We start from the raw sequence: 141,435 nt of genomic DNA, 5'->3' as shown, positions 1-141,435 counted from the left end.
TGCCTGTGATAAGATCCTGCCTCCACTTCCTATTCAACTTTCTGCTAATTGGCACCAGGGGAGACAGCAGGTGACAGCTCAAGTACTTCGGTCCCTGCCACCCTCTTAGCAGACTGTCCTGGTTCCTGGCTTCAGCCTGATGTAGTCCCAGCTCTTGTGGGCATCTGGGAAACAAACCAGGGAAGGTTCTCATCTCCAGTCCCTGTATGCATCACTCTGCCTTTCAAACAAATAAAATTAAATACACTTTAAAATCTGAAAACAGTCCAGGTGTCTATCCATAAGAAACAATCCTGAACGGTTGCTCAAACACTATTTAACAATAAAAAGGTAGAAAAATACTGAGTCATCCAACCACACAAATGATTATAAAAAGTCACTGCACTGAACAAAAGATATCTTACACTGAGAAAACAGTAGAGCACTGTCCAAAGCCCTGGGACCCTGCGCCCGTGTGGAAGTCCTGGAAGAGCTCCTGGCTCATGGCTTTGGATCGGCTCAGCTCCGAACATTTGCAGCCAGTTGGAAAGTTTACCAGAAGATGAAAATTCCTGGGCTGATGCCATGGCTCAACAGACTAATTCTCCACCTTCAAGTGCCAGTATGTACCCCATATGGGCACCAGTTTCTGTCCTACCTGCCCAGACGAAAGTCCTGGGCTTTGCGTTCAGCTGGGAAAGCAGCAGAAAGATAGGCCGAGTGGTTTGACTCTTGTACCCATAAGGAAGACCTGCATGGAGTTTCAGGTTTCTGGTTTGAGGCTGACCCGGCCCTGGCCCTGGCAGCCATGCAGCCATTTAGAGAGCTAACCAGCAGACAGATTTCTCTCTCTCTCTGTATGTGTGTCCTCACTCTATAACTCTGACATTCAAATAAATGAACAAATCTTTAAATAAAATATCCTATTTTCCAAAAAAATGCATAGGACATAAAAAGAAAGAGAAAAATATGCTAACATTGAACAAAAAAACAATCTTCAGCAATTGTCCCTAAGGAAGCCTAGCCACTTCCTCACTGGACTTCAACTAAATAAAGGCTTCAAGTCATCTATTATAAATATGTTCAAAAAAACAAAGAAAACCATGTCTAAAAAACTGAAGTATAAGAACAGCCTCTCACTGAAGAGTAACAACAAAAAATAGATACTAAAAGAAAGAACCTCAGATTTTGAAAAGTAAAAATAAACAAAATTAACGACCCACAGAGGGGGCAGCATCTAGCCTAGTAGTTAAGATGCTGCTTAAAATGCCCAGGTCCTAAATCAGAATGAACCAGTGGGTAGAAGACCTCTCCCTCAATATATAAATCCGAGTTTTAAATAATCTCTTTTTTTAAAAAAAAAAGCTTGAGAAATGATGCAGGACATTGGAATGGGCAAGGACGTGTTGGACCATACCCCCAATTATAGGAAACAAAAGCAAAAACAGACAAATGGGATTTCGTCCAGTTAAAGAGCTAGTGCACAATGAAAAAAACAACTGAACAGCAGAAAACCTGTTCAAGTTACGTATCTGACAAGGGTTTAATAGTCAAAGAACTCAAACAGCTCAACAGCAAAACAAACACAAAAATAGGCTTTAGCCATGAACAGGCACTTCTCAAAGAAAGACACGCAAACAGCTATACACTCAAAATCTCTCAACATCAGGAGAAGGTTCCACACTGGAAACAGATTTAAAATGCTTTCTTGAAAACAAAATGCTAATTCCTGGGCTGATGCCATGGCTCAACAGACTAATTCTCCACCTTCAAATGCCAGTATATATCCCATATGGGCACCAGTTTCTGTCCTACCTGCTCTACTTTCAATCCAGCTCTCTGCTTATGGCCTGGAAAAGCTGTGCAGGATGTCCCAAAGCCCTGGGAATCCTGCGCAATGATGTGGGAGACCCAGAAGAGGCTCCTGGCTTTGGCTCAGCTCAGGTGTGGCCATTGTACACCTTTGGGAATCAGTAAATCAAAGATCTTTCTCATTTTTCACTCTGTAAAACTACCTTTGTAATAAAAATAAATAAATCTTTTAAAAAAGAAAACTTGCCAACTCCACCTTGCATATCTCAAGACAATCTGATTGTCCAAATGCTAACATAGCACTGTTAATATGTAACATATTAACAGGTAACCTACTGTGTAAAAGTTTTTATTTGCCAAATTCTAAAGGGTTTAAAAAATACTGAATATGTTCGATTTGCAGTGTAACTTGTCCAGCTCTGTGGTGGGGATTTATTTTTTTAAGAGAGAAGTTGCAAAGAATGTTAGAATGCCAAAAGTGTTTTTATGAATGAATTAGCTATTTTAATGCTGCAATATGTGAATAAAATCAAATCATTGTTTAAAAAAAACAGCATTTAAGATTCTCAAAAAATGAAAACAGTACTACTGCATGATCCAGCAATTCTACAACCAGGAATATATACAAGGGAAATGAAATCACTAGAAATAAACCTACACTCTCAAATTGTAGCAATTTTTCTAATAGCCAAGAAATGGCTATCTGCTAACAAATGGGTCAAGACAATGCTGCATATAAACACAATGGCATATTACTATCCATAAAAGGATAATCTTGGGGCACAGCACGGTAGCCTAACGCCTAAAGACTTTGCCTTGCATGCACCAGAATCCCATATGGGCACCGGTTCGTATTGCAGCTGCTCCACTTCCCATCCAGTTTCCTGCTTGAGGCCTGGAAAAACAGTAGAGGATGGCCCAAAACCTTGGGACCACACATCCACATGGGTAACCTGGAAGAAGCTTCTGGCTTCAGATTGGTTTAACTCTGGCCATTACAGCAGACAGAAGATCTTTCTCCTGGTCTCTCCTTCTCTGTAAATATGAGTTTCCAATAAAAATAAATAAAACTTTTTTTTAGAAAGAAAATGGATAATCTTGTTATTTGTAACAATATATACATAACTGGAGATCATTTTTTCCTTTTTCAATTTTTATGAATTTTGTGAAGGTAAGCTATCCAAGCATGGAAAGGCAAGCACTGCATGATCTCATGCCTATGTGGAATGTGAACATTCACCTCACCAAAGTTAGATGTAACGGTGCTGAGTTAGGGTTAGTGTTACCACACCGCTCAACATTACTGACTCTTTGCTTTGTGCATTAACAGTCTCTTACAGCTGAATCCCATTGTAAACCAACTTCTTCCCTATTGTCTTAAGCTCTTGTTCAAACGTCTGTCTGTTCCATACTTTTCTTTCCCAAAATAAGCATCCTTTTCCTCCCAATCTTACTATAATGATGAATATTTTTTACATTCATTCTAGATATTATCTTTAAACATTTTCATTCAGGAACTAAGTATGGACATACCAGAAAATGGGTATCTGAATGAGTAGCAGTAACTTGTTCATGAGTTCCCACTGGGGACACATGCCTCAGAGTCCTGGGTTTGAGATCTGGCTCTGCTTTCAGTTCCACTTCCTACTAACGCTGGCAGGAGAACAGTTCAAATATTGGGTGTCTGTCACCTGTGTGGGAAACCCTGACTAAGGCTCTAGCTCCTGGCCTTGGTCTAGCACAGTCTTGGCTGTTGCAGACATCTGGGAGGAGGAATCCAGAGGATGGAAGGTCTCTCTCCATCCAGAAAATAAATTTTAAAGTAACATGTTTTTTATTGGTTATATTGAAGTTGTTCACTTCTTTTTAATGACGTTATGAATAGTCAAAGCATTTGTGTTATTCCTTGTAACATGCAGGTTCCCTGTCTTTCACCATGTTTAAAAACACCAAGTGTACTACTTTATATATTTTTACCAATAAATTCATTTTATTTTTTATCATGTTTACATAGTTGAGAGGGATACATGACCAGTCCAATTGGGGTGGGGAGAGTTGAGGAATAGGGGCAAGTAGATAAGACAACTGCCTCCAATCTCCTTTTTTCTTCTGGTATCTGGGCACAGTGGAGAGAGAAGGGGAGAAGGGCACTCTAAGCAGCCTAACCGCATCAGCACCCAGGAAAGGGCAAAGGCCAACTGAAGTCATCCCAAGGTCCCTGATGTGCAGCATGCTCCAAGGATACTGCTTAAGTGGTTTTGGCAGTTCTGAGATGCTCTTAATTTCACTGCTCCAAGACTGAGGAAATCCTTCCAATGTCCATTGGCTGACATAGTGCGCCTTAGAGTCTCAATTTGCCAGGATATTTGTGAATGGAAGTTGTCCAATTTGTTCTGCCCTCTATTTGTTCTAAAGAGGCACTAGACGTCCTCTTCAGGCCTCAATGAACTGGTTGTCCTATCACCAATGTGCATCTGGGCATGCTGTCCACCGCACAGGCCTCAGCAACTGTGGAGATCCAGTTCTGACTCTATGGTCAGACCACAGATGCTATGGTTTTCACTATGGTTGGAGTTCTGAGTCCAGTGACTCAGTTGGCAGGAGGGAGGAAGGCGGGAGATGGGGGAGCAGGGGAGGAAAGTAATACCCAAAGAAATCTTTCCAGAAGTAACCCCAGAACTGACTTTTGTGTGTATCAGCCAGTGTGGGGTCTGGCTCAGTCCATCACACAAACCTGACAACACACACATTGGTAGTTGCAGTTACCTGGTCAGTTCTGTCCCCAGCCCCATCTCATATGAAAACCAGTGGACACTGTGGCCCAGCCTGCCCTGCCCACCACACACTCTGCCTTCATGTACACCAGCGGGAACTGCAGCCTAGTCAAGGTGACCCCTAATAACCTCCACTAGGCCCATCCCCAACACTGATTCCTATGCATGCTGGTATGTGCAACAGATAGGTCTAGTCTGTTCCACATCTTATTCAGCTCGCGAACACATCAATGAGCAATGGAGCCTGTTAACTCAACCTAACCAACTGCACTACCAGCCCACATTCATGCTGGCAAGTGCCAAAGCCTGTTTAGCCAGGTCTGCCCCAAGCCCTGGTTCTCACACTCATCAGTGGGAGTTGCAGCCCATCAGAGAGGTGCCCACTGTTTACTTACTGGGCCTACTCCCAGCCCAGGATCTTGCACTTTCCAGATGGTTCTATGGTCTGTTTTGACAAGACTTGCCCCCATTCCCAGCACCTGCCAGCTGACGTTGCAGTAAAGCCCAACCAGCCTGCACGTACTCTGGCTCATGCATGCACCAGTGGACGTGATTGCTTAGCCCAGCCTGGCTTTCCCCCTAGCCCAGCTCATTAAGAGGCCAACGGGCATTGTACCTCTGCCCAGCCTGGACGCCCGTAGTCCCAGCTCTCATGCTCACCAGCAAGAGCTGTGGCCCAGCAGGGGAGCCTGTGCTGTCCCCCTACTGGACTTCTTCCCCCCAAGACACTCCCACCTCCAAGAGTTACATGTGCTGGTAAGTGCTGCGGCCCAGACAGGCAGGCCCTGCCTCACCTCGGCATTCACCAGTTCATGCTTCAGCCTGGCCCAGCCCAGCCTGTCCCCATTCCTGGCTTTCATGCAAACCAGTAGGTGTGACAGCCTATCCTAGCTCAGAATGGCCCACATCTTATCCTGGTTACCACACATGCCAGTGTACTCTGGTTTAGCCTGGCCCTGCCTCGACTGCCCCTCCTCCCTGCACAGAGCTAACCCACACCAAGTGTCAATAAGTGAAGCTTTCCTGCCTAGCCTAACCTACACCTGGCCCTGACTCCATGACCACCAGAGGGAGCTACTGCCCACCAGGGGAGTTTCCCAAGCTTCCCAATCAGGCCCATTCCCTGTCCCAGAGCTCAGCCCTTACCAAGCAGTCAGCCCCAGTCTCTGCCTTTGTGTGAGCTGGCGGATATTACAGCCCAGCCTGCCCCAAACCAAATTCTTGGATGTGCCTGTGGGTACTACAGCCTGGCCTGTTTCCATCTCCACAACTCATAAATGTTGCTGAGCCCTATGGTCAAGCCTAGCTCAGCCTGACACCGCCCCAGTCCTCCAGCAAACCATCTCATATGGCAGTTTCACAGATTCTACAAACAATCTGCTCCCACACCCAGTTCTCTCATGAGCTGATCAGTGTCAAGACACAGCCTAACATAGTCCACCAAGACGTCTCCCGAGCACTCCCTGGCGGGTACCATGGTTGATCCCCATCAGGCAGGCCTCCCAGCCATGGCTTCTGTGCACACTGGTAGGCAGCTCAGGTCTCCCATATGGGCAGGTGCATTGGTTTGGCCCTAAAAGGTCCTCCTCTTTCTCTAAACCACCCAACCTCAGCCTCCTTGTTTGTTTGCAAGTACAATAGCCTGGTTGGTGGGAGTCCCCCGGAAGTCACTCCTCACCTGCCACGTCCTCCCTCAGCAGTCCTCCCTCTCGCACATCTCTAAACCCGCTTCCCTGTGCAATCCACTGCTCCCTGTGCCCACAGATCTTCATGCCTGGTCCTCTGGCACTGTGCTGTGCCAGCCTGAGGCCCTGCCTCAGCCTGTTGCTTGCCCACCCAGGGCCCATGTGCACTAACGCACGAGTCTCCAGACCCTGTCTGTTGGCGTGCCAGCGTCTGGCTCCCACTTATCTTTTAAATAAAAGTAAACAAGTAAATAAATGGCTGACTATGCTGGCACACTGGTATAGTTAACCAGGCATTAACCAGGTCTAGGATTCCCACCAGCTCTTAGCTGCTTTTTTCCCAGCAGTGCAACACTTGCCAAGGTACTGCTGCCTGCATCTGGGGACTACTTTACGTTAATTGTTCAAAGCGCATTTGCCAGCTGAAGTGCTTATCCTAACAATCAGATAACTTTTTGCTATGAAAAGTTACTTAAGTCAAAGATGATTGTAAAAAATCACCATTGCTGAAGATATTTTAAAAAGAGCCTCTGGAATTAATTACAAAAATGTTAGATAAATATTGAAAGAAAAGCCTCATAGAACATACTGATGGTCCAATCTCTTTTCCACCTATTAAATAATTTTCCTACTTTCATAGATGTGTGATGACAATAAATAATGTAAAATATTTCTATGCATGCCTTCCTACTGCAACTTGAGATGCATGCCAAACATAAAATTAAGGCACATTAATTTAAAAACTGAACTTAGGTATGTGACTTACGAATTTATTTGACATTCTTATTTTATTATATGAAAGATAAGAACTAAAGTTCGATTATAAAAACATTTCTACATGCAATAATAAAGTTATGGCTTTCAGGAAACAGCTCATGTTTTGGAAAGTGAAACTTAACTCACTCTCACAAACGGAAGACAAAGGGAAATTCCACAAATGGGAGGTCAAAACAAATACAAGTAAAAGCTTCAATTATGCAACATGGGACTTCCCCGAAGGAACAGCCAGCAGGTTTTCCTGACTCAACCATAATGTTATCCAATCAGCGTTAAGGAGGGAAAGCGCCTCTGAATATAAATACAGCATACTAATCCCACGTTTTCGGAAGCACTGGGCTGCTTGGAAACATCCTGAGCCTACTACAGCAACACCTGCAGACTCAGCACCATGAGCCAAAGGGCCATTCTTACCTTCTGCCTTATCTTACTGGCTGTGAGCTGGACAAATGGTAAGAAATATCAAGGGATATCTAATTTGCAAAATCAGAAATAGGTTGGGAAATAAATTTTAAAGTAGAGAAATAGTGTATGTGAAAAATGCCTCCCTGTAAGCCAGAGGGAAATGAGCAGAGATTTCTTGGGTCACTGAGTTCACACAAATGACTGAAGACAGAGAAATAGCAGAAGGGAAAACGGAGAGGAAGAGGGATGAGAGGGCAGAAAGGATGTGAGAGAATGAGAAGAAAGAGGGTAAGATACAAACGTTGCCTTCTCTAAGCTTAGTTAAGAACTTGGATTGTATTTAGTGACAGAATTTTACAAATGACAACTCTTTCCACTCAGTTCACTATTTAATCCCTCAGAGATACGTTAAAATGGCATACATCCCTTATAGGATGAAGAGATTATGGACAGAAATGGGGAGATGGATTCTGCTAAACACGTCCCATGTATATGAAACGCCTATAAGGAAACATTGTGTCACCCTTTCTTGCTATACCTGTCTCTTTCCTTGCAGGAATGCCTCTCTCTAGAACTGTGCGCTGTACCTGCATCAAGATTCATAATAAATCAGTTAATCCAAGACTTTTGGAAAAACTTGAAATCATTCCTGCAAATCAATTCTGTCCACTTGAGATCATGTGAGTAAAACCTCATCTGCTGCTCAACTCTCTGGTTATAATCCATATCTACAACATGATAATAGCTAAAGATTAGCCAAGTAGTTTTTGATGATTCTAAAACTAACGTACGAAACAAGAAAAAGCTACAGTAAAGCTTTGGTGTCTGGCTCTGGAACTGTGTATTTCATCTGCCTATTGTATCCAACACTGTTTCAAGTATTTTTTTTTTCTTATTTCCTTCTAATAGTGCCACAATGAAAAAGAGTGGGGAGAGGAGATGTCTGAATCCAGAATTAAAGGCCATCAAGAATTTACTGAAAACAGTTAGAAAGGAAAGGTAGGTAGCTGTCGTTTGTAAAGGGACTACTCTTTAGGAAATGCAATTTCAAGGAATTAGAAATCTTTGCATTAGGCTTTGCAGTGTGATCTTCAGCCTAAAAGAATATAACCATTGTGTCCTCCTCAATTCCTATTTATATGCTGAGGTGCTACCTTGTGTGATAAGATCCAAAGTTAACCTGATTGCCTGTCAAGAACTGTCAGGGCTCTTCAACCTTGAGGCAGAGCAACGACAATGTAAACGAAACTGCAACTGCCCGAGGGGGAAAAAAAAGTAGCCAGAAAACACGCGGCTCCTGTAAAAGTCCACAATCACTGGCCAGCAGCAGGGAGGCACAGCCTGTCTTCCACCTGAGCATCTTGGGGCATCACGAGCTCAGTGTGAAGCCATGGCCTGCCAAGCACACTCACGTATCTTTTCTCTCTTCCTACAGGTCTAAAAGATCTCAAACCCCGAGAGAAGCACAGTCCCCACAGTGATGCCAAGAAGGGACCCCCTGAAAGGCTGCTCTGCCGCACTTCCTCACACAGACTGCATGTCAACCCCTCATTCAGGCCCCCTCTGCCACACTTCCTCGTACAGAACTTATGCCAATCCCTCACTGCCCTCAGCTTACAATTCTCCTAAAAGGTGATCAGCCAGTTGCCATACCAGCTGCTTCTGCTCCTGCATGGTCAAGGGCTTACCATCCTGAACTCCTCACAGTAACTCTATCTTGGCACCATCCCATAAGCTATTCTGAGTCAACGTGCCAAGTTCCAGCCTGCTAGTACGCCTTCCTCATCTCTCCTATTTTTGTTGTTGTTACTGTGGGATCATTCTTAAAATCTCAAACAGCTAAAAGGCATACAAACCAAGATGATACCAAAATCGACTTTTTGAAAGTTATGTTTACATTAGTCTCCTAAGGGACCCATATTCTTTTGGTGTCTGTAGATCAAGCTAAGAATGCCTGAACTGTGTAAATATTATTTAATGAAATAGTGTGTAAAGTATTGTTGGATGTATATGTTTCTACTGTTTTCAGTGTATATGGAACAATGTGTACTAATACTATATATCCACAAGAAATGGAAGAAATTGGAAACTGTAGATAGATGTTCTGTATGTTTTAAGACAAGTTTGTTTTTCAAAATTAAAACAATGTGTTTTCTGGGAAACACTAACAGAGACTGCTGGTACTGAAAAAAGAATAAAGTAATTATAAGTAAAATGAAATGTTTTATGGTTTTCTGACTGAGATATTTATTTCATAAGGTTAGATAAAGGGACCCATGGCCTAGAGAAAATGGGCAGAGGACAAATGAGCTCTCCCACTCTCCACCTGCTTTCTCTTGAGAGGCCCATCAGGTGAAGTCCTTCACAAGTGATGAGGCGTGACAGAGCTCGGCCCGAGTTCCAGGTGCCTACAGACAAGTTCTCATGGCACATTTCCACCTGAATATTCTATAAGAACCTCAAATCACACACACACACACACACACACACACACACACACAAAACTAAATTTCCCTCTCTCCCAGATAAAATTCTCTTTCTTTAATTCTAGATCCCACATTCACTGCAACATGTTCACTCAAATCCCCAAGCTAGACAGCTAAGAGTAATTCTATACTACTCCTTTCTTGCCTTCCACATGCAATTAGGCACTAAGAAATAAGTGATTCTAATAAACTACTAGTATCAAGAGTGTACAAATAAATCCTGCGGAGCGGAAAAGAGAAAGGACTAGTAACATAAGTGGATAAGAAAGACACAAGTCCCTCGCATGAAAGCTATGTTTAACCTGAAGAAATAGACATCCAAATCATTTATGATACCATATTATACCACCTCATTGGCGAATTTTTAAGTTGGAAATACTTTCAGCAAGGATGAAGAGTAATGAAGAATGGGATTCCTTTGCTAGTGCAAGGAGGAAACAAACAAAACAGCTGTGCTGTAACTCCTTTGGGAACAGCTGGGCATTGCCTTATAAAGTTCAGGCTGTACATTCTCTGTGCCCCTCAATTCCACTACTATGAATATATCATAGACAAATTTGTACACAGGAAATATTAACAATGCTACAGTGGCATTGTTTTATAATAGCAAAAATCTCAAAACAATTCGACTGCCTGAGTGGATAAGCAAATTAGGTTAGGTTATGCCCATTCAGTGAAATATTATACAACAATGAAAGCAAATAAAATGCAATTTCACAGGGGTTCCTCACAAACTTTATGAAAGGTGTACATTATCTTGTTTGTTTATTTTTAAAGCTATGAAGGGCAGATTTACAGAGAGAAAGAGTGACAGAAAGGTCTTCCATCTTCTGATTAGCTCCTCAAATGGCTGCAACAGCCAGGGCTGAGCTGATATGAAGCCAGGAGCCAGGAACTTCTTCTGGGTCTCCCACGTGGGTGAGGGGTCCCAAGATTTTGGGCCATCCTCCACTGCTTTCCCAGACCACAAGCAGGTAACTGGATTGGAAGTGCAGCAGACAAGACACAAACTGGTAACTACATGGGATGGCAGCCCTGCAGGCAAAGGATCTATATACTATGCTACTGCACCAGCCCCTTCACATTATGTTTTTTTTTAATTTTTTTTAAATAATATTATTTAGTTGACTAGGTTACAAAGGGTCAAGGTCTACAGGAAATTGGGTAAGACCATTGTTTCCACACTAATATCATCATCTTTTTTCCCTGTATCTGGGATCGGGGAGAAAAAAAGGGAAAAGCCCCACCCAGCCCAGGTCCCTCATGTGAGGCATGCTCCGAGGCTCCTGCTCAAGCAGTTTTGATAGTTCAACAGGTCTGAATTGCTGTCAATCTTGCTGTTTCAATCGCAATGAAACCTATTCAGAATCCACTAGCTGACATAGTCTTCATGGTTGGGGTTCCAAGATCAGCAGTTCAGTTGGAGGGATATCCAAAGAAACTTCATCTGAGATGATTCCAAACCTGATTCTTGTGTGAGTTTGCCAGTAGAGGGTCTGGCACAGTCTGTTGCCCCAATCAGCTTATGATCATGCTGCTCATTGCATTTGCTGGGTCAATTCTATATCCAGCCCTGTCTTCCACTTGAACCAATGAGTGTTGTAGTCCAGTTCAATCCTACCCACTTTATACTCGGTCCTCATGCAAACCAGTGGGAGCTACAACCTAGTTGGGGCAACTCCCCATAACCCCCCTAGGCCTGCCCCCTACCCTACTTCCCATGCATGCCAGTATGTACCACAGGCTTGTTCAGTCTGTCCCACATCCTATTAGCTCTCGTACTTGTCAATGGACAACGAAGCCTAATTCAACCCAACCAACCTACTATCCAGCCCACACACATACTGCCAGGTGCCTTTCTGTCTAGCAACCCCTGCCCATGTCCTGGTTTTTTAATTCAATAATTTCACAAGTTTTTTGAAATATCTTCATATATAGCAACTTGGTTGAACCTAATACACTTGCACAGGTGCCCAACATTGTGGCATTGTTGGGTTAAACTGCCACCCGTGATGCTGACATTTCATATGGGCAAGTCCTAGCTGCTTCACTTCTAATCCAGCTTCCTGCTGATGCCCTGGAAAAGCAATGGAAGAAAGCCCAAGTGTCTGAGTCCCCACCATCTACATAGGAAGGGATCTCATGGCAAAAGAAAGGCAGAGATGAAGCTCCTCGCCCTGGCTTTCAGTCAGCTGGGGACGAACCAGCGAATGGATGATCTCTCCCTGTGTCTTCCCTCTCTGTAATTCTGCCTTTCAAGTAAATAAACAAAGCTTAAAAGAAATCTTGCACAAAAAAGCACGCCAAAGGGTACATGAAACATATCAGCATTTACTATGAAGTTAATAATAACCAATTTTAACTAGGAGTAAAAACAGAGGAGTGAAAAACAAAGGAATAAACCACACAAAATTTGGAGTTCTTGGGAGAGAGACTGCAGTCAGGGAGCAGGGCATCCAAGGGCTTCTGCTCCATGGGAGTTTTCCCTGGGGTGAACAAGGGGTTGTTCTTAATCTGTACCCATATGTTTTCAGCTTTTTGAATGTATGTTCTACTTTACATTACAAAGGTTAAGCAATTTAACAAAAAACTCCAGAATATCACCAACTCCTAGGTGTCTTCATGAATCTCAAGCAATTTCACGCAACAAATGGAAGAATAAGAGAATCACCACACTGATATATGGCAAATGAATACAGCGTTTGACAACCACCACAGGGATCTTCGCGGAATTTCAGTGAACCCGGGCAGTGGCCAGCGAATGCCTTCTTCCTGCCCTCTCATTTTCCTTAATTCCTAATCTCCTAAATCTACAAAAGGAGACTTACTGTCTTGGTCTTTTTGTCTTACTCTTTATGCTGCTACAACAAAGAGCAGAGACCGAGTCACTTCTAAAAGAGAGGAATGCATTTTCTCACAGTTCTGAGGGCTGAGAAGTCCCAGGTCAGGACGGCAGCCTCTGACCGTGGCCTTTTGCTGCTTAGTCTCTTGGCAGGAGGAGGACGAGGGAGCATACAGTCCCGCAGGCCTTACTCCGGGCACCCCGTTGCACTCACGGGAAAGGAGCCCCACCTCCTGATCCCACCATGTAGGAAACAGCTGGATTTTGGAGAGAACATATTCCAACTATTCCCCTCTTATCCTCTGCAGACAGCTAATCCTCAGGAAGATGACTCACCAGTGAGCTGAAGTTTTTCTATATTCAAATGCAGCGTGTTCATTTAACATGTTTTTATGACTATCACATATGAGTTCTTGAGGATTGACCACGACATGGGTCATCATTTATTATAATAGACAAAATTAAAGAATGTCACTCCAAGGACTCAAAAAAAAAAAAAAACAGAAACTCCCCAGATGTGCATAAAACATACAGGTGTGAGCATGGTGTGTTAGAGATAGGAATGTTGTCAAAAATGACCTTGGAAAGACCTGTAGGAATTAGCTTACAAAAGCCTTTCTTATATGTGTATAAGTCATGTAAATCTCAGAAAACATACACAAAATAATGTATAAGACTGTTTGACTATGCTATTGTAATAAAATTAAAAATCTTAAACAGCTAGTAGAATGAAAATTTATTTCTTGATCACGAAAGGTTGTATAGGATCTGCTAGGCCCTCTCTGCTTTTTCATCTTTCATTTTTAAAGGATTTACTCTATTGACTTGAAAGGGAGAGACAGGGGAGACAGAGAAAAGAGATCTTCCATTTGTTGGTTCACTCCCCAAATGGCCATAATGACGAAGGCTGCACCAAAAAGAAGCCAAGAGCCAGGAACTCCACCTGGGTCTCCCACGTGAGTGGCAGGGGCCTAAGCATTTAGGCCACCTTCTACTGTTAGGCACATCAGCAGGAAGCTGAACTGGAAGCAGAACTGCCAGGACTCAGACACGGTCCCACAGCGCGAGTCCCGACAGGGCCCCTCTGTTACCAGGAGGAGAGTTTGTCCTTCCAGTGTCAGATTTCCATGACAGTACAGTTGGAGGAAACATCCCAATCTGCAAACACTACGGTCCAGATTCTCTTGCCCACCCAAGTCATGCTAGCTCTTTAAATTGCAAGTGGAGCTAGGTAGGCAAAGTATTCTTATTTCTGGAATACAGAAAAATTTCTTGAAAATGACATTTTAAAAATGTATACAAAAGAAGGCTTATGCAGAAAACCCAACTCAGACAGAAATCTAGAGATATTTTAAAAAGTAATAGAAGTCCACCTTTTTAGGGAAATAGAGCAGAGGTGAAGAACTCACACAATGGCTGGAGCTAACCCGATCCAAAGCCAGGAGCCAAGAGCCTCCTCTAGGTCTCCCACATGGGTACAGGGTCCCAAGGCTTTGGGCCGTCCTCTACTGCTTTCCCAGGCCCCAAGCAGGTAGCTGGAAGGGAAATAGAGCAGCTCGGATACAAACCAATGCTCATATTGGATTCTACCACGTGCAAGGCGAGGACTTTAACCACTAGGCTACCACACCGGGCCCTATTTTCCAAAATCTTTACGAAAAGCAACTTTACTATATTTGATCAAGGAGGGGGAAAGTTCAAGAAAATAGAAAGTATTTTCTGAAAACACTAAATTAAAAGTGTGAATTTTATTTTATGCATTTCTTTTTTAAGGAGTTGTCTTTTTTATTGGAAACGCAGCGTTGACTCTTCAAATGGTCACAATGGCCAGGCCTGGACCAAGCCAGAGCCAAAAGCCTCTTCTGGGTCTCCGACAAGGGTTCAAGGGGCCAAGTACGTGGGCCATCCTCTACTGCCTTTCCAGGTACATCAGCAGGGACCTGGTTCGAAGAGGAGCAACTGGAACTCATGAGATGCCAGTATCCTAGGCTGCGGCTTAATCCAATCTGTTACAAGTGCTAATCTTAAATTAGAAGCTGAAATTTACATTTTCAGCGAAATCATTCATCTTGGAAAAAGGTTTAAACTGAAAACTAAGTCATATACATACCAGAACTTCTTTCTCCATGCTAAGTTAAAATTTAACAATTTACACTGAAATTCACTAAACTACTAATAGGTGAGTTCATGAAAAATGAAATTAAAAGTTAATTTGTTGCCATGGCAATTTGAGGTGCAAGTGTCTGTCATAGTGGTTAGGATGTTGCTTAGGCTGCCAGCATCCCATGTTAGAGTTTGCATTGAGTCGTGTCTCTGATTCTGATTCTGGTTCCACTTCCCATCCCAGGTTCCTGCTAACAGGTACGTTGGAAGGCAGCAGTGAGGACTCAGGCACTTGGGTTTCCTGCCACCATGTGAGAGACTGGACTGAGCTTCTGGCTCCTGGTTTTCACCTGGCGGGATCCCAGCTATTGTGTACCTTTGATGAGTTAAACAGTGGATGATAGATCTCTGTCTAAAGATAGGTTTTAAATATGAAATCCAAGCATAATACATATTTTCCATGAACTTCTTGAAGAGCCCCCTTAATGAACAGATTTCAAATTATTTTACTTCAAAGTATTTTAATTCCATTATTATTTTTTTACTTTATAAAATACTCTCACATTTCATACTTGCTTATCTTCTTGCTTGTCATCACTTATTCACTATTAGATAACAAACAGGGTAATATTTTTAAAATGTGAATCAAATTACAACTCTCCTCTGCTTTTATCCTAATAATTTCCCCCATCGCACTTACAATGAAACCCAGAACTCCCCAGCACAGTTTATAAAGCTCCACCTAAGCCTCACGTGCTTGAATTGCATCAGTCTGGACCTCTGCCTTTGGACTTCAGCCACCCTGGCCTCCCGTTGCTTCCAAGCCCAGCAAGCAGGGCCCCCTCACTTCCACTAGAGTCAGAACTCTCCTCGTTCGTCCCTTTAGAGAGGGCTTTCCTTACCAGCCTACAGAAAACAGAAACACTGCCTGAATTTGGCTTGCAGCTCATCTTGTTACGGGTAAATACAGTTTACACTCGTGTGCTTATTCTCTATGTCCAACAGCTCAATGACAACAAAGGTTACAGGCCTTCCTTATTTGTCACTGCAGATCTGGTAACAAGAGGACTGAGTGCACAGTGATGCTTGATAGGCATTGGCTGAATGAATAAATGACATGTATTCAATAAATGTGGTTTCATGACATTTGTCACAGCTATAATCCTTTGGAAACTGAAATCACTTCTGAGGACGGGTCAACTTTCAAAGACATTGGTTCGTTCTTAAACTTCAGGAGAAAGTAAACTTTAAAGAAGACCACACTAATTTTGTTCAGTCACCAGATAAGCACAGGAGAAATACTGACCTTCTCCCATTACAAATCCAATTTGTTTACTGGCAAATTATTTACTAGGCTAATTCTATCAAACAGAAGCTTACATGGCTTTCAAAAGTAAATATATTGCAAAACTAAGTTTAATGTTTTCATTGTATAATTGTTGAGGAAAAGTTTTCTGGGAAAATTAATTCAAAATTTTTTAAAACTGTCTTATTTTCATTAGGAACAGAGAAAAGAATATTGCTCATATATTAAGCAATACTTTCCCAGGACACTCAGCCTGATTAGAGCCAGCACAGCTGAGGCGTCTTGTTTCCTAGGCTCTGATGCAAGAGAGAAACAATCTTAGTTAACTCGTGAATGGAAAAAGGAGAAAAGAAAAAGTAGCACCTGAAAGTTTAACACCAACCACAGCTTAGGGAGGGTTAGCGTCTTTGCAACGCTTTCATCTCGAGCGGAAGATTTTTGCTTTAGGATGTATGGCATCTGAAGCTTACCAACTTCCCTAAAATTATATGCAAAATATTATTTAAGTGTAAACATATCCACAGCTTTCAACAGATTCTCATCAAGTTCTGCAACTTCCAAAAAAGTCTAACAACTGAGTCTAATAGTATTAAAGCCCTTCAACAGATCACTCCGTTTCAAGGCATAGGGACACCAATGCAGAAATCCCATCTGTGCGACCTTAAAGGGATCCCAGAAACTAGCAATTTTGGAGATTTTCTTAAATTCTTTAAGACTTTCTTAACAGAATTTTCTTAAGAAACATAAAGGAGAAACTAATGATTCATATTTTAAAGGCACTCCTAGAATTTCTCTGGCTTTTAACCCTATTACATCCCACTAAGGCACAGTCTTCCCTGGCTGTCAGAAACTGAAAACCTCCATCAAATTACTAATGAAATGGGGAAAAAATACTGAAACATTATCAATTCAGTCAAGTTCAGTGTGATTAGCAATTACTGTATACCTACTCTGCAATATTGATTGGAGTAGAACCAATTAGACATGGTACCCATCAAATTATTAGATAAATGAAATGGGTGTGGAGCCATGCTGTCTCATCTATGCTTACTGATGCTGATGGCGACATAGCCATAGAGACTCACGTACCCTGCCATGGTACAAGAACACTACACTATTGTATCCAACTGGAACTAAAGCCAAAATGGCCTACCAAACCAACTGAAGACACTCCTTTAAGAAGTCTTTCAGGGCTGGCACAGTGGCTCAGCAAGCTAATCAGCTACCTGCAGGCCCAACATTCCATATGAGCCCTGGCTCAAGTTGCCGATGCTCTGCTTCCAATGCAGCTACCTCCTAACATGCCTGGAAGGGCAACAGATGACACAAGTGTTTGAGCCTATTACCTACATGGGAGACTGTTGGGAGTTCAGGATTCTGGCTTTGACCTGAGATAGTCCCAGCAGTTGCAAGGATGTGGTGAGTGAACCAGCAGATGAAAAACTGTCTTTCAAATAAATAAATAAATTTTTTAAAAATTTTAATAAGAGAAAATAGGTATTCAGCTCCAAACATAAAAAAGGAAAGGCTAGGGCCAGTGCAGTAGTGCAACAGGTTAATTCTCCACTCTGTAGCACCAGCATTCCATATGGGCACTGGTTCATGTCCCACTTGCTCCACTTGTGATTCAGCTCTCTGCTTATGGCCCAGGAAACAGCAGAGGATAGCCCAAAGCCTTGGGATCCTGCAACATGTGGGAGATCTTATATTCAACTCTTGATTCCTTTCTACTAATGTGGAATCTGAGAGAAGGCAGGTGATGGACTGAGTCCCCACATAACTGAATTGGGTGGCACCCAGGTCAAGTGCGGGGGATGCCCAGCAGCACACTCTGGGGACTCGGGGGTGTGGGTTTATAGGGGATCTGGAGGATGGTACAGGGGAATGGCTTATAGGGGAAGCAAGTGGGAATCTGAGGGTTCATATTCAGGTGAGCAATTACTTTATCCATAGATAAAGCCACTATACATGCAAGTGAGGGGGCTGTTTGGAGAGGAGAATGAAAAGACGTTTAAGGGTCAGACCGACATACAAGCACACACGGGAGAACTGAGCTGGAGTAGTTAGCATCGACCAAACACCACTCACTGTCACACACTAAAGCTAGGGCTAGGCATCTACCTGGCAGAGCTAGATCACAATACTCACCAGTGAGACAGAATAAGGGACAGGTGAGATTAGGCTGGACCATAACAATAACCAGCACATGAGAGAATCAGGTCTGGGGGCAAATCTCTTGGGGGATATGAGGGCTCACCCCTGAGAAACTGCAATCTCCATTGGCACAAGCAAGAGCTATGGCTGGGAACAGGCCTTGTTGAGAAGCTAAGGGGGTACCCCAGCTGGGTTAGGTCTCCCATTGGTAAGCATGAGAGCAGAATGGAGGCACTGGGCTAGGATGGACATGGCTGCAGACTCTCAGCATGGGTGTGGGCTGGGTCTGGGCTAGACTCCAGCACCCAATGGTACTCATGGGAGCCAGGGTGGGTGTAGAATGTGCTGGGCTAGGTCTCAGCTCACACTGAAACACATGAGAGCTGTGTTTGGGTATGGACCAGGCACGGCTGAGCTGCAACACCTAACAGTAAGAACCAGATTGCGTGTAGGCCAGTTGTACAAGCACACTGTTCCTGCCAGGACAAGAGGTGGATGAAGTCAACCTGGCCAAAGACCCACCAGTGTGCGTGAGGTCTGCCACTTGGAGGAGGCCTGATAGAGGAGCTTGGGGAACTCCTTTGTCAGGATGCAGTCCCTGCAGGTGAGCACAAGAACCAAAGCAAAGAGAAGCCTTGATCAGGCCAAGCTACAGTATCTGCCAACAAACATATGGGTCAGATCTAGGGGGCAGATTAGGTTGGGCCAATTCATAACATCCCCTGGCAATTCTGAGAACCAGGACAGGGTATAGGAGGTGCCAGGTCAGACTGAAACATCAGCCAGTTCACACTAGGGCCAGGACAGGAGGCGCAGGCTGGGCAGGCTAAGCTGCAGCAGGAACTGGAACTGGGGGCAGGCTGGACTAAGCCAGGCTTGTGTAACATACCAGTAGATGCCAAGTTGAGCCAAGCCATGCATTTGGGGGCAGTGGGTGCTGGGTCCATAACCCCTGGAGTGGGGGATCTGGCAGGGCCAGGTTATCTGGCCTGGGTTTTTGGGCCCACCTGCGCAGTGGGTGCCAAGTTCGTGAGCACTGAGGGCAGGGTTCACTGGGGTCTGGGTCATATGGTCCAGGTCATTGGGCCCACTTGTGTGGTGGATGGTGGGTCTTTGAGCCCCAAGGGCAGGGGGAATACAGCTGGGCCCAGGTCACCTGGCCCATGTCCCTGGACTTGCCTGTGCGGTGGGTGCCAAGTCCCCATGAGTCCCAGGGGTGGTGGGTCCAGTGCGACCCAGGTTGCCTGGCCTGACCTTTGTCCCTGCCTTCCAGAACAGGTCCTCCTCAAAAGAAACAGCAGAGCAGCAGATGGAAGGCCCTGATGCCTATGGAGCATACGGCAGTCCACTGGGGCCTGCATAGGACATCTGGTACCATACATGGAAGAAATCAGACAACTACCCCAGACAGACAATGACAGCAAATCAGCTTCGAAGGTCGACTGTGTCAGCCAATGGACATTGGGAGAGTTTCCTCATCCTTCAGTGAGATCGGCAGCATTTCAGAACTATCAAAATCACCTGGGCATGTGATGGCGTGGCACCCTTGGCGTGTGCACCACACTGGGACGATACTGCATGTCCCCCAACCCCAGGTACTGGGGCAGTCAGGAGGCTGGGTTTGGCTTCACCCCTTATATTGTCTCTTCCCCCAGAAACAGAAAGAATTAGAAAATTTGGAAACAATGATCACACCCACTTTTCCCTAACCCTCGATCCTTCCCACCCTGATCAACTAGGTAAACATCAATAATATTTTTTTAATTTAAAAGAATACACTTATATCAAATAATACCAATAAAAAAAGATGTCAGCCTAGTGCCTAAATCCTCACCTTGCATGCACCAGGATCCCATAAGGATGCCAATTCATGTCCCAGCTACTCTACTTCCCATCTACCTCCCTGCTTACAGCCTGGGAGAGCAAGGAAGAATGACCCAAAGCCTTGGGACCTTATGCCTGTGTGACAGACCCAGAAGAAGCTCCTGACTTCTGGCTTTGGATTGGCTCAGCTCCAGCCATTGCGGCCACTTGGGCAGTGAACCAGCAAGCAGAATATCTTTCTCTCTGTATTTCCTTCTCTCTGTAAGATCTGCCTTTCCAATAAAAACAAATCTTTTTAAAAAAAAAAAATACTGTTGAGTGACAAAATACATACTCATAGCTGTGTATTTTTGAGCATGCATATGTAAATTTGTTACTGCCCTGCTTAAGATCTTTCAGTGTCTTTTCATCTCATAGATTAACAAGACCCTTCATCTTCCTCACGCTACATGTCTCGCCTCATTTTTCATCACTCCTTAATATTCTACACATTATCTTGCAAAATGCTTGCAGTTTTTCAGTGTGCATACCTCCTATGCATACTGCCCCCTCCCAAGACACATATTTTTTTATGACTTAAAAAAAAATTCTAAGTAACTCTCCCTGTCAGGTCTCATTTCCACAGCTGTGTCTGAACCTCTAGCTAGGACCAGTAACTTCGCAGCACCTCCAAACTTTTACCAGGCAGTCGGTCCTTTACGTGGCTTTTTCTGCCAGTAAATGTGAACTCTTTGCAGAAATTACTCTTCCTATTTGTTTTCTCTGAGAAACATAACAAGTTTGATGGATTGACTGAAATGAAGGACTTGCAGCAAATGTTTCAAGGGCTTGCATTTTTTTTTCTTGTAAAGTTATTCAGATACGCAATTTAAAACTAAATTCTTTCACATAAATACAAATATTTTGACCACTGAAATCTTTTCTCCCTTTCAGGATAATTTCTTAATGATTATGGTTATTTATCAACTGACTTCCAAAGTCAGCAAAACTTTCCTTGCTGTCAATGGTGGGTACGGCTGTTCTTGGAACTAGCTTGCTCTCCCTCAAGATAGTTTCTCCATTAGTGTAACTCAGTTCTTAAGCTTTCCATGATATTTAAACCTAGAGAGAGGGGTACGTGGGAAGGGGGATTAGACAGTTAGATAGACAAGGCAGATATTAGATTCATCATGATACCAGTAAGGCAGCAAGCAAGATTAGCCAAATTAGAACTGGTTCCTTTCTTAATGACCAAAGAGACAGGGCGTCAAACTACCTGAAAATTAGGGTTTGCTTGCAGACAGCATCCCATAGCTAGCATTTCCTAAGGAAGGAAGGGGAAATGACTTTCGTGACAGGAGGGAAAGGGACGGGGGAAGTGAAAACTCCCGAGGCACAGCTGGAGTTTACAGCGACTTTCGAGAAATAAACCTATTTCAAGTCAGCACTCCATTTAATAGCAGCCACAAAGGGGAAGTCCCATCCCGGAGACAAGAAACAGGCCTGCAGGTCTCCTTAGGAGAGAAACTCCCCTTCTCACAAGTAAAAGCAAGACTCAACTTACCCCAAAAGAAAACCTTAAAAGCACAGAAGGCAGGGGCCGTCATATGAAAACCTAATGAAACATCACAGCTGATTCTGGCAGTCAAATGAGAGGAAGCAAAGAGGGAGACCTGGAGTAGAATTTACTCAAGCTAAAGACTGTTACAAGTTAACGCGTAACTGTCAGCTGTGTCCTGTGTCCTGCTAATCCTTGGCTGGTCTCCCAGGCCTGTGAAGGCTGCCCGCCAACAGCCTCGGGTCAAGTTTCTGTTTCTCTGAAAAGGTTCCGTTTTGCCTCTACATGGACAGATGCTCTGTGGGGTTTTCCTTCCTTTCACCCTGATGGGAAACGGGGCTCAGGAAGGGGCCTAGGCTGCCGGGGAGCGACCATCCCCTAACGTCCCCTGGGCCCCAGAACCGCTAGCTGCGCTGCCACCCACAAGGAAGTGGCCGCTGGCCTCTCCGGTCCCAGGGGCCTCTGTCCCGGTCACCCACGGCTCTCCCACAGTCTCGCCCGGCAGCCCCCACTGCCTGCCAGCCCACCGACAAAATGGCGCCCTCCTCAACCTCCTGGGACCCCGAATTTGTAGAATGGCCTGGGGTCGGCAAGGAGAGATCCCATGAACACAACTGCTGTACCTCTCCCCAGCCCCCCGGGTATTCTCCTCCTTGCCTTCCGTCAGAACAGTGCAAGTAGCAGCAGCCTGCAGCGTCTACACCAGCTAGCAGCACAAGCGAGGCGGTACCAGCTTTAACCTCCAGCTGAAGAAGGTTCTCGAAGGCCGGGAGTCTCGGCATGTTCAGTGTGCGCATGCGTCAGCTTCAAAAGCGGCTTGCAGCCGCAGAGCCCCTCAAAGCCGGCATCCGCATGGGCTTCCAGAACCTTCTGTGCCAGGGACTATCCTCAATACTATATCTGGGCATGACTCTTTCTAATTGTGGAAGGCAGTGTTACTCAAAGGATCACAGATAAAGGAGCCGTTACTATGGATGTTGACTCAATCAGGAGAGCAAGTGGTGTCAGGAGAGCATGTGGCAGAGCCTGACCACGCATGTCTGGAGCTCCGCAAAATGGGAGGGTAGTGGGGGATGGAGGATAGAGGGAAGCAGGGAAAAGTGAGGGGTGAGGAGATAATGCTTGCATAGCAACTAATAATACAATGCTTGCCAGTGGTGGGAGTAGAGGAGGTCGTGGTAAGCCCTAAAGATGTATTTAGTCCTCTTTTCTTTGTTAGGAAGAATAACCACTAACTGAGGTGCTTTGCAGTTGGCAAGGCAGAGTTGATACTATGCTTAACAGGTTAGTTAGTAATGGTGCTTTTCAGATCAAGGAATTGAGGCTCAGGAAAGCGAAGTATTTTGCACACAACCATTAGTATGACAAAGCTAGGATCTGATCCCTACCCTACCCTATGTCACATCATAACCAAATCAATAAAGCTATATCAAAGGTCACAACAAGTGTATTTTTTTAATTCCAAAGAGTTTCTTATTTTTTTTAACCATTAATAATCCATATATAAACCAGGCAAAAATGTACACAATGAGGCATAGAACGCCGAAGTCTGACCTTCCTTTACACCACAGCCTGTGTCCTCAGTGTGATGAGAAGGCAGTATTGCTTTAAGGGAGGCAAACATTGATTCTCAGAAGGCTAAAAAATATCAACTGCTGCAGAAATTAGTGGCCCACCAAAATTCAACTCTCCCTAATGAAATCTTATTTCTTAGAATTTAATTTCTCTCTTTAAGAAGAAATTTAGGGGCCGGTGCTATGGTGGGAATGAAGGTGCTTTAAACTGTTGGATGAGCAACATTAGAATAGATAAATATAGCCACATGTTCACAGAAAACTATACAATAGCAGTCAACCCTCGGAGCATGCCCCACATCGGGGACCCTGGGATGGCACCAGGTGGCTGTCCTCCATCCCTGGGTGCGGAGGTGGTTGGGAGATACAGATACAGGAAGGAAAAAAAAAAGAACATGGAAATAGTGATCGCAACGACCTTCCTGTCGCCCTTGACTGTTTGCACCCTAATCATCAAAAATAAAAATAATTATCTTTAAAACAATAGTAAACAACTTTAAAAAATGTAGTACTTATCCAGACTTTAATATTTCCTGTATGGAAACCGCATTTCCAGCCCTTGTTTTATGGTGTTAGCAGAGCCATTGTATTACCTGTCCTTCAACCCAGTGCGCTTGATAGGTGTGCTAAAGGCTACTGGTGTTGCTGGTTTCACATCCCTTACTATAAACTACCCATTTATGTGAAATGGAAATAAAACATGCAGAAACTCCCTGGGATCTGACAGTAGGGTTTCCCCAGCACAAAAAAACAGTGTGTGATTTGTTTACTCAGCCAAGCACAACAGCCAATCAGAGTCCTAAAAGAAAGTAGAATTCCTAAATAAATATGATTCCTGAGAGCATGTTTTGTAAAGAATTGCTCAGGCTTCAGATCCACACAGAAGTGACTTAGAGGAATTCCATTCCGACACCATGAAGAAAAGTTGTGTTCTTTTCGTCTTGGGCATCACCTTGCTGATTCTGATTGGAGTTGAAGGTAAGGGATTCTGAGTTATACTGGGTTGTTAAAGTCAGAGGTGTGAAGCACTATAGAGGCCTCTTGAGCCGCTGGAGTTCGTGGTTTGCACGTATAAGAAGCTTCTTGCTGATGTAACTGATTAACCAGAGGTTATAACTTGCCCTTGCCAAGTCTAGCACAGCCCTTACTGTAGCTGTGTGAATTCCTTTAAGCGGTTCTTGAAGTTTATTGGTTATGAGATAAGATGATAGGCTGTGTCTCCTAAATTGTCTTTGTATTTTACCTTGAGACTGCTTCTTAATAACCAGGTCTATGATTAACAAATTAAGGAAATATTAGGTTATCAAAGAGACTTCCCCTAATCTGTCTACTACTTTTGTTAGCTTAGGTTAGTAATCGTTCTAAACTTAGTTTTTTCACCCATAAAATGGAAATTTTGTGGTTAATATGTGTCATAAAAAGCATTGAATAAATATGCACTGAATGAAGGTAAGAACTAACATATAAGGGCAATACCTTTTAAATGGTTATCAAGTTTAAATATTCAAAGGAAGATGAGTGAGGATGAAGATGGAAACTGGCTATTGTAAGTAGAGGTACATACCCAATACCAACTAAAGTTAGTTAATAAATACGTAGATTTTGAAGTTCCTTAACAAACTTGATTCATGGGGCCACATTGTGGTGTGGTGGGTTAAGCTCCTTATGATACCAACATCCCACATTTGCACTGGTTCTAGACCCAGCTGCTCAACTTTCCAAACATCTCCCTGTTAATGTGCTTGGGAAATCAGCAGAAGATGGCCCCATTACTTGGATTCCTGTACCCATGTAGGAGACCCAAAAGAAGCTTTGGGCTCCTGGCTTCAGCCCTGTACAACCCCCAGTCATTGTTCCATTTGGGGAATGAACCAGCAATGAAAGACCTGTCTCTCTCTCTCTTTCTCTCTGTTAACTCTTTCAAATAAATTTTAAAAATCTTTTTAAAAAGAAGTTTGACCGACATATAAACATATAAATTATAGATCTCTATGTTCAACCTATAACAGGTATTGGAAAGTCTTTTTTTCTCCTAAGATTGTATGGTGAGATGCTAAGAGTACCACCTTTGGACTCAGAATGACTAGAGCTGAAATCCTGCCCCAACCCTCTGAAAGTCACATGACTTTATTCTTTTCTTAACCTCTTGTTAGCCTTATCTTGCTGAAGTGACAACAGTGCCTACTCCAAAGGTTTGTGGCAATGATTTGTGGATACTCAGTAGATGGTAACAGTAGTCATATTTAAGTGAAATGTGCCATTTTGATGGATCACCTACACTGAGGCATTGCCTTCAATCCATGCACTCTCCTCTCTCTATTTGCCACAGGAATAGGAATCATTAAGAATAGACGCTGTTTTTGCATCAATACCAGCCAGGAGAAGATCTACCTGCAATCCTTAAAAGACCTTAAACAGTTTTCTCCAAGCCCTTACTGTATGAAAACTGAGATCATGTAAGTAAACTCTCATCCAGGACGCGTGTCATGTTGGTAGAGACACTGAATTTAGTGTGACCACTGTGCTTGCCCGTTATAACATGGAAAATTCAGATGGCTATCACCTCCATGAATCTGGTCTATTCCATCCTTTTCTTCTTCTAAAATAATGGGATTCCTGGTAGAAATTAGGAACCAGAGATAATATATTGTTGAAGTGATTCAATGTTTAATGTGGACAACTGAAAACAAGAAGTCACTTAAAATCAACTATCCAATGATAAATGCTATTGGCCCTTTGCTTAATCTTCCCAATCTTCCTGATTCGTTTTTTATGTACAGCTTTAGACACTATATATGTGCATATATATTAAATATATACAATGAAAATCTATACCACGTATAGTTTGATAATCTGCTTCTTTATTAACACTGTAAACACAGCTGTTTTCTTATGCCACTAAATCTTGTACAAAAGTCATTTTTTCTAATGTTGTTTTTAATGGCCAAGATGCATTCTATCATATGAATACATCATAATTTATATGACCAATGTCTACTTTTATAAATGTAAGTTATTTCCAATTTTTTGCTACTTTCAAACTTCTATTGTGACAGTATTATGTTTTTAATTCTTTCTTATTAACATCTTACTTCAGATTAGAATTATTAGATTAAGGAATATGTATATTTTAAGTATTTTAGTACATAAATCCTAGATGACAAATGGAACAGCTATCCCCATTCTCAGACTGTACAGAGAAATTAAAGAAAGCAATCTGGAAATGATTCATGAAGGGGCTGATGTATGTAATTTTTTTCAAACTCACCAGTCTGCAAGTCTTGTTGTAGGAAAACATTTTATTATATTCTTATTAATTTTGTTAGAAAATTCAGAGGGACTTGTTTTTGGCCTAGCAACTCAAGCTGCCAGCTATAATGCCAGCATTGTGGTTGGACGTCAGTTTGAGTCCCAAATGCTCCACTTCTAAGCCAGCTCCCTGCTAATGAGACTGACAAAGCAGCAGATTGTTGGAGTCTCTGGGCCCCTGCACCCACATGGAAGACCCAGATGATGCTCCTGGCTCCTGGCTTCAGCCTGCCCCAGCCCTGGCCATTGTGGCCAATTGGGAGAATGAACTGGAAGACTTCTCTGTCTTTTACATTTTTTAAGAAAATATTTATACATATTTTCACTACTTGCAAAAAATATGCTTAAATTATTAGCAAGCAAAAATATCTCATTACTGTTTCTTTGGCAGTGCCATAAAGAAGAATGGGGAACAAACATGTCTAAACCCAGATTCTACAGATGTGAAGGAATTGGTGAAAAAGTGGAAAAAACAGGTTGGTGAAAAGAAAGAGCAAAATTTTTTTTCTTTCAGAAAAAAAACTATGAAAGGCAAAGAATCCAGATAGTCCAATTTAAGGATATATTTTTCATGGTTTCATCAATTCAGATTGTATTGAGTTGAGTGATATACACTGAGGATACAAAAGTGATAAAAAAAAAAAAGTACTTTCTGTAGCGGGTGTTTTATGACAATGCATAGCAATTGTAATGCAGTAGGTGAAATATAAAATAAAAATGTACAGGATATTGAAGATTATGGGGGAAAAGGTAATTAATTTTACTGGGCAAAGAATTGAAGTGAAAGTATTAGGAAGACTTCTCAGATCAAATGTGTTAGGTCTGGATCTCGAAGGTTAAGAATTCACAAGAAAGGTAAAGACAGCATGAACAAGAATGGAATCGTAAGAAAGCTTGCTGTGCTCGGGAAGCCGTAACTAACAGAATTGAGGTTTGTTTGCAGGATGTGGTGTGATTAAGGTAGAAAAGCAGACCACAATAAAGCAAGAAGATTCCAGCATGACATGCTGTGGAGTTGGTTTTTAAGAGCTGTCTAGTGGTTTACCACATACCAGTTGTGTTGCTTTGGCAAGTTACCCAGCCTAAACCTCAGCCTCCTCGGGTATAAAAAGTGAATGAGGTTAGTACCAACCTCAGGGAGTTGTAGTTGGAGGAGGTGGGTGGTGAGCAGGGTTGCACTGAGGGTAGTAATAAGCCAGAAGAGATTCAAGCAGAGCAATTAGAATGTTGGTGCCTCCTCCTCTAGACAGAGAGTAAAGTTAACGTGAATCCAGTCTTAAGGATGAACAACACAGTTTGGGGGTCTGAATATACTCCAGGAAGGAAAAGATTATAAAATCAAAAAACATTACCTTTTTATACTCTCTCCATACAGGTTAGCCTAAACAAAAAGGCAAAGAAAGGGAAGAAACTTCCAAAAGTTAAGAAATTCAAGAAGTCTCAACATCCTCATCAAAAGCAAATTCTGTGAGGATCACTTTACCAACTAATATTTTCTGTCAAAATCTTTTTTTAAAATTATGCAGAAATAAATTCCAAAAAGTGGATACTAATACGTAATTTGTTAATCTGACTAGAACACATGCAAAGCATTATTATATAATTATAACTGAAGTTTGAAGTTGATGTAAAAACCCAAACCTTAAGAATTGTTAGGTTCTGCAGTCATCTCTGTCTTTCCACCCCCAGCATTCTGAATTTCATCGTGCTTAAGAACATGGTTGTAGTAATATCCACATCTGGACAGATGGCCACACTACTGCACCCACACGTAGCAGCTGCCTGAGAGAGCAGTCCAAGACATGCAGGGCCACAACCTGCAACCCCAGGAGAGGGTTATGAGTGTTATTAGTCAGCTTTCCCCAAACCTGTAGTGTTCTGGTTAGCCAGACGGCTTAGTTGAGCTGGACTCTACTAAGCTGCACGTGTGCTTGAATCAGCCTGCAAGCCTTACAGGACCCACTAGTGGAGACGACCAGTGCTTGGCAGTCAGAATCTTCTGGCTTCTGTGGCCACGTGACTGCATGTGTCCTGCACAGAGGAGCATGTTGTTGTCTGTGGTTCTCCTCTGCCTCGGGCAAAGCAGTCCTCTCGTGGGTAGTCAGGCTCTCCCTTTCAGGACCGGTGCACCCAGCCCACTCCTCAGTCTTGCCCCAGTATTCCACAGGAATGCTACCCGCCCCACTCATCCTCCCTCCATTCACTTTCCAATGCTCAGTTTTTCAAGCTCTGCTTCCTCAGAAAGGCCTCCCTCCACACCCAAACACAATCTTAAAACTCCTGTTTCATTTGTGTTCAGTACCACATGGTGAGCACTTCATAGTTATCTAAATAATTTCCATTTGTTTCCTTTCTCTTTCCAACCTCAGTTTCATTTCCTTCAGGGCAAGAGTTGTTGTTTTCTTGCCTGACATTTGCCACTATGCCTCATATCCTAGGTTTGAAATGAGTTCCTAACTGGAGTTGTTACAAATAGGAAGATAATGAGATCAGCTTCTCAGGGCAGCACTGGCTACTTGGTGGCCACTCCTTGTTGTCTAACTCCTGGGAACCTCTTTTCTTCATTATCTTCAGGCTGATGTCATTGCAGGGATTAGGATGTGAGGCAACATCCTTATCTTAATATGACAGGATGTTTTCTTGGCTTCTTCTCCAACAAATAAGCACTTGTTTAAAGTCCTTTTGGATACTGTGAATTACCTTCATAAAAGCTATTACAGGACATCCAAAATCATAGAACCTTCCTTGAAAAGGGGCTATCAAGATCAGCCAGTGGCTCCCACCCCAATTAAAAAAAAAAAATCTTTCAATACCATTCCTGGCAAACTTTAGCTTTCAATGGATTAACAGTGTGGCCATCAAGATCTGTTAAAGACTCATTTTAGCCAGCAGTTTATCTTGTTGCAGAAGCTGCAAAGTATGGTGATCATCAAATCCCACAGCAGCTCTCATATGAGTCAAGGGGACTGTAAGATCCCAAGAGCTTGTAGAACAGTGCATTCAGTGAGCCGAGGCATGGCTGATCTCCTGGTGGCCTCTGTAGATCTTAGGCCCCTCCTTCAAGTAGAAGTTAAATGTTGCCATTCCTCCTACTGCACATGATTTTTAAGTGCTGCCTGGTAGTGATCCCACCTAAACATCTTTATGAAATCTTAAAACTCCTTAGCTCCTTGCATGTATCCCCTATGAAAAGCCTGACTGTTCCAGAAGAGTCTACTATCCAATTTCATTGCATCTCACAAATTAAATGGACAATGTAGAACTAATAACTACAGACCACCTATCTTCACTAAGTGTCTGCGATATGGGACCAACTGTAATCATCATTTATGAACATATGTATACTCTCTTAACAAATAGCTTTAAAACACAAAATAGTATTGGGATCTGTACTTTGTACTTTGAAATACTCTCCTTGTTATAAAACAATGGTATCAATAAATAGATCGTGGATCAGTAAACATGTCTTGATCTTGTATTTTTTTTGTCCTGAACATCCTAAACTATTTCATATTTAATGTTAATTCTCATGTGTCTTTATTCATTTACTTTTTAGCTTTTGTCTTGTAAGATTTAACATTGATTGGGATTCAGAACACAAAGGCTCCTAATTAATAAAGAAACTTCTTGGGAAATACCATGTGACTGTCTTACAGCATCATTGACTTACCAGAAATAATGAGAAATTCAACTTATTTTCTAATCCTTAAGAGTAACACTATTGGGCCAGGCGGTGTGGCCTAGTGGCTAAAGTCCTCGCCTTGAACATGCTGGGATCCCATATGGGCTTTGGTTCTAATCCCAGCAGCTCCACTTCCCATCCAGCTCCCTGCTTGCGGCCTGGAAAAGCAGTTGAGCACAGCCTAAAGCCCTGGGACCCTGCACTCATGTGGGAGACATGGAAGAAGCTCCTGGCTCCTGGTTTTGGCTCAGCTCAGCTCCAGCTATTGTGGCCACTTGGGGAGTGAACCAGTGTCAGAATACATCCATCAGATGTATTCTCTGGGACAGCAGAGGCCTGTGGGATCCTATTGAGAAGCCCCAGGAAAGAGGAGGCAGAGGGCCTCTCACCCAGAGTGTGAGTGCTTGGGTGTGCTTTCGTGCTTTCCTTGATGATAGGCAAACATCTGTGCTCTATCTAGTCAGTTGCCCAAGGGCAGAGAGTATTCCTTATCTACTTCCTACTTCAATAATGCTTTGACCAAGTCGCCTTCTTACTTCCTTGAACTCTCTGTTCCCAGGCATGATGCAATTCTGAATCGTGTCTGAATTATTGTTTTATTAAAAGTGTAAGATCTGTAACTCTGGGAATGAACTGTCAGTTGTCCGAGGGAGCACTGTCCTTCCTTTACTTTTCGGTCACATCTCCTCCCCAGGAACCCGCAAGGTAAACTTGCGAACCAGCAGACAGAAGATCTTTCTCTCGGTCTTTCCTCCTCTCTGTAGATCTGCCTTTCCAATAAAATAATCTTTAAAAAGGTAACATTATTTTGATGAGAGATATTGCAAGAAACTACAATTATCTTTGTCCTGATCTCTTAACATCATATATGTTACAATGTTATAAAGCTCTGAGTAGCTATATTGGAGATATTATTTAAGAGGCCGGGAAAAAAAACACTTATGCCCCAAGTATTGTGTACTTCAGAGGCTCCCAAGGGTTGGGACTAGGTAGAGAGCATCAGCCAGGACACTTGGGGCATACTCGAGAGGCCAGACAGGTAACAGTTGTTAATGGTGAGCGAACATTCCTATGAGGGCTCTCCCTCAAAGGCGGCAATATGCCATGGCGAGAACTACAATTCTGGATTCTGAAACACCTGCATTAGAATTGGAGAAACCCACTACCTCCTAGTTATATAAAGTTGGTTCAAGTGTACTATATAACCTTTCTGGCTGTGTATCAGTTCCTGCCTTCAGGACTGTTTTGGGGAACAGGCTCCGAAGAGACTGTGGCTGGTTGGGAGTACTCTGGATCAGCTGCAAGCCCCTCTCACTGCCACCACTTATGTCTGCTGCGCCTTTCAAGCATCAGAGGATGTCCGCCATCTCACACCCAGGACTAGCAAATGCACAGAAGGAATGCCACCAAGGCCTTTCTGGCTGGTGCTCTCTGTGTCTGTATAATCCTAGGCCTTTTTCCTGGGCCACTTCTGGAGTCTCCTAATCTCCCTGCTGCCTCTTTCCCTCTTGCTACACTGTTGCCCAGGACAGACAGGAGGATCCTTTAAAGAGAATGCACACAATGCCACCACTTACTTTAAGTCCTGAAATTTTTAATAGAATCAAAACTCCCCTGCTTCTCTGCCTGTGCTCCTCCACCCATGCCCTTGCTCACTGAGCTTCTGTCAAGGACACTGGTTTCCCTTCCTCCCCAGGGCTTTGCAATTGCTGTTGTGCAAGACCAACCTTGACAGGCTGAGATCTTATTCTTGACCAGAGTATTTGGCTTTAAGGTAACTGTTTTAATAAAGAGTTTCCTTTTTCTCTTTTTTCTTTTCTACGAAAAGAATTTTTGCATCCCCACCTCTAAGGTACAAGGCCCCACCTTGGCCTTCTGTGTCCAGACTGGGAACAAATAGGCCATGAGTCCTCAGCATCCCTTAAGCCTCAGAGTAGACTTCCTGAACTTGCTCAGGAGGAAGGAACTAAAAGACAAAGGATGAGAGAAATGCAATAATAAATCATGGAATAGAGGGGAGGAGGAAGCTTCGCTGCTTGAAAAAAAAAAAATGTGTTAGCCTAGCGTGTAAGACAGTTGCATCACATGTTGGAAGGCTTGATTTCCGTCTTCCTGACAGCCAGTACAGATGTTGGGCAGCAGCAGAGGCAGCTGAGTACTTGGGTTTCTGCCACCCACGTGGAGTCCTGGGTTATGTTCCAGTTCCCAGTTTCCGCTTCAGCCCCACGCTGGTCAGTGTGGACCTTTAGGGAGGGAATCGATGGCTGGGAACTGTCTCTTCCTGCCTTTCTCTGGCTCTTGCTTTTCTTCCCCTCTTCTTCTCAGACAAATAAATAAATAAAGGAGGGAAAGAAAGAAAGGTGCGCCAACAATCATTCCCACAAGATTGGACACAACTAACTTCAGGTCAAGTCACGTATCTGTTGTTAGGAGTCTTTGGTGATGGCCATTCTGGCATGGGAAATTTTATAGTATGCATGTTAAAGCAAAAATGGTCAAAATTCTCTGAATAATAAAGAAGCAGGAATAATCTCTGGCAGCCAAGGAGGATAGTGGGTTACTGACAGACCAAAAAAGAAGCCATGGAGGAGGTAAGGAGGGGAGGGACCATTGGAATAAAGATAGAGGCACCCAATGAGAAGTTTCTTGTGGCAGGATGATTAACTTTAAACAGTGCTGCCTTCTATTCAGTTTCAGTTGTGGGTCTTGCTTAGACTCTTGGGAATAATGGTCTTCTTGTAGTTAGTGGAATAAAGGCTTAGTTCCCTTTCCTTGGCTAACTGAAATAATTCCAGGAGGCTAGAAAACTTTGGCCCACTTGGGTCAGGCAGTAGCAATGCAGGTGTGCTGCCAGGATGATCATTCAACCAAGAATTTGCTGCTCAGCTGCCAGGGGCCAGTAAGATGCATCCCTGTCGGCTCCTCTTCATTTGTGAGCTGAGGCCACACTCCAACTGGGCAGCCTCCAGCCCATATCTGTGAACAGAGGGAGCATTGCTGGCCATTCGAGGGTGGCCTTTAATCGGGAGCAACTCATTGGGTTGCTTGAACTTTCAGAATCACAATCCGCCTTCCACACACCGTTGTCTTCACAGGAATGAACTCTGAATAAACTTCTGGCACACCTCTGTCTCAATGTCTGCTTTCCAGGGGATCTAAATGATATGGGATTACAATAACACACTTTGTATTTTTCTATAACTTTAATTTTACCTTTTTTGGAAAAATCGTTTTTATTTTTTATGATGTTTACATAGTTAATCAGCGTAGGAAGGATCAGGGGTTAGGGGAAAATAGGCGAGATCATTGTTTCCAAATCTTCTTTTTCTTCCTCCTATTTCTCGGGAAAGCGGGACAGATAAGGGAAAAGCCACACCCAACCTTCCAACCGCCCCAGTACCCAGGAAAGAGGAAACGGCCACCCAGTATCATCCTAGGGTGCCTGGTTCGGACCATGTCCCCAGGAATCTGCCCAGGTGGTTTCAGCAGTTTTGAAATGCTATTGATCTCGCTGATCCAAGGATGAGGCAATCCTCCCAATGTCCATTGGCTGACATAGTCGACCTCAGAGTCTCCGTTCTCCCAGACATTTGCTGTGATTGTTTAACTGAGGTAGTTGTCCACTTTGTTTTGCTCTTCCTCCTTTGCTATGGTGCTAGATGACCTCTGCAGGCCCCACTGGGCTGACAAATCCTCCATGTGCACCTTGCTTGCCGTCAACTGCTTGTCTTTTCCACTGAAGGGGCCCAATTCTGACACATGCACTGTGTGGTCAGACCAGCAATCCTGAACATAAGCCCTCAGGTCCCCACATGTTCTCACCTGTGCTTCCCCCAGACTCCCTGCAAACCCACATACCAAGCCCCCACAAGCATACTGTTGGGTGTCCAGTGGGCTTCACCCAGCGCTGTTGGTGCCCTGAACCCCCATTGGACCCTCCCTGATCCCAGAGCTCACAGACCTGGCACCCACCACGCAGATGGGCCTAAGACCCAAGCCAGGCAACCCAGGCCCCACCAGAAACCCCTGCCCCCAGGACTCATGGACCCAGCACCTTCCCTGCTCCATATATCCAAAATTTAAAAAATTGAATAGGCTAGCCGACTATGCTGGCATGCTGGGATGGTTAACACAGATTTGCAATTAACCAGGCCTTGAGGCCCACCAGCTGTTAGCTGCTGTTCTCCCAACAATGTAACACTTGCCTAAGCACAATGCAACCTAGACCATCACCCACAACTGTATTTTTGATCAACAAATGTTAGCTGTTGCCATCCATATTATAGCCCATGGCCACTTCAGACTTCTAAATGGAGGAAACATGGAGAAGGAAGTAGAAGGAAGGTCCTGGAAATCAAAACCAAGGTTGCCCTAGCCATGGGACTCGTTGGCTGAGGAGCCTTAAGCAAGTGTCATGGCCTCTGCCTGGCGGAACCCTCACCCGCAGAGTAGAACACAAGAAACCATGACACCTGGAGCTTCCACCAAGCCGCGGCCCCATCTCAGTGTTCAGTAGGTGCACTGTAGTTTTTGCTTCATCAACACCTGATGCTTCCCCTTGGCTACCTGTTATAGTACCACCCCCATACTCCTTTATATGCTTATGCTTTAAAATAAACTGTCATAGGAACCAGTTTATGATTGCCAAAATTTGAGAACACTGACTCTGGCTTTAGATTATTTTGACTACAATGAGATGCGATGTAGATGACTCCAAAGGATTTCGTTCTTTCTCTATTCCCTTTCAAATGTAATGTGAAGCAGTGTCCAGAAAGTTCCCACGTTACACTATTCCTCTGCCAATTGTTCGTGTATCCCTCGGTCTTTCAGGTTGAGAACAGCCAAGAAAGCTACTGACGTTCCTTTTATAACTAAGTCCCTGAGGATAGAGTAACTAAAAGAATGTTCCAGAAGAAGATAGCTTATGTTTATTTGCTAGAAGAAGACAGTTCAGCTCCTTAAGGACATTTCATTACAGCTTATGTCATTTGGGTCACAAAGGAACCGGATTCTTCCTAATACGGAAATTTTTAAAACAGGCAAATAGGCTTTGAAAACAAAGAAATGGGGAATTCACTGACATCAGCTCATCTCTCCACTTATTGTTACAGAGTGCTTCAAAATATTAATGAAATAAAAATAAAAGGGGCAAAACATTTTTAAAGTTTGTTTAAAGACATTTAATTTATAAGCTGAGAACAACAGCCTGGTGGTTAAAGTTCTCTCTTTGCATGCGCCAGAATCTCAGATTTGTATCCTGGCTGCTCCACTTCCCTAACAGCTCCCTGATTGTGGCCTGGGAAAGCAGTGGAGGATGACCCAAAGTCTTGGGATGCTGCACACACCTGGGAGACCTGGAAGAAGCTCCTGGCTCCTAACTTTGGATTGGCTCAGCTCTGGCCATTGTAGCCACTTGGAAAGTGAACCAACAGATGAAAGATTTTTCTCTCTGTTTCTCCTTCTCTCTGTAAATCTGACTTTCCAATTTAAAAAATAAATTAAAAAAAAAGTTTTAAAAGAAGAAAGGCAGCTTTTCACAGTGAAAGAGAGAGAAAGATCTTTCATCCACCAATTCATTCCCCAAATGGCTGCTATGGCCAGAGATTATCTGGCTGGGAGCCAGAGGTTCTTCCAGGTCTTCTATGCAATTGCAGGGACTCAAGGTCCTGGGCTATCATCTGCTGCTTTCGCAGGCCATAAGCAGAAAGCTAGAAGGGAAGTGGTGCTGCTGGGACATGCTCACCACAGAGCAGGGAATCAGACTGCTGCACCACCACACTGGCCCTGCCACAAAACATTTTAAATCCATACAAAGTTTGTTTTTTAGTGATATGAAATTTCCATGGACTTTTTGAAGAATCCTCATAACTTGTCTTCTAAAAAGGAGCAGAGATTCCTACACCTTATGTTAAGATTAAAATATTTTAGACAAGGGCCTGGCTTTTGCTGAGGCAGTTCCGCTGGTATGGGTGGGTTCATGGGGGCGTGTTAGCATAGACAGGGTTTGGGGAACCGTGAAAAGGCTTGGGTCTTGGGTAGGTGGAGGTATAGGGTCCCAGGCGAGCATGTGTGCCAGAGGACTGGGTCTGGGGGGGATCAGTCTATGAGCTTGGGTTCCTGGTGGATGGGTAGAGCTCCAGGCTAACATGCCACCCCACTAGAAGACTGGGCTTCAGAAAACTAGGCTAGGGAACCCATGTGCTTCTAGGTACAGGGACTTTGCATTGCTCAGGGATGGGGTTAAGGGGATGTGTGGGAGGTAGGACCACTGAGGGAGTATGTTGCAGGTAAAGAATGACTTCTGGAAGATTTCCACCGACAAAGCCACTATACCTGCTGGTAAGCAAGGGGGTTGACATGAAGCAGTTTGAGGAGGGAAGCTGGAGGACCTATCTGGGTCAGATGCACCCGGCCACCTGGGAGACCTGAGCTGGGCTAGTTAGACCACTAACGAATGCCATCCTCCAACACACACTAAAGCTAGGCCTGGGGGTCCATCTGGAAGGGTTCTCATGGGCACCCACCTGGCAGGGCACCCACCTGGCAGATTAATTTTTCAATTAGTAGAAGTACTTTATTTCTCTTGCCTTTGCTTTATATCTCCCTTTACAAAGTTATGAATTTCACAGCTTTATACCAAAATGCAAGAAGGGTAAGCTATTTGCTTATAAACATTTTTAAAGTCACCTGGTTCTGTTCTTCTCATCCATATTCAATATTTTTTTAAAAATCAGAAACCAAAGATGCTGGAGCAGTTCTAAGACATAAGATCTTCAACAGCCCTTCCTCCTGACCTCTGCCTTCCTTACAGCTGTGAATTCAGAGAAAACTGGGGGAACTGCAGGTACCCTGTGTCCCAGCAGAGCCACATGCTGGGGTCGGCAGGTGAGAGGCTGTAGGTGGTTTGGGTTACCGGAGGATTTCCCATCCACTTTTACATGGAGATCGGCAACTGTCGAAACTACCTCCGCATAGCTTCTCTACCCACCTCTCACACACCCTGTAGAACGTAAAGATTTGGGGCAGGGATGAAGCTACCACTTTACAGATGCGGCAGGCAAGGCCTTCATAACAGGAACAAAATATAATGTTAAGTTGGGCCATGATACTGACCAGCACATGTGAGAACCAGATCTGAGACTAGATTCTATGGGGAATAGGTAGGCTTACCGCTGTGGAATTTCTATACCAATTGGTTTGCTAAAGAGCTGGGGATGGTGACAAGCTGAGTTAGGCATGAACATGGAACCCACTGACAGCCATGGGTACTAGAGTTGAGAACAATTAGGCTGGTCCAGGCTGCAGTACCTGCAGACACACCCAAGAATAGAGTGTGGTGTAGATCAGGCCACAATCTCCATCAGATCATGCAAAGGCTGGTGTGCAGGTGAGGGTAGGGTGCAGACTATGCCAGGTAAGGTCTTAGTATCCAGTGGCACATGTGAGATCTAGATCTGGGAGTGGACCTGGTGGGGGAGCTTGGGAAACTCCCCTGGTGGGCTGCAGCTCCCACTGGTGATCACATTATTCAGACCTGGGTGTTGGTCAGGCCCAGCTAGGTAGCTTCACCAGTCAGCAAGTATTTGAGTTGATGCTGAGTGAGGCAGACCAGGCAGGCCCAGTCCAAACCTCAGGACACTGGCATGTGCAGGAGCAAAGCTGGTGTGTGCACCATGCTGGGTTAGGCTATTGCACCTACTGGTTTTCATAAAAACCAGGAATGGGAGCAGATTGGGCAGGGTTGGGCTATGGTACCCAGCAAAGAGAGTTGGCACTGGGGGCGGGCCAGGCCAGACCAGGCATCTGATGGTAAAGGCCAAGATGTGGGGTGGGCTATGCTAGCTGAGTCAGAGCAACCATTGGCACAAGCAAGATATATGGCTTGGAGCAGGCCTGGACAGGGAGCTAAGGGGATGCCTTGGGTTGTGGTTCCCACTGGTGAACACAAAAGCCAGAATGGGGACAGTGATTTGGACCAGACATGGCTGCATGCTCCCTCAGCATGGATATAGACTGGGTCTGGGGTGTGCCAGGCTAGGCCAAGTTATAGCACCTACTGGTGCTTGCTAGAGCAAGGATGAGTGGGTGTAGGAGAGGCTAGGCTAGGTCTCTGTACCCACTGAGCCACGTGAGAGCTGGGTCTGTGGCTGGATCAGGCATGGCTGAGCATCCAACAGTAAGAGACAGAATGTGTGTGGGCTAGTTGGGCATGGTTGCTGTTCCTGCCAGGACAGGAGATGGGCCAACTCAAGCTGGGCCAAGCACCCACCGGTGTGTGTGAGATCTGTCGCTAGGAACTGATGTGATAGAGAAGCTTGGGAAATTCCTCTATCAGGAGGCATTACCTGAAGGTGAGCACAAGAGCCAAAACTGGGAGCAGCCCAGACTTGGTCAAGTTACAGTACCTGCTAGCAAACGTGTGGGTCTCTGTAAATCTACCTTTCCGATAAAAATAAGTCTCTAGGGCCGCAGCCTAGAGACTAAAGCCTTTGCCTCGCAAGCACCGGGATCCCATACGGGCACCAGTTCTAATCCTGGCAGCCCCACTTCCCATCCAGCTCCCTGCTTGTACCCTGGGAAAGCAATCGGAAATGGCTCAAGGTTTTGGGACCCTGCACTTGTGTGGGAGACCAGGAGAGGTTCCTGTCTCCTGGCTTCAGATCGGAGGCTTCAGCGGAGGACAGTCCAAAGCCTTGGGATCCTGCACCTGCGTAGGAGACTAGAAGAGGCTCCAGGCTCCTGGCTTTGGATTGGCTCAGCTCCAGCCATTGCAGCCGCTTGGGGATGAATCATCGGATGGAAGATCTTTCTCTCTGTCTCTCTTCCTCTCTGTATATCTGACCCTCATTAAAAACAAATAATCTCTAAGAAAAATGCTATCATTTTATTGCTGACATAGGTGTTACTGAACACACTTTACGAATAAACCTACCTTTGCAATAAACATTAATAAATAAAAAATTATATCGTGGTACAACTGAATCTTGAACCCATGGCAAAGATTTCCCTGATGAATTCTTACAAAAATGGAGCTCAGGAGAACCCAAATACAGCCACATGGCAGCTCTTCTGTGCTCTCAATTCATGCAACAGGAACCGCAGGTTCCTCAGAATAACATTCATCTGGCACAACCTAGAAATTTGGCAAAAGAGGAAAGACAAACCTTTATTTACCTTTCTCGTCTGAGGTCAACCATTGGTGTAGCATGCAGCAGTCTGTCTACCAAGCGCTAGGGATCCCATCTCTGACCCCAACTTCAGTAACAATCCCCCAAGTTGACTGAAACATGACCACCACAGAGCTGTGCTGTACAGCAATGTTTGTGTAGTCAGAAGTATTCTGCTATGCATTTTAAAAGTTGTTAAAACAGGACATCTCACGCTATTCACACAGGGACACAAGGAAACTTTTGAAGGTGTTGGCTATGTCTGCTACCTTGATTTTGATGCAGATGTGTGCCCAAGCTCATCAAATGGGGTGCATTTTATTGATATCATTTATGTGAATATCAATAGTTAACTGAGAAATAGCAAAATGCAAAAGAGAAAGCAAGCATCATCACCCTTTGAGGTTTTAAGTGTAAAGATACAGAAAATAGAAACCAGCCACTGTTTTTTGAGAAACACCTATTTAAAGGAGGTGTTTGTGGTAGATTTTATGAAACTATTCCCCGTCAGGCCTGGAACTGATAGACATGTCCACAGGCAGCCCTGGTCATTTTACTGTTCGTCACAAGGTAAGAATACGATGAAATTGTAGACAAAACCCACCACGAGGCTGGAAAAAGAGGAAAGAAAACTAAATTAACCTTAAAAAGACTGTCTCTTGTGTCAGTTTCCTGTTTCCAGTTTGTGAAGCAGTGCGATTTTCTAGTTCAAAAAGAAAAGCATGAGCTCCCTCTAGTGGATCCTCTAACAATTCGACAAGTTTTATTTAATTTTAAAGAGTGTATTCAGGTGGCTCACTCTTCAGGTAATCACCCACGGCCAGCGCTGGGCCAGGCCACAGCCAGAAGCAAGGAGCTTCTTCTGGGTCTCTCACTTGGTTTTAAGGGGCCCAAGGACCTGGCCCATCTTTCACGGCTTTCGCTGCCCCTTAGCTGAGAACTAGATTGGAAGTACAGCAGTCAGGATTCAAACAGGCTTAACAGGAGGCATCTTAATGTGCTACACCACAATGTCAGCCCCTCATCTAGAATTTTTTTCTAGTCCGTTGCATTTTTAAAATCTATTTTTAATTTTTTTCTATTAATTGTTTTTACGTAGTTCATTAGGGTGATAAGGTCCAAGGGCTACAGGAAAGTGGGTGAGGTCACCATTTCAACATTCTCTTTTTTTCCTTCCTGTATCTGGGGAAAGTGGGGAGATAAGAAGAGAAGCCACACCCAGCCTCCCAAACGCCTCTGCACCCTGGGATGGAGGACAGCCACCCGACACCATCCCAGAGTCCCTGATGTGGTGCAGGCTCTGAAGACCTTCCTCATGAAGTTTCGATAGTTCAACGGTTCTGAATTGCTTCAGCTCTTGCCACTCCAAGTACAATGAAATTTTTCCAGAATCCACTGGCTGACATAGTCCACATTAGTCTCCGTCTGCTAAGATATTCACTGCTAACACTTGGCTAGGATAGTTGAGCAATTTGTTCTGTTCTCCATCTTCTGTTATGTACCAGGTTTCCTCTGCAGGCTCCAATGCATTGCCACATCCTCCATGTGCACCTGGACATGCTGTCCACTGCTCCATCTAAGCCACTGAGGAGGCCCAGCTCTGACACATGCATTCCATGGTCAGACTATGATCCTGCACTTCTCTCCATTGTTGGGGTTCTGAGTGCAGCAATTCAGTTAAGGGGATCCCCACAGACATTTCATCCGAAGTGACCCCACACCTGATTCTTGTGTATGCTTGCCAATACAGGGACCGGCACAGCCTGTTGCCCCAATCAGCTTATTACAATTGCTGGTTCAGTTCTGTCTCTAGCCCTGTCTTCTACACAAAATCAGTGGATGTTGCAGCCCAGCCCGATTCTGCCCATCACACACTCGACCCTCATGCAAACCAGTGGGAGCTGCAGCCTTGTCAGAACAACCCACAATAACCCCCACCAGGCCCGCTCCCTAACCTGGTTCCCATGCTTGCAAGTATATACAGCAGACTGGTCCAGTCTGTCCCACATCCCATTCAGCTCTCATACATGTCAATAGGCATTAAGGCCTAGGTTAACCCAACCCACACACTATCCAACCCACACATGTGCTGGTGGGTGTCACTCTCTGTCTAGTTATACCTGCCCCAGTCCTGGTTCTCATGCTTATCAGTCGGAGTGGCAACCCAAGAGGGAGGTGCTCATTATTTCCTGACTGGGCCCATTCCCACCCCCAGATCATGCACTCTCCAGGTGGTTCTGCAGTTTAACTTGACAGAATTTGCTCCCTGCCAGTTGATGCTGTGGCAAAGCCCAACCAACCCACACCCACTCTGGCTTATTTGCATGTACCAGTAGGAATAGTCAACCCAGTCTGGCTTTTTCCTGATCCAGCTCAAATGAGGCCAACAGGTGTTGAAGCCCTGCTCGGCCTGCTCTGCCCCCATCCCAACTCTCACACCAGTGGAAGTGGTGGTGCAGCAAGGGAGCCCTCCGCAGCCCCCCTACTGGCTCCTACTGGCTTCAACCCCTCCCCCAGGTTTCATGTGTGCTGACTGGGTGCTGTGGACCAGTCTAACATGGCCCACCTCACCTTGGCATTTGCCAGTAAGTGCTGTAGACTGGTTGGAACAGGCCCACTCCCAATTCCAGTTCATGCTAGTAGGGGCTACAGCCTAGCCCAGTTCAGCGGGCATCTAGTCCTGGCCCTCATGTGGATTGGCTTGTGTTGCGACCCAACCTGGCCCAACCTACATTCCATTCTGGTGCTCAGATTCGCCAGCAGATGATATGAACTGGCCCAGCCTGGTACGCCCCCTATCTGTGCCAAATGTATGCTGGTGGGTACTACCCCCTGGCATGCTCCAAGCTGTTCCTTATCGTGGTTCTTGCTTTCACCTGCAGGGACTGTGTCCTGACAGAGCAATTTCCCAAGCTCCTCCATCAGAACCTTTCCCATTGCCAGATCTTACGCCCACTGGTGGGTCCATGGACCAGCCCTACTCATTCCATCTCCTGTCTTAATAGGAACAGTGGCCTTTCCTGACTGGCCTTCATCCGTTTTGATTTTTAATATTGGGTATTACAGCCTAACCAAGCCTGGTCTACACCCACACGCAGCTTACACATGGCTCAGCAGGGGTAGAGACCCAGCCCAGCACATCCTATTCCTACCTCAGTTCTCACAAGCACCAGTGGATGCTGAAGTCTAACCCAGTGTGGCATACCCCAAGCCCAGCCCATATTTGTGCCAAAGTATGCTGCAGCCATGGCCCTGCTCAGTCTGCTCTCATCTATGGCTCATGCAAACTGGTAGATGTGACAGCCTAACTCAGCATGATTTATGCTCAAGCCTGATTTCTATGCTTGCTGGTGAGCTAAGGTTTGCTCGGCCCTGCCCAATCTGCCCCCTTCCAAACCAACCCACACGTTTGTCAACCATTGGAACAAACTGCTCAATTTGCCCAACCCCCAGCCCTGGACCACATACTCACCAGCGGGAGCTAATGCACTAGACGAATTTCCCAAGTTCCTCCCACTCAGCCCATTCTCAGATCCAGATCTCAAGCATGCCAGTGGATGCTATGCCCTTGCCTTCATAGCCTGTCCCTCCATCTTGGCCTAGTATGAGCTAGTATGAGCTGGCGACTGTTGTGTCCCGATCACCCCACACCCTGTTTTAGGATGCACATGCAGGTGCTGCAGCCTGGACCTGCCCAACCTATTCTTGGTCCCTGTATCCATGAGTGTTGGCAGGTTTCACGGTCACACCTATCTCAACCTAACACCACCCCAATTCTTGAGCTAACCAGTAGGACTTGTATTTCCACAGGGTTTGGCCTACATATTCCCCACAGAATCTACTCCTGGACCCAGTTTTTGCACATGCTGGTTAGTGTCATGACCCTGCCTAATGTGACCCATCCCCTGTTCCAACATTTCAGTCAGGTACTGGGATCTAGCCCTGCTAAATAGACACCCAGACCTAGCTTTCATGTAGTGACCAGCATTGTTTCATGCTAACAAGTTCTACTCAGGACCATGTGGGCTGGTATATCAGTCTGACACATTCAGATCTTCTGGTCTCTCCCCTCCAAACCACCTTGCTTACCTGTCAGTGCAGTGGCCTTATCCATAGATGTCCCTAGGCAGTAATTCCACACCCTCAAGACCCCAGAGCACGCTGTTGGGAAGCCAGGGGGTGAAGCCTGCTGGGGTCCGTGTGATGGGTGTGGAAGACAGGAAGGTGTGAAGAGTATAGTTCCTTTGCAGGCAAGGTCGCAAGGAACTTCCCGCTGTGTGGCAAGGCCCGGTGGATGTCTCTGCAACACCTGAATGCAGCTCTGCCTCCCTTTGCATGGACACCAGACAACCCTGCTGAGTATTCTGTAATCTATTTAGGCATTGTCTGCCTCTGCGGAGTTACTGTTAAATATCAATAGGAACTTAGAAGCTAATGTTGCTGGTGCCGTTTTTAGCCAAAGAGCTATTATCACTGTTAGGGCTGCATCCTGTGGCAATATGCTAATCAAGGGTGCTAACTCCCCTTTTGATCCTATGCTAATCAAAGGTGTTCTGTCTTCAGGTGTAGTGGAATCTATTCTTTCCCTCTTTCTTTGATCTTTTAGGTCCCTTCCTTCCTTGACTGTCTCAAGACCTAGCTGTAAAGTAATTGTGGTAGGAATGTGCTACTGACTGATATGCATCATCTATTGAAAACCTTTTCCTAGCCAGGCACCAGGTGGTTAACATCCTAGCCTTAGGTGAAACAAATGGCAGAGTTATCTTTGGAAACACCCACTTGACCATGACGTAAAAAGTCTGAGCCAGAGTTTGACTGATTTTGTATAAATAAAGCGGACAGCTTTTGTGCGTAGTCCATTATGATGATGAAGAGTTACTAGTGGTCCGTCTCTTTCTTTGCGCCTCATCCATGCACCCTTCGCGAGTTCCGAACTTAGCTGGAGCTGGACTCCGGCAGAAGCCCAGTGCTGTTGGGGCTCTAGCCGCTGACAAGCCCAAGATTCACCCACCATTTGACAGCAGTGGCTGGGGCTAGGTCCCCAAGCACTGAATCTGCCCTGGCTCAGGTCCTCCTAGCAGCTATCACACTGCCACACTGCCAGGTCTGTCCACCCAAGTCCTGAAGTCAAACTTACCTGGGCCCATCCCACCAAGATAATGGTGATAAGCAGCGACCCGAACTGCTAAAATACCTTCGTGGTAATTACACTGTGAAGCGAGAAAACTCAGGCCCAGGCAAGCCCTGAACCTGACACCTACCTGGAAGGTGGGCCTTCAGACCCGGGTCAGATGACCTAAGCCCCTCTGAATCCCCCACCCATGGGGCTCATGAACCTGGCACCCACATAGAAGGTGGGCCCCTAGATTTGGGCCAGGGACCCAAGCCCCACCATATTCCCCACCCATGGGTTCACAAAACCAACACCCACCTAGAAGGCAGGCCCCAGGATCTGGGCCAAGTGACCCAAACCTCACCAGTTCCCCTGTCTCCAGGGTTCAGGAACTCAGCCCCCACCATACAGGTGGGTCCCAGGACCTGAGCCAAGCTACCCCATCCCTGGGACTCATGTACCTGGTCCCCACTGGGCTCATGCTGGCATGACTCACCTTACCTCCGTATCTGCAATCTTGTTGTACAGTCTAGTTGGTTCCCTGTTCCAGCTCCTGCTGGTGGGTGCTGCAGCCTATCCCAGCCCAGCCTGATTACTCTCCCAGTCCTAATGTGAATTGGCTGGTTTTGCGGCTCGATCTGGCTCCTCCTGCCTCCTGCTCGGTTCTCAGATCTGTCAATGAATGCTATGTGCTCGCCCAGACTCATCTGCCCCCAGACCTGACCCACATGTGTGCTGATGGGTACTGTAACCTGGAATGGTCTGGGGTGCTCCTTGCCTTGCTTCTTGTGCTCACCTGCAGGGACTGCATCCCAATGAAGGAGTTTCCCAAGCTCCTCCATCGAGTCTCCTCCCAGTGGCAGTTCCTGCACACACCAGTGGGTTGTTGGCCTAGGTTGACTTTGTCTGCCTCCTGTCCTGAAAAGAACAGTCACCTTACTCAACTGGCCACACCCATTCTGGTTCTTATTGTTGATTTTTGCTGTCTAGCAATACCTGGTCCACAACCAGATACAGCTTTCACATAGTTCAACAGGAGTCAAAATCTAGTCTATGTTAATTATTTAAAACAGTTCAAGTTCTAGTTCATTCAATATTACAATATTATTACATGCAGCTAATTCCCGCAACTGGTTCTTTACCGTGAGCCAAAAATACCAGACGCAACCAGGTATCTTAGGAGGTTTATTCCAACGGGGCAGGAACAGGACGGTTTGGTGGGGAAGCAAGGAGGAAGGGGTGGCAGGCCGGAAAGAGAAGAGAGAGACAGAGCCCACCTGGAGGCCTTTTTGTCACTCAGGTGAGCCTGAAAAGTGTGGGGGGGCGGGGATTGGGAGAGATTGAGAGCAGGCCCCAGGGGATTGGTGCCTGAGACTGTCACAGGTGATTGCCCAAGACTGATAGGAAAGTGGGCAGAGCTGGGGAAGGGGCTGGGAGATTGGGAATGGGATTCTCAGGTGAAATGCAGGGTTATATCTGATTGGTGGATGGTTGGACTGGAATGAGTTTCATGAGCCAGGAGGAAGAGAAAATGGTGCTGGGTCCAGGGTGGGATATTCGAATAACTCCTTACAGTCTGGCCTGTTCTATACCCAACCTGGCTCTCATGAGTACCAGTTGGGACTGGAATCTAGCCCAATCTGACGCTCCACAGTCCCAGTGCACACCCACACTGGTGCAGTCTATAGCCATGTACAGCCATGCCTGCTGCCCTCAATCCTACTCTCCTCATCGGTGATAACCCCAACCCAGTTGGGGTGCCCCCTTTTGCTCCCCAGGAAGGTCTAACCCCATCTGCAGTTCTTGGGCAAGCCAACAGAGATTGCAGTTCCATAGGGGTGAGCCCACATTGCCCCCACAGATTCTGCTATCAAACCCACTTCTCTCATTTTTGTTCTACCCTCCAAACCACTTTGGTGTCACTCCCCTACGTATATACACATGCCGTGGACTTACCTATGGAAGTCCCTCGGCTGTAATTATTAACCTGGTCATAAAAAGCACAGGTTATCTCTCACTACCACCTGTGTGATCCCATCATCCCTTAAATCAAGACCCTGTAACCGGGAGGGTGCACCACCAGGCGGCCTGAGGATCCTTGCCCAATTCCTTCAGTGCCTGGGCCTCCAGAACCCCTGAGGGGCTGAGGGGAGCCTCATGGCCCAGCTACAGGCATCCATGTAGGTCAAAAAACCTAACCTCCTGGATGGGTTCGTCCCAGAGGCCCACTGAGCTTCCCTCCCCCCTCCCCCAGGGAGCCAGTGTGCTCAGCTGTACATGTCTGCACTGGATTGGAAGTGGAGCAGCCAGGACATGAACCTGTGCCCCTAGGGGATGCTGGTGCCACAGGACGACGCTTAGCCTGGTTCCACACTGTGCCAGCCTCTCAATCTGAATTTTAACCTGTAAAAATTGACCACAGATGGGATTTTGGGGAGCTAGAGAGTTAAGTCAAAGCTGCCTAGCTCCTTGCTCCTTCAAAGTAAACTTTCTTTCACTTTTGTCAGTGACTGGCTTACTGAACATTGGGCAAGCAGAGCTATGAAACTTCTTCATTTTCCAAGGCAGGTGTAAACCCACCGCATTGCTTCCACTGCTTGTTGAAGGGACACGCTCATTCATGTGAAGCACCTTCTGTAAGAGTCTGTGAATTTCCCGAGAGTAAATCCACATGCCTTATTTATGTTCATATTCATAGTACCTAGCCCAGTGACTGGCATACAGGTGGTGCCAAGTAAAAGTTTATAATGTAGCTTGAGTGTTTCATTCATAAATCACATTTTGATGCTTCAAGATAAATATTCATAGTACACAAGCTTATGATTTTGACAGACATTATGTTAAATATTGCCAACTTACTTTCAGAATGCTTTTAGGGGGCTGTTGTTGTGGCATAGCAAGCTAATCTTCTACCTACAGTGTTGGCATTCCATATGGGTACTGGTTCTAGTCCTGGTTGCTCCACATCTGATCTGCTACCCACTAATGGCCTGGAAAGAAAACAAAGGATGGCCCAAGTCTTTGGCCCCTTGGATTCATGTGGAAGATTAAAAAAAAACAAAAACAAAAACAAAAACAAAAACAAAACTCCTGGTTCTTGGTTTTGGACTAGTCTGGCTTTGTCTGTTGAGGATGCTTGGGGAGTGAGCCAGCAGATGGAAGATCTCTGTCTCTCTCTCCCCCTCTTTGTAATGCTGACTTTCAATTACAGTAAACAAATCTTTTAAAAAATAAAAAAGAAATGCTTTCATTCCTAATACAACCAAATTTTAGCTTATTTTTTAAATCTTTATTTTATTTATCTGAAACACAGAGTTGCACAGAAAGCAGAAGAGAGACAGGGAGATCTTTCATCCACTGTTTCACTTCCCAAATGGCTGCAATGTCCAGGACAAGACCAGGTAGAAGCAAGAAGCCAGGGTCCTTCTGGGTCCTCTTCCTGGGTGCAGGCACCCAATGACCTGGGCCATCTTCTGCTCCTTTCTCAGCCCATTAGCAGGGAGCTGGATTGGCAGTGGAGCAGCCAGATCTTGAGCAGGCACCTGTATGGGATGCTGGCATCACAAGCAGAGGCTATGCTACGATGCCAGCCTCCATAGATTCACGAGCTTTCTAATGCTGCCAGCAGTTGCCCTGGCAGGGCCAAACCAAGTAATTCTACGGCCCTTACAGTCCCTGCAGGCCCCATGTTCCCGTGCAGGAGCAACATTGCCCAACAGCCCAGCTACCTCCTGACAGCTCTCAAGTGACTCTGTCTTGCTCACTGCCGGGACTAGGAGCCCAGCTTCCTCACCTGCTATGAACTTGGCAGTCAACCTCCTGGAGTTTCTTTCCTCATCTGTAGAACAGAGGCGATAATAGGGAGTGTTTTAGAGGATTTTCTTCATGGGAGTGAATAGAATGGAATGCCGGGTCCAAGGTGAATGATAGTGTTTTGTATCCTGTCTCATTCATTCAACCAACACACATTGATGTAAATGTGGCATGACGGCAAAGAAAGGCACTTGCCTTTTTGAATGCCCAGGAACTGAATGTAAAATTCTGACAGGTGTGTGTTTGGAAGGGTTGTAACAGAGGTTGAATACAGATTGATTCGCAGTTTTTACCCCAGCAGCCTGATCACACATCCAACACGTGTTTGTTTTTCCCGTGTCTATGTCACGCTGAGTTGAAGTAACCAATAAGAAGAGATAAACATTTAAACCCGCAGTGAAAAGCTAAATCGCGCCCTTGTTATTCTGCACCCGCCCAATCAAGCGGGATAATGCTATCCACTCCGTTCTTTTCCCTTCAGGTTCCAACTTCAGGTTCTGGGATTAGAAACTATTGTTAATCATTGTATCGCAGGAGGTTGGGGGTGTTAAGATGAGCTAAAGCATGCGAAAACAGTTTCACATTTCAGGCGGGTTCAGAAACGCTGGTTAGCGACGACGATTACGTATTCAGCCCCAGGGAAAAAGCTACAAAAAACACCCAGGGTGTTTCGGCGCTGGGAGGAAGTTTGGTGCTCTGAGGCTCCCGTACCGAGGTTCATCTTAGGAGCTGAGGTAATTCCGCCGGCCGGGCAGCCCACGTGCCGTTTCCGGTCACACGCGGAAGTGCCTGGTCTCTGCTGCCGTGCGTCTGCAGTCAACATGGCCAGCAGAAACAACAACAAGCTGCCCAGCAACCTCCCGCAGCTACAGAATCTGATCAAGCGGGACCCGCCGGCCTACATCGAGGAGGTGGGAACGCGGCGGGGCGTGAGCTGCAGCCAGGGTCTCCCTGCGGAGCGGAGGAGCGCCTGGGGAAAGGCCGTCCCCGGGTTCGATCCCCGTCTGCGGAGACAACGCGTTCGGGTTCAGGGTTTATCTGCTGGCAGACAGGCGGCCTCCCGGCTGTCGCTGCCGTGCTTTCGGACGCCTGCCCCTAGGCTGGGTCACCGACTCTGGAGGAGCCCTCTCTGTGTCCCGGGCTGTGTGGGGGAGCGGGGAGGACCCGAGTGTCCTGTGTCCCAAGGAGGCTGGCGTGATCGGCATGTCAGGTTTTGCTTTGGGAAAGACGGTTGAAAAAGGAGGCCAAAATTATGATGGACTTCTTGTACTCTGCCCTCATAGAAGTTATGGGTAATTAAGAGCGTTTCGTCTGCCACTCAACAAACTCCAGGTGGCGGTTTAGATGAGTTAATCTGGCAGGTGCTTCTTTCAGACTCGTGTCTGTCTGACAAGTATTACACGGGTATCGCTGTAGTGCGTTTTCCGCAATGGTCTGGACTTCTTTCTCACTAGGGATTTGTTCAGCGGCTGGCACAATTACTCGTCTTTTGATTGTCTTTCTCAATTCTGCCCCTCTCCCAGTGTTCACACCCGAGGACTCACAAGAATGCGTTTCGGCACATAGGCATCCCCAGTGGTTGAGGTCACCAGTAGGGAAACCTTTTCCACTTAGGAGCAGTGGAAATCCAAAACATGTGGATCCCGAAAATGAAGGCTGGGGCGGGGGAAGCGGTTACTGCTCAGCAAAGAGCCCGGAGGGAAACGAGTGGACAGCTGGCTTGGGAAAGTGGTCTGATGGTGTAGACCTCGTAGCGCAGGGGAGATGCATGACTCCCAGGACCTGGGTGGTCCAGATGCGCGGAAGAGGAGATTGTCCTGACCTTGCTCATGCCTGTTAGTGAAATCAGAGCGTCAGCCGAGAGTGCCTGGGGCGAACATAGCAGAGGTTTAAGGATAGAATACAATGTATGTCATGGTTGCCTAGGAGTGAGGGAAGGCTAGAAGCCGGCTAAGGTCCTCAGCAGACACCATGCTGTGTGTTTATTTCAGGCTTGTAGTTGGATCAAGATGAGGCCTTAAATAGCTGACAGAAAGCCTAGAGTGGAGAATGGAAGAAAGGGGCAAGCCAGTTGAAATGCATGCATGGAAGTTACTAGAATGATTGGCCATAGGACTGGGCTGGAGGGGAGGGGAGCAGGGAAGGGACAGTGGGAAGCTAGTGGGCTCGGCGGATGTAGCGCACACTCAGGAGAGGATGCATGCCTTTGTCTGCCTCCAGCAGGTGCACACCAAGGCCCTGAACAGCACACACAGCCAGGGGGAGCCCAGGCTTGCCACTCAAATGCCTGCTGCTTTCCACTTCGCCGTGAACCTCTGACTGTGTGCGTAGTGGTGTTTTGTTTTGGTTAAGATTTATTTTATTTTTATTTGAGAGGTAGAGTCACAGAAGGAGAGAGAAATTTTCCATCTGCTAGTTCACTCTCTAAGTGATTGTTAGGGCCAGAGCTGGGCCAGTCTGAAACCAGGAGCCAGGCGCTTCTTCCGTGTCTCCCACATGGGTACAGGGACTTTGAGCCAGTGCCCACATGGGATGCTGCAGCCTCACCAAGAGGCTTAGCGTACTGCACCACAATGCTGGCCCCGACTGTGTGCTTTTCACTCAAGATCCTTCCCGCACCGTCTGACCAGTCAGTCTTCCCCTTGTGGAAATGTCTGCAGCCTGTTGTAATCATTCACCTTCCAAAGCATCAAAGACATTTTGGGTTTAATCTTTTAATTTTGATACTTTTTTCCCCAGATTTACTTTTTGCATTTTTTAAAAGATTTATTTGTTTTTGTTGGAAAGTCAGATATACAAAGAGGAGGAAAAACAGAGAGGAAGATCTTCCCCAGTCGGCTGCAATGGCTGGAGCTGTGCTGATTCTAAGCCAGGAGCCTCTTCTGAGTCTCCCACACGAGTACAGGGTCGCAAGGGTTTGGGCCGTCCTCCACTGCTTTTCCAGGCCACAGGCAGGGAGCTGGATGGGAAGCAGGACCACCAGCATTAGAACCGGTGCCCATATGGGATCCTGACCCAGGCAAGGGGAGGACCTCTAGGCTACTGTGCCGGGCCCTGGTTCTGTTTTAAAGGTAGAGAGGGAGATCGTGCATCTGCTGATTCACTCTCCGGATACACAGTGCAGCCAGGGCTGTACCTGGTAAAAGCCAGAAGCCTGGACCTCAGCCCAGTCTCCATCCCAGGTTTCCACGGGGGCAGCACAGACTCGAGTACTTGGGTGTGCTGCTGCCTCCCAGGATGTACGCTAGCAGGGAGCTGGAACAAGACTGGAGTCGAGACTGGAACCCAGGCGTGATATAGGGTGCTTGGGATGTCATGTCCTCGGTGACATCTAACCTGCTCCACTTGGTGCCTGAGCCTTAGTTGTTGTTTGTTTGTTTTTGTTTAGTTTTTTTTTTTTAAGATTTATTTTTATTATTTTTTCATTGGAAAGGCGGATATACAGAGAGAGGAGAGACAGAGAGGAAGATCTTCCGTCCGATGATCCACTCCCCAAGTGAGCGCAACGGACCAATACTATGCCGATCCGAAGCCAGGAGCCTCTTCCGGGTCTCCCACGCGGGTGCAGGTTCCCAAAGCTTTGGGCCGTCCTCGACTGCTTTCCCAGGCCACAGGCAGGGAGCTGGATGGGAAGCGGGGCTGACGGGATTAGAACCGGCGCCCATATGGGATCCCGGGCGTGCAAGGCAAGGACCTTTAACCACTTGTGCCACCGCGCCGGGCCCCTTTTGTTTAGTTTTTTAAAGACTTATTTGCAAGACAGACATACAGAGTAAGGTGAGAGATCTTCCGTCCACTGATTCACTGCCCAGGTGGCTGCAAGGACTGGAGCTGGGCCAGTCCAAAGCCAGGAGTCAGGAGCGTCTTTTAAATGTGCCACTCCAGTTCAGGGACCCAAGTACTTGGACCACCCTCTGTTGCTTTCCCACACCACAAGGTGTAGCTGGATTGGAAGTGGAGTGGCTGGGGTCCGAACTGGTGCCCATAGGGGATACCAGAACCACAGACAGAGGCTTAATCCACTATTTCATAGCTTCAGCCCCTTAATTGACATTTTTAAAAGGAGAGGAATTTTGACTGGCAAGCTTCATATGCTCGACTTTTGCATCCCGTTTTCTGACTTGTATATTCCTACTGGCTTGAGTGCTCTGTTTACCTAGACTGGAGTAGTTGGAGTCATTAGAGATGAAGTGACAGGACAGCCAGAGTGGCTGACCCTTGCTTGACTGTCCTTTATACCACAGCATGTAAACTCCTAATGACACTTCTAAGGGACCGCTCTTTAGATTCTCCATGATGTGCTTGAATTTTTGAAAACTCACTTTGAGCAATTTAGGTAAGGGGGGAAACCCTTGTGCCACCTTCTCCAGTCTGCTTTCAAAGGACTTTTACTAAGAAGTGTTTGATTCTTTTTCTGGTAGTCATATAATAAGATATAATGCATTTAAATTATTTTCTACAGTTTCTGCAGCAGTATAACCACTACAGATCCAATGTGGAGATTTTCAAATTACAACCGAATAAACCCAGCAAGGAACTAGCAGAGCTGGTGATGTTCATGGCACAGGTAAGGAGATCATCTTTAATCATTAATTTATTGATTTTTTTGAAAGAGTAACAAAGAGAGGGGGAGAGAGAGGGATCTTTGCAAATGGCTGTATTGGTTAGGATTGAACCAAACCAAAGCCAACTGCATGGAACTCTGTCCAAGTGTCCTGTGTGGATGTAGAGGCCCAAGCACTTGGGTTGCCTGCTGCTGTTTTCCTAGGCATGTAAACAGTGAACTAAATTGAAAGTAGAACAGCTGAAACTGGAACTCATGGTGGTATAGTATGCTGGTGTTATAAGGTGCAGCTTAACCCACTGTGCTGGTCCCAGGAATATAGTTTCTCTCCCCAGTTTATTTATGTATGTATGTATGTATTTTACTTGTAAGTCAGAATTACAAAGAGAGAGGGAGAGATGGGCAGAGAAATTTTCTACCCACTGTTTCATTCCCCATATGTCTGCTGTTGCCTGAGCTGGACCAGGCCAAAGCTGAGTATTGTTGCTGATCTTTTTCCAAAAATCTGAGAAATACTTCATAAATATTTTTCTTTAATTTTATCACAAGGTAAGTTCTTTAAAAAAAAAAAGATATGTTGTACAAAAAATAGTATATAGCAGGGTTGGAGGGGCAGGTGGTTTGGCACCATGTGCCTCCAGTCTGGTTTTGCAGAAAATCTTGAAACTATGCGTGTGAATTGCATCTGGGAAGCCTGAGGTGCCTTTGCTTTGTTGCAGATTGGCCACTGCTACCCAGAGCATCTCCGCAGCTTTCCCCAAGAGCTCAAAGATCTCCTCTCCTACAATCACACCGTCTTGGACCCAGATCTTCGGATGGTGAGACACAGTGTTGGAGTCAGCAAATTATGCTGTAGTCCTGTAATGTGTGTTTGAATAAGGGCAGCCTGTATGCTGAATATGTGTGTGTGTGTGTGTGTGTGTGTGTGTGTGTGTGTGTGTGAACATACACAATATATATATACACACACACTTATATGTATATGTATATATATGTATTTTTTTTAATATTTATTTACTTTTGTTGGAAAGGCAGATCCACAGAAAAAGGGAGAAACACAGAGAAAGATCTTCCATCCGTTGGTCCACTCCACAATTGGCCACAGTGGATGGAGCTGAGCCAATCTGGAGCTGATCAGATTGTCACTGCACAGCCAGGGGAACTTTTTAGTCCCGTTAGCAGTGTCCCTGATGTCTTGTGGTCTTGTGTGTGTGTGAGAGAGAGAGAGAGAGACACGGTTGTGTGGGGTAGTGTGCGGAGACCGTCTCTTCGCCTGCCTGCAGTAGTGTGGAGTCACAGAGCTAACTTTGGGATGGATGGGCTTCATTCTGTTGTGTGACTAGCTTTACCGTGGACTGAGTTTGTTTCTGTTCTCCTTTGAAAGACATTCTGCAAATCCTTGATCTTGCTGAGAAACAAGAATCTCATCGATCCTTCAGGGTTACTGGAGCTCTTCTTTGAACTTCTGCGTTGCCATGATAAGCTGCTGCGAACGGTAAAGGACACGGAAAATGTCCCTTGCTGCTCCTTCTTTCCTGAGGGCACATAAAGCTTGCAGCATTTGTGAGGCCATTTGAATTCTCAGGATTTTCCATTATTGAATCACTTAGTAATGATTTTAAGGGCTGCTTTTGTAGTGGAGTGGATTAAGCCACTGTTGGGAATATCCGCTGTCTATATCAGAGTACCAGTTTGGGTTCTGGCTCCTCTGCTTCTGATCCAGCTTTGCTGTCACAACCTGGAAGGCAACAGTTGATGGCTCAAGTGCTGGGGTGGCTGCCAGGCACAGCTATGGCATTCCGCGCCCCTGGCTTTAGCCCGACCCAGCCCTGTGTGAGCATTTGGGAAGCAAGCTGGTGGATAGGAGATCTCCCTCTCCCTCATTTTCCATCTTGTCTTTTTCAAATGAAAATAATGAAATCTATTTGGAAGGCAGAGTAAAAGGTGTAGCAAGGTCAGGAATGTTGCCTAAGCTTAATGTACATGTTTTTCTTTTTCTCAGACTTTATACACACATATTGTGACTGATATCAAGAATATAAACGCCAAACACAAGAACAATAAAGTCAATGTGGTAAGTACCGCTTTGTTTTCCATGCTTCCAGTCTTGTAGCGGCAGAGTATGGTAGCTTCTTTCTGTTTCCCTCAGGTCTTGCAGAACTTCATGTATACCATGTTAAGAGACAGTAATGCGACTGCAGCCAAGATCTCTTTGGACGTGATGATCGAACTGTATAGAAGGAACATCTGGTATGTCTAGATAGCTATATGGATGTTTCTCTTGGGAAGTAAACCCTTTTTCATTTACACTTAATACAGAGCACATACATCTTGAGGTGGTTTTGTTGTTGTTGTTGTTGTTGTTGTTTGTTTTTTTTTCTTTTTTAACATTTATGTGTTTTTATTGGAAAGTTGGATTTACAGAAGGAAGGAAAGACAGAGAGAAAGATCTTCCATCCTGTGCTTCACTCCTTTAGTGGCCACAACAGCTGGAACTGAACTGATTCAAAGCCAGGAGCTTCCTCTGGGCCTCCCTTGGGGGTACAGAGTCCCAAGGCTTTGGGCCGTCCTTGACTGCTTTCCCAGGCCACAAGCAGGGAGCTGGATGGGAAGTGGAGCACCTGGCACACAAACTGGCACCCATGTAGGATCCTGGCACTTGAAAGGGGAAGGATAGCCAGTTGAGCCATGGCATTGGGCCCCAGTCTTTAATTCTTTAGTATAGGAGTATAAACACATTAGTCTAGCGGTAGGAATGCAAAGGCAAACCAAATGACTAATGACATTGGCTGCTGTTTCTTGGATATCTACTAAAGTCAGATTCTTGACCTTGTTCAACTTTCGGAACAATGTGAGAATAAATGTAGATTGCCTGGAGTTAGCCTTACTTACAGATACGAAGTCAAAGTTCCTGAAGGAGATATTCACTGCTATTAGGAGGCGGACCTGAAGTTCCAGCCCAGGTCTTCCCTTGAAAGCCTTCAGTGCAGCAGTTGGTTCATCATGTATGTGTGAAATACCACTGCAAGTATTCCAGCTTGCATTGCTTTGCTAATCACTATTAGTATGTTTTAATATTTCCTTTATTCTTTTTTTTAAATAATTTTTTGAATTATGTGGTACAATTTCATATAGCCTGGGATTCCCCCGCAAGCTCCCATTGCCTGGCAGATTTTCCCCATTTTACTACAATTGTATAGTCCTTCATAAGGAATCACAATTCCATCTTATTTAAGTGTACCCAGACATTGCTGGTACAATATCAGACAGTCCAACATCCCATTGTCTACATATTTCCAACAGTTTCATTGGAAATCCATTTTTCATCTGGAAGCAGGAATGAATGTAGCATTACACCCCCACATCTGGATATGGTGAACCCCAGTACTCCGTTACTATATACATTCCCATAAGTGAGAAGCCATGAAACAAGGTCAACAACTGGGATGAGTTAGAACAACCGCAACAACAACAAATTACAGCACCATGAAAAAATGCACCACTGGGTAACCAGCGCGTGGGTGACTAAAAGGAAACACGAAAGTCTCTCGGGGAAAAATAGTGCCACCATGTAATTCATGAGCCAGCAATGAATCTGACAAGAGAAAAGAAAGTCTTTGGAATAAATAAAACTGAGATAAAAAAACATCAAAATACATAAGATACAGCCAAAAAAAAAACAGCATGGATCGGATTGTTGAAGTTACTCTTTCCATGCTGATTTTCTTATTAGTATGTTTTAATATTCCCTTTGTTCTTTAATGTGCATTTCAATGTGTTTGGAATTTTGCATATTCTACCTTTTTATTTTGGATTGTTTTTCCCTCCTTACTTTGAATAGATTCCCATGTCCTTAAAAATTCTTTGAAAAACTCCATTGTGATGGCTGAGCTCAAATTTAATTAAATGCTTTTCTTCTGGTTAACTATTTCAGTAAACCATAACACTTTAAAAATGTAATTAATTAATTTGAAAGGCAGATTTATGTAAAGAGAGTAATCTTCTGTCCACTGGCCTACTAGCCAAATGCCTGTGAGTCCATCCTGGTCTCCCCATGACAGAGGCCCTCAGCTGCCGCCTTTGCCACGTGCATTAGCAGGGCCTGGCTCAGAGCCACAGAGCAGTCGGGGCACAAACCAGGAGTACCCCAGTATGGATGTGGGGGCTCGAGCCACCAAGCCACAATGCCCACCTCCTACAACTTTTTAAAGTGCTGGAATTATGACTTCTAATGTGCCAAGAACATTTGTTTATATGGATAAATATTTATTTATTTATTTTATGCCACAGTCTGTGCTTCAATATAATAACAGTAAAAATTTAGTTCAACACACTGATTGTCTTCCCCCCCCCCCCCAGGAATGATGCTAAAACTGTCAATGTTATCACGACAGCGTGCTTCTCTAAGGTGACCAAGGTGAGGCCACGAGCGTGGACGCACAGGGCGGGTGCTCTGTGGCTGTGATGGTGTGCGGCCTGCAGGGAGGGCTGTGTGGACACACAGGGCGGGTGCTCTGTGGCTGTGATGGTGTGCGGCCTGCAGGGAGGGCTGCGTGGATGCACAGGGCGGGTGCTCTGTGACTGTGATGGTGTGCGGCCTGCAGGGAGGGCTGCGTGGATGCACAGGGCGGGTGCTCTGTGGCTGTGATGGTGTACGGCCTGCTGGGAGGGCTGCGTGGACGCACAGGGCGGGTGCTCTGTGCCTGTGATGGTGTACGGCCTGCAGGGAGGGCTGTGTGGACGCACAGGGCGGGTGCTCTGTGACTGTGGTGGTGTGCGGCCTGCAGGGAGGGCTGTGTGGATGCACAGGGCGGGTGCTCTGTGACTGTGATGGTGTGCGGCCTGCAGGGAGGGCTGTGTGGATGCACAGGGCGGGTGCTCTGTGGCTGTGATGGTGTGCGGCCTGCAGGGAGGGCTGCGTGGACACACAGGGCGGGTGCTCTGTGACTGTGATGGTGTGCGGCCTGCAGGGAGGGCTGTGTGGATGCACTAGGACCTGGGAAAGCAGAAGATGGTGCAAGTGCTTTGGCTGCTGCGTTCATGTGAGAGACCGAGATGAGGCTCCTAGCTCCTGGTTGCAGCCTGGTAGCCCTGGCTGTTGCTGCCATTTGGGGGCAAACCAGTAAATGGAAGAATTGCCCCCTCTATGTCTCCTCTCTCTGTATCTCTGTATCCTTACCTTTCAGATCTTTTTTTTTTTTTTTTTTTTTTTTTTAGTGCATGTAATAAATGACAGCTGAAGATTTTTTTCTCTGAGTCCTTTCTTTTTGGCTCAGTATCAATTGAAAGAGTGATCGTTTTTGATTTTCTATTGAAGACTGTAGTGTCTTTTTAGTGGGGGATGTAGAAGTGCTTGTGGGTCAACGTGAAGGGTAACTCTAGAACCTAAAGGTGTTCATCTAATAATTATTTTAAAATTAAGTACATATGAGACAACGTAAAAACTTTTTAAATTAAGGATAAGAAAAAATCCACTCTTTGATTTTTCTTTTTCATTTTATACAAATGCATTTTATACAAATGTGTAGGTAAAACACCTGGATTTTATAACAATATTTTCCTCATTGGTCTTCAGATACTGGTTGCTGCTTTAACATTCTTCCTCGGGAAAGATGAAGATGAAAAACAGGATAGTGACTCGGAATCTGAGGTAAGTGTAATTATGGCTGCTTTTCAATCTAGCAATCCATTAGATTCTGTTGTTGCTTGGAGTACCAGTTGTAAAGCATCTAACGGCTTGAGTCAGAAGTTTATATATATAACAAAGGAACACCTTTGTTCCTTACTGAGTTCTGCCATTCTGAGGGGTTTTTTGTATTTAATATATGCATCCAGTGAGACTATATCTTACTCTATAAGTTATGAATAGCAATTACCACTAACATATTTTTGAGATATTGTCAGCATCATAGAGGTTCAGGGTAGAAGGAGAAAAATATATAACATTGTGAAATTTTTAAGGAAATATTGCAAAGAAAAGAATTACCATCATTTTAGTGATTTGGTAACTAACTCTGGAATGCGTTATGGCACCTGTTAAACAGTGTGGCTGGTAGATTTTTGTATAGATAAAATTAAATTTTTCTTGGCCCTGCCTTACTTCTACTCTGGGTTTCTTCTTCACAGGTAATCACTTTGTTTCTAGATATTTGTGTTTGGTGCACAAAAATACATTCTCATATGTGTAGGAGGTTTCTCAGAACTATCAGTGCCATGATTACTCTGCACCTCGCTTCCATCGTGTCAGTACACACAGATGCACCAGGACAGCTAGATCTTTTTGGTTAATATATAGAAGTCTGCCTTGTTTTACCACCTACATATTAATTTTTTTTTTTTAATTTTGACAATCCTTACATATTTAATTGGGGTAAAAAAGGTTCGAGGCCTAAAGGGGGATGTAGAGGAAGAAGCCCCACCCAGTTTCCCACCCACCCTAAGTCCCAGATGTGGGGCATGCTCTGAGATACTCGATCAAGTGGTTCCAATAGTTCACCATTCATGGGTCGCTGCCAGTCTCGCCACTCCAAGCACAATGTGGTCGTTGAAGAATCCATTGATTGACACAGTTCCTTCTAGAGTCTCCATTTGCCCAGTATTTTGCTGCCAACAGATAGCTGAGGTTGTTGCTTGACTTGTTCTGTCTTTTCTTGGTTAGGACTCTTAAGTCCGGTGTCTCGACTGGGGAGTTTTTGATTTTCTATTGAAGACTGTAGTGTCTTTTTAGTGAGGGATGTAGAAGTGCTTGTCTAACACAATGAATAAAAACTTTTTAAAGAGCAAAACAAGAAAGATCTGAGCAGTGCGCATTGTCTGTGTGCCTGTGCATGCATGTGTATGCATAATTTTTAGTTGTTTGGGTTTTGTTTTTTGTTTTTTTATAGCTATGGGCAGAATATAAGGGAATTTCAAAGAATTTGTGGAAAATTGAATTAAAAGATGTTTATTTTGGTGCAAAAACTTTGGAGATACGTGAATAATTCTTTTGGTCAGACACACTTCCATGAACTTTTGAAGACCTGTGATACAAGAACCAAGAAGTGGATGATGAAGAGATGAGTCTGCTCCCTGCGTACAGTCTTTCTGGCTGACAGTTTTCTACAATCACTTCTTCTTTAGGATGAAGGGCCAACAGCCAGAGACCTGCTGGTGCAGTACGCCACAGGGAAGAAAAGCTCCAAAAACAAGAAGAAGTTGGAGAAGGCAATGAAAGTGCTCAAGGTAAGAGCTCTGCTGGGATTGAGGTAAAATTCAGGATGCGGAACATTGCACTTTTTAGTCAGAGCTTTTGTGAATTTCAAGTTAAGTAGCTTTTAGAAAGAAATTATTGATAAATTGTTTTTAGCTTTAATTTTACTTTTAATATTGCTTATGTAGTTGAGAAGGATGCATGCCCATTTGGACCTCGAATTATGAGAAGGGTTGAGGTACGGAGGTAGGTGGGTGGGACAAATGTTTCGATTTGTTTCTCTCCTTTGTCCCCAGTGGGGGAATATGAATTTTCAAGTATGAATTTTTTAATAGATGTATTCAGCTCTAGAAGATTTTGTGATTTGATCATATTAATTCACTTTCAGTTCCTGTGGTCAAGATGGTCTGTGTTGGGCCTGGCACAGTAGGCTACTAGCTAAAGTCCTCTCCTTGCACACACCGGGATCCCCCGTGGGCTCTGGTTTGTGTCCCAGCTGCTCCACTTTGCTTCTAGCTCCCTACTTGTGGCCTGTGGCCTGGGAAGGCAGCTGAGGATGGTCCAAAGCCTTGGGACCTGTAAGACCCATGTGGGAGACCTGGAAGAAGCTCCTGGATCCTGGCCTGGCTTAGGATCAGCTGAGCGCTGGCCATTGTAGCTGCTTGGGAAATGAGCCAGCAGATGGAAGATCTGTCTCTCCTTTTCTGTAAATTTGACTTTCCAATTAAAAAATAAATAAATGTTTAAGAAAATAAAGGTGATTTTTATTAAGAAGTATTTGCCAGACAAATTTCCCGAGAAATACCAAGTAAAACATATTTGATATTTTCTTTAATGCTTACTCCAAAATTCATTACTTTGTCACCTCTGTGTTTTTTAAGGTTTTTATTTGCAGATTCCTTTAAGTTTTATGGAATTAAATTATTTCCAAGGCTTAAGACAAAACCACCTTGAATTCTTCCAACTGGAAGAAAGATTTTAAACCAATTCTTTTTCTTTTTGAATAGTCTAGTGGACTTGAACACATTAGCACTTTGAATTCTAAGGGCATCATTACTATATTTCACAGTGGAAACGTATATCCTTTTCCTTTCTTTTAGAAACAAAAGAAGAAGAAAAAGCCAGAGGTATTCAACTTCTCAGCTATTCACTTGATTCATGATCCCCAAGGTACTGCAGCACAACTTCCCATGGTCCTTGTTGGCCTTGGATCTCCCTACTTTGTTGAGAGGTTAACAGGCGTTAGAAGATCCCTGGCACTCCTAGGCAACAAGGAGCTTGCTTGTTACTCACTGGTTCAAAGCAATGGCTCCAGTCCACAGCAAAATAAGAAAAGTATGAAAGACAAGTCGTTTGAGAGTCATGGCTTTAACAGTACAGTAATGGTAGGACAGTATATCTGACCAGATGAAAAATTAGTATTCTTTTTGTTAGTCTTTAAAGTAAAAACTGAAAACAAAAGTAACTGATCTCTTGAAATCAAAAGTCTACAAACTTTGTTCTCAGGCTGCAGATTGGGATTGCATGGAGACTTTTTTTTAACAGTATTGATGCTTGGGTCTGTTATCCCAGAGATTCGAATTTAGGTCATATGGGGAACACTGGGCAGCAGGACTTGTCAGCCCTGCATGTCTCTAAGGCACAGCAACGTTTGCCAGCCATTGCTGTAGAACCATGCTTCTCAAATGTCACCTGGAGAGCCTGTTAAAGTATAGATTGTGATTCAGTGGGTGTGCCTCTTCGGAGGATGCATTTCTGACCAGCTCTGGGACAGCAGGCCTCACCTCTGAGAGCTACTAGTGGCGCAGATGAACACCTGTCAGTCTAGAGGCTGATGTTAAATATCCCATGGAGGCCGAGCACTTGAGTCTTTTCTTTGGTGCGGCTGTCGCCTCCCGGGCCTGTTAGAGGAGAGTCGCACAGCCCCTGGATGATCAGTGTGTTTCTTTGATCTTCTTTCTTCCAGACTTTGCTGAAAAACTCCTCAAGCAGCTGGAGAGCTCCAAGGAGAGGTTTGAAGTGAAGATGATGCTCATGAACCTTATCTCCAGATTGGTGGGAATTCACGAGGTTTGGGAATCATTGTGTTCTCTTGGATTGCATTAGCACTGACTCACTGTGGTAAAGCGGAAGCCACTGGGGAGAGCAAAGATTTAATTTTATCGCCCAAACCACTTAAACCCATAGAATTAACCAAAGCTAAGCTCTGCCAAAAAATAACTGTCTTCATCCCTGTTGTGTTTCTCTGAAGTATTGATGTCACTTTGGGCTTGCATCCAGATAGACTGTTTGGGGTTCTGCTTGTCCGCTTTTGTTGGATTCACTTTGTTTACGTCTACATCCTCTGGAGACATCATGACCCACAATATTTCTGTGGACCCTTATATGTCCACAGAATAAATAAATTCTCCGTGGACTTCCTGATTTCTAGATCCCTCTGCTCGGAAGCTGTCTTGTTCGCAGAGCTAGATTCTCTGATTAATTTAACTAATGAGATTAGGCTGCGAGTGCTCCTTGGTGGTGGGGGTGTGTGTATGGTGTCTGCAGATGGGCACATCTTAGACCAGCTGCCGTTGTCAATACCCTAAAATCAGACTGTGAAGAAATGACCCATGAGATTCATCTTATTTTGTTTTACTGTCACTGAACTCTGAGTGAACATTTTGCTCTCTTTAAAAGAAAGTTTTGGGAATCAATATTTTTTTTCAAATGGAAAGATATAAGGATTTTCTTAGAAATAATTTTTAAAAACAGAGTACGTGGTGCAGGAGTTAAGATGCTGCATGACGTGGTTTGGCCCCCATTTCAGAGCTCCTGGGTTCAAGTCAAAAACTGAAAGCATGTGTGAGGCCTCACTGCTTTTTCTGCATGGGGTGGGGTCCCAAAGTGGAGTCTGCAGTCCAATTTTTAATACATTTCTGCAATAAATTAATGTGAAATTTGAATTTGAGCTTGTTAGGAAAGCGACTTGCAGTTTGAGCATGGTTTGGTGGACATGACACTGGACGTTCACTGTTAACTGTAATGAAATAGCTGTGTTTAGGTTGGTCGAGTGTCTTCACTTATTCAAATGACCATTTCCCCGACAGCTGGACACCTGTTGCTGTGCTTGAGGCCGACTGGGAGTTCGTGTTTTCTCTGAACTACCGAGCACATTCCTCCCGTGTGGTTGGACTGGGATACAATAAATCAGGACTTGGGATCTTTAATAAAGAGATTGTACTAGCTGCTACTTCACATTGAAATTTATCTGATCCTTTGTTTTGGAATCCTAATACTTAAATTGATCATCTCTAATTTGAAATTCCATAGTTAGAAAAGAAAAAAAAAATGCTCTGAAATGCTAACCTTTCGGAGCATTTTGGAAGTTGGCCCTTCAAGTTAGGGGTGCCCCACTGGCAGTGTGCACAAATGCTCCAAGCTCTGGAGGAGGGGAGTCTGCCAAGCCCCGCCTCTGCTGGAGTACATTTCAGAGAAGGGGCAGAGGGTCGGCCTCTGTGGGTACGCCCTCTCGCCCCAGGGTCCTCTCTTTGGACTTAACAAGTCACTTCTGCAGTCACACCAATTTTAAAGATAGGAAAAATACCGTGTTTTGTTTGCTACTCCTTGCCTTGGTTTGTTATGTGTGCTCTTTTTCTTCTTCATTTGCATAATGAGGAGAGCTTTGTGGCCTCAGTTGAGGAAAGAGCCTCCCCTTGGCGATTACATCCCGAAGCTTTGCTTCTGAGAAAAGGCCGAAGTTCAGCAGGACTCCCGGTTAGAGGGGCTTGGCGGTAGTTGGCTCGTGGAGACGAGCAGTGCTGCACTGCAGCTGGACGGGTGCTGAGGTGGCATGTTCCTCTCTCCACAGCTTTTTCTCTTCAACTTCTACCCGTTTGTGCAAAGGTTCCTGCAGCCCCACCAGAGAGGTAAGCAGCTAACTTGCCGTGCATTGGGATAGCCATCCACAGGGTTCTGTCCTGGAGTTCATCAGAGGCAGAGGTGGAGTGAGGTGAGCTGTGTCTCAGAGCAGGGCGGAGGAGCCCTCGTGTTCTTGTGGAGGATGCTGCGGGTTACAGGATTACTTGTGCTCACCAGCTGTAAAAATTACTGTTAAAAAAAAAAAGAAAGCTGTTGTTTCTGGGGAAAAAAGTAGATTGGTTTCTCAAAACAAGCCTTTTTGCAATACCATGAAATATCGTATGGAAAATTCTAGAAAAGGAGACTTGACTTTTGACTGTAAATGTAATAAATAACTGGGATTTATAACTGCCCTCATTACGCTCATGAGTGTTCTTAGCCAAAACATGAAAGCAGAAAAAATCATTTTGTGTTTGAATTTGAAGCAAGATGGGAAGGACACTAACATGTGCTGAGCGTCTCGTGTGAGCACGCCGGGCCCTCTGCCAGGTGCCTTACATCCGTGATTCTGTGCTGTCCTCGCATCGCCAAGCTCACGCAGTCAGTAAACAGCCAGTCAGGCTTCATCTCCCTTCCTTCTTGTGCCCAAGACCTTGTTCTGGACACACTGTCGCCCCACCGAAGGGAGAACAAGTGTTGTATCTGTGCTTGTATTTATCTGTCTAGTCAGGAAGTCCTTTGCATAGTGACTTCTGTGCAAGGCTGCATGTTAGACAGAAAGCATTCTACAGTGAGCATACAGTCCTGTGCTGTGTGTAAGGTGCCATTTGAAGAAAAGGCCATTTGCTGAGGACGTGAAGGAGTGCTGGAGTGGGCTCTATTTTAGATGGCAGGGTTAGGATGGCACCTTTGATGCGGTGGCTGCAGAGGAGGCTGAGCTCCAGGGCTGCCTGAGGGCTGGGTGTTGCAGGTGAAGCGGCGGCCGTATGCCTGCTGTGCTGCCTGATGGTGACCCTTCTGACCTCTTGTGTTTTCAGAAGTAACGAAGATCCTTCTGTTTGCTGCACAAGCTTCTCATCAGCTTGTGCCCCCAGAGGTGAGCCCCTTGAACCTTACTCTGGCCCCGGCGCCTGCGTAGCAGTATAGTGCTGGGAACCCTGGATTCACTTGTCCATAGAGGTTACCTTCAAATCTTGAGGACCTTTATGAAGAGACTTTAAAAGGTCATGAGGAAAAATGGCAATAATGGATAAGTAGATTTTGCTGCAAAAAAAATTTTAAAGAGTTTTCTTTGTTTTGTTTTGTTTTGATGATGTTTACGTAGTTGATCAGGGTGGAAAGGATACAGGGTTAGGGAAAAGTGGATGTGATCATTGTTTCTGAATTTTCTATTTCTTCTTTCTGTTTCTGGGGGAAGGAGAGATAAGGGGAGAAGCCATACTCAGCCTCCCAGCCGCCCTAGTACCCAGGGATGGGGAATGGGCACCCGATATCAACCCAGGGTCCCAGTGTGGCACATGCTCTAAGGATTCGGCCCAGGTGGTTGCAGTAGTTCTGAAATACTGTCGATCTCGCCGATCCATGCATAAGGAAACCCTCCCAGTGTCTGTTGGCTGACACAGTCAACCTTAGAGTCACTGTTTGCCCAGATATTTGCTGTCATTGTTTGTCCGGGGTTTGTCCAATCTGTTCTGTTCTTCTGCTATGGTACAAGATGTGCTCTGTGGACCCGAGTGGGCTGCCATATTCTCCGTGTGCACCAAGGCCTGCTGTCCATTACTCTATCTTTTCCACTGAGCAGGACCTATTCTCACAAGCAGGCCCAAGGACCCCTGCCCCTGAGACTCACAGACCTGGTGCCCACTGTGCAGGCAGGCCCAATACGACCCAGGCCCCGCTAGACCCTCTGCCCCTGGGGGGCTACAGACCCGGCACCCACTGTGTAGGCAGGCTCCACCAGACCCTCCACCCCCGGGGCTCACGGACCCAGCACCCACCACCCCCACCGTGGTATGACCTATCTCACCTCGGCATCCACCACTGTGTGTTTCAGCCTGGCTCAGTCCAGCCTGCCCCAACTTGCAGTTCCTGCTGGTGGGTGCTGCTGCAAAAAAATATTTTTAACTCCATGCATATGAAGGGTCTTTAAAATATTCATAGGAATTGCCTGTTATAAAAATGCAACACATGGATTTTAAAATTGTTTTGCACCAAAATTACTTAATGTTTTAATTCCATGTTTAAGGGTTTTTTTGTGGGGTGGAATTTTGTCATACATTGGAATTCAATTATGCAACTTGTAAAAAGTGAAGTTTGTTTCGGACAGGTTGTTCAGAATTCTGAATTTTATTTAATAAGCAAGTTTTGGCTCAGCAACCAAATAAATAAATGGTCCAGTAAGCATTGCAATGACATAAGTTAAGCCCAATGCCTGCAACTGTGACATCACATCCTGAAGCACTGGTTAAAGTCCTGGTTGCTCCATTTCTGATCCAACTCCCTGCTAAAGGCCTTGGGAAGGTAGCGAGAGACGGCCCAGGTGCTGGGGTCCTGCCTACCACGTGGAGACCTGAATGGCTTTCTAGGCTCCTGGCTTCAACCTGCCCCAGCCCCGACTGCTTCAGCCATTTGCAGTGTAAATTAGTAGATAGGAGATCTGTCTCTTCCTTTCAGATAAATAATAAACCTTAAATAAAAATTGTATGTGTAGGGAGATTGTTGTATTTCTCAAAAGCTGGTAATTGTTTTCTTTGATTGAAACAGTGCTGGATTATCCTGTGTCCAAGCTGGTGGTGTTTTCTTGTTTTTTGTTTTGTTTTTTTTTTCTCATCTATATTGAAAAATGTTGAGAGAGAAAGCTTTGGTCTGATCATAGTGCAGAAACCAGACTCCAGTGTGAAGTGATTTCAGCTCTGTGTTTTGCCTTCGTTCTCCTTCGTCCAGTATGCACGCTGTGTGTGCAGCCGTTTCCCTGTGCACAGCCGGTGGTCCTTAAGTCCTCAGGTGGCCAAGTGAACACAGATGCTTCTCCTACAGCTCTTTTCTCTTGTTCCCAATTCAGATCATTCAGTCCTTGCTGATGACCGTGGCCAACAATTTTGTTACTGACAAGAACTCTGGGGAAGTCATGACAGTAGGGTATGTACCGCCTGGTTGGGGGGCGGCAGGGGTGTTTTCATTCAGCTGGTGGTGTGGCCTCTGGCAAAGCAGCTGGAAGTAAGCTTCCACCTTCTCAGAGGTTTCATATTTTTATTCTGATGGGTAGAATTTTGAGGAGGGAGCCAGAGAAGAGATACTTGTCCTTACTCGTTTTACTCCCTGAAATAAATGATTATTTGGCAATCTGTATTTTTTCTGTTATCTTCGTATCCTGAATTCCTGTCCTACCTTGGAACAAATGATTTATTCTTGACAGGTAGTCCTGGGGCCCTCTTGGTTACTTTGGAAATACTTAAGCACTGCTTTAAAGATCATCTAATTGTTGATGATAAGTAAAGAATACACTAAAAAGTTGGCTTCTTATCTCCTTTGGAATAAACTAGTGGGATGGCAACTTTTCTGGCTGACCCCATTTCTTCTCGTTTAATTAGGGGCTAGTGTCTGTCTTGATTTAGTGTGCCAGACACTGCTCCCGGTTCCTTCTCCTACCAGCAGAGGAAATGATAGTAACCTAAGAACCAAAGCCAACCCTGCCCTATCTCGTGTTGTGCCATCTAAAACCACCCATTAGATCTGTTTGTTTGAACCATTTCTGCTTTGACTTCTTTAAAGTTCCTTTTCCTTTTGTAGCATCAACGCTATAAAGGAGATAACGGCCCGATGTCCTCTGGCCATGACTGAAGACCTTCTCCAAGACTTGGCTCAGTACAAAACCCACAAAGACAAGAGTAAGATGTGCGGTGTTCTCGGGAGACCGGAGGGCGTGTGCTTGTGGCCTCTGCGCGCTCTGCTCCAGAGTTTCTCATGCAAGGTGTCATTTCACAGATGTGATGATGGCTGCTAGGACTCTGATTCAGCTCTTCCGGACACTGAATCCCCAGATGTTGCAGAAGAAATTCCGCGTAGGTGACACATGAATGTTTGACAGGAGGGCTGTGGTCTCAGAAAGTGGGACTTAATTCCTGCAAGTTGATTTTTAGTATTTATGGCAGTTCCATTATGAGTACTCATTATGTATGTGGTCTTATTGTGTAGATTTAGATTACAGTTGGTTGAATTCCAAGACTGTTGTATTAGTGGTATATGCTCATTGACAATGACTGAATTTTTTTTTTTAAATATTTATTTACTTGAAGGCAAAGTTACAAAGAAGGAGGAAGAGAGTTTCTGAGCGTTGGTTTGCTCCTCCAGTGGCCACAATAACCAAGGCTGCCCAGATGCAATACAAGGCAGCTAGATCACAAGTAGAACAGCCAGGACTTGAACCAACAGGCATATGCTGCTGTCGCAAGGGATGGCTTAACCCACGGCACAGCTCATTTCAACTTGAAGGCTTTTTTTTTTCCCTTAAGATTTATTTATTTTTACCAAAGAGAAAGATCTTCCATCTGTTGGTTCACTCCCCAAGTGGCCGCAAACATCTGGAGCTGAACCAATCCAAAGCCAGGAGTCAGGAGCTTCTTCTGGGTCTCCCATGGGGGTACAGGGTCCCAAGGCTTTGGGGCATCCGCAACTATTTTCCTAGGCTACAAGCAGGGAGCTGGAAGGGAAGTGGAGCTGCCAGGATACAAACCGGTAGCCATATGGGATCCCAGCGCATACAAGGCAAGGACTTTAGCTACAAGGCTGCCTGCCCAGGCCCAAGGCTTTTTAACGAAGTTGGTAGATTGGAACCTCGAAAGGTCAGTCAGTAGCTTGTGCCAGCACTGAATAGACTGTCCTTCACCCGGAAACTGACTCAGTGCATTTGGAAGGGACAAAAGGATGTGTGTATACAAAAGAGAGGTGGTATTTTCCTTAACAACCTGCCAGCTTCCTGGTCTGCATCAGAAGAGAGTAAAGGGTCTGGTGCGATAGCATAGTGGTTAAAGTCCTTCCTGGCACATACCGAGATCCTATATGGGTGCCAGATCTAATCCCGGTGGCCCTGATTCCCATCCAGCTCCCTGCTTGTGGCCTGGAAAAGCAGGCGAGGACGACTTGGGGCCTTGGGACCCTGCACCTGTGTGGGAGACCTGGAAGAGCTCCTGGCTCCTGGCTTTGGATGGGCTCAGCTCCAGCCATTGCGGCCACTTGGGGAGTGAATCATCACACGGAAGATCTTCCTTTCTGTCTCTCCTCCTCTCTGTATGTATGCCTTCCAATAAAAATAAATAAATAAATAAATAAGAAGAGACTAAAACAGGGACAGCGTCCTAACTGTGGTTTTACTTTGGTCTCAGACGTAAGCGGGCAGGTCTTGTCATTTTCTTCCCTCCTTTTTATGTGGCGCTGCCTGCAAATTCAGAGTCCTTAGAGAATAAATACATGCTGCAGGTAATACCTGTGATCTTGGCACCTTATACTAAACAAATTTTCCTCCCACAGGGGAAGCCTACAGAGGCTTCCACAGAGGCACGGGTACAGGAGTACGGAGAGTTAGATGCTAAAGATTATATTCCAGGAGCGGAAGTGTTGGACGTGGAGAAGGAAGAGAATGATGACAATGAAGAAGGTGGGTTTTTATTTCACCGTAAACCAGCACAGTCACTCCTGCTGTCTGTGTTGATCTTTAAATTTGTACACTGTTGGAACAGATCTCGGCAAACATTTACCGAGACAGTGATGGAGCAGTGAGCATGGAGAGCGAGCCAGTGATGGAGTGTGAGCGAGCCAGTGATGGAGTGTGAGTGAGACAGTGATGGAGCAGTGAGCATGGAGAGCGAGACAGTCATGGAGTGCTGAGCACGGTGAGAAACAGTGATGGAGTGTGAGCAAGGCATTGATGGACCGGTGAGCATGGAGAGCGAGACAGTCATGGAGTGTGAGTGAGACATGATGGAGCAGTGAGCACAGTGAGCGAGCCAGTGATGGAGTGTGAGCGAGACAGTGATGGAGTGTGAGCGAGACATGATGGAGCAGTGAGCACTGTGAGTGTCCTGGAGCGAGCTTCCTGCTGTTGGGGCGCTGACTGTCTCGCGGAGGAGATGTGTGCTTTAGTGCTGAATGTCTCTTCATGGCAGGATCATGTTGTTGGCACTTGAGAAGATAATGGTTTTGTGTTTGCTGCCTGGAAGAGAAGTGTGTGTTCATTCTTGGAATAATTTGCAAACTCTCCTTGTTAAAGAAAAATTCTTATTGAAAATGGAGAATCTGAAGAACCCTCTTCTGCTAAGAAACTCTTATTTTTTACATTCATTCATTCAGTAAAGCTTTCTGAATTTATTTTATTTATTTGAAAGGCAAAGTTATAGAGGAGGGGTGATAGAAAGACAAAGATCTTCTGTCTGCTAGTCCACTCCCCAAGTGGTCACAGTGGCTGGGGCTGTACCAGGCCAAAGCCAGGAGCCTGGAACCCTCCTGTGGGTGGCAGGGGTTCATGTGCTTGGACCATTTGTGCTGCTTTCCCAGGAAAGCAGGAAGCAGAAGGCTGGATTCAAAGTGGAGCAGCGGGGGCTTGAACTGGCTTTCATATAGATTCCAGCATTGCAGGGATGGCTTAAGCTACTACACCTTAGCCTTGCCCTCAGCAAAGCTTCAGCATAAAAAAAACCAACCACTGTGAATACCAGGAAGAAAATACTGCATTTGTTCTCGAAGGCCTTTGTTCAGGCAGTCAAAGTAAAGGTTTACAGGCAGTAAAATTAAAGGATTTATTATTACATTGGTGGCTTAAGGGCAGAAGAGGCCTGGTCCACCTGAAGGCTTGAGAGAGTTGCTTGCTGATAAGCCAGGAGTGCAGGAATAGTGCAGGCTTTGCCGGGCAGAGTGAGCCAAGCCCTGAAGGATTTGAGAAACTCTCAGAGTTTGGGATGGAAAGTGGGGCAGCATGGGAAGAGGCCAGAGATAGAGCATGGGTGTGTATGGCAGAGCAGAGAGCTGGGGACCCCCAGGAAGGAGCAGGTGTCTGGAAGTAGAATGCTTACCGCCATGGCGGCACTATGGCCTTCTCCTACCTTTGTTGAAGCATCTCTGACATTCTTCTACGTACAGAATGTAAGTATGCGTAGATGAGTTAGGTGCTTGCTGTGTGGCCAGGACAAGTGCGCAGTGCAGGTTGGCTGGGTGCCAGCGAGCCTTAGAGTGAGACGATGTTTTCATGATTGTGGGGGATGCTGCTGGCATTGTGGCGTCACCCCAAGAGTCTGCCCTACCTCTGCTGAGTCATGGCGATTAGAGATGGTCAGGTTTTAGCATGTGATAGATTCTTGGCCAGTGCTTGTTCTCCATTTGATATTTAAGAATGAATATTGCTAACTTCTTGGCCTGTAGATATGCGAGGCTTGGATTGCTTGATTATCTCGGCTTGCCGCCAGTACTCGGCTTGAAGTGCTGGCGGTAAGCTCGTGCCCCTTTCCCCACAGACGGTTGGGAAAGTGCCAGCCTCAGTGAGGAAGAGGAAGAGGAAGCTGACGGCGAGTGGGTCGATGTGCACCACTCTTCCGATGAGGAGCAGCAGGAAATTGTAAGTCTTGATATCACCTCTCCCTGGTGGTTTTGAAGGTGTGTTTTGTGCGAGGCCTTGCTGGGAGACTCAGCGGGGCAGCCGAGTTCTCTGTTGAGCCAGGAGCCATGTCAACCTTTCTGTGTGTGCTTTCAAGTCCCGGAAGCTGAGCAGCATGCCCATGGAGGAGCGGAAAGCCAAAGCCGCCGCCGTCAGCACAAGTCGAGTTTTAACTCAGGAAGACTTCCAGAAAATCCGCATTGCCCAGATGAGGAAAGAGCTGGACGCTGCCCCAGGGAAAGCCCAGAAGAGGAAGTACATTGAAATAGACAGTGATGAGGAGCGCAGGTAGATCGGCTCGAACTCCGGTCTCAGCTCGTGTGGGAGACGTGGGAAGGAACTCCTGTCTCATGCCTCCCATGTCATGTTTCCCTCACCCCAGGGGCGAGTTGCTTTCCCTTCGGGACATTGAACGCCTTCATAAAAAGCCCAAGTCTGACAAGGAGACGAGGCTGGCGACGGCCATGGTGAGTGGAGCGTCTTGTTCCTGGTTCTTCAAGCAGCAAGCCAGGAAGGCCATGTCTCAGAACTTGTGTGGTCATGGCATGACCCTAGGTTTTTTAAATGTGGGTACAAGTAGCAGAGAGCAAAACACACATACACAGGTGAATTTTAATTGTGTAGCTGTGTAAGCAGCATGTGAAACAGGTGCAGGCTTAAAGGGCAGTGTGACATGGTCCTGTGTCAGGAGGCTCAGTGTGTTCACCCCGCTGCTAGGAAAGGGGGACGTGTTGGCCTTCACCAGTGGACAGCCCGGCCAGGTGGAGTGTGCCAGTGTCTTGGGCCTTGGCTGGCCAGCGCTACCATTCTGCCTATCTTTCCAACTTTTCTGTACCTTTATTGGTTTTAGGCACTATCTTTTCTTTTTAAGATTTATTTTATTTGAAAGGAAGAATTACAGAGATAGGGATCCTCCCATCTACTGGTTCACTTCCCAAATGACTGCAATGGCCAGAGCTGTGCCAAGCCAAAGTCAGGAGCCCAGAAGTTCTTCTGGGTCTCCCACATGGGTACAGAGTCCCAAGCACTTCTGCCTTCTCAGGCACATTAGCAGGGAGATGGATCAGAAGTGGAGCAGCCAGGATGTAAACCAGCATAGTCGCTGGTGGTTTAACTCATTAGGCCACAGAGCTGGCCCTGGCCACCATTCTGTACTGACTTCACCTTACCCTCTCCTTTCCATTCACACTGAAAGTTGTTACACTGTTCTTTGCCTCCACACTCCTGCACCCACTCTCAGTACTCACTCAGGTCTCTGCGTCTTCTCCTCCTTTCCCCAACATGAAGGCCTTCAGCTGCAAAAGCCGATACCCCCCTCTGAGCAGCTCCCCTGACCTCACCGGACTGACTGTGTACAGGCTTGAGCCCTCTGTCCTTGTCTCCTGGTCCCAGCCGGGAGCGGCAGGGCTATGTTCCAGCTATCTCGTGGCCCTGGTGTCCGGAGCACTTGGACTCAAGTGATGGTGATGTTGGTTAGGTAACTCCCGATATATGCCATTTAAAAAATCTTTGTGCCAATCTGTTTGTGCTGTTAGGCTGGGAAAACAGACCGAAAGGAGTTTGTAAGGAAAAAAACCAAAATGAATCCATTCGCTAGCTCCACGAATAAAGAGAAGAAGAAGCAGAAGAACTTCATGATGATGCGCTATAGCCAGAATGTCCGGTCCAAGAACAAGCGTTCCTTCCGAGAAAAGCAGGTGAGTTTTCCTTGTGATGTGGGCAGCACTTGGAAGGATGCTGTGAGCTGTACTGGAGCCAGGTTGGGCTTTTTGGTGAGCGTATGTGGACACGCGTGCACACACATGCACTTCAAGGTGAACAGGAGCACACTCAGTGTGTGTGTCTGTGTTTCTTCTCTGAGTAGCAGAGTCCAAGCTAGGTCATCTCTGAGTGAGGGAGTGCAAGCTAAATTGTCTCTGAGGCCTTTGCCCAGCCTGGACTTTTCTGATATCTGCCCCATAAAATAGTCTCCCAGCCAAGTCCGTGGTTTATGCCTGGTCCTTTTCCACAAGCAATTGTTGTATACAATGCTATCTCAAAAGCAGATTCAAGTAGGGAGCTAGATGGGAGGTGGAGCAGTTGGGACACAAAAAACAGCACTTGAAAGGATAGGATTAGCCAGTTGAGCCATCACGCCACGTCCAAAATGACCAAATTTTTAATATAAATTGTTGAAATCGAAGTGAAAGGACCGGTGTCACTTCAGATCTTTAAAATTCCACATTTTGCCAGAGTCTCCTAAATTTATAGTTGGACTTAATTAATCCTTTAGGTTATCCTTCAGTGGCCCTTAGTAATATTTGGGAGCTGAGGAAAGTAATAACCATTGAGTGGGCAGGCCTTCTGTATCATGAGATGTGTGTGACTGTTACGTTTCGGTTCAGGGCATGCCCCCACCACTTCCTTCCTGTGGGACAATCGGGGTTGGCACAGATGTGAAGTCTGTCTTTGTTGCTCGTCAGTATATCATTGTCATAATTGAGGAATTTTTTTCTATAAGAGGCTCATTGGAAATATGCACTTGTTGGTTTAAATGTGCTTTTCCCCTTGTTTACTTGCCTTTTAGAGGCTGAAACTAATTAGAATCTCCGTGTGTGTTTCTTTGCCTTTTGTTTTCCTCAAGCCCTCTCCGTTTTAAAATGTCAATCAAGGACACTCATTTTTCTATGATCTCCCCTCTTTGTTCAATAGAAATATAGTATGAATCACATGTGATTTCAAGGTGAAATTAATTTCAGTAATTATCTTGTTATACCAAAGTAGTATCATTTTGACATATAAAGCAATATAAAATTGTTAGTGAGATGTTTTACCTTTCTTAAATAACTGAAATCCCACTTATGTTTTATCCCGAAACATTATCACCACTTGGCCTAGCCTTGCTGTACCTGCTGCCCAGGCATCTAGTGCCCCTGCTGGCACAATTTCACCAGGTGCAACTTACTGCAATACATAATCGTTAGCATTTGCTTGTTGCTTTAAATGTCTTGATCGTTGGGTACATTAAACAAGCCCATTTGAAGACCAGCAAACAAGTTATCTTAAATCAGCTGGATGGGTTCAGGTGGCCCCCACGTGCACTGTTTAATGGATTTAGTTGTCTTAGAAAAGGTGGCTGTGAAGCAGAAGCTGAGGTGTTGGTGTTTAGACAATGTATTTCACAGTGTGAGAGCCATGTTCAAAGCAGGGGCATGTTGTCCCTGGAGCCGGTGGTGCTGCGGGGTCTGCAGCCTGTAGTCTGTATTGCCCTCCATAGCTGTGTGGACGCCCTCCTGGACACAGGATTGTTGTGCTAAGAAGCATCCACACGTCCTGAAGTAGTTCCTCAGGGTGAATCCTTGTTGATAAACCTCCTTATGGCCAAATTAGCTTAATGGGATACCCGAGAGATGCCATGCTTAAGTAATTTTTTTTTTCTCATCTTCCAGCTGGCGCTACGAGATGCACTTTTGAAAAAGAGGAAAAGAATGAAGTAACTTCCAAGCAAGTTTTCCAATCCAGAGAGAATACTGTTTATAATGTTGCTCTGTATATTAGTAAAGCAAGAATGTCGGTTTACATAAAAGAGTCCAGAAGCGTTCTATTACAAAGCCTGCAGTGAAGTTGGTGATCACTCAGTGTCTTAGATTTCAGGGATGGAAAGTGGTGGCGGTGGAATCATGGTATCATGAAATCATTTTCATGTAGCGCTCATACCAAAAAAAAATTGTTGGGTGCCTATTACCTGTCACTGTACATACAGAAAATAATGAGCCATAATCCCTTCACCAAGCCCAGTGGCTGCCTGGTGGGTCGGGTGCACACACATGTGCTTCCAGTGCAGTGTAAATAATTCTCTTGTGGAGATGGCCCATGTGTGCAGAGGCTTTGTGGGCCGACTCTAGGAAAGGAGTTACAGAGTCTCTTAAAACAGGACAATGTTACAAGAGTAAGAGGTTCTTACGTGTCAGTTGACTTCCCTGCTGCAAACAGGTTTCTGTCCCGCAGACTTGGAGCGAACGGTGTAGCTCCAGGTGAAGGTTTTTTGGTTAAGACCACACTGTTTAAACTGCCTTAAATATAAATAATAGTGTGGAGTTTTTTTAATTTACCACTTGAACTCGTAATATTGTCTTCCCCAGCCTCCCTTCCTCCCACCGGATTTTCACTTCTCTGCCTTGGCTCCATAAAAGGTTCCAGCATGACATCCTTGTGCCCAGATGTGTGGAGGCGTGTGTATGCTCTCTTCCACTGGCCTGCTCTAGCTGATTCCAGGGGTCAGTTGTTTTGTATGTGAATTGTTGCACCCAGAAGCAGGCTGGTGCCTTTTGTTCCAGATTTCTTAAGTAATCTGTGCTAGTTGAGAAAATTGTCACAAGTTACTCACAATTAGAGTAAAAGGCGATTTTCTGCCCTCCCCTAAAGCAGCTCCTAGCATCACTTTCTTAGCTGCCTTTCCAGTTCCTTTGCTCCCTTTAAGCTTGTTTAAATGAAATCTCCCATCACTGCTGGGTGATCAGTCATGCTGTCAGGCTGCTCCTGACCACTTGGTTGCCTCACAGGAAGTTCCCAATGCAAATTGGTGTATTTCAGACATGAAACCGCACCCTTTTGTTTGTGAATTTTTGAACCAAGTGCTTTCTGTGTGTCTGAGTTGAGAAAGTGATAGGATGGCATAGCAGCCACAGCCTCGCTGCATGAGTGTGGAGGTCCCTGGAGGTGTGGGCCTTCCCCTGAGCCACACTGCACTGGGAGCGAGGAGGCCAGAACTCTGCTTGCCCCACCGCCTGTTCCACTGCGGCCTGTTCTCTTCATAGCCAGAGGTTTAAACTCAAGGTGGAAAGGCACCTGATTTTAAAAGGCTGGTTCTTAACTATTTTATTTCCTGAATTCCTTAGTATCTCTTTTAATCCAGTTTCTTGTTATTTTATAAATCTTTGCTTGAGAATATTTCCTGTTGTCAATTTGAAAAAGTTGGCAGTGTCTGGACTTGAGCTTTTTAACCTTAAATGTCTGTCAACATGAGAATGGGTGCATTTCAGGGTTGAGTTCATTGTCAGGGTCATAGTACCTGAAGTGATGCTTCAAGTCAGGATGAAGGAAATAGATTTCCACAGTGACTCTACAACAGAAAGTACCTTGTAGAGCTGGCGAGAGGCATACTCACACCCAAAACGGAAGTATCTTAGGTGATGGGGGTATTGAGTATTGATTCATTTTACAGTCTAGACATAAAGTGTCATATTATATAATATCATAAATAGATTTCTGGTCAGTTTACCAAAGGAAAAAAAAATAATCTCCCAGCCTTGGGTGGGGACCCAGAGGAGGCAGCAGTGCAGCTGGCCAGACCGGGCAAGGCCTCTGTGCTGACCAAGTGATGCGGTGACAGACAGGTGGACGGTAGGGAGCCCATCCCAAATTTGACATTGTTTTAGTAGAACTTTTGAGAGGTTATGTTGTGTGAATTTTGTTTTTTATTTATTCATATTGTAATTCTTTCAAAATGTGTAACCTTCACTGCAGCTCTGTGTGAGCCGGAATGTTAAGTCAGAATACTCTGTTTTTAAGCTGTTCTGGATTCCACAGTTTCAAGTTGTAATATGTCAGGGCCACTCTACCACGTGCCATTCTTTCCTTCCTTGTGTCATTGCTTTTGGGAAACAGTTTAATAAACTGATTAGTTCACATGATAGCAAAACATGTAGACATTAAAATGTTTACATTGGGAAATGTTTATTATACATGAATACAGAAGTATTTATAATACTATCCAATTACACATGAAAGAAGTTCAGGAAAATGAAAGCCCTAGAGAAATTGTGCCATATATTAAATTGCTTTCTTAGGAGCTGGAGTCATTAGTACATTTGTTTGTTTTGATGTTGCTTTTTGAATCTTTCATGGTTTTACATGTTTTTACATCATTGTAATAAAAGAATAACTTAAATTGAGGTAAAATATATTGAGGCTCATGTTGGAGAAGTGTCTTGATCATTGGGGGAGCACCCTGCACCAAGGCAGGGGTGAGAGTGGTAGCTCATGCAGGCATTGCTGGGCCACCTTCTGAGTCCGTCCAGTTTGCCCTTGGACTAACTTACTGCTACAGCTGGCTTGTGCTTGGGGCCCTCATTTTTTATTTTATTTTATTTTATTTTATTATTTTTATTTTTGATAATGTTTACATTATTAATCAGGGTGGCAAGGATCGAGGGTTAGGGAAAAGTGAGTGTGATTGTTGTTTCCAGATATTCCATTTCTTCTTCCTGTATCTGGGAGAAGGGGAAGACAAGGGAAGAAGCCATATCCAGTCTCGGACGGCCACCCGATATCAACCCAGGGTCCCCATGTGGCTCATGCTCTGAAGGTTCTACCCAAGTGATTTCATTAGTTCTGAATGATCTCACCAATCAAAGTGTGAGGGAACCTTTCCAATGCCCATTGACTGCCACAGTCAGCCAGATGTCCTCTGCAAGCCTGAATGGACTGTCATCTCCTCCATGTATATCCCTGCCTGCCGTCCACTGCTCCATCTCCTCCACTGAGGAGGACAGGCCCTTGCAGGCCAGGCAACCCAGGACCCACCAGGGCTCACAGACCCGACACCCACCACTTGGGACCCTCTTACCATGGCCAACCATACCTGAAGTCCATAGAAGTGCTGGGAAGAGAATGTGTAATAAGTGAGCAAGAAATCATCATGGGCTTTGACTCAAACCCACATCTCATCCAGAGTGTGACTTGAGTTGTGTTTGTGCTGTTTCGCCGCCAGCCACAGAACACGCATCTCGGAACACTAACCAAACTGGAGGTGGTCTGCAAAGCGTGGCAAAGGGGTAGAGAGTTGGCAGCCTGGGTTCTGTGGAACAACACACTGATGCCATCAGGAGCCCGGGTGGGTGGCAGTCAGACTGGGTTACAAGGCTGACTCTGAGATGGCTGCTTGGTCCTGTGCAAGAGACTTGGCATGTCTGGACCTGTATTTCAACCTTAGACTGCTGAGACTGAGTCTTCTGTGTTGGAGACAGAAGGGACCAAGTTGCATTGCCGCATCCATCCCTTTTGCTAAAAGAGCAGATGCTTTTGCAGATTCCCTCCAGCAGGCTCCGCCTCCGTTTTGTCATCCAGATTACCTGGCTGCGGTGTCCGCCAGAGGAGCTAGGGGAGCTGGGTTCGCAGCGCAGGCGTATCACAACTTCCCAAGAGCTCTGGCTGCAGTTAGCAAGGAAACGGAACACGGGCTTGGAACAAACAGGCTGCCAGCTCTACCACCAGCTGACTACAGGGAGACACTCACGGTAATGTGGTTTTACAACGACAAAAGGGGCTTCAAGGAACTATGGGAGGGCTTAAGCAGCTTGGGATAGTCAGTAAATAATAGAAAATTTAATTAAATAATTACCACTTTGCAAATAGGGTGAAAAGAGCTCTCACCTTTTTTTCTGAACCAAATAACATTTATTTTGTGTGTGTATGTGTGCTTAAAAAATAATATAAGTAGATAATGAAATAAACATTTTTTTAAAGTATTCCATGGTGGGATCTCTATTTGGAGTTAAGTCAACAGTTTGTTCAGGTTTCTTCAACACCTTTTTTTTTTTAAGATTCACTGATCTTTATTACAAAGTCAGACATACAGAGAGGAGGAGAGATACAGAGGAAGATCTTCCGTCCGATGATTCACTCCCCAAGGGAGCACAACGGACAGTGCTGCACTGATCTAAAGCCAGGAGCCAGGAACTTTTCGGTTCTCCCACACGGATGCAGGGTCCCAAGGCTTTGGTTCATCCTCAACTGCTTTCTCAGGCCACAAGCAGGGAGCTGGATGGGAAATGGAGCCGCCAGAACCAGAACCAGCGCCCATATGGGATCCCATATGGCGGTTCAAGGCAAGGACTTTAGCTGCTAGGCCACCACACTGGGCCCACTTCAATACTTCTTCTGAAGGGTTATGAACTCTCCATCTCCCGTTCAGCTCACAGCTGATTGGAGAAGTCCCCATCCACATTGTCATCATCCCAGTTACCCTCCAGACATCTTCATCTCCATCTCAAGTGGCCCAGCCTTCGTTGGGAAACTCCTCGAACTTGTCCTTCTCCAGGAGTCCCAGGTCTGTCGGCTGCCTTATCTCGGACAGGGCTACCTGCCTCGGCCAACCGGATGCAGGTGAACAGGAAGCGTGGAGGCCTCGCTCCTCCACAGCCAAGACCGCTCCTCTGCCCAAGTGTTGCACTTTTCAAAAACAGTGCATGAAATGATTTTAAGAGAACATTTCTTAGATTTTAAAAAATAATGAATTTGAAAGAGCAGTCTGTACATTGATTTCCCATGACCACAATGAGCAGGGCTGGGAAGGGTTGAAGCCAGGAGACAGGAGCTTCACCCAGGCCTCCCATGTGGGTAGAGAAGCCCAAACCCTCGGACTAACTTCTGCTTTTCTTAGGCTGTAGGCAGGGAGCTGGGTTAGAAACAGAGCAGTTGCATCAGGTGGTGCCCACATGTGAGGACAGTGCTGCAGGAGTCAACTTTATCAGCTGTGTCACATTGCCAGCTTTTTCCCCCTTTTTAAACTGTGTAGTTGGGGCTTCAAAGGGCTGGCACTGTATTATGCCACCCTGTGGTATGTGGTAAATTTGCCACCCATGGTACTAGTATCCATGTGGACTTTGAGTTGTAGCTGCTCCACTCTCCATCCAGCTCTCTGCTGCTAATGGTCTGGGAAAGTAGCAAAATGGTGCAAGTCCTTGGTCCCCTGCACCCTGTGGGAGACCTGGAAACAGCTCCTGGCTCCTGGCTTCAGATTGGTGTAACTCCAGCTGTTGTGGCCATTTGGGAAGCGAACCAGCAGGTGGAAATTCAATCTCAACCTTGGTCTTCTTCTCTATCTTGAATTCTGCCTTTCAGGTAGATGGAAATAAATGAACATGTTTCTTAAGAATTCCAGTAGTGGGTCTGGTGACAAGTCTTCACCTTGCATCTGTCGGGATCCCATATGGATGCCACTCTGCATCCTGGCTGCTCCACTTCCCATCTCTCTGCCTTTGCCTGGCAAAGTAGAGGACAGCCCAAACTCTTGGGACCCTGTCTTGGGTGTCTTCTGTGCAGCAGGCCCTGAGACTGCCGAAGCGCGAGGCGACAGTGCCCTTCTGCAGCAGCAACACTGCAGACGAACTGGTGTGACGGATGTCCGGTTATTTGAGAGAAGTCACATAGAGCCAGAAGGGCGGCCCTGGCAGTACTTCCAGCCAACAACAACGTTGTGACTGGCGGACAGATATGTCTATCTCTCTGGACCCGCTAAGGAAGTTAAAGGTCAGGAAGCACAGGAAATTGTATCTCAGTGCAGACTTGTTATCTGCTGAAAGCACGAATGTAACACTTGACTTCCCAGAGTTGTTTACCAAGTCCTAGCAGAGTAGGGAAGAGAGACTGGGCTGCAGCCCATCACTCTTGTTGCACACCCAGTAAACAGCCCATGTTGGGGTCTGTTAGCCAAGGGCGTAGTGTTCCATGTGCCTGTGGCCTCTCACATATATGGGTTAGACAGGTGGAGACCCAGGGGCAGTCTCCCACAACCCTGTATCCATGTGGGAGACCCACATGAAGCTCCTGGCTCCTGGCTTCATATCAGCTCAGTTCACTTGGGGAGTGAACCAGCAGATGGAAGATCTTTGTCTCTCCTTCTCTCTGTAAATCTGACTTTCCAATAAAGAAAGGAAAAGAATTCCAGTAGGAAAGAAAGCCTTTTAGCAGTTTTCCTCAAGGTATACACAAGAATGGTACCTCTTACAACTTAAAAGTTTACAAATAAAATATTTACACAAAAATGTTGCTGGGTTGGATGGTGGAAATATAACTAAGTATAACTAAGGTTTCTTTTCTATTCTCCTAAACATTTTGTAATGTTATTTATAAAACATTCGTACCAAGCATTTTTTTTTTTAAGATAGCACTCCCATTTTAGCAAACTCCAGTTTGGTTGCATCTATTTCTAATCCTTTGTCTGAGGTTACATCAGGTGGACTGCGAAGGAAACCAGGGACAAAATAGGAACTTTATTCTGGGAAGTATTAGAAAAGAGGAAATAGAGAATTACATGGAACTAAGGCATGACTCTTGGCACATTTCTGTATAGATACTTGATCCTTCCTCTTTTTAACTGCATCATCTTAATTGAAAATAGTGAGACTTAGTCATTGCAATTTTATTCAGCCTTAATAATTTGCCTCTTTTTTAAAAGAGCATGAGAATAGCTAAACCCCTCAGCTGCTGCTTCCTTCCCCGAGGTAACCACTATCTTGTGGCTTTTTTTTTTTTTAAGATTTATTTATCTTTATGGCAAAGTAATATACAGAGAGAAGAAGAAACAGCAGGGAAGATCTTCCGTCTGCTGATTCACTCCCCAAAGTGACCACAAAGGCCAATACTGTGCCAACCCGAAGCCAGGAGCCAGGAACTTCCTCCAGGACTCCCACGCGGGTGCACGGTCCCAAGGCTTTGGGCCGTCCTCGACTGCTTTCCCAGGCCACAAGCAGGGAGCTGGATGGGAAGCAGGGCTGCCGGGATTAGCCTGCAATGGGATCCTGACACATTCAAGGTAAGGACTTTAGCTGCTAGGCTACTGAGCCAGGCCTGATAACCACTATCTTGAAGTTATTTGCTGCCTCTTATTCCTGTTGCTATTTTTTTTTCTTTTATGATATATCTATATGTATATGAGACACCTTCAGAAAGCTCATGGAAAATGTATGTTATGAGAAAGTTGTGTATGGATTTTAAAGATTTTTTTTTTGGCACCAAAAATAAACTCAACTGCTTTTTTTTTTTTTATATTTTATGAAATACCCTTGCTTGTGTGTATCTATCTGGCTCAAAATAGTGTTATATCACCTGGATTTACATATTTTTTGCCAACTATTTGGGTAATTCAGTGTTAGGATCTTGACAGATGAAGCTCCATGGCTCTGCAATTGCCATTGTTTTTGTTTTTAAGACTTTTTTTTTATTAGAAAGTCAGATATACACAGAAGAGGAGAGACAGAGAGGAAGATCTTCTGATGATTCACTCCCAAGTAACCGCAACGGCTGGTGCTGTTTTGATCCGAAGCCAGGAGCCAGGAACTTCCTCTGGGTCTCCCACACAGGTGCAGGATCCCAAGGCTTTGGTTCGTCCTCCACTGCTTTTCCAGGTCACAAGAAGGAAGCTGGATGGGAAGTGGAGCTGCGGGATTAGAACTGGTGTCTATATGAGGTCTCAGTGCATGCTAAGCGAGGACTTTAGCCACTAGGTTACCACACCAAGCCCACAATTTATTTTTATTAGAAAGGCAGGTTTATGAAGAGGAGGGTACAGAGAAAGAGCTTGCATCTACTGCATCCCAAATGGCTGTAACAAGCAGAGCTGAGCCAATCCAGAGCCAAGAGCTTCTTTAAGGTCTCCCTTGTGGGTACAGAGTCCCAAGGCTTTAGGTTGTCCTCTACTGCTTTGCCAGACCACAAGCAGGGCACTGGATGGAAAGAGGAGCAGCTGGGACACAAATTGGTGCCCAGATGGAATTTAAGTGCTTGAAGACGGAGTGTCACTGTTCCGCAGTGATGGCCTTGGTGCACGGAGCCGATAATAACACGCGTGGACCCTGATTGATGGTCAAAGCCCAAGTTTATTAGTGGCATCAGACTTTATACACTGAGGGTTATGTGGGATAAGGGAGGAAGTATTGAGCTCATCAACAAATCCAGTAACAGTCTATGCTTTTGTTTGGAACTCCTTTTGTCTTGTATAATCCACCAAGTGTTCTCACACACATACTGTCCATTCAGCTGTTCTTATATAAATGATATCCAATCAGGTGTACAAAACGTAGCCACTCGGTTGTTCTCATGCAAATATTATCCAATGAATTGTAAGTAATCCTGTGCTCACGACCCTCTAGGGTCACACTGTCTTCCTACAGTGGAGGATTAGCCATTGCGCCCGGCCCCTTCTGTTATTTTACCTATACCTAAATCTATCCTTCATTATTTTTTTTAAGGATTCATTTGTTTTTATTGAAAAGGTAAGTTTACGGAGAGAAGGAGAGACAGAGAGAAAGATCTTCCATCCCCAAGGGACTGTAATGGACAGAGCTGATCCAAACATAAGCTAGGAACCAGGAGCCTTCTCAAGGTCTCATGAGAGTGCAGGGTCCCAAGGCCTTGGGTCATCCTCCACTGCTTTCCCAGGCCACAAGCAGGGAGCTGGAAGAGAAGTGGAGCAGCCGGGACATAAACCAGCACCCATACGGGATCCCAGCACGTGCAGGGTGAGGACTTTAACCTCTAGGCTAACCGCACCGCGCCCTATCCTTTACTGCTAAGGAGTGACATGTTAAGTGGCTTCCATTTTGTACTGTTTCAGAACCTGGTCGCAGTAAATGGCTTTGAACATTTTTCCAAGGGCGGGTGTGCATTCAAGGTCATTGCTGGCAGGAAGCCTCGGTTCCTCCCAGGTCTTTGGTAGATGCTCTCAGTTCCTCAACACGGAAATATTCCCAGGGCCCTTGCATGTCTTCAGGACAAGTCAACTGGCTTCCCACAGCTTGGGAACCCAAGACACAGCAAGGTTTTGGGGTGGCTTAGCCTTAGCACCGGGCACTCTCACTTCTGCCAGTCTGTTCACTGGAAGCAAGTCCAAGTGCAGCCAAGGTCAAGGGCCTGCGTAATTGGGTTCCGCCTTTTGAGAAGAGTATTAAAAGCAGAACAGGGCCAGCATGTGGCCCAAGGCGCTAAGTCTCCACCTGCAGTTCTAGCGTCCCGGATGGGCACCAGTTCTTCAAATCCCTACTGCTATATTTTCAAACTGTGGTGAAGTTCCAGGCTCCTGGCTTCAGGCTGGCCCAGCTGTGGCAATTGCAGCCATCTGGGGAGTGAATCAGTGGGTGGAAGTTCTCTCTGTCTTTCCCTCGCTCCTTTACTCTTCAAATAACCGAAATACATCTAAAAAATAAGAAGACGTGGATTTGTTTTTTAACAACAACATCGTCTTTAAGCTGAACAAGCTTAGATGCCAGTTGCAAATAAATAAAAGCGCCTATATCTTGATGCAGTTTTACCCTTTTTTTTTCTTAAGATTTTATGTATTTATTTGAAAGGTAGAGTTACAATGAGAAGGAACAAGATTGTCCATCTGCTGGCTCACTCCCCAAATTGCCATGGGCAGCAGTTTCATCCAGGTCTTCTGGATGTGGGGGCTCAAACCGCTCGGTCGTCTTCTACTGCTTCTCCCAGGCTATTAGCTGGATCAGAAGTGGAGTAGCCGGGACTTGAACCGGCTTTCTGATGGGATCCCATTTGGCCTGCTATGTCCCAACAGCAGCCCCTCCGGGCGTCTACCTCTCGGTACTGGGCACAGCATGTTGTTTAAGCTGCTCCACATAGGCACGGCAGTTGGGGTCCGGCACACCTGACAGCCGATGGCGCCCTTCATCTTCAGCTCTGCCCCCTCGTGGGCAACACAGGCTGCCCTTCAGCATGTTCAGCCGGAGAGGAAAACATGGTGTAAAATTTCATGTAGTTCAGCTTACTTGAAATCCTCCACTTTCTATTATCTTGCAGTATCAGCCGAAAATGCAAGCATGCCTCTTTGAACTCAGCCCGTTCCGTCGGTGAGTCTCTCGGGACACTCTGCTGAGGCAGGGAGCCACTGCTGTTCAATCAAACTTTACAGAGGACAAACCGAGACTGGAAAAGCCAGGAAGGCGCCTGAACAGAGGCTCACACTTGGACCTGGTGACCTGCAGGCCGCGAGGACGGAGATGATGAGACGTGATCGTCATGGTGTACTCTCTTTAGGGGTGATAGAGAGCCTTGAACACAAACAAGCAGTTTTCCAAGTTTTCCCTACAGTCAGAGCGGGCCGCGGGTGACAGGAGGGCGGAGCGCGCGCAGGTCCTGCCTCCAGGCCGCCCCGCCCCGGTTAAGCCACCGTCTCCTCGCGCTTCCCAGTCGCCCTCAGTGGCGGTGGCGACTGCAGCTCGAGCCATGCAAGCTACCGTGCTGCTACTGCTGATGCTGGCCGGGGGCTCGGCCGCAGTCTCGACCCCCAGCCCGCCGCTCTTCAACGTGAGCCTGGACGTGGCCCCGGAGCTTCGCTGGCTGCCCGTCCTGCGCCACTACGACCCGGAGCTGCTGCGCGCCGCGGTGGCGCAGGTCATCGGGTGAGCAGGAGGCGCACGGGTCGGGGAGCCCCAAGGGCTTTGGGACCAGAGAGACTAAACGCGCCCTCGGCCCCAGCAGTTCCTAGGGCCCCGCAGTACCCGGGGTGCGCTGCTCTTGCGAGCAGCGTCGGGCCGGGCAATCGGACTTGCCTAGGGCAGCGCCCTGGGTCTGCAGCTTCTCCCGGCCGGGGTGGCGCTCAGGGTGCTCCCGTGTGCGGCTCAGCTCTCCAGGGTGGGTCTTCCACCACGCCTTCCAGGCAGGCACATCCACTGTCCTCTCGTGCAGACCAGACATCTTCGTGCTTCCTTCATTTCCAGGAGCAGAGTCCCCAAGTGGGTGCTGGCGCTGATCGAAAGGAGCGCATTGGAGCTGGTGCGCCTCCTGCCGCCGACGTTCACCGCCGAGATCCGCGGCATGAGCAACTTTATGAACCTCAGCCTGGCCGACGGCCTCCTGGTCAACCTTGCCTACGAGTACTCGGCGTGAGTGCCTGGCCCCGTTAGCGGCGGAGGACCCCGGGGTTTGCCAGCTGTGCCGAGGAAGGGGGAGGGAGGCATGCCTTCCGCGAGATTAAGAAAAGGGTAGAAACCGGGCTGCCCCCGAAGCCTGCAAGTCTGGCTCTGCCTTTCTGGGCAAATCTCAGCAGCTCGCTGTGCGCGCCCAGAGGAAAGCAGCGTGTTGGAGACGCCCTCTCAGGAAGTGTTTGAACCTGATCTTGTGCAGGAGAACCCTTTAGAGGGAGGGGTCCTGGTGTAACCTCCAACCGTCTCGCTGCATCAGGCCGCCCCAGCGCTCCTCGGTCCCACGCGCTTGTCCTCTGGGATTTGTCACCTCTGGGGACGCTGACTGGCCTTTCAGTCTGTCCAGGAGACCAGCTGCTCAGTCTGACAGGGGCCTGATAACAGCGTGTGGGCCGGGCTGAATCGTGGCTCCCCCAGAGGGAAAGCAGTACGGGGTGTGGTGAGTTCATTCAGCGTCAGGGTGCTCTTTTTTTTTTTTTTTTTTTTTTTAAGATTTATTTATTTTTATGGCAAAGTCAGATATACACAGAGGAAGAGACAGAGGAAGATCTTTCGTCCAATGATTCACACCCCAAGTGACTGCAACAGCCGGTGCTGAGCCGATCTGAAGCCAAGAGCCAGGAGCTCTTCCAGTCTCGCACCTGGGTGCAGGGTCCCAAGGCTTTGGGATGTCCTCGACTGCTTTCCCAGGCCACGAGCAGGGAGCTGGATGGGAAATCAGGCCACAAGCAGGGAGCTGGATGGGAAATCGAGCTGTCTGGATTAGAACCGGCATCCATATGGGATCCTGGCATGTTCAAGGGGAAGACAGCATCAGGCTTTTTTTTTTTTTTTTTTTTTTTTTTTGATTCTGCAACCAGGCCTGGAATCCGGAGACCTTGGACATGGGCTTCCCCTAGTAACATTTACCATGTGTGCCAGTGATGTATGATGTAGACAGCTAGCCTGTAACATCTCCCAGGGACACAGTTCTATGGCGAGTGTGGGAGGGGGTGTGGGGGAGGGGAGGCTTTAGCATATTGATACTTTCCTGCCGGTGGCATCCTGCCAGAATTGGTAGGCAAGGACTGTAAAAAGCACCGTGCCTTGCTGCCTAGCGTTTGGGAAAGGGAGTGAACTCAACCATTAAACCCAACAACTTAGAGCTCCTGCCCAGTTAGAGAGCCTCTGCATTGAACCCAGTAACTTTTAGCATCCCCAGCGTCTTTCTCCTATTCTGACCTGGGGACCTCTCAGTGAAAAACATCACAGTTCATTGTCACTCCCTGGGGAGGGGGGAGCTGGGAAGAGGGGAATAGCCATAATCAAATAGTTTGAAGCTGAACTTTCTAACTTGTACATTTGATAGCATGGTGTATGTTGAATTCCCTAACAATAAAAAGCCTCTTCAGATTCCATTATCTTTAGCAAAAGAACTGTTTTGTTTTTATTTTAAAGATAAATTCTGAAGGCTTATTAATTTTTATTTGAAAGAGTTAGAGAAAAGTAGAGACAGAGGGGCAGAGCGAATCTTCCATCTCTAATTTACTCCCCGATGACTACCATGGCCGGCCAGGGATGAACCAGACTGAGCCAGGAGTCAGGAACTTCATCTGGGTCACCAAGCCGTCGTGTCATCTCCGCTGCTCTCCCAGGTCATGAGCAGCGAGCTGGATTGTATAAGTGGAGCACCTGGGGCTTGAACCAGTGCCCACATGGGCCTAGGAGTGCCAATGTGAGGGTGGTGTTATTTGTTTTCCAAATCAAGCCTCCGGGGCAACTTGCTGGGTGATAGGTGAGTTCCAGGGCTGCTGCCCAGGGCTCCTCTGAGCCCCACCCCCTCCCCCTCAGCACTAGTGCTCCACCGCTGGCCCCATCAGAAACCTCAGAAGGAATTAAAACCTGATCATCTTCCTTCTTTAAGCAAAACAAGAAATTGAGGAACACTTCTTTCCCCTCCTCCTTAGCAAAGTAATAAGCAATGGTTCTGGAAAGTCATTAGATACAGACAAAGCATGTCTAAGGAAACTGATTTCTCTGACTTGTGTGTGTGTGTGGACAGATGTGTCTTTCTTCCCGCCTGGCCCCCTCTCCCCAGCCGGATGGGCTGTTTGCATGTGTATTTCCATCCGGGCAATATTCTCAAGAGAATACAGATATATAGATGCTTCAACACACCACCTCCTTTTGTGATCACAATAATTCTGAAAGGATACGCTTCAGTTTCGAGCTCTGTGCAGGGAAAGTGGCAAAACCCTAAAGAGGTGACTCTTTCCTTAGGGGGGGCAAGAAGGGACAGCAGGTGGGGCTGAGTGGTGGCACACCATTTGTCAGCAGAGCTGCACGGTGGGGAGCGGTGACTTGGCTAGCTCTGAGGAACGGGAGAAATGGCCCCGTCCCCGAGCAGGAAGCCGCGGTCAGGGCTCAGCAGCACGCAGGGTGCTGGTAGAGGCCAAAACTCAGGCAGAATACTGGTGACGCCGTGCCTGTGTGCCAAGGACAAGGTTGGCCACCCCTGGGGACCCCAGATGAGCTGGGTCCTGTGAAAACTGTATTCTTGTACCAGGGTTATAACATGTACAAGAGGGCTTCAAAAAGTTTGTGGAAATAGAAATTGAAATACAACTTAAGTGATTGATTTATTTTACTTGAAAATCAGAGTTGCAGAGAGAGAGTCTTCAATTTTCTGGTTCAGTCCCCAAATAAACACTGTCCAGAGGTGGACTGGTCTGAAACCAGGAGCCAGGAGCTTCTTCCAGGTCTCCCGTGTGGCTGCAGGATCCCAAGGACTTGAACCATCCTCAGCTGCCTCCCCAGGCTATCAGCAGGAAATTGGATCAGAAGTGAAGCAGCCATGACCCATGTGGAAACCAATGCCATAGGAGGATCAGTATGTTGGGCTACTATATCAACTGTGAGGAAGAAAGCTCTTTCTTAGAGAAACTTGCTTTAAAAATCAAAATCGCACTCTCCTTTCAGCTTCTGCACCAGCATCGTGGCCCAAGACTCGAGGGGGCACATTTACCATGGCCGGAACCTGGATTACCCCTTTGGAAATGTGCTACGCAAGTTGACCGTGGATGTGCAGTTCCTGAAGAACGGGCAGGTACAGTCCATTCAGGGGTAGCGACAGTGACAGCGTGGATGGCTTGCTGAGATAACTGCCATCACTGTAAGATACAACTGAAAAAGAAAGAGAAATTTGCATCAGTTATGCTTATAGGAACAAGGGTTTATTGTTGTGGTGCTCTGACTTAAAAAGGTCACCCAGTTCTTAGAGGGGTCTCTCAGGTGGTGTCAACAGTCCACCTGCTCCCCTCCTCTCCTCCCCCCTCCTCTCCTCCTCTCTTTGTCCCCTCCTCTTCTCTTCCCGTCCTCCCCTCTTCCCCACCTCTCCTCCTCACTTCCCTCCTCTCCTCCTCTCCTCCTCTCCTCCCCTCCTTTTCAATGTCCTCCTCCTCTCCTCCCCCTTATCTCCTCCCCCTGCACTCCCCCATTCACCACATTTTCCCACCTGCAGGTTATGGTACTGCTGTGGCTGGAATGCCTGACGGTCCCCAGGTTAGAGTCCTCCTGCCAATCGCTTTCTTTGTAAATTTGGGGGAGGGCTCACACCTCTTTTGCAGATAGCAGCCCAGAGAAGTTTATAACTACCTTGTTAAAATGATCTTGTTAAACTAACTATTAAGGATAATGAAGTAATTATGTAAAGCATGTGGTAAGTGCTTCATTGCTAGAGGCATGTCTTGTCTGCTCCTGTGATGGGCCTACCATCCTGTGGTGTGGGTACAATCATTTACAAATGATACTTGGATTGTTTTGCTTTCAGCGTGGTCCGGTTAAAAAGTCACTGCTGTCACATGACTGTGAAAGCCTCTAGAGACAGCATTCGGCCACATGCCTGCTGTCCACAAAGCAGGCCCCTGCTGCCAAGCACACACCGTACTGGGCATTAACGACAAGAACCTCTCTATTCTCGTGGCGTTTAGGGGGTTGATGCAGCAATACTAGAAACTCAGTGAATCTGCATTTGATGTAGAACCTGCTTTGATATAGAAATCCTTTCTCGTGGTGGAAATCCGAATGGTACAGGAATACTGCAAATGGAAGCGCCTCATCCTGTTTCAAGCCTCCACTTTGCCACTCTTAACAGTCTGGTCTCTAGCTGAAGACAGACTTCAGAAACGCCCCTAAGGGGTAAATGTAACACAACATGAATGCATCGACAACCAAAGGACACCTGCAACAACATCATTATCACTGCACGATGGGAGTGTATTTAGTTTATCAGCTGCTTTGTGCTTTTTTCCATTGTTCTATGATGGAGAAATGCTCTTATAAACAAAGGGATACATGCCTTGAAACTGTTTTCTCTCTCTCATATTTATTCATTTTTATTGGAAAGGTAGATTTACAGAGAGGAGAGACAGAGAAAGATCTTCCATTCACTGGTTCACTCCCAAAGTGGTCACAACAGCCAAAACTGAGCCAGTCTGAAGCCAGGAGCCAAGAGCTTCTTCTGGCTCTCCCAGGTGGGTGCAGGGTCTCAAGTCCTTGGACCATCCTCTATTGTTTTCCTAGGCTCAAGCAGGGAGCTGGGTGGGAAGCAGAGCAGCCTGGACAGGAACCAGTGCCCATATGGTATCCCAGGGCTGGCTTGGGGAGAGTATGGGGGCAGTGGGGATTAGCCAGCTGAGCCATCATGCTGGCAGAGCTGTTTTCAGGGAAGCACTCAAGTGGTTGTTACTTTGTTGGGTTCTGTTTGGGGCTCCCACCAGTGATTAAGCTGGCAACTCCCCATGAACTAACTCATCTGCCATTCTCACTTGGTGCCCAGAATCTTACAGGTGTTTTTATAAGCAGTTCCTTCAGTTCTGTAGCTGTGTGCCCCGGGGCACCATCAGCATTTGCATCCTGGCTCCCCAGAGATGTGATTTCCCTGGCAGAGGTGGAAGCGCCCCAGGGCCCTGGGCCTCCCGGTTGGGTCCTCCCTGACACCCAGCCTGCCCCAGCTCAGCCTGGCTTGGACAGTCAAGCAGAGACTGTTGAGCTGTTGATATTAGCTGGCTTGGCAGAGACCCTAGGGGAGTGCAAATTCTTGGAGTGAAGGCCGACTTTTGCAAATGCAAGAGAACAAATCTTACGTATTATCTTGTAATCATTTTATAATTAGAAGTTACAATACGATTTCTATCTTCCTAACTTTGATTTTCTTAACCTCTCAAGAATGACTCTAATATGAGATTAGGGTGAGTGAGATGACCTTTGCTGCGTGTTGCATGTTACAAGGGCTTGAGCTGTGGGGTGGGCCTAGTCCCTGGGCAATAATGGAGGAAGGACCATCCACAAAACTAAGGCCACCACAGGCTCCTTGGGGGTGTAGCTGCCAGATATGATAAACAAACATTGTATAAATAACCAAATAAAAACAGTCCCTGACTTATGATAAAGTCTTCAAAGGAAAACTCTTAACCTAGACCTATTCGTTTCTTCAAATATAAAAACAGTAGTTGATCTTTGCTGAACATCAGGAATCAGATATCTTCAAAGGATACCAAGAAATCCTTTGAAAGTAGAATCTGGGGCCCAGCGTGGTAGCCTAGTGGCTAAAGTCCTCACCTTGCATGCATTGGGAGCCCATATGGGCACTGGTTTATGTTCCGGCAGCCCTGCTTCCCATTCCAGTTCCCTGCTTGCGGCCTGAGAAAGCAGTCGAGGACGGCCCAAGACCTTGCAATCTGGAGGAGGCTCCTGGCTTCAGACTGGCTCAGCTCTGGCCATTGCGGCCACTTGGGGAGTGAATTATCAGACAGAAGATATTTCTCTGTTTCTCCTCCTCTCTGTATATTTGACTTTCCAATAAAAATAAATAGATCTTTAAAAAAATAAAAGCTGGTGTCTGAACTAATGGATAGAATGATTATAATATATATAATATAGTCTTTTAATAACTGGAGCTTGTTACCTTAATTTAATAGAAGTGAACCCTCTCATTTATGGGACAATGGTGAGAGATGAAAGACGCACATAAAAGCAGTTTGTAAGCCTTGCACCTGTTGATGACATCCATGTTGCGCGGTTCTATTTGTTTCCCCTAACTTCCCAGAGTTTATAAAATGGCTAATATTTATCTCTCAAGAATCAAATCCACATACATTTTCCATCAGAGCCACTTTTCTGTTTCCAGGCTTCTTCACCTGGTGCCTGGGCCCTTTGGTGAATAACGTGCCTGTTGATGATAAAATCCGCAGGACCGCCATGAAAACTGACGATGTTGAAATGCAGCCGTCTCAGTATCATGCTTCCTTCTTAGCACATTGACTGATGTGATTTACCGTGATCCAGGGTGGTATTTCAGGGTGCTGCCAGCACCAGTGCACATGTGTGAAGTGACATGTGTGAAGTGACAAGCCGCAGGAATTGCTATCCCTCTATACTGCTATCTGCTGTGGATGGGGACACTCCTGACAGAGCAGTTGAATTTCAGTGAGGCATGAATGAAAACAAACATATGTATCTTTTTGTTCTCCCCATCTAAGGCCACAGCCCAAAGACTTTTGCCCTAGGGCCCATTCCCCAGGGCTCAGGTCCTGTGTTCTTCCTTTTTAAATATCATATAGATAGTGTGGGCCTCTGATTAGGGCGGGTTGATGAATGGAGGAAGGTAGGTGGGACAAATGCTTAAGTTGTTTTCTTTTTATTCTCCTGATCTGCTGGTGAGAAATAGGAAGCAACCGCTCCTTGCAGTCAAACTACAGCAGCCGTCACTTGGGATGGAGGACAGTCATTTGATGATGATAGACACCTCTTTCTGAGTGGTATTCTATTACATTGGAACTTACCACAAACAAACTGAAAATGAAAGAAAAAAACCCACCAGGAAATTGTGGGGCATCACAGATGATTTCAAATGTGCTTTGGATTGAAGTGGTTAAAATGATACCTCATTTCTTGCTTGCAGATTGCGTTCAGAGGAACCACTTTTGTTGGCTACGTAGGATTGTGGACCGGTCAAAGCCCACACAAGTTCACGGTTTCTGGCGACGAACGAGGTACACATTTGTAAGCATATCCCTGTCTCGGTTCTAGCCAAGAGCAGTCACCCAGCTGAAGGCATAGGTCGCCTATGCACGTGAGGATACAGATGGTTTCAAGTCATGGCAGTTGCGACAGAGAAGATAAAACAGGAAGTCATGATGGAGTGGGAAGGGGACAGGGTGGTTATAACAGCTGGCGGGGTTCTGGAAGGCCTGACCCACGTGACTGCAGAGCAGTTTTGCAGAGCTGAGAAGCCCAAATAAGGACTGAGGTTAAAGGTTGAGTCCACGTAGTAGATCCCACACACAGAAGGTCAGCTCGGTGTAGCACGGGCTTGCAAGCAGTCTGAGGTCGTGATGAGAGCTTGTGTGTGCATTGTGGTGGAAGTCACAGGAGGGTTTCAGCCAGCGCGTGAACAGCCCTGATGAAGATTTTCACTCTCATTGCAACCTCTCCGCAGAGAGGAGTCACATTGGGCTGAGATGGAGATGAGTGGAAGCTTCTGGAATGCTCTAGAGATGCCTGAGGCCGTCTAAGCCATCTTTGCAGAGCTCAAGGCAACGTAGCATGTGCCTTTCTCATCAGCGCTCACAGCACAGTTGGGCAGGCAGTGCTGTCCGCACTCAGCCCTCTGCGGGCTGTCTGCCCATGCACCACGTATTTTAGGTCTTTATGCAGTCCAGACTGTTGATTTTTTCTTCTTTCATTGCCACATGAATTCCTACATGAAAAGTTTGTTTGAAAACCAAATTGTGGTAAAATCCCTTTTATTGAGCCAACCTCTTCCCAAGTTCATTGTAGACTTTGGAAAAGGACCAAGAGCTAAGGAGTTTCTTTGTTTTCCATGACGCTGTGGTGGCGGCTTTAATCCGGACTCGATGTTCCCTCCTCGCGGTGGCAGACAGAGGCTGGTGGTGGGAGAACCTGGTGGCGGCCCTGTTCCTGAGACACTCTCCCATCAGCTGGCTCCTGCGCACAGTGAGTGTGTCTGCCCCGGCTGCCCCTCCCCCTTGCGTGGCCCTCCCGCCTCCTCAACCCTGGTGTTCACATCCAGGCCCCTGTGCTACTGAGCCGCGCTGGCTTCGGTTGTGGAGGAGTGGCTGGAGAAAAAGCATCCGAATGTTTGCAGGATGCATGAAAACCATCACAGTAGCAAAGCTTCAACAAAGCCACTGGGTTAGAAAGCAGTAAGGTTCAACTGGTAACCCCGGGGTACTTGGAAAGGGTCAAATACGAAAAGGGAAGCTTACTTTGTTGCAAGCCATTTTGGAAACCCATCCTCGATTTTTTCATACCATACTTTCTTGTGAACTTTCACGAGCGCTTCTGCCCGGCAGAGCACAGCTTTGCCCTTGCTGCGACAGGATGTGTGCCTTCGGCATGGGTCCGTGCTGCAGGCGCGGCACCAGCTGTTCCTTAGGGTTGCTGAGAGACGTTCAGGTCTGAGCAACGTTTTCCTGTTGCTGGATGCTGGGTTGTCTCCAGATTATGGCTGGGCTCAGTAAGGCCGCCACGGATTGCTCACACTGGTCTAGCTGGGAACCCAGCTGTCTGTTCAAACTGGCCCAATCCCAGGTTCACCGGGATGGAATTCTCACACCAGACTCCTCACACCCACTTGAAGGACACATCTCCATTGTTCTTCACATTGCTACAGAGTGGGCACAGCTGTCAGCGATGGTCAGGTTTAGCGACATGTTCACAGCACCCCCAAAGGAGACCCCCTTGCCTCTGGCAGGCACTGCCTCCTCTCCACCTGCCTGCCCTGAGCTCACCAGGCAGTGATGACGTCCGTCATCACTGCCTTCAGGATGTATTTGTCCTCACCAGTTCTCCATCAGAGCCAAGGGGTTCCAGTTGGGGTAACGGGGTACACAATCTGCACAAATCGTCCATCAGTCCCCCCTTCGCGCCTCACTGGGTCGTTGTGAGTAATTCAGCATGCAGCACACCTACCAGGACTCCGTGTGCGTTTCTCTGGGCAGAGATGGAGGTGCTGGAGTCGAGCAAAGGAGCCTTTTGCAGACACCCACAGCCTTTGCTTCTTTCAGCCGGTCCTGGCGCCACCCATCCCACGTCTGACCATGTACTTAGAACTGTCCGGGGTGGCTGAGCGCAAGCCGCGCTTCCTTTGGAACATGGCGGAAGGGTAGTGGAGAAGCTTGAGGGGAAGGGCTTAGCAAGTGATCCCCTTACCCGTCCATGAAGGTGTGTGCAGGACTTTAGAGGTCCCCAGGGCCCTCCGGGTGTCAGGACACCAGAGAGAGGCTCTGATTCGGTGGAGCCTTTGTAGTCTAGGGCATCAAGCTGAAACTGGCCCTTCCCATTCCTCCGCGCTATCTCTGCTTGCACCTGACTTCTGGTCATCCCGCTGACCTCATGGAATGCTTCCCTGGGACGCCTCCTCTGCTGCCAGCCTGGGGGGATGGACTCCCCCACCCCCACCCCAACTCCCCTTGGCGCTCCAGAACATTTGCCCATCAGCTGGTGGAGACCACTCCCTGGGAGTGACGCTGATAACACTGGCTCTTGTTTGTTTTTGCATTGTTGCTCAGACTCTGAGTGAGGCAGAAAACTTCGAAGCAGCTGTTTACAGATTGGCCAAGACACCCCTCATTGCTGATGTCTATTACATCGTTGGGGGCACGAGCCCCCGGGAGGGCGTGGTCATCACGAGGAACAGAGGTGGCCCTGTTGACATCTGGCCTCTAGACCCTCTCAATGGAGCGTGAGTAGCATGGAAGGCTCTGGCTCTTTCTTTGAGTGGCCAAACTACAGCTGGCGTTCTTGCTTTAAGTGCTTCCTTAGCCTTGTGCTCAGTGACCTGGACTGAGGAGACAATGTGCTGTGTTGCAGGTGGTTCCGAGTTGAGACAAATTACGACCATTGGAAGCCAGCGCCTAAGAGAGATGACCGAAGGTAGATTTCTGTGTGCCTGCTGCTGTGCAGTGCTGTCCTGTGGGCGGAGGCGAGGGGGTGGTGCTGGCAGGTGCTTCCTACTCCTGGAAGAAGGGCCTGGATTCCTGCAACAGGGGCTTGGCTTGGGCAGTGTGTGGACAGAGCAGTGCAGGGAGCCCCACGATTTGGTTCTTGGGTGTTGGAAAGGTAAGGTTGGCCCAGGTCTTGGGGTCAGGAGCCCGCGGTCACTCCACCAGCCCCGCTGATGACTGCCTGGGTGGCACATGAATGGCATTGTAGTAAGAGGAAGCTAATGGACCCAGACTTAGCCTTGTGCCACCCTAATCACAGCAGAGGGGAGTCAGGGCTTCCTCAGGTGCCTGATGATGACCTTTGACCTTTGTCTTTTCAGAACACCTGCCATCAAAGCTCTTAATGCTACGGGGCAGGTGAACCTCAACCTGGAGACACTTTTCCAGGTAAGGCCTGCTCCATGTCCCGCTGACTCAATAGGTCTGCTACTTTTTTAAAATTTTGTATGTATTTTTCTTTTTAGAGATTTATTATTTGAAAGACAGAGTGGGGGGAGGCAGGGGAGGAAGAAAAAAAAATCTGTCAATTTTGCATCTGCTGGTTCAACTCCTGAAAAGGCTGCAATAGCCAGAATTGGAAGCCAGGAGCCAGGAACTTCATCGAGGTCTCCTACACAGGTTTCCCTGGCACATTAGCAGAAAGCTGGATTGGAAGTGAAGTAGCTGGGACTCAACCCAGTGCCCACAGGGGATACTGACACTGCAGGCAGCAGCTTAACGTGCTGTGCCACATGCTGGTACCTGGTACTTTTGTTATTAGTGATTTTAAAGAAAATTCTCTGAAAACAAACATGCCAGGTATAAATCTTAGAAGTGGAAGTTTCTCCCCAGCTCAAGACATCTTTTGAGTCAGATATCATTTTCTGAACTTGTTTTTTTTTTTTTTTGTTTCTGAGTTCTTGTTCATATTAAAAAGAGAAAGGCATGGTTGTAATAGATGTTCATGGTTTAGAAGGAAAAAGAAAATTAGAAAGCCTATAGCTGTCACACCAAGATTCAGTAAAATTTGAAGTGGCTCCATTTTACCAATGAATATTTCACAGGTGTTTCTTCTACCTTTTAATACAGGTTTTGTCAGTGGTTCCGGTTTATAACAAGTAAGTAACACACGTGTTCCTTGGTGGCCTGGGCAGGCAGTGACCCCACAGCCACTGGGCTCCTGGGTGCCACCTGGCGGAGTGCTGCGGATGTAGCACTCAGCCCAGTTCACACACTGGGACTGACGGGGCAGGGGCTCAGGCAGGTGACCCCGCGGGTCCTGGGGCAGCGGAGAAGCAGGCAAAGAATGCTGCGGGCTAGGAGTGGCTGCGGCCAGGGAGGGTCACCCCCGTGCTGGGCAGCCTGTCCCGGCCAGGAGGAGCTCCTTGCTGTCCCTCTTTCGGACCACCACTGCTCCCACCTGCCCCGTTCCTTCCTTTGCGATCCCCGAAGCTGTCCCTTGCTCCCTGCCAACCCACCACGTCGGCATTTCCCCTTACAGCCATCCGCTGGGAGCAGCGAGTTCTCCCGTATGGACATGGTCTAGGTTTTCACTCACTCTGGGCTCCAGCTCCCCCTGGCACCGAAAGCTCTGAGATAAACCAAGAAAGTAGCAGCAAACCATGAAGCCCTACGGGGACACCCTGAAGGCCCCTTCTCACCACACCAACAACACACAGGGATGCAGGCCCCCTGTTTGGTGTAGGGAGGTAGGATTGAATTCACTAGTTTCAGAGGACGCGTCTGCAAATATAGGCAGTTTTTTTATCTCCTTTCAATGCTTCAGTACCTTTGAAGACCCGAGATTTCCCACTTCCATGATGCTCCTGCAAGAATATCAAAAGAGTATTTTGATAACGGATGCCGCTAAAGCCTGTAAAGTGATTTTTGGTTTTGAAAACCCAGTTGATTTTTTTTTTTTTTTGGCTTTGCTTTTTTCATGATCTTATTTTATACAAACATAAACTGTTAATTTTCCCGATGGCACCATAAATGACTTTAAACTTTTTTAGTATTATAATAAAATACATATTCTATTTATTTTTATAAAACAAATGATTTTCTATGTTCTTAATAGCCCTTTCCATTGTAAATGGCTGTGTAGTGCCTGGTGGGATGACTTGTAATAAGCATTGTCCCCTTGTTGGTTTTACCTCTGTTGAAGCTGTGAGGGAAACACTTTTGTCCGTTCCCGTCTTCCTCTGGGTCATTTCCCTTGGCTGAACTCCCGGAAGGAAGGCCGTGAATGTTTAAACAGTTCTGAAATGTTTTGTAAAGTCAGAGTGGTTAGAAGTTGTCAACAATTTGCCAAGTAGCATTTTAAACGGTAGTCACCATGGAGGCAGAATGAACACCGCCCTCCGTCCCGCCCCCGACTATCTACAGGCCCTGACTTGGAGAGCAAGGTGCAGGCGTGGGTCAGGTGCCAGAGTGAAGGACAGGGCGGGCACGGCCGGCTCAGTGCTGCCGCCACAGGCCGTGCTGCGCAATTACACCCTCCCGAGACAGCTCACTCCGTGTGAATACATTACACAAAGCGAAGGGAGAATAGCTCAGGACTGAAATCAACAGCCAAGTCCCACTCAGAAAGCTGTCCTTGCCCTCAAGTGAGCTCTCCATGTGCTCATGGTGCTGTGTTCAGCAGGTGGATGACTCATCTGTACGCCCCAGACTGACACAGCCTGCCCCCCAACAACCCAGCTTGCACCACGGTTGAGCAGCTCAGTTGGTTCCCTAGAACCCCAGAGAGGAGGAGCGTGAACGGAACATCCCCCTCGCGTGTATGTGCACCTGTGCCGCCTTGTGTGTGCAGACGAGTTAGGTCCCTTGCTAAGGGCAACCCGTAACATTACAGTTGGCATTCTCAGATCTGGACACAGGTGGCTTTTTCCTTGAGCCCCCAAGGCAGGGCCAGGTGCCCACCTGGAGTCTGGCCCAAGTACCCTGGGCCCTAGAGTTCTCTAGGTGAACAACCCCAAGCCTGTTTGTAGGGTGCCGGCAGTCCTGCGTGCTCTCATGGTTGTGGGCAGCCACCTAGGGCATTCAGGGATTGGCAGGTGGCTGTGTGCTGGATGTGGTGGAGGCTGATTAGAGAGCGAGCTCCTGGAGACTCACGGGTGCAGAGAAGGCCCCTTGCAGGGTAGACCAGAGCCGAGGGGGCAAGGCCTGGCTCTCCCTCCCTGCCACCACACGGAGCTCGGAGGACTGGAGGGCTGTAAGGACCACCTCGGCCTTCTGCTTTGTACACTTGCTCATGTATGCAGGCCCCCATTTGGGTTCCCGCCCTGGATCAAGGGCCAGGGAAAAGGGCTTGCTATGCTTTCCCCCTCTTGAACATATTAGGGGGAAATGAGGTGTGTATAACAATTCTTGTTGTTCCAGCTACACAGTTTATACCACAGTAATGAGCGCCGCCATGCCAGACAAGTACATGACCAGGGTCCGAATCCAGCCTGAAAATGAGTAAGCAGGAGCGTGACTTCCCTCTGTGTGTGTGTGTGAGAGAGAGAGAGAGAGAGAGAGCAAGTGAGCCCTGGTGTTTCTCATGGACAGTGATGCCCTTGAACTATGTATATGCATTCAGTCTCCCAACAAGCACCTTGCATGTTATTGCTGTTTGTGTTGAGTTCACCAACACCATGGGACTCTATGTGGGAACTGTTTGTAGGAAAGCAAGTCTTGTGCCTGGGGTCCTGTGCCCTTTATCTGTGCTCGGGGTCAGTCGTTCAGACTGAGCTTAGATGAAGGAGTCGCTCTCTGGGTAACACTGTGATGTCCCCACAGAAATCCCGACACCTGGCCCTGTGTACCACACTGGGAGATGGGATCTGAAGGCCAAGGGCACTTACACAGTTTTTTTCGGCATCGTCAAGTCTAGGGTTGAGGACAAGGACCTGTGCACCAAGCGGGGTCCCCTGCCAGACAGCAACCTGTCCACAGGGCACCTGTTCCACTGCCAGGGTTGCCCAGGGTTTGCAACTCTGGCCTGATGTTTTGATCCTGCACTTCTCCTGGGCGTGCTAGAAGACGTCATTTCCATGACATGAGTTTCTTTCCTTTTCTTCCCTGACAGGTGACTTCTTGCTAGTGAAATGTGTGATGAGCTGCGTTTTCAAAAACTTAGACAAAGTGAAAGCATCTTGTTCTTTTAGGATCCAAACGAATTCCTCCCTCATTAAACTTTGCAGCCTGGTGCAAGAGGGGGAGCTTGCTTTGGATTCGCTCCTCTTGCTGGTTTGCCTTGACCTTCCCCAGGATTCTGTCACGCCCTGAGTGACATGAAGAACTCTGCTGTCTGGGGTCGTGTCCTTGAACTTTGTTTCCGGCTTCTCCCTCTTTTCTCTGCCATGCACCTGTCCAGGAAGCAAGGAGCCCCCTGGTTCCTTGTGAGAGCTTCTGGCAGAGACTAAAGGAAAAGCTCCTTTCAGAAGACATGAAAAACGCAAGTTTGAAGACAGGCTGGTCAAAATGGTGTTAATCTGACCTCAGACCATATAATTCCATGTAATGGGATTCCTATTTTTTATAAATTTTTTTTAAAAAAATAAAATAAACTCCTTTTATTCTGAATGACTACTTTCTTATTGCTTTTTGAAAGTAATATGAAATAAAATGATTTCTTATTATCACTTATTATTGGTTTATAAAATGTTGAAAGATACAAAGAAAATTTTAAAACTTTTTGAAGATGTTTTGCGTTGTGCTGGCCCTGCCTCTTAGCCCTGCGGTTGGATGTTTCTGGACTGCCGTCCTGGGAGTGCATCATCCTCAGACACGTCCTTTGAGTGTCGGGGTTCAAGGGCGTGAACGGCCGCTGTTCCGTAGACAGCTGCTGCGGGTGAAAGGTGTCGTGATGGAAGACAGAAGACAAATGCAAGGTTATGCAGAGTACAACTTAGAGAATTTAAGGATACAAGCAGATCACTTTACTAATTTACTGATGAAAATCAGCCTTCCACGACTTCACTTTTTCTGGCTACAATAAGGGTAATCCCCAGGCCTCCAACCAAAACCATGGTTTTCAGAAAACAAGAGTAGAGTAAGAACGAGGAGCTCAAATTTCTAGTCCCGATAGTGTGATGTATCTTGTATCAATAAACTATTTATTTATTTATTTAGAAAGCTGGAGTTACACACACACAGAGTCACAGGTTTCATGTCTGTCCCTTCCCAGATGGCTGCAACAGCCAGGACTGGGCCAGGCAAAGCCAAGCGCCAGGAGCTTGTTTTGAGTCTCCTACTTGGGTGGCAGGGGCCCATGCGTCTGGGTCATCTCCTACAGCGTTTCTGAGGCCATTAACACAAGGGTGAATCAGAAGTGGAGCAGCCAGATTTCACAAAACTGCATGTATGGGGGCCAGCACCATGGCATAATAGGTTGTGTTTGCCTGAGGTGCCAGCATCCCACAGCAACGCTAGGTCAACTTCTGACTGCTCCACTTCGAGCTAGCTCTCCGTTAATGTACCTGGGGAAAACAGCAAAAGATGGCCCAAGTCTATGGGCCCTGACATCCATGTGGGAGAACTGGAAGGAGTTCCCAAGAAAGACAAATGGTGGCAACAGCCATAGCTTAACTTATCCAAAGCCTCCCACGTGAATGCAGGGTCCCAAGACCTTGGGCCATCTTCTGCTTTCCCAAGCCACAAGCAGGAAGTTAGATGGGAAGTGGAACAGCTGGGACAGGAACCAGCACTCATTTGGGTTACTGGTACTTGCGAGATGGAGAATTTAGCCAATCAAAATCATGTGCTGGGCCCCTAAAAATTGTTTTTAAAACATTGACATTTCTGGATTGAAAAGGATTCACACATTTCATGTTGGTGATTCAGCAAGTTAAATACATAACTTAATGTACTACAATTAAAACAGACTTTACTGAATAATAAGGTGAAGCAATTTATATTTACAGTGTGTCTGGAGAGGGCTCTTAAATTCTTAATTTAAAAAAGATTTATTTATTTTTGTTGGAAAGTCAGATATACAGAGAGGAGGAGAGAGGGGGGAAGATCTTCCGTCTGCTGATTCACTCCCCATGCAGCCGCAATGACGAGCTGAGCTAATCTGAAGGCAGGAGACAGGAGCCTCTTCCAGGTCTCCCTCATCGGTGCAGGGTCCCAAGGCTTTGGGCCGTCCTTGACTGCTTTCCCAGGCCACAAGCAGGGAGCTGGATAGGATCTGGAACTGCCAGGATTAGAACCAGCGCCTATATGGGATCCTGGCGCATTTACAAGGCACGGACTTTAGCCACTAGACTACCATGCCAGGCCTTTAAATTCTTATTAACACAAGATCTTATCAGTCTATTCAAGGAAAGGATGGTAGCAGTTAGTCACAGAAAGTGAACCTGGGGGAAGTGCTCATATCAAACAGAACTTAAGACAGAGAAGACTTAAGAGGGCAGGGTGATGTTTAAATTTGATAAGTCACCCTTGGACATGAAAGTGAAAAGGCTTAACTTTTTATATATTATATTAGCATCACAAGTAGCAATTTTATATAGGTTAAGGTCATAGCTAATTTCACAGTTTCAAAATATTTGATGGAAAGACTCAGATACAACGAAAAATTGCTAACACTGCGTTCATCATGGACAGCTTCCAAACGTACAGATCAGGAAGAATAAATAGGAATAAAGAGGATTTGAAGTAACAAGTTTGCCGCACTGGCTGCGGGAGCTAAGCAGAGCATGCATTTCTGCAGAAACCCTCAGGATTGCATAGTGCCTTCCTGCACACCCCCAGCCTCGGAGTACTGGACAAAGGGACTCGATTCCCAACAGCTGAGATGACATCCAGCGCTGTGCTTCCTGGGAATCAAGAGAAATGAAGTCCCCAGAGTGAGACAGCAGGCTATTTCAACGGAGCTCTGCAAGAGAAACACAAAGAGACATGGGGAAGCCAGTGTGGCTCCCGAGTAGAGGCGGGGACCCCTGAATTCTGCAGGCCTTCCCTGTATTTCCTCCGCCAACACTCTTCTATTTCTGGGCTAAGAAGCTCAGGCCGCCCAAGCGCGCTAGCCAACACTGCCACCTAATCTCGCAGAGCCCAAAGAATTTAGGGCAGGTTCGGGAAGCAGCTGAGCGGGGGGGGGGGGGGGGGGGGGGGGGGGGGTGACACTGGCCTGGGAGCCGGCCTGGGTGGATCACCCTGCACATTCATCCTCTAAGGCCAAGGCTGCCTGGAGCTCCCTGGAAGGGGGGCCCTTCTTGGGAAGGCTGGGCTTGGGCTGTGGACCGCACCTTCCTCTCCAGGCCCGCAGCAGGTGGAAAGACACCCTCAGAGAGCTTCACCTGAGTGGTGGTGAAGAGGTTTCCGCTTCTCCGTGCCTCCTAGGGACCAGCCTCGAAGAAGGTAAGACATTTCTAGCCGGAAATACTCAACCGTGTGAGGTCGCAGGGCAGCAAGCTGCTGTGTTTGGATGGGAAATAGACCTAACAGGGCTGGAGTGGGGGAAGCCGTCACTCATCGCACACCTACAGAGACCCAAACTTCGTTCCTTGGGCTCACTTAATGAGCAAATAAGCACTTGCTGCGGTGAAAGCAATTGCAGTGCTGAGTAGGATGGCGGGTGAGGCTCACTGCCCAGGAGGGAGCTCCAAGTTTTTTTTTCTATTGTTCTCCTGAGTACTATTTTACTCTTTCTTTCCATTTTTCTAATGACTTCTAGAACATTCTCTGGCAAATATGTCGATGGTTTCACTTTCTCTGAAGCCACCATATGTGATTTTTGTTTAATCAAACCATGTTCGAATTTTTTTTTTTTTAATTTCTGCTTTCTTAGTGGGTATATTAAATTAGTAAAACTTAGGACAAAGTAAGTTAAAACTCTGTCAGCCCACCCTGTGCTCTGGAGGTAATCACTGCTAACAGTTCGGCATCTGCTCTTTGATTTTACACGTTTGTTGACAGGCTTCCTAATAGATGAGAGTGTTCTTAAACTATACTAAATTTTCTGTCAACTGGTTTTTTTCCCTTCATGGAGCAATATATCTTGGGTATACTTTCCTTGAATTACATATAAACTTGTTCTTTTTGTGATGGCTTGAATACTCTTCTATTATTTTTTTCAAGCTGTATTTATTTTTATTTGAAAGTTAGGTTTATAGAGAGGAGAGACACAGAGAGATTTTCCATCCACGGATGGGTTCATTCTCTAAATAGCTGCAATGACTAGAGCTGAGCCAAGCTGAAGCCAGGAGCCAGGAGCTTCTGAGTCTCCCACAGGCACAGGGGCCCAAGGAGTTGACCAAGATCATAAGCAGGGAGCTGGATCAGAAATGGAGCAGCTGGGACATGAACTGACACTGTAGGTAGAGGATTAGCCGCCACACTAGCCCCTGTTCTATCTTGGGTGTTTTACTATTATTATTATTTTTAAAATATTTATGTATTTGTTTGAAAGACAGAGTTGAAGAGATGGAGAAGCAGAAGTAGAGAGAAATTCCTCTATATACTGGTTCATTATCCAAATGACGGCAATGGCTGGGACTGGACCAGGCAAATACCAGGAAACTGAAGCTTCTTCTGGGTCTGCCACACGGGTGCAGGCTGGCCCTCCTGCTTTCCGTGGCTTTTCATGCACCGCGATGTTGTTTGATTGCTTCTGTACTTGCAACTGTTTAAGGTGCCTTTTTTTGTTTTCTATTTTGTGGGAAGAGAGATCTTAGGAGATTCTTGAAAGTGTTGTTTAAGAAGGTTGCTGGTCTGTGCATTTTCTGGGAATGGTAGTGACAAGTATTTGTACAAATCCCCAGCCCTAACTCCCTCCTACTGCCCTAAGGAAGGGAGCCACAGATGAGGCCGGGGATCCCGAGGCAGGGATCAGGCCCTGCTGCTGGCTCAGTGCCACCTGGATCTTGGTGACTCAGGTGGTTCCAGCTGAAGGTGCTGCGTGATGGGTGACTTGGTCCTGTTCCCCCCTGGTGGCTGTTTCAAAGTCTACTGATCCATTTCGGTCATCACATCCTCATTCTAGAACAGTCTCAGATCTCTCTGATGACTCTTTCATAGTGTAGATAACCTGGAAGGTCATCTTATTCTGCCAGCTCTCTTGATGTTCTAAACTCCTTTTTTCACAACGTGCCAGAGATCAAAGGACCATTTACTTGATAAAAGCGCTTTTTTATCTCGCAGTAAACTGCACCCAAATTGTTTGTTCATGTTGCGTTGAATAGTGGCAGGTCTTTCACTGCTCCCTAACTTAGAGCTCGGGACATATCTTTGTTGTTGGTATTTTAAAGGAAATATGTCAGATTCAGTCTGTGAGCATCCAGTTGATCTTACTGTATACCAAGCGCTTTGGTGATTTATTATCGCCGGAAGTATCAACGGATGGGAAAGTCCCTGGGAGTTGAATGGCCTACAGCTGTGAGCGGCTGAGCTGGGGTTCTCACGTCTCCGTGCATTTGCAAGATGCAGGCACTCCTTAGCACAAGTCTGGCTCTGCAGGCAAGCTCACCAGCACGTCACACACGCTGTGAGTCAGCGAGGGCTCAGCCATGCATGGCCCAGGTCCCCTCCAGATCTCATCACCAGTGTCTTGGGGAGCTTGGTTGGCTTGGGGGGGATTCTGGTTTCCTGGCATCTCACACAACTGGGAACCATTTTAAACACACACAAAGAGAAATCATAATCTTTTTTTCCCTTTGGATATTTATTAAAATTAAACTAACCACCGTAAGCAAGGCAAATTCAGATTTGCAAAGAAAAAGATAGCAAACATTTGACAATATCCTATACTATAATCTTCACAACTTGAGAAGGAGAGTGAGGCAGACGTGGGGGAAAGGAATCAAGAAAGAGGGGAACTCCATGCTCAGTGCTGAGTCAGAGCATCTCACATCATCCCAGAGGAAGAGGTACGTAGGAGTCACTCCTATAATGTGAAATTAAGTATGGCACACTCTTTGTTTAATAGTAATTGAGGGCCTAGTGCGATAGCCTGGTGGCTAAATCCTTGCCTTGAATGTGCCAGGATCCCATACTGGCACTGGTTCATGTCCCGGCAGCCCTACTTCCCATTCAGCTCCTTGCTTGTGGCCTAGGAAAGCAGTAAAGGACGGCCCAAAGCCTTGGGACCCTGCACCCGCATGGGAGACCAGGAAGAAGCTCCAGGCTCTTGGCTTCGGATCAGCTTAGCTCAGGCCTTTGCGACCACTTGAAAGTAAACCAGGGACTGGAAGATCTTTGTCTCTCCTTCTCTTTGTAAAATCTGACTTTGTAATAAAAATAAATATAATTTTTAAAGATTTATTTATCTTTATTGCATTTTTATTTATTTTTATTCAATTACCGTATATATATATATGTATATATATATACGGTAATTGAACCCCTTATGTGTGTCAGATATGGTGGTGAATCCTGGGATAAAATGATGCATAACCTTATTTTATTATTATTATTTTCCGTGGTATATTTTTGTAGGTATAAAGATTCCTCCTCGTTTTTCCCTCTCACCATTTTGTTCTATATTATCACAGTAGTTTAGTCTTTTAGTAAGAGTTACAAGTTTAACATTCTGCTATTTAAGTGCATCATGGCATTGTCGGTATAGGCAAAGGTAGAAAATCTAGAATCATGACGTCAGGTCCGTTTGCTTCGTTGAGGAGCCCTCCTTTCATTCGGGAGTAGAGATTCCCAGTGCAGCGTGTCTTCATTTCCTGTAGAGACACCCACCTTCGCTGTGACGGAACTCGTGATCCCACGGCTCGAGGCAAGGTGCAAACTATCTCAGGCAGATGTGAACAGGGTGTCCATGAGCTCAGGGGAAGAGCAGGTCATACGGCTTGTAAAGGCAGTCGATGCCTACAGAAACCCATCAGAAATGAGCCAAGTGAGCCAGCCCACGAGAAGTGGGATAGGAGGAGCATTCCAGGGAACAGCAAAAGGTCAAAGTCATGATAGCTCAAGAGCAGAGTTGGAAGAAAAGAGAGGAGAGAGGTGAGGCTTGGGGTGGGTGGGTTCTGTATGTGATGTGTGGAAACCATGCCGCCACCAGAAAAATGTTTACCAGGAAGCTGGGTACACGTGGGCTGAAGTTTAGTGATGGTCTGGAGATCTGGATGGAGCAGATAGGAAATTCCATCCATAGAGCACATGCTGAGAAGGAAGAATGGGCTTTTGAGAATACACATGAACATTCATCCCTAGGAGATGGACAGAAGAAAATGAGCTCAAGAAGGAGAGAATAAACAGAAAGTCAGCATCATGGAAACTCCGAGGTGTGGTAACTCAAGGCACAAAATGCAGGTGTGACCCACAGAGACCCACGGCCTTGCTGTCCTGAGCATGTAAGGACTGAAGGGCTGAAGCCATGGGAAACACGACCTTGAAAGGCTTCAGTGAATAGTGAGGATGGAAGTGCTGGTTGTAAGAGCAAGTGAGGAGAAAAGATGTGGTATGTTCTTTTGGAACTCTGGGAGGCAGGTTTGGGCAGTCAAAGGCGCTGGTGAAGAATTGCTTTGTGAACGCAGAAGAAGAGAATTCTCCATTTTTGAACCGCAAAGGAAAAAAGTGGTAGAGAGGACCAAAACAGGAAAGGTATGGGCCGGCTCCCAGAGGGGCTTCTTAGGGCCTTCTCAGGGAAGGAGTACTCCGCTCCGAAGCAGGTGATGCAGAGGGCAGCGGGAGGAACACTTTCCTATGACCCACAGAGTTTGGTCCACCTGAGCTAGTGATACTTTGCTTGAATCTCTCTCTTATAGATTCTCTGTTCCGCTCATCAGCAAATAGCTCACCGTCCCTTGGATCTATTCTCTGAACCCTGCAGGAACATTGCATTTAAACTATGGGAAGTGGCATCTCCACGCAACATCATTTTGCTTTTCAGAATGCAGAGAAAGGTATGTGTTTCCTGCCAACAGAACCACCTGTGGGGACCCTAACACCCTTGTCACATAAGGAGGGGTGCTTCTCAGAACGGAGGCAAAAAGCCCTGACATTTCTCTTCAATCCAACTCCTTGACATTAACTTCTCTTGCTCGCATTGTGACCACCAGCACGCTCTGCTGAACTCTGTTTGAAATTTGGAGTTAGTCTTGTCCACTGAGATTTCAGAAGTGAATGAAGTGAGATTGGCTGGAGGCACAATGAGAAGTATTTCAGGCAGAGGGTGAATAGCAGGTGCAGAGATCGCGTGTGGGAAGAACTGAGGCACATGCAGACAATAGGATGGCCTGAAGCGAACGGGATGGGCGAGAGGTGGCCTGTAATGAAGCTCAACACGGAGATGCTACGTGACAGCCACATATACCCTTTAGATGGTGTGATAGAAATGTGACTGGGACAATAATAGCCCTAACTCCAAGCTGGAGGGAAAAGCCAAAATAGAGCATGAGCCAGGAGTGATGCAGAAAGCCAGTGGAGCTGCTAACCCTTTGAGAAGTTCAAATGGAAACACTTTTATGTCAAACACAGAACTATAATATTATGCAATACATAGCTAAAAGTCAGATGGCATAAGTTCAAATTATAGTTCTCCCATTTAGTAGCTGTGAGCTTTAACCTCTTTGGGCCTCAGTTCCCTTTATTTTTCATTACTTGAGAAGCACACACACATACACAGAGAGAGAGAGAAATTGAGTTTTCATCTTAGTTCAGTCCCCCAAATGCCTATAAGAGCCAAGACCAGACCAGACTGAAGTTAGTAACTGGGACATTAACCTGGATCTCCAACATGAGAGCCAGGGACCCAGCAAACCATCCCTGCTGCCTCCGAGGACTAGTATAGGTTGCACTGGACACTGCCTGACGCACATGCCTGCCAGGAGCTTGGGCTTTGGGGTCTAGCTTTATTCCTGGCACGTGGAGATCCCTTGTTAGTACTTACCGCTTCTAGCTGATGCCCACCACCACCACTGCAAGTCAGTTCATGCAGCAATTTTTCTTTTTAAGATGCACACCATGGGCCCGGCAGCATGGCCTAGCAGCTAAAGTCCTCGCCTTGAATGTGCCGGGATCCCATATGGGCACCGTTTCTAATCCTGGCAGCTCCACTTCGCATCCAGCTCCCTGCTTGTGGCCTGGGAAAGCAGTTGAGGACGGCCCAAAGCCTTGGGACCCCACACCCCTGTGGGAGACCTGGAAGAAGTTCCTGGATCCTGGCTTCAGACTGGCACAGCACCGGCTGTTGTGCTCATTTGGGGAGTGAATCATCGGATAGAAGATCTTTCTCACTGTCTCTCCTCCTCTCTGTATATCTGACTTTGTAAATAAAAATAAATAAATCTTTAAATAAAAAAGATGCACACCGTTTCTTACTATGTCAGACTTGGGCTGCCTTGTTGCCCTAAAAGATTTCCTAGTGCATTCTTTTTTATTTGAAAGGCAAAGTGATGGAGAGAAAGGGCGGTAGGAACTCTTCCATCCATCAGTTTCATCCCCAAAAGCCTGCCATGGCCAAAGCTGGGACAGACAGTAGCCAAGAGCCAGGAGCCAAGAACGCCCCTGGGAGGCAGGGACCCAAGCATTGGGTATCCTCTGCTGCCTTCAGGCACGTTGGCAGGAAGCTGCAGGCAACTGGAGCAGGTGCCCAGCATGGGATAGGCATCCCCGGGGCTGCCCTAGTCCCTGCTGTCCTTCATGCACCTTCATAAGAAAAAGGCATTTTTTTCATAGGGGAATATTTTTTCTACAGATGAGATTTGTGTAGGTATTGACACAGGCAATGGAAATAAGAGAATAATCACGCTGAAATCCCGGTTACAGTTTTTTCTTAAATAATTTCTCTGATTTACTGCATTCTTCTATGGACTGCCTTGGTCCATAATAGTCTCTCAGTGGTATTCTTTTTTTTTTTTAAAGATTTATTTTTATTGGAAAGGCGGATATACAGAGAGGAGAGACAGAGAGGAAGATCTTCTGTCCAATGATTCACTCCCTTAGTGAGCGCAACGGCCGATGCTATGCTGATCCGAAGCCAGGAGCCTCTTTCCCGGTCTCCCACACAGGTACAGGGTCCCAAAGCTTTGGGCCGTCCTCGACTGCTTTTCCAGGCCAGAAGCAGGGAGCTGGATGGGAAGTGGAGCTGCCGGGATTAGAACCGGTGCCCGTATGGGGTCCTGGGCATTCAAGGCAAGGACCTTAACCGCTGCACCATCGCTCCGTGCCCTTGAATGGAATTTTTAAAATATTTATGTATTTTTATTGGAAAGGCAGATTTACAGAGAGAAGGAGAAGCAGAGAGAAAGATCTTCTGTTCGCTATTTCACTTCCCAAATGGCCACAATGGCTGGAGTTGAGCCGATCCAAAGCCAGGAGCCAAGAGCTTCTCCTGGGTTTCCCTTACAGGGAACGTCAGGCTAGGGGCGGGAATCTGGGGCTTAGTAGAAGCCTCTGAAGAACCTTGAGCATCCCAGGGCATCTCCTAGACGTGAATTCTCAGAATCCAGCTGGGCACCTGCAACTTCACCCCTCTTGGTAGGGAGTGCCTGGGAGAAATACTTGTTGAATGAATTGTTCGTTTGGTTTTGTTTCCTGTAGGAAACAATATTCTGCTCTTCTTCAGTGTCTCCTTGCTTCTTCTCTCCACTTCGCCAGCTTCTTTCTTCTTAGAGAAATCGGCAAGAACTGTATTAGCTCTCTAAAGCAGGCTAAATATATTAAGTCAATCTGTCTCCTGCACACAGGGCTGACCTACATTAATCCCCCGGGTTTCCTTCCTAATCCAGCTTTAGCCACAAATAGTCCATTCATCCCCAGCAGGATGTTCAGGGCCAGGAGCTTAGGGAGGCATAGGTTACGTGGGCAGACAGCTGTCCCCTGCTCTGGCAGTAATACTGGGCCACAGGTCCTATACCTCATGTGAGGAATTAAACCTATGACCCCAGCACCCCCAACACGGTCATCTAGCACAGGTTAGCGCTACCCAGGTCAGCGCTGTCATGACACCTGGGGCTTGGGCGGCTGAAAACCAGAGGTGGGGGCGGGGGGCAGGTCACGGGTCTCGGGATGGCAAGCACAGACGCTGCATGGCGTGTTGTCTGTGTGCTGTGCCTTGGGCCAGTCCTTGTTCCAATTGAGGCCACTGAGGTCCAGGTTGGCTTGTCTGAGAGCGTGTACATTGTTGGAGCAGTTCAAGGGCAAGGACTCAGATCCCCTGAGCCCGCTTCCATTCTGACTCTTGAGGAGAACTACAGGTTTTCCTCAGAACTTGGCAGTCCCACCTTTCCAATCGGTACGGTGGTCTCCACTTATTCATATTTTTCCTTTGCACAGTTTCAGCTACCCACAGCCTCGACCTGAAGATGTTAAATGGAGAGTTCTAGAAGTAAACAATTCATAAGTTTTAAGTCACACTCTGTTCCGAGTGGTGTGAGGAGACCTGATGCCAGCCTCGACTGTCCCCCCAGGTCATGTGTGAACAGTGTCCAGTGCATCCATGCTGTGCATCCCACCGACCCACCCCAACCCCACTAATCTCTGCTAGGTGCTCAGATGGATGGCTGTGGTATCCCAGTGCTTTGCTTAGTAATGGACCCAAGGTGCAAGAATGGAGATGCGGGGCCCGGCGCGGTGGCGCAAGTGGTTAAAGGTCCTCACCTTGCACGCCCGGGATCCCATATGGGCGCCGGTTCTAATCCCGGCAGCCCCGCTTCCCTTCCAGCTCCCCGCTTCCCTTCCAGCTCCCTGCCTGTGGCCTGGGAAAGCAGTCGAGGACAGCCCAAAGCTTTGGGACCCTGCACCCGCGCGGGAGACCCGGAAGAGGCTCCTGGCTTCGGATCGGCATAGTATCGGCCCGTTGCGCTCACTTGGGGAGTGAATCATCGGACGGAAGATCTTCCTCTCTGTCTCTCCTCTCTGTATATCCGCCTTTCCAATGAAAAATAATAAAAATAAATCTTTAAAAAAAAAAAAAGAATGGAGATGCGGGCAGATGGGATATGGCCAAGGAGGTGGCAGAGGGCTGCATTCAAGCGGACAGGATGAGAAGGAAAAAGCCAATGTGTGTTTGGATCTCTCCTGTCGTGGTTTCAGGCACCCAAGGGCTTCTCTCTTAAGATTTATTTATTTATTATTGGAAAGGCAGATTTTACAGAGAGAAGGAGAGACAGAAGGAGAGGTCATTCATCCGCTTGTTCACTCTCCAAGTGGCCGCAATGTCCAGAGCTGAACTAATCCAAAGCCAGGAGCCAGGAAGCTTCTTTCTGATCTCCCATGTGGGTGCAGGGTCCCAAGGCATTGGACCATCCTTGACTACTTTCCCAGGCCACAGGCAGGGAGCTAGATGGGAAGTGGAGCAGCTTGACACAAACTAGCGCTCCTATGGGATCCCAGCACTTGCAAGGAGAGGATTCAGTCACTGAGCCATCATGCTGGGCCCTCTGCTGGGATTCTTGGAACCCCTCCATTCAGATAAGAGAGGACAACTACAAATATAAATTGAAATCCAATAAATGGAATTCCAAGAGACCTTAGCCTTACTACCAGAATGCAAGAACAGTAGGGCTGGGTGTGAACGGGAAAAGCACTAGTGGCATGAGTGAGACACGGATTGCCTAGAAGCACAGACTGTGTTTCCGCACTCCCACCCAACCTGCACAGTGTGGGAGGTCTAGGCCTCGTTCCCTGCTCCCCAACCCCCGCTCCAGCTCACAGGCTCACTTCTCCATCTGTGACACAGCCTTCAAGGCGGCGGCCCTGATCCAGCGATGGTACCGTCGCTACGTGGCCCGGCTGGAGATGAGGCGTCGCTGCACCTGGAGCATCTTCCAGTCCATAGAGTACGCTGGGCAGCAAGACCAGGTCAAGGTGAGCTGGGATATGGGGTGGAGCTGCCTTCCAGCAGCAGCACCCAGCTGCTCGGAAGGCCCACCCCGGACATCCATAAAGCCATGTCTATCTGGTTTCCCTGGCAGCTGCATGACTTCTTCAGCTACCTCATGGATCACTTCACCCCCAACAGCCACAATGAGAGTGAGTATGAGCTGTGCCATGTGCTCCTGTCCCAAGGTCGTAGGGCCAGAGTGTATAGGCACTGAGACTGTGACTCTGGGGACAGGCGCTGGAAGGGCCAGAAAAATGCCGAGTGGCTTTTCTCCCAGATTTTTGCAAGAAGCACACACCAGGAGATTGGAGTTTGCATCCGAAAGGCACATTTGTTAATGTGCAGGTGAAGTAGGGGTAGAAGGCATAGGAGAAGGGCTTTGGAAAAGGGCATGCGGCCAAGGAGTGCTGGACTGGCAGTATGGTGTGCCCAAGGGACAACGCCAGGCACAGTGCCAGGACAGTTTCATCTGCCAGGGGAGGGATCAAAGTTCTCTGTGTCCGTGTGTGTCCCCTCCAGAGGTGCCCTGGCTTGTGGCTGCTAGGAGCTTAATTCTGCAGCATCTTTGGTCTACCCCTCGGGGCCCTGGGTGGATCCAGGGAAAACCCCAGGCTAGAGCCCTCACAGCTGGCATTGGAAGTCACTGCCAGGCCCTGCAAGGTCTGATGTACCCGCTGTTCTAGGTTCAGCAATAGTGCCCATGAATGATTTTTTTCATCTGCTACGAACCCATGCATTCTGACAGGCCTCCAGATTTTAAAATAAACGCATCATGCGTGCCAACTTCTGTGCCTTATCTTGACAATCAAGAACGTGAGCTTTCCTCCTGCCCATCCTAACCTTTCTCTTGCCTGAAGCTGAGACTGCCTCGGCCAGGTTCCATGCCCGCTTTGCTGCCCGTGGACTGCATGGAGTGCATCTCTGACCCCAAGCATGTCCACTTCTTCTCTCCGGACCAGAGGACTTCCTGGACCGCATGTTTACAGAGGAGCGATTCCCCCGGGACCCGGAGGTGGACAAGTGCAATGACTATGAATCCATTGAGGTCCCCGACAGTTACACGGGGCCACGCCTTTCCTTCCCACTCCTTCCCAACCATGCGACAGCCCTGGTGGAAGCTTTCAGACTAAAACGAGTAAGCTCTTCTGGGGAACCTGGGTCCTCACCCATTCTGGAAGCATCCCTGCACAGGAGGAATGAGTGGCCCCAGGTTTCAGCTGTTTGTGACATGTCTTTGCTAAAGAGAAGTATCTTTGTCTGCTCAGCTAGGACCTTGTGGCCCATCAGGCAGTGTTTATGAATGGCGGCTCAGGCTGCTGGCCATGCAATCTCTCTGTTCATTCATCATTCAGCAGAATGTTGAGTGTTTTTCTGGGCCCCACAGGTGCTGGGCGGCCAACAGGGCACAGCCAAGTCCCTCCTTTCCTCAAGCAGACAGAAGATACATAAGAAGTGTCTGTGAAGACTGGATATGTTAGGAGGTGCTGATTACAATGAGCTGAGTCATGTGTGGGGGACTGTGCTCTAGGAGGCGATGTCTGAGATAAGGTCTAAGGTGGCTAGCCGGGGAAGGGTACGGGGAAATGTCCTGGGACAAGGACTTGCCTGGACCACTTGGGGACCTCAGCAAGTTCCTGTGGCTGCAGAGAAGGGAGCCAGCGCAGCCAGCGCAGAGCAGTAGCTTGGGCATCAAGCACAGGAATGGTGCCACCTGACTCACTTTGAATAAAAATCCTGGTTGCTGTGTGAAGAGTGGAGGGCAGGGGCCACAGCTAAAGCCAGGAGACCAGGGCGCTGATGACCACCACACTACATAAGCCTGGTGGTAGAGGGAGAGGCGATGAGAAGAGGCCAGCTGCCCGACCTACCCATCTTTCGCATGCAGAGAACTCAGGCCCGGAGGAGTTGGGGTCGTGTTCCCTAGGTGTCACAGTCTTGCTCTGTACCATTGGCCCATGTGCACTTACTCACGCTTTGCTCACACTTCTCCCAAGCCACAGGGTTTGAGAGTCGATCAGAGAGAGGAGGGGTTTTTTTTTACTTGCAGGAGGGTCTCTTGAAGACTAGGGAACACAAAAATAAGTGCAGGAAATGAGTGAAGCGCAAGGGCTCTATACACCAATTTCTGGAGCACAATCCCACCCAGGGTCACTTCCGGGGTATTGGGTGGCCGAGGTCACAGGGCAGCAGACGTGAGGGCCATCAAGATCAGTGTGGCTTTGTTCCCTCCCTCTCTTCCTCCTAGTAGCAGCTCCATGCTCGCTATGTCTTGAATCTCTTGTACGAAACCAGGAAGCATCTGGCCCAGCTGCCAAACATCACCCGGGTCTCGACCTGCTACAGCGAGGAGATCACTGTGTGTGGTGAGAGCTGCTGGGTGAGCGGCTTCCATGCCCAGGGTGGGTGAGATGGGGACGGTGCCCGCACCGTGGACGGACTGTGTGCCACTCCTTCTACCTGAGCCTTCCCACGTCCCCTGCAGATTCCTTCAGCAGAGGTGTTCAGCCTCGGCTGTGCTTTCCCTCACCTTCCACATGTGATCCCAAACTCACCTTTCCAGTCTGTCACAAAATCTTTGCAAATACAGGGAAGGCAGTTGATCCATTAGCACTTGAGCAAGCAAGTCCCAAAGCCTTCCACCTCACACCTGCCACTCCCAGGGAGATGGGCTGCTCATGACCATCATCTCCATCTCCTCATGTCCTCTGTGACCTTGACCATCCCTCGTGGACTGACGTCCACACCTTAACCAAGCAGGGACCCTATAGTGCCCTGGGAATCTGTGACTGGGAATAGCCAGGGCTGCCAGCAGCCTGCACTAGGTCCTGTGGGCCTATACCATGTGTTCCAACATTTGAGAACCAGAGAAGTTTGTACTGAAGCCTAGATTTCCCATTAATCTTGAAAAATGTCTTACAGTGGCCTGTCAGTAAGTAGCAGCTTCCAATTTAACTTGAGCAAAATCTCCCCTATTGTTTCTCCAGATTTGCCAGCCTGCATTCTTCTCTCTCCTCTTTTGCATCCGGAACAATATGAGTCCCTTGCTCTTTATGATCACTGTGCAAGAAAATACCCCGTGCTTTCTGCTTTCAATAGAGACTCTCTCTGCAACCAGGAGAAATGAATATTTAACCCTACTTCACTTATGGGAACATTAATAACCATATGTCTCTTAAGTTTGTCCAATTTTTCAGGGTATTTTCCTTTTTATAGTAAAAATTAGAAACACTGGAAAGGACCATTTGAACTGAATCTTTGTTTTATCATTATCAGGAGATTTACACGGCCAGCTGGATGACTTAATATTTATATTTTATAAGGTATGAATGTTCAACTTACGTTTTCTTCTTGCCATGAGGTTTATTTTAGGAGTTCAAATAGAGTATCAATTAAATAAGTGTTTGGGTATTGCTTGAATTTTTAAAATCCCTTTTTAATGATATATGCCTCTATACAGAAAATTCATAACTTAATAGCATTGTGTCATATTTTAGTATTTTTTGCATACTGTTTAATAAACATTAATGTTAGCTTACTAAATAGAAAGAACCATAATGGAACAACTGATTTTTTTCCAAATAAAGAGATTATTATCAAGGAACCAAAAGCTATTTTCACATCCATTTTTGGTTATGAAATACAGACTATATAGTAAAACATATGAAAAGTATATTATTTTATGAAGACATTATTACTTTATACAGAGACCATATTTCCCAAGTTATTTTCCATGTATGAGGGTATTTCAAAAATGTTCACAGAAAATTATATGAGCAGCTATGTTTGTTTTGGTGCAAAAATTTCTGAAATTCATGCATATTAGAGTTCTTTAGAAAGTTCAAATCCTGACTGCTTCACCTCTGACGCAGTTTCCTGTTGATGCACTTGGGAAAGCAGTGGAAGATGGTCCAAGTGCTTGAGGCTCTCCCCGACATGGGAGACAGGGAAGGAGCTCCTGGCTTTGGCCTGGCCCGACCCCGGCTGCTTTGGCCTTTGGGGAAGTGACCCATTGGAGGGGAGATCTCTTCCTCTCTCTATTTCTCCTTCTTTTTGTCTCTCTGCATGTCAAATATAAATAAATCTTTTCAAAAACTGTGCATGGATTTCAAAGTTGTTTTTGGTACCAAAATGAAAATCTTTAGTTCCTTTTCTCATATTCTATTTTTTATTTGTTTTTGTTGTTGTTGTTTTTGTTTTTTATTTTATTTTTCTCATATTTCCTTTGACAAGCCCAGTTATCTTGTCTAAGGAATTGATAGCAGCTGTTAAGTTGCTGGTTGAAGATAATGGAGCCAGAATTTAACACAACACTTTAAGAAGCACTTTGTTCCTCCCTGCCAGGTGACATCCTGGCTTTCTAGAAAGCCCTTCCTTCTGACAAGCATCTCATAATCTTGAACTCGCTGGAGAGGAAGTATAAGCCCAGGGGGAAATGTTTGTGTCTTTCACTGGGCTCTCAGCTTTGAAAAAGACCCTGGAAGCACAGAATTGGCATTGGAACTGATGTGTGAGTCAAAAGCCATTGAGTTTAACCTGATTTTCCACACTCCTCTTTCCATGCCCTCCTCCTGGCCTGTCTCCTTGGGCAGAACGGCCTCCCATCGCCAGAGCGGGCCTATGTGTTCAACGGCGACTTTGTGGATCGAGGCAAGGAGTCAGTGGAGATCCTGATGATTCTTTTCGCCTTCATGCTGGTTTACCCTAAGGAGTTCCACCTTAACCGAGGAAACCACGAGGACCACATGGTGAACCTGCGGTACAAGCCAAAACATGCTTGGGGATCTGATGTTTTGTTGTAGCAATTATAAAAAATTATAAAATTGTTAGAGCTTATTGTTTGTTAGATGGCTCTTAAAAGTAGCTTATCCACAATGCATATCATTGTTGATTAGTTTTGTTTATTTGAAAAGCACAGTAACAAAGAGGTAGAAAGAGAGAGATCTCACATCCAATGGTTTACTCGCCAGATGGCCACAATGGCCAAGGCTAGGTCAGATCAAAGTCAGGAGCCGGAAGCTCCATCCTAGTCTATCATTTAGGTGGCAGGGCTCACGTACTTGGGCAATCCTTTAATGTTTTCCCAGATGCATTAGCAGACAGCTGGATTGGAAGCAGAACAATCAGGATTCAAATTGCCACTCAATATAGGATGCTAGCATCTCAGGTGGCAGCTTACCCACTGAGACACAGTGCCAGCCCCTACCTCATTTTTCACGTGAGAGACAGGGAGACGGAGAGCTCCTATCTTCTGGTTCACTCTGCAAATGGCTGCAATGGTCAGAACTGGATTAGACCAACGCCAGTAGCTGCTTTGTAGCTGGTAGTGACCCAGGTACTAGAGCCATTCCCTGTTGCTTTCAGGGTGTGTATTAGCAGGAAGACGAAGTCAGGAGCAGAGCTGGGACTCAAACCCAGGAATGCAGGTGCCACAGCAAGTGTCACAGTCACCACACCCAATGCCACCTAAAATATCTGAAAATGTAGATGTTATTCTACTGTCCTGGTAGAACCATTAAGCTTTTGTTCACATGTCCACACTGTTATTCATGTAAACATTAAGTGCTCATCCTAGAAAAGGTGGGAAATATGGGTAAGCAAAAAAATTGTTACAAATGTTTTGGCAATTACTTCTGAGTCTTTTCACTACATATTTCTGCACATATGTAAATTTTCACTTTTATGCAAACATGGTTGTCACAAATATTGTCCCTACATTTACTTCAATGTCTACTTTGGCTCCTAAATCTAGATATGGCTTCACCAAGGAGGTGATGTATAAATATCAGGTGCGTTATCTTTAGCTAGCTTCTCTTAGTTCACATTTGTTGAATGACTTATTTGAAACTTAGCACCTTATTAATATCATTTTTTTCAGGTCCATGGCAAGAAAATATTAAGAACTCTTCAAGATGTTTTCTGTTGGCTTCCGCTGGCCACTGTGATTGATGAGAAAGTCTTGGTTCTTCATGGAGGAGTGTCAGATAGGACTGACCTGGAACTTTTGGCCAAACTTGACAGGCACAAGGTACCACAAACTAAGGGCACAATATTGGGGGTTTTTTTGCACCATAATGTTCAGTTTCATTGTCAAAACAAACTAAATGCCAGCTTGCATGCTGACTCCCATCAGCTGATAAGAATATAGAGAAGGTTGATGATTGATGGCTGAGTTCAGGGGAAGAGTGTGTGGTAATCAGTTAGTAATGTCTGCTTTGGACATCCCAGCGGCAGAAGTGCTTGTACCTCCTTCCTGATGTGGAGTGTTTCAGCCTCTATCTCTCTATCAGTGTCACCTGAAAAACCTCCTATCTAAACAGTTCATGTCATCTTCCAACTCAACCAAGGCACATCTAGGACACACTACACACAGGGAAAGTGCTACTTCATGACACAAAGATGAAGGTTAATTTCAGTTAAGCTCAACAAACAAATTTTCAGTGTTTTTGCTATGTGCGAAGAAGTAAAGGAGGTGCAAGGATATGCCGGAGGTGATGCCTGCTCTTGAAGAACTTAAAATACTCAACGCGCCATGAAGTATAGGGTGAGGGAATGCGAGACACACTGCATGTGTATGAACAATGAGCTTCTGTTTCGTGTTTCATTTGGGAAGTGGAAACCTAGAAAAGGAAGCTTCCTTTTTCTTGAACAGTAACTGACTAGGCTTCTGTGGTACCTGATCCTCCAAATGTCCAACCACTCACAGGAATCCTGCGGGCATCACTCCCCCTCCCCCAACAGCATTGCCCTGAGAAGTTGCAAAGGCAGGAAACTCATCATCACACAGGCTACTTCAACTCTTGGCAAGTCCAGTGGCTCTGAAGGTCTACCTATATGACACATACACGGCAGGCTATGGCCTTAAAGTCAGAAGGGCCTGCACTGGAATCTTGGGATATGCAGGTGTTGGCTGATAGGGCAGTGTTGCTCTGTGCAGTTACCCAGAGGTCAAGCTTATGTCCGTACCGTCCCTAGCCTGTCACCCCCAGGCTTTTGTCTGCATCTCTCGCTACCATTCTGTGTTCTGAGTGCCCATATGGGTTGCTTGTGCTGCAGTTGGAGGAGAGAGAAGAGGAAGGAGAATATCCTTGACACGAAGTAGAACCTACACATCCCTGCGCTCTTAGCCATTTGGCCTAAGAGTGGTTACCTCACTACCTCTCACAAGAAGGGAAACTAGATTCACAGTCTTTGTTATGGCTGGCCATGAGCCCTGCAGAGAGAGAGAAAAAAAGGAATTTCCATCACTGTGAGAAGGATAAAGCAAACCACGCTAGGTGCAATTAACTAGAGTCGTTGCAATGAAGACATGCAAGAATGGCAGTACAACTTGCCCTCCAAAAACATGGTTCCACATTCTGTAGATTTGACTGATGAGGGTCAAAAGTGTTCAGAAAAAAAAATTTCATCTGAACTTAGCATATTGTTCTCTAGACAACAGAGTACAATGACTATTCCCATAGCATTGAGGTTAAATTGGGTATGAAATGTAATCTAGAGATGATTTGAAGTACACAGGAGGGTATGTGTAGGTTATATGCAAATCCCACTGTGTTTTCGGTAAAGCACCTGACTGTCCACGCCTCGGCTTCTGGTATTCATTTGGGGTTCTGACATCAATCCCCTGGGAATACCAAAAAACGACTATTTCCCTTTCCCAAGATTTGATGTAGTGATGGCCAAGCTATGGTCCCTGGAGAGAGAAATGGTCTGCTACTTGCAGCTGCATGACTTTGGACAAGTCAACCTTCTGTACCTTCAATTTCTAAGTCTGTATGCTAGAAATGTGAATAACCACATCATAGATAGGTGAGCATTAATGGAAGATATGCATGCACGTGCCTTACAGAGTTTGTACTCAATACGAGGAAACTGCGTTAATAACATTTGACTAAAGTGACAGAAAAATCCAGTGATAGTGTCTCAGTATTCGTATCCTCATGGAAACAAAGACTGGAGACACACTCTCCAGGGCTGGTAACTGACATCACAAATCGTTAGGGACCCAAAGCCTTCTGTTTTGCTTGATCCACCAAGCCACATCATGGCCCAAGATGGCTGCTAGTGTTCCAGCTATCATACCCACATTCTAGCAGTACATATTCTTATGAAAATCGAAAAAAACAAGGAAATTCTGTCTTTGGCAACAAAACAGATGCAAGTGACAATGTTTATGCTTAGTGAAATAAGCAAGACATCCATTTCTCTGGCATATGGCGGTTAATACAGAAAACAAAAGTGTGTAGAAATGAAATGGACAATTTGCTACCTGATGATCATTCCTAACCCTGTTTATACTCCTGTGGAACTGTGCTCTTTTTATTGTTGAATACTATAGTTAATATTGAATTACTCATGAGTGGATTAAAATTATGCCTTTGCAATAACTGATAAAAGGAAAAGAGAGAAGGGCAGGAGGAGAGCTTTGGGGGCGAGGAGGAGGCGAAGGAAGGGAAGTGGGTTGTCTTTTTGAAGCTGTACCTATGGAATGCTTGAAATTTGTTCTGTTTTTAAAAATTAACAACAACAAAATTCAGTGGGTTCCTACCTTGGTGGGTCCCCATTTGCCTGTGGTAAGGGATCAGGTTGTGCCAATTTTAAATCTGCAACAAATTGATCAGAAAGTTGGAACAGACATGAATTATTAGAAAAAGGAAACACACTCTAAATACCGCCCAGCACACGGATCCTGTGGTTGAAGTCGTGTGGTGCTACCATATCACTAGACCCTATGAAGACCTTATGAATCACTGGGGACCCCGGGGTTTAGGACCCACAGAAAGGACCTCCTGTTCTGTGCTGCCGCGTGTCTCTTTCTGGTCCCGTTTAGATCGTCTCCACCATGAGGTACACAACTAGGAAAGAGACTGAGAAGCCAGCAGCGCAGGTCAAGAGAGGAGGCGAGCAGGCGAGTTGCGCGCAGAGGCCCACCCCGTGGTTCCTCCCCCAGAGCCGCTCACTCCCCTCCTCGCCGTCACGCGTGGGCTCGGCCCCCACGACTCCCAAGTCCAGCCGGTCCTGCAGCGTCCCCTGCAACAGCCCCCTCGCCCGGAAGGAGCAGTCGCGGCAGATGCGTCACTCTGTGGACTTGGAACTGGCACAGTGCTGGCGACAGGCCACCGGGGACACTGAGACACCCCTGTCCCCCGTCGGGGTGAGCCCTGAGGCTGGAGACCTGCTTGTGGCCACCCGGGAGGAGTGGAGTCAGGTGGGTGTGACCATGGCTGCTTCCTGTACTCACTGCTGTCCGGGAAGGCCGAGGGTGTTTAGTTTTTAACATGTATTTTTTGTTTATTTGAAAGACGGAGTGACTGAGATGAGAAATTGGATAGAAAGATAACCAGAGATAGGGGCTGCCAATGGCTCAATTGGCTAATCCACTGCCTACAAGCACCAATATCCCATATGGGCATGAGGTTGTGTCCCAACTGCTTCACTTCCCATCCAGTTCCCTTCTTGTGGCTTGGGAAAGCAGTTGAGGACAGCCCAAAGCCTTGGGATCCTGCACCCATATGTGAGACCCAGAAGAAGCTCCTGGCTTCTGGCTTCAGATCACATCAGCTCCAGCTATTGCAGCCATTTGGGGAGTGAACTGGTGATGGAAGATCTCTCTCTCTGTGTCTCCTCTCTGTAAATCTGCCTTTCATATGAATATACACACATGCACAAACACATACACACATACATGGTTTTATATATTATACATATTATTATATATTGTAACTGTATTTTATTATGCAAGATATTAACTTATATACATATATTTAGAAAGACAGACAGCTAGAGATAGATGATAGGTAGCCTTCCATCTACATGTTTACTCCCCAAATGGCCACAGCTGGTCCAGGCCCAAGTCAGAAACCCAGAACTGTGTCCAGGTCCAGGTGCAGGTGGGTGTCAGGGACCCACATACTTGGGTCATCCTCCACTGCCTTTCCTGGCACAGCAGTATGAAGCTAGATCATACGTGGAAGAGTTGAAACTTGGACCGGTGTCCAATATGGAATGCTGGCTGGCATCTAGGTGGCAGCTTAGCGTGCTGTGCCACAACACCAGCAGTCTCCTGCCACCTGCCCCCAGTGTTAACCACAAACGCCTGTCCTCCAGGGTACTTTTAGGGCCCTCCTTTCTTTCTGAGAACCCCCCAGAAGGACAATAGCATTGGCCAGGTGGCTCATAGACTTCAGCATTTTATGAAGGACAGGAGATGAGGCGGGGCCCTACATCCTGAGGATGCTGGGTCCCAGGACTCAGCACTGATAGGGCAAGAGGACCAGCCACGATTTGTTAGCTGCTGGTCCCTGCTGGGTTTTCTGTCAGCAGGATGGCTAGGGTGGCAAGGTGAGAACGGCTAGTCCGAGATCTCCATCCTCTGTTACCAGGCAACTCAGAGAACCGTGTCACACAGCCACCCCGTCAGCCTCGGGGCATAGCTTGGCACTTTGCCACCCCAGACGCAATGGCAGAATGGGTGAGGAATCAGAGTGACAGGGAGGACACACTGACAGTGCGGGCAGCACCTGTCACGAGGGCAGAACCGTGGCAGCGACAGCCCTGAGCAGACTGTCACAGTCGTCCCGAGGTAGACCATGCTGGTGATCTCGGGCCATGGAGTGAACAGAACCGCTGAGGCTTGCTGGCGCGCAACCGTTCTGACCTACAGAAATGGCATTTCCTAAGGGTCACCCGTTAAGAACAGATTTGGAAGAAATGAGGAGCTAACAGTGGCAGGAATTGCTGACCGATGAAGAGTGATAAAGATGCAGGCTTACACTTGATGTTTTTTAACTTCAACTTATTCCTTTTGCTAAACATGACTCAATAACACTGTGCTGATACTTGCAAATCAAATGCAACCTTTTCCCTTAAAAGTACATTTAGAAAAGGATCGGATGTCAGCAACTGGAATTGATGCAATTATTTCATCTGATGGCAATCAGCATTTCCCCAAATATCCATAAGAGGGAGGAATCTGAATTGCTAGAAAAATTGTTCGACTGTTTCGCAAATTCAGTTTTTCTAAAAAGATTTATTTATTTTACTTGAAAATCAGAATTACAGAGAGATTGAGAGAGAGAAAATTCTTTTTAAAATTCCTAAGTTACTGGGGTTGTTATTGTGGCATGGCTAGTAAACCGGTGATGCCAGCTTATCACATGAGCATCTGTGTCCTCACTGCTTCATGTCTCACCCAGCTTCCCGCTGGAGACCTGGGAAAGCAGAGGACGGGCGTGAACTAAGGGAAGCAAGATCAACCACTCTCACTCTCTGCTCTTTCTGTGTCACTCTGCCTTTTCAATCAATACATAAATAAATCTTTAAAATAATAACATGGGGCCTGGCATGGTGGCCTGGCGGCTAAAGTTCTCGCCTCGCATGCCAGGATCCCATATGGGTGCTGGTTCTAATCCTGGCAGTTCCAGTTCCTATCCAGCTCCCTGCTTGTGGTGTGGGAAAGCAGTTGAGGACGGCCCAAAGCCTTGGGACCCTGCACCCGTGTGGGAGACCTGGAGTCTGGCTCCTGGCTCCAGATTGGCATAGCACTGGCCATTGCGCTCACCTGGGGAGTGAATCATCGGACGGAAGATCTTCCTCTGTGTCTCTCCTCCTCTCTGTATATCTGACTTTGTAATAAAAATAAATAAATCTTTAAAAAAAAAATAATAGCATGGAAGTGCTATTAAACAAAGTGCTATTAAACAAAGTGTCACTGCCTTTCTGGGGCCAACACCCAGGAGCATGGCTTCTGCACTGTGGGAACACCCCTGGCCATCAGCACAGCTTCAATCAGAGCAATTGAGGAGCTTTCACACCGAGCTTTCACATACTTAAGTATGCTGGCTGCATACTTACCAGTAAACGTGCACACATGCTCATTTTGTGGATAATCAATATTCTGAACTTCAGGGTCCCAAAATACTTGGTGTCAAATATGGATTGTGAGTTGAGTCCAGCACAGTGGCTAATCCTCCCCCTTCAAGCACCGGGACCCGATATGGGTACTGGTTCATGTCCCGGCTGCTCCAGTTCCCATCCAGCTCCCGCATGTGGCCTGGGAAAGGAGTGGACGACGGCCCAAAGCCTTGGTACCCTGCACCCACGTGGAAAACCTGGAAGACACTTCTGGCTCCTGGCTTTGGAGAGGCTCAGCTCTGGCCTTTGCAGCCATTTGGGGAGTGAACCAGCAGAAGAAAGATCTTTTTCTCTGTCTCTCGTTATCTTTGTAAAATCTGACTTTGCAATAAAAGTAAACAAATCTTTTAGAAAATATTGGTTGCATGGAATGTATCCATGTACTTACATAGATTTGCCACCTCTTAAACCTCATTCTCCTCCTTATTCCCTTGGAGGACTCTGGATGCAAATTTGTCTCTTGGTCTTTCCAGGTCGTGGACATCCTGTGGAGTGACCCAATGGCTCAGGAGGGCTGCAAGGCCAACACAGTTCGCGGAGGAGGTTGTTACTTTGGGCCTGATGTGACAGAAGCATTGCTCCGGAAACACGGCCTGCAGTTGCTGATCCGCTCCCATGAGTGCAAGCCCGAGGGCTACGAGTTCTGCCATAACCGCAAGGTGGGTGGAGCCGCCACGACAGCAGCGTGTGGGCTGGGTGGGCCATGTGGGGCTCTGTGGGCTGGCCCTCAGATCGGGGGTCTGCAGTGTGGGCTGGGTGGGCCATGTGGGGCTCTGTGGGCTGGCCCTCAGGTCGGGGGTCTGCAGTGTGGGCTGGGTGGGCCATGTGGGGCTCTGTGGACTGGCCCTCAGGTTGGGGGTTTGCAGTGTGGGCTGGACGGGGCCATGTGGGGCTCTGTGGGCTGGCCCTCAGGTCGGGGGTCTGCAGGGACTCTGAACGCCCTCTCTCTTCTGTTTCCGTTCAGGTGTTGACCATCTTTTCTGCCTCCAACTACTACGAAGTTGGCAGTAACAGAGGGGCTTACGTGAAGCTGGGGCCAGCCCTGACCCCTCATATTGTGCAGTACCAAGCTAACAAGGCGACCCACACGCTCACCATGAGGCAAAGGCAAGGCTTTTCAATCAATATTTTTCGGGGGGGGGGGCGGGAAGGCAGTGCTTGTGGGACCTGTGTCCGATGTTATTCCATTGACCCGCACTCTCCGAAGGCAGCGTTTAGCCGGGTCGAGATCAGGCATTCCAGGTGGATTCCAGCCAGGGTCCCCACCTGCCCGGCAGCACCTTCTCAGCATCTCACCTCCCTGTCATCCATGGGAGCACGTAGCCCAGTTTCCTGCAGGCCACTGTCTTCCAGGTTTCCCCTCTATTTCCTCGTTAAGGGCTCATGTTCCATTGTGAGTAGCAGCCAAAGTATCTCTCGCTGCTGTCTGTCGGATAGAGAAGCCTCAGCATGCATTTGCTGACCCTGCCTTTTCCCTTTGGGAAGGAAGCAAGGCTGTGGGGAAACCCGAGTTCTCCTTTCCCAGGCAGCACGCTGTGTGTATGAGGAAGATTTCAATAGAGTGGTTCACAATGGACTAAGCAAAGATAGCACTGTTCATGTCAGCTTTATGGATGCGCTCACTCGGAGCTCTGCTGAAGCAGCAGGCCTGTGGTGTGTAGGTTCTGATAAGACTGCCTAGCGCTAAGCTCTCGCAGAGCCCATGTGTCGGATGACAATGTGCTGTTCCCTCACGCTGAGCAGACTTCAGAGGACGTAAGATGCTGACAGGTGCAGCATTCATGCCACTGGACAGGCTTCTCTAATTATCCAGCTGAACTGAATTAAAATGAAAACAGGCCAAGTTGGCATACGTGAAACAGATAGAGAACACACTTTCATGTGCAGCATTAACCTGATGTGAACCCTGTGAACGGTGCATTATTTAAAATCACTCTTGAGCTGTGAAATGCAGACCAGTTCTGTCTGCAGGAAATCATACGTTAAAAAAAAAAAAAGTAACCTGTAGTGCAGCAAAATCACCTGTGGAGCTCTAGAAAAACCCGCAGTGCCCCCACACCCTGCTGAATCAGACTCCCCAGGAGTAGAACCTGGCGCCTGCCGTCCTATGCATCTGTGGGATTTAGTTGTTCTCGCTACAGTCCCCGGGGTGGATTTTACTAAGCTAACCCAAGAGCACCTGGCTCTGAAACATTCGATGATTACATTAATCTAGTGCAACATCACCCAGTTTACCCGGAAGTGACTTAACAGAAGGACCTCAACCACCTGGAGCCCACTGGTGAAGTTAGAAACAAGTGGGTAGTGTCAGTGAGCAGCCTTTGTTTCTGTCTCAGGTCCATAAACTCAACATCGTGTGCCCTTCCTAGAGGCACCTTCACTCAGGACCTGTGGACTTGTTGAAATCTGCTTCTCAGCCACATTCCTGGCCCCATCCCCTCGTTAGCCATGTCACCTTGAGCTCATTGCAGACGGGCTCAGCCATCACCAAGCCGTGGAGGCTGTAGCCCTCCTCCCTGCCCAACTACAGGTGACCACGGTTGACCAGCGACCAGGGCCAATACATTCTGTTTTTAGCATCCTGTATTTCTTTCACCCTCTGATAAAACAATCCATTCTCTCCAGCACATAAGCCTATGTGCTTGTGGGATTCAGGATAAGTTTTAGGTAGTTCATATTAAAAAAAAAAAAAAGTCAGGAGAATTAAGGATTGTTCAATACCCTCAGTATCTCAAAATTCAATACAGTTTTTAATCAAAATGATTGGTTTGAAAAGAAAAGAACAAACAAGCATTTGCAATGGTAGGTTATCTGGTCGTTATTTATAAAATGACTGCTTCCTCGACGTGTTCCTCTTGGATCTCTTCAGATTCTTGGTCATTCAGCTCTTCATATTCATGGAGCTACCTATTTCAGGTCAAGTGCTGTGCCCAGAATTTCTCACTCCGATCAGAACGAGTAGAATGTATAGGTGTTACTTTGTCCTTTGCAAACCGTGCCTTTGGTTTACTATCACAATCAATTTCAAGGGCAGCCTAATGGTGAAGATCACAAATGTCATTTGTTGAGTGTTTTCTATGTGCCAGGCTTCGTTGCAAGGGCTGTGTTTAAGACTCGCTCATTGAAACTGCAGGGTACTCCTCTGAAATAGGCACCCTGTAAACAGATCCAGAAACTGAGGCACAGGACCAACAAGCACCTTCTCACAAAGGTGCTCGCTTCAGAAGTTCTCTGGTGCACACCCCGCACCAGGGGCACACCCCGCACCAGGGGCACACCCCGCACCAGGGGCACACCCTGCACCAGGAAGGAGAGTACTATCCCCTGGACAGATCCTTTTAGTGCAGTGGGTAAAGTCAACGTACAGAGAATGCAGGTGGAGCGCTTCCCACGGGCCGGACGCTCCTGCGAGGCTATGTTGTGAGCAAGGGAGGAGAAAGATGCTAAACCCCACACAGTATCTTCTATCCTGACCTCAAAATGCTCTTTTTCCTCTCTCACCGCAGGATAAGCAGAGTGGAGGAGTCAGCTCTGAAGGCTCTCCGGGAAAAGTTATTTGCTCACTCCTCGGCGCTCCTGAGTGAATTTAAGAAGCGTGATGCAGACAGGAGCGGTGAGACTAGCCACGTGCAAGATGCACGGAGCAAGGAAGCCAGTCAGAAAGCTCTGTCTCACCACAGTTAGCGAGTACCTTCTACTGAAGAAATGAATGACCAAAAGTCTAATCAGAACACTTTTTCCATTAAAAGTGTATCACTTATTACAGGGGCAGAGAAAGAGACCAACTCCCCCAGTGACTGGTTTACTCCTCTTATGCCTGCAGTGGTCAGAGATGCTAAAGTCACCAGCCATTAACTCTACCCAGGTGTCCACGTGGGCAGCAGGATCCAGCCTCTTGAGCCATCACTAGTGCCACCCAGAGCTTGCGTCAGCAGGAAGCTGGAATCAGATGCTGGAATGGCATATCAGGCCCAAACACTCCGATATGGGATCCAGGGGTCTCAGCTGAATTTTTGCCACCCAAGGACAATCACCTGCCCTTCTTCTTTTCGTTTATTTAATTTATTGTTCCATTGCTTTTTTTCTAAATTTTCAAACTTTAAGATTTTAGTGTAATATGAACTTGGCCAAATATAAATGGCGACAGTAAAAACAAATGTAGTTGGGCTTGGCACAATAGCCTAGCGGCTGAAGTCCTCACCTTGCACGCCCAGGATCCCATATGGGTACCAGTTCATATCCCAGTTGGTCCACTTCCCTTCCAGCTCCCTGTTTGTGGTCTGGGAAGGCAGTGGAAGATGGCCTTGGGACCCCACACTGACATGAGAGACCCGGAAGAAGCTCCTGACTCCTGGCTTTAGATTGGCTCAGCTTCAGCTGTTATAGCTACTTGGGGAGTGACCCAGTTCATGAAAGATCTTTCTCTCTGTCTCTCCTTCACTCTGTAAATCTGATTTTTCAATACAAATAAATATAAAAAACAAACAAACACACAAAAAAACAAAAGCAATCGAAGCTAGAATGATAGGGTCAGAATTAAGCAAAACAACTAATGGAAACCACAAGAATGTGTGGTAAAACAAACCCAGGATCAATGTCCTGACTTATCGTCAAATATTTGTCACTTATTTATCATTCAGACTAAAAATATAATCTGATTAATTCAATGAAATGTCTGATGGACATCAACTAAATAGAGTATTATTTTTTAAAATCAGCAGGGGTGATGGGGCTGGCACCATGGTGTAGTAAGCTAAGCCTAAGCCTGAGGAGCCAGCATCCCATACGCCACATGTTCAAGTCCTGGCTACTCCACTGATCCAGCTCCCTGCTTATGGCCTGGGAAAGCAGCAGAAGATGGCTCAAGTCCTTGGACCCCTGCATGTACATGTGAGACTTGGAAGAAGCTTCTGGTTCCTGGTTTATAAACATAAAGCAAATCTGCTAAAAGAAAAAATAATATGATTGGTGAATATTAGCACCATGCTTAAAGTGCCCCTCGGGGTGCCTAAGCACCCTCTGTTAGAGCGCCTGTGCTGGCTCCCAGTCCCGGCTTCCCGCTCATGCACACCCTGGGAGGCAGAGCAGTGGCTCCAGCAGCAGGATCCCTGCCTCCAGGTGGGAGACCTGGATTGGAGCTTCCAGCTCAGGTTTTAACCTTCTACGTCTGTCATGTGGGTTCAGAGGCTCAAGGATTTGGGTCATCTCAGACTGCTCTCCAAGGCTGTTGGCAGGGATTTGGATCAGCAGCCGGGATGCAAACGAGTGCCCACATGGGATGTCAAGGATGCAGGCAGAGGCTTGGTTTGCTATGCAATGGTGCCTGCCCCAGAGTTGATGTTTTTCAAAGCAACTTCTGCTGTGTGTGTGTAATGTTTAATGATGTTATTTGTAAGAGTGACTTTCAGCAGTGTGAGTCACCTTACTAACTTAAACTTGGGGATGCCTTATGGAGTGAAAACAGAAATAACGGTTTTTCTGCAACATTTGGCACACACCTGGGCTTGCTGTCTGGCAGAGGCATTGCTCTCTCCAGGCAGCCAGTGATTCATCTTGCAAGCCTAGCCTGCAGCCTCCTCTGCCACGACCAGCATAGTGTGTGTATCACCACGGAGAGGGAGGAGAAAGGCCCCCATGTGCACAGCCACCGGGGTGACACCTCGCCCTCTGCTGCAGGCTGGATCTCCCTGGGCGACTGGGCCGAGGCCGTGGAGTCCGTGCTGCACCTCGGACTGCCCTGGCGGATGCTGAGGCCCCAGCTGGTGAGCGGCCTGGCAGATAACGCGCTGGAGTACGAGTCCTGGTTGGAGAACTTGGCTAAGGAACAAGTGAGCCATGAGGTAAAGGCGTGGGGGCAGCAGGGTGGCAGGAGCGCGCTCTGAGGGTGCTAGGTGGGCACACTTCCTGTTAGGGGACTTGCAGGTGCTGCCCCAAGATGTAGACTTTATCAGATCAGGATGCTGCTATGGGTCCTTGCACTTCTAAGTTGGGACTCAAACTCAGGTCCCTCTGCAATTAAGGCTCTATTTTCTTTCCTCCCCTACCTAGAACATTTATTTGACACTTACTTATTTAATAGGTCACATATCTGAGACCTTTAATATTTACAAGGAAGATAGGAACACTTCAACTGTTTTTAGTACACAGTCATTCCTCCGTGAGAATCCCCCCAATGAACCCCAAAAGTCTGTGCTCAAGCCACTTTCGTAAAATGGTGGAGTGCTGTGTGTAACCTCATGTGTCCTTGAAGTCAGCTCTGGACTCCTTGGGGTACCTAACAGAATGCAAATGCTGCAGAGAAAGTTGTTACGCTGGATTGCTCGGGGAATAATAACAAGGAGAAGCCCTGTACTCTTCAGTACAAACATAACGCTTTCCTCCAGATACTCTCAGTCCAGTCGGTTGACTGAATTCACCAAGTTGGAGTCCCATCAGATTTGCGCATGTCTGGTTGGGCGCGGGAAGGGGCATTGGAGCGTTTTTCTGGTACGCTGCAGAGAGCGGAGTGGCTAGAACGAGCGTGAGGCATCTCTGGGTTTTGTTAAAAAGGGTGTGTAATCATCAGGGTTGGTCGTGTGTCAGGATAGACCTGAACAAAAGCCAGAGATAACGTGAATATTTTCTTGCAGAACATCCAGTCCAGTCTGCTGGAAACGCTCTATCGCAACCGGTCCAACCTCGAGACCATTTTCAGGATCATAGACAGCGACCACTCAGGTAGGCACTCAGTGTTCCGGCCCTGCCACCCTGAACCCTTGAAGCTCCTTCCAGATCCCGGGTCGGCTCCACTCAAGCATTCTGGGGACATAGTGCGAGGTGTCCGTGCTCAGGTAAGGCAGAACGGGAGAAAAGCCCTGGCGGAACGCTGCAGGGCGGAGAACAAAGGCGAACTGGCTGGAAGCCTCCTAAAAGAAGAACTCATCATTGCCCCCTAGCGTTCTATCCATGATAGTCACACAAAAGTTTTTGTGTTTTTATTCTCATTTTGAATTACCTGGTTAGCAACATGGTATAAAAGAACGCAGCCTCCTGAACATTATCACCGTGTCCCCCTAAACGTCCAAAGTCTTTTCAATGTTATTACTCAATTGTTTAAGAAATATGCTAACATACTCATATCCTGAATAATTCCTTCATGTAAAGCACACAGGATTTGTTCTGTTCCCTGGGAGTGTAACTGTCACCTACGTAAGTTCGCAGCATTTCATCACTAGGACAGGAAACTCCGGCCCCACGAGCAATCATGAGCCATCCCTTATCCCTGAGGGCTCAGGCACCTTTATGTTTCTTTCCTTTCCTATAGATGTGCCTACTCAGGACATGGCAGAAATGCATTATCTCATAAGGCCTTTGGAGTCAAGACTCTTTGATTTAGCAAAATGTTTCCAAGTTCGTCGTGTTGTATGCATGTGTATGCAAAAGTGTTCTTTCCCCTCGCTGGATGCACCATCTGTCTTTATGCAGTGACCTTGCTGGCCTCGTCTTACTGCTTTTAACTTAAACTCTAGGTCATGCTACAGTTTGGAAGCATGGCTACTCTCGCCTTCTTAAAGGTTCCATTTACATGGGCTATTTTGTTCCCTTTTCAGTCCATGTGTGTCCTTAGAAGCGAAATTGGTTTCATACAAGTAGCATATAGTTAGGTCCTGTTGTACAATCTATTTAGTCACTCTTTTAATTGGAGAATTTAATCCATTAACTTTTCTTTTTATTAGAAAGGGAGAGGGAGAAAGAGTGAGAGCTAGAGTGAGAAAGAGAGAGATGCAGAAAGAAAATATCTCCTATTCACTGGTTCACTCGCCAAATAATCGCAATGGCTGAGCAAGGCCAAAGCCAGCAGCCTGCAACTCCAACCACAGCTTCCATGTGGGTGGGCAGTAGGGTCCCAGGTCCTTGGGCCATCTTCCACTTCTTGGGAGTTAGACTGGAGGTGGAGCAGCCCAGACTCAAACCAGTGCTCATTGGAAATGCCAGCTTTGCAGACATTAGCATACCCCAAGTCCTTTAACATTTAAGGTAATTAATGAAAGTTAAGATGTTGCCACTCCCTTCGTTATACTTTCAATTAATATTTTTATCAGAGTTCTTTCTGTCTCTTTTTTCATAATCTTCATTTGTAGGTGAATGGTTTTCATTCTGTTGTTATTCTTGCAAGTCTGTAATAGGTTCTTGATATTTATCATGAGGCTTCAAAGAACTTCTTTTGGCAATTAAAAGTTAACTTAAAATGCTTACTGCTTGATGTGGACTATAAATATAGGGAAATAGACAAACAACCAAAGAGGCAACAAATTCTATTAAGCTCTGTATTTGTGCTCCATTTTCCCCATATTGTTGAAGTTTTTGATGTTACCCCTGACTTTTTAAATGTTGCCCTGTATGCTTGCACTTTACAGACGAGATTACAAGGGCATTTTCAGTCTTCACCATAAAGATGCAAATGATTTACACATCACAGATTTGTGTTGCTACTCTTACCCAAGAGTTTTCTACCTTCTGATATTTTATCACTCGTCAGCACCTCTGCTTTTGGGTTCGGAGAACTCCCTTGAACATGGCTGGCTGCACAGGTCTAGCAGTGTTACATTCTCTCAGCTTTCCCTGGGAACACCTCCATCCCTCCCGGTGTCTGACTGCTGGCTTGGCTGCAGGCAGGACTCCTGGCTGCCAGTTTTCCCCCTCAGTCCTGGGAAAGTCTCCGCCCTCCCACCTTGCCACTAGACTTTGTGCTGGCCAGTCTCCAGCCAGGCAGGTCGGGACCCTGTCCTGTGCCACTGGCTTCTTTCCTCTGGTAACCTGGAGAACCTTCTCTTTATCTTCAGCCTTGGAAGGCTGAACGGCGTCATGGGGTAGACCTTGTGGCATTGAATCTTAACTGAAGAAATTTGACCTTCCTGGGTAGTTTTATATTTCTCTGGGTTTGAGAAACTTTCTCTCATTGTCCCTTTGAATATACTTTCTATACCTTTGATATTCTCAAGCCCGTCTTGAATCCTAATAACTCAAATATTTACTCTTTTCATGCTCTCCAATCTTTCCCCTAAGCTTTTGTTCATGACTTTTTCTTCTCGTCCAACTGTTTCAAATGAGTCTTTGAGTTCACCGATTTTTCTCTTTTGTTTGATCTGTGCTGTTGGTGTCGTCTGTGGCGCTATTCCTGTCACTTGGTGTACTTTTCAGTTGAAGGTTTCTGTTGTGCTTCGTTCATTCTACACCTCTCCAACCTTGACTACTGAATCATGTGTCATGGGAATCACTCTTTTGCATTTTGTTGAGTCACCTTAACACGGTTGTTTTGCTGAGTATTTGGAAACTACATTTCCCAGGTGGCTGATTTCTGGCACCTTCTTTTGTTCTTTAGCTGATGTTTGTCTGTGCAGTGAAGGATTAGTTAGAGCAATCTGGCTTCCTTTGTGTCTTAGAAACTCTGACATGTTTGTTTGTTTTTCTCTATCTCTGTATACTTCTGCTATTTCAGCACTAGATGGCACCCGAGGCCATGGTTTGCCATTGGCCTCCTGGTTGGTTTTGGGGGGGTGGAGTTGTTTTATTTTGTTGTTTTGTTTTGTTTTTCACTGCCTCAGTCCTACAATACTCCCAAACTCAAATTAGTCCCAAACCCACAGTTGGTGCGTGTTCAGCATGAGCTGTGGAATTGCCCATAAAGGGGTGGTCTGTCCCAACAAGCTTCTCCTTGGGCTGTGTTGGGCTCACACTTGTCCTGTGTCTGTAAAAACTCCAATGGTGCGTCCCGTCTGGAGCCCTCAGCCCACCAAGACCAATACAGCCTGGGCTAGGGCCAGAGCTCAGCCTGCGTCCCCTCGAGGGGCCTTTCAGTAGGGTTTCCCTTTGCTGCGGGTTGGAGACGGGTGGAAGAGCTGGCCTGACTATGGAAGCTCCAAGTACTCACTCCGCAGCCATGGGCCTGAGTTCCAGGGCAGGTGCACGCAGTCCCATGGACTTTGTTTTGTAGTGGAGCCTGGCTGTGGGATGCAGTCCCTTCTCCCCCTCCCTAGCAGGAGGCCTGTCACCACTCCACACGCCTTGGAGCTGGGGCCAGGTGTCTCTCTCCTTGCTTTACTCATATGGCCTCAGGTTTCCTGCACAGCTAGTCAGCTTGAGCAGCTTGGTATGTGTTTAGTGGCCATTTATTTACCTTTGGAGAAATATCTATTCAAAACAATTAGGCATTTATAAATTGGGACTATTTGTCTTGTGACTTGTAGGGAAATATATAAATATGCATATGTATGTGTGTATATATATATGCATTCTGAATACTGGCATGTTAACAATATTTGGCTTACAAACACTTTCTCTGACTTGGGAGTCTGCCTTTTTACTTTCTTGGTAGCACCCTTTGATACACGTAAGTTTTGAATTTTTAAAAATTCAATTTATTTTTGTTGTTGTTTGTGCTTCTTGTGTATGGTTAGAACACTAATTCAAGAGCACAGAGATTTATGGCCATGTTTTCCTCCAGTTTTGTAACTTTAACTCTTACATATGGGTTTTTAATCCAAACAGAGTTAATTGTTATATGCAGTGTGAGGTAGGGGTCTAACATTCTTTTGTGTGCAGGTATCTAGTTGTTCCTCCAAAATTGTTGGAAAAAAAAAAAAAACTGTTCCCATCAAATGATGTTGGAACCTGTGTAAAAAAAATTCCAATGGCTGTGGATGCATTTCATAAGGAGAACCATAAGGTGGCTTAATGCATTATTTTTTAGCATGGCACTATTGAAATTGAGATGGGTGATTCTTTATTTTGGGCACTGTTGGATAAAAAGTCGAGCTCTGGCCTTTATCTTCTAAATACCAGTAGCATCCCACCTTCACCTCAGTTGAGATCATGCAAAGTGTCTGCAGAGATTGGCCTGACATTGTGGCACTGGCATCCTGGTACTAAAGTGCTATTAAAATGCCACTGCTCTGCTTCCTGTCTAGCTTCCTGTTGGTGTCCCTGGGAGAATGCCTGGGGAGTCCGGCCCTTGCTAACACATGGGAGACGAGCATGGAGTTCCTGGCTCCCACATCAGCCTGGTCCAGCCCCGGCTGCTGCTGTCATATGGGGAGGGAACCAGCAGCTAGAAGGTCTTTCTCTGTTTCTCCTTGTTTCAGATTTTTTAGTATTATTCTTTTTAATGTGACTGCAGGCATTGCTCAATATCTTCTGAAGGGGGAACAAAATGATTCCCAGGAGAACATCCTGGGGACCTAGTGACTTCATGTGGCTGCCCTGGTTGCTTAACCAGAGCTGAAGCCTTGGGAGTCTCCTTCCTGTTTAACGGAGAGCACCTGTGCCCTCGGAGTAATGTCATAGAAATAGACATGTCATGGTAACGTCATAGGAAATGAGCGTTGCCGTCTGCATTCTCTCACTGGGGCGACTTGTTGCCTCTGGCCAGGGTTCATCTCACTGGATGAGTTCAGGCAGACCTGGAAGCTCTTCAGCTCCCACATGAACATCAGCAGCACGGAGGACTGCATCTGCGACCTTGCCCGAAGCATTGACTTCAACAAGGATGGCCGCATCGACATCAACGAGTTCCTGGAGGCGTTCCGCCTGGTGGAGCGGTCCTGCTCCGGGGACCGGGCCCTGGCTGGCTCTGCCTGCACCGACGCCGGCGGCGGCACACCGGGTGCACCCTGAGGACCACCTGGTGCTCTGGCCCAACCTGCCTCGTGGGTGGTACGGAGATCCTTGCTGGCTGGTCCCAGTGTTCTCGAAGGTGCGAGAATCTGCTAGCCTGTGTGCTTGGGAGTCGCAGATGCGGAGGGGCGCGGGGCTGCCCAGCTCCATCTCGGAGTCTTCACCAAGCAACTCAAGTTCAGATGTTTTTAAACTTTCAAATGAACTTCGGTTCAGAACCACTGACAAACCTCCTTGTTGTTTTGGTTTTATCCCTTTTATTTACTGTGTAAAATATGTCATATTGGTAAAGTTGTGAAAAATATGCAGACTATATTTTGATTTTCTTTCTTGTAACTGTTTTTTTAAAAATAAACACATATATTTATGACAATTTTCCCTATTTGCTACATAATCTGTGGTTATTACCTTAATCGCAGCATACATTTTTTCAATTGGGTACATTATAATTTAATTCAGCCATTGTCTGAATTATTAAATGTGTTTAGTTTGTCTTTTTTTTCCTTACCATAAAAACATTGTGACAAATTACTTTGCACATTGTAGTTTGTTAGACCAACATTTTTAAAAATCATGCATTTTCTGAGGATAAAAGTCCAGAAAGGGGGACTAAAGTCCTTACGTTGCATGTGCCGGGATCCCATATGGGCACCAGTTCGTATCCCGGCTGCTCCACTTTCCTTCCAGCTCCCTGCTGATGGCTTGGGAAAGCAGAAGAATGTGGCCCAAATCCTTGGGACTCTGTACCCGCACGGGAGACCCAGAAGAGACTCCTGGCTTCAGATTGGCTCAGCTCCGACCACTGTAGCTGCTTGGGAAGTAAATCAGTGGATGGAAGATCTTTCTCTCTGTAAATCTGATTTCTCATTAAAAATAATAAATTTTTAAGAAAAATTTTAAATAAAATTTTAAAAGTACAGAAAGGGGATTATTGCATCTAAGCTTGTTGTATTAGTTGGGTTCTCCAGAGAAATGTCACCAGCAGAAGATGCACAAATCCATCCAGACACACACACACCAAGGAACTGGTTCACCTGCTAATGGAGGTCAGAAAGGCTTGAGGCTTGGGCCTGGCACCATGGGCTAGTGGCTGAAGTCCTCACCTTGAACGTGCTGGGACCCCATATGGGCACCAGTTCTAGTCCCGGCGGCTCCACTTCCCATTCAGCTCCCTGCTTGTGGCCTGGGAAAGCAGTCCAGGATGGCCCAAGGCCTTGGGACCTTGCACCCGTGTGGGAGACCCGGAAGAGGTTCCTGGCTCCTGGCTTCGGATTGGCGCAGCACCGGGCATTGCACTTACTTGGGGAGTGAATCATCGGACGGAAGATCTTCGTCTCTGTTTTTCCTCCTCTCCATATATCTGACTTTGTAATGAAAATAAAAGTGAATCTTTAACAAAGAAAAGAAAGAAAGAAAGAAAGAAAGAAAGAAAGAAAGAAAGAAAGAAAGAAAGAAAGAAAGAAAGAAAGAAAGAAAGAAAGAAAGAAAGAAAGAAAGAAAGAAAGAAAGAAAGAAAGAAAGAAAGAAAAGGCTCGAGGCCAAGGTGAGCAATGCTGGAAGGGCCAGAGTCCAGGCAGGCAAAGGAAGGCATATATCCACCCTTGCAAAGGGGCCAGGCCAACTTGCTCAGTCTTTGATTGTACTCAGGACTGTAGCAGATGGGTTGAAGCCAAGTCAGCCAGAGGGCCATCTGCTCACTGAATCAAGTGGTAATCTCCCTGGCTACAAATGACATGCAGCCAAGTATCTGGGCCCCCCAGGGTTTGGTCTGGCTGACACAGGAAATCACTCATTGTAGCTTTGCACACTTTCTGGCTTGAGTCATGTTGCCATGTTAATTTTCAGGTCATAGGAGATGGCTTCCACCTCCAACCTCTTCATAAGCACACAGGTTTCCAAGTGGGATCACTGGCAGTTTCCTCTAAAAGTAGATGTTAGTGCTCCCTTGGTGTTTGAATATGAATTTTTTAAAATAAAGATTTTATTTGTTTTTTATTCAGAAGTCAGATATACAGAGGAGGAGGAGAGAGAGAGGAAGAATGGCCACAATGGCCAGAACTGAGCTGATCCAAAGCAAGGAGCCAGGAGCTTCTTCCGGGTCTCCCACGTGGGTGCACAGTCACAAGGCTTTGGGCCGTCCTCGACTGCTTTCCCAGGACACAAGCAGGGAGCTGGATGGGAAGCGGGGCTACTGGGATTAGAACTGGTGCCATATGGGATCCTGGTGTGTACAAGGCGAGGACTTCAGCCACTAGCCTACTGCGCCAGTATAATATATTTAATTGTAACTTCTATAATTCAGTTTTTAGTCATGTTTGTGCTTAGCAACTATTAATTTTTGAAAAGTTAGCAATTACCTCTAACACACCAGGAGGTAGTAAGATTAAATCAGGGACAGAAGCAGGGCCTGGTGCAGTGGCCTAGTGGCTAAAGTTCCTGCCTTGCACATGCCAGGATCCCATATGGGTGCCAGTTCATAACCCAAGTGCTCCACTTCTCATCCAGCTCCCTGCTTGTGGCCTGGGAAAGCAGTCAAGGACGGCCCAAAGCCTTGGGACCCTGCACCCCTGTGGGAGGCCGAAAGAGCTCCTGGCTTCGGATTGGTTCAGCTCTGGCCTTTGTAGCTGCTAAGGGAGGAAACCAGCAAATGGAAGATCTTCCTCTCCTTCTCTCCTTCTCTCCGTAAATCTGACTTTCCAAAAAAAAAAAATTTTTTTAAATCTTTAAAAAAAAAAAAGAAAAAAGGACAAGCAGGCTGGGAGCCTTGCTGAGCTGCAACGGACACATTGTTGCTCTTCGTCTCAGCATGAACACATTAAGGACAGTGCACACAATGAAGGGGACAGGTGACATCTTGAGGTGCCCAATTGTGAAGTCCTTGTAGAATTTTCCTTTGTGTATTCCAGGAAGAGAAACCTGCATAATAAGGAACCCAGAAAAAGAAAGGGAGAGGGACCCCTCAAGCACACTGGGCTGTTGTCACGCCACGCACCAGATCTGGGTGAAGAAGCAGGAGGAAAGGGAGTGACACCAGCTGAGCTGGACCCGAGCTGCGGGGCGCCGGCTCCTCCGCATCTTAGCCCGAGGATGCTTGTGGCAGGAGATGGTGTTTATCCACCTGCTTAACAGACATGTTGCCTCTCAAGGGCGGAGACATTTTCAAATTACAGGGAAAGGACCTCAGGGGCAAGTGACAGCCCTTTTTTCTTACTCTGCAGTCTTCTGCTCTGAAAGTGATGGCAGAAAGAACGAGTGAGTGATTTTCAAGGGTTGCTCAAAGGCGCAATCGTGCTTGCTGGGTGGCTTGTGGAGAGCCCACGGCCAAGGTCAATGCTGCCATCCACTGCAGCTCTCACTCCTGGGAGAGGACCCCCTGCCCCACCAAGCCAAATGTGGCTTCAACAGTCCCAGCCAAGCTGCGACAGTGCACCCAGCCATCGTGCAGGGAAAACCTACGGGGCCAGTCTGGCCAAGGAAAGGCATTGAAAAGTCCAAGGAAAGGCATTGAAAAGTCCAAGGAAAGGCATTGAAAAGTTTTTCATTAAAAACTGAAAAACAAACAAACAAACAAATGACCAAAGTGCCATGGAGTTGCAGGCACAGCAGCAACCCCCTCGTGTACTCCCGCAGAAAGCGATGGGCTGCTCAAACTCCAACGATGGCCACAGGGACTGCTGAAGTGAAAGTCATCGCTGCTCCAATTTGCAAAGAATTCCATCCAACACTTGAGAGCTTGGAAGAGATCCTAATGGTTATTTCAGCTCCATTAAAGGCAATTGGATGTGTGGGCCATTAACAGTAGGCTCAGCATCTGTGCTTGTGCCCAACTGGAAACATTTGTATTCCCCGACTTCTTAAAAAATTGCCATCCTTTAGCTGTAGTCAACATGTGTTTGGTGAGGACTTGATGTAGTAGCCTGCCCCACCTGTGCTTCCGGACTGATGGGATTGGAATGAGCATGCAGCTCTTGCTCACCCTGCAGGCTTCAAGGTCAATGTGGCATTTCTACATCCTTCTCACAATGTCTATGACTTTTTGATCCTGTAGACCTATGACTTTCCCTCAGCTTGATGGTATTTTACTGTGATCAACTTGGGCAATTTCAATGACACAAAGCAGGAAGGAGCAGGCAGAGAGACTAAAGTCCTTTTTCTCAGATGCAAAGAAGGATAAAAGAACAGATTTTTAGGGCATCCCATTCACCCACCACATGGCCAGAGTGAAGTCAATTGGTCAACAAGGCACGTGGTCTCTTTGATGGTACCTAGGTTTCCAGTAGATGGGACTGTGTGCCAATTCTGACCGTGAGGCAGGAATTCCTGCTTCAGGTGTAGTTCTGTCCTCCATCCGCAGCAGTCACACGCTTGGGTTATGAAGTACACACGAGATAAGCATGTACATGGCCTCTCAGTCCCACGGCCGGCCCCGGGTGTGCACAGACCCCGAGCTGCGCCTGCGTTCATTTCCTTGGCAGCTGACTGAGCTGTCTGGCTGGCGTCACCCGCAGCTCTCCCAGTCCTCCGGTCATCAGGGGCGTCCCTGCTAGCATAGCGGGTCTGCTGCCTCTAACTTGACTCAGGAGCTGCCAGGGAGATGGAGCTTTGGGAAGGCAGCCCGCGAGTTGCCCATCCAGGCCTGACTGAAGCCCTCCACAAGAGGGAGTCATTGTGGGGACCTGTGAGAGCGTTCAAAACAATGGATTTCAAACAGAAAAGAGCTTTCTGAACACAGTCCATGGCCTGGTTTCTAATAAAAGACAATATAACTAGAATTCACAGGGTTGTCATTAATTCTTGAGGAAAAATGTGCATATATATGTGTGTGTGTGTGTATATATGAAATTAAAGC

The 141,435-nt window shown here is 46.6% G+C and overlaps 6 protein-coding genes across 8 annotated transcripts; 5 read left to right on the top strand and 1 right to left on the bottom strand.

The window, feature by feature from the left end:
• The first annotated feature begins 7,354 nt into the window (after positions 1–7,354).
• CXCL10 (C-X-C motif chemokine ligand 10) lies at positions 7,355–9,641 on the top strand. 2 transcript variants are annotated; one of them, XR_005882336.1, is made up of 5 exons: positions 7,355–7,479; positions 7,989–8,112; positions 8,342–8,431; positions 8,868–8,968; positions 9,021–9,641. XR_005882336.1 is itself a non-coding variant. In XM_040966808.1 (4 exons), exons 1-4 carry the CDS (start codon positions 7,419–7,421, stop codon positions 8,911–8,913), a joined length of 321 nt encoding a protein of 106 aa, XP_040822742.1. In that variant the 5' UTR covers positions 7,355–7,418; the 3' UTR covers positions 8,914–9,641. The 2 variants fall into 2 exon arrangements, 1 of the variants encoding a protein (XP_040822742.1); XM_040966808.1 differs by having other exon boundaries at positions 8,868–9,641.
• Positions 9,642–24,172: 14,531 nt separating this feature from the next.
• CXCL9 (C-X-C motif chemokine ligand 9) lies at positions 24,173–35,143 on the top strand. Its single transcript, XM_040967142.1, has 4 exons — positions 24,173–24,236; positions 25,588–25,714; positions 26,959–27,060; positions 35,080–35,143. The coding sequence occupies exons 1-4, from the start codon at positions 24,173–24,175 to the stop codon at positions 35,141–35,143; spliced, it is 357 nt and encodes a 118-aa protein (XP_040823076.1).
• A 13,971-nt stretch (positions 35,144–49,114) lies between these two features.
• On the top strand, positions 49,115–77,249 carry SDAD1 (SDA1 domain containing 1). Of its 2 annotated transcripts, XM_040966912.1 has the most exons (22): positions 49,115–49,253; positions 52,805–52,909; positions 53,626–53,724; positions 54,291–54,401; positions 54,909–54,980; positions 55,056–55,156; positions 57,266–57,323; positions 58,482–58,556; positions 60,026–60,127; positions 61,196–61,265; positions 62,062–62,165; positions 63,946–64,003; positions 64,973–65,031; positions 66,997–67,073; positions 67,725–67,822; positions 67,920–67,996; positions 69,462–69,588; positions 71,438–71,538; positions 71,675–71,865; positions 71,960–72,044; positions 73,113–73,274; positions 75,006–77,249. In XM_040966912.1, exons 1-22 carry the CDS (start codon positions 49,164–49,166, stop codon positions 75,051–75,053), a joined length of 2,070 nt encoding a protein of 689 aa, XP_040822846.1. In that variant the 5' UTR covers positions 49,115–49,163; the 3' UTR covers positions 75,054–77,249. The 2 variants fall into 2 exon arrangements, with proteins under 2 accessions (XP_040822846.1, XP_040822847.1); XM_040966913.1 differs by lacking the exon at positions 54,291–54,401 and having other exon boundaries at positions 49,120–49,253.
• Positions 77,250–79,532: 2,283 nt separating this feature from the next.
• On the bottom strand, positions 79,533–85,370 carry LOC121147316 (26S proteasome complex subunit SEM1-like). The gene is given in 3 exon segments (XM_040967141.1): positions 79,533–79,582; positions 79,585–79,788; positions 85,313–85,370. Coding segments are annotated over 3 exon segments (312 nt in total).
• Positions 85,160–100,825, top strand: NAAA (N-acylethanolamine acid amidase). Its single transcript, XM_040966964.1, has 11 exons — positions 85,160–85,751; positions 86,070–86,234; positions 89,232–89,358; positions 93,214–93,304; positions 94,192–94,268; positions 95,846–96,018; positions 96,147–96,209; positions 96,601–96,667; positions 97,349–97,377; positions 99,641–99,721; positions 100,332–100,825. Exons 1-11 carry the CDS (start codon positions 85,576–85,578, stop codon positions 100,333–100,335), a joined length of 1,053 nt encoding a protein of 350 aa, XP_040822898.1. The 5' UTR covers positions 85,160–85,575; the 3' UTR covers positions 100,336–100,825.
• A 7,222-nt stretch (positions 100,826–108,047) lies between these two features.
• On the top strand, positions 108,048–136,586 carry PPEF2 (protein phosphatase with EF-hand domain 2). The gene is made up of 16 exons (XM_040967140.1): positions 108,048–108,102; positions 112,881–113,008; positions 113,116–113,173; positions 113,984–114,159; positions 115,273–115,387; positions 116,298–116,344; positions 117,614–117,780; positions 118,774–118,810; positions 118,900–119,049; positions 121,852–122,229; positions 125,408–125,593; positions 125,899–126,041; positions 128,441–128,547; positions 130,611–130,774; positions 131,564–131,651; positions 136,342–136,586. Exons 1-16 carry the CDS (start codon positions 108,048–108,050, stop codon positions 136,584–136,586), a joined length of 2,244 nt encoding a protein of 747 aa, XP_040823074.1.
• Positions 136,587–141,435: the final 4,849 nt, after the last annotated feature.

This window comes from Ochotona curzoniae, unplaced genomic scaffold, assembly GCF_017591425.1.
Source record: "Ochotona curzoniae isolate NIBS_2020 unplaced genomic scaffold, NIBS_Ocur_1.0 scaffold_4506, whole genome shotgun sequence".
Taxonomy (NCBI): Eukaryota; Metazoa; Chordata; class Mammalia; order Lagomorpha; family Ochotonidae; genus Ochotona; species Ochotona curzoniae.
Note: the sequence above shows the minus strand (reverse complement) of the source record. Positions and strands in the feature narration are given on the sequence as shown.

Coding starts and splice junctions, on each gene's coding strand:
- CXCL10 (XM_040966808.1), top strand. CDS start 7,419: ATGAGCCAAAGGGCCATTCTTACCTTCTGCCTTATCTTACTGGCTGTG. Junction 7,480..7,988: donor GGCTGTGAGCTGGACAAATG/GTAAGAAATATC, acceptor CTTTCCTTGCAG/GAATGCCTCTCTCTAGAACT. Junction 8,432..8,867: donor AAAACAGTTAGAAAGGAAAG/GTAGGTAGCTGT, acceptor CTCTTCCTACAG/GTCTAAAAGATCTCAAACCC.
- CXCL9 (XM_040967142.1), top strand. CDS start 24,173: ATGAAGAAAAGTTGTGTTCTTTTCGTCTTGGGCATCACCTTGCTGATT. Junction 24,237..25,587: donor GATTCTGATTGGAGTTGAAG/GTAAGGGATTCT, acceptor TATTTGCCACAG/GAATAGGAATCATTAAGAAT. Junction 25,715..26,958: donor TGTATGAAAACTGAGATCAT/GTAAGTAAACTC, acceptor TTTCTTTGGCAG/TGCCATAAAGAAGAATGGGG.
- SDAD1 (XM_040966912.1), top strand. CDS start 49,164: ATGGCCAGCAGAAACAACAACAAGCTGCCCAGCAACCTCCCGCAGCTA. Junction 52,910..53,625: donor TGGTGATGTTCATGGCACAG/GTAAGGAGATCA, acceptor GCTTTGTTGCAG/ATTGGCCACTGCTACCCAGA. Junction 64,004..64,972: donor CCTGCAGCCCCACCAGAGAG/GTAAGCAGCTAA, acceptor TTGTGTTTTCAG/AAGTAACGAAGATCCTTCTG.
- NAAA (XM_040966964.1), top strand. CDS start 85,576: ATGCAAGCTACCGTGCTGCTACTGCTGATGCTGGCCGGGGGCTCGGCC. Junction 94,269..95,845: donor TCAGCTGGCTCCTGCGCACA/GTGAGTGTGTCT, acceptor ATTGTTGCTCAG/ACTCTGAGTGAGGCAGAAAA. Junction 96,668..97,348: donor ACCTGGAGACACTTTTCCAG/GTAAGGCCTGCT, acceptor CTTTTAATACAG/GTTTTGTCAGTGGTTCCGGT.
- PPEF2 (XM_040967140.1), top strand. CDS start 108,048: ATGGGAAGTGGCATCTCCACGCAACATCATTTTGCTTTTCAGAATGCA. Junction 122,230..125,407: donor CCCGGGAGGAGTGGAGTCAG/GTGGGTGTGACC, acceptor TGGTCTTTCCAG/GTCGTGGACATCCTGTGGAG. Junction 125,594..125,898: donor AGTTCTGCCATAACCGCAAG/GTGGGTGGAGCC, acceptor GTTTCCGTTCAG/GTGTTGACCATCTTTTCTGC.